Genomic DNA, 144,179 nt, shown 5'->3' on the forward strand with positions numbered 1-144,179 from the left:
AATAAGACTCTGAACTAGCACCTATACCACAAGCACTTCCTTGAATGATTGTACCTTTTTGTTTTCTTTACCTCATTGTAGAATCAGCATTTGAGGAGACAACCCCACGCGACGTGGTTGCAGCTGCTCTTGCCGCTCATTTGAGTCCTGCTTCCAACTTTGGCCATAATTTATGGATATTCTTTGTATCTCTCAGCTTTCCATCCCTAACTGCAGAAAGGAATCTGGCCTCCGCTTTCAAGGAAACAACTGTCACAGTTTTCGGGTCGTTGACCTTGTTCATGGTCTGCTCAAGGAATGCCTTCTCAGAACTCAGGCTTCCAGCTGTCGCCTCTCTCTGTGGGCAAGGACTCATGTCCCTTCTCTCTCAAGACCAGGGATTTAGGCTTGCAGTCCGCTTGATTGCATTGTGATTCTCCCCAGCAAGTCTGACTAACAGTCACTCCTGCACTTAGCTTTCACTCCTCCAAAGGCTATGACCAGGGATTGCCAGAGGTTACCAGTGACCACACAGCTCTTCCAAAGCAGAGTACATTTATTTAAGGACCAAAGCATAGATGGACAACATATAAAACAATAGAAATGTCTAAATCCATGCAAATTATATGAGAAGTCACCCATTATTCACATTGGGGGATCTGGCAGGTCAAAGTCCTTCCAATCCTCCAACAGGGTTGGGTCCATCCTCAGAGAAAAGGTCACATCTATTTTTTGAATCATGAAGGAAAGCTCTTGAGACCATTTAAACTCCGTCTTTTATACCCGGAAATCTTTTGTCTCCAAGCCTCCTAAAAACAGGTAAAACCTTTCCCCCAAGGGGCCCAAATCTCAGAGCGGCTGGGTATCTGCATAGGCAGCTGTGGGATTTTGCTTCAATCACTCCCTAGTGATTTGAGATTCCACAGGGGGCCCCACCTAGAGAGCCAGGAACACATATACATGTTGCCTGGCCCATCTCAGTATAATGGTTTTTGAAGTTTTCATGCTTTCAAGGGCTGGCTCAAACCTATAGATAACCTTGTGTTAAATGCAGTGACATTGAATGCAATAGTTTCAAGATAGGCCTGTGTCCTGTCTATCACAGCGCAAGGTTTCAGCTCCGTTGCCATCCATGAGAGACCAGCCCACAGGAGCCAGTTTCCAACCCTGGGTGTTGTCGTAGGCATCCTTTGAATTAAAGATGCCTTCGGTTGTTTGTTTTAAATAAATTGTTTGTTTTGGATTTAATCCAAGGCTGAAATAACACGACAGCCATAAACTCTGTTTCTTTCACCTCCACCCTGGAGTTTGATCACTTACGTACAGGTGGAATTACTGTAATCTGTATGCATCAATTGACTTCTTATCAGCTTACCAGAAACTGTTGGCTAATGTTAGAGGTCTGCAATAAACCAAAACAAAGAACAATCAAAGTCCTTCTTATATCTATTAATCTGAATGAAAACGGAATCCTTTGCTCCCTTTCAAACAGATACACCCAGTACAGCGCTGCTGTGAGTTAAACTGCAAAGCAAACTCCTAACCTAGCCTCTGAATTTTCTTGCTTCGTGGGTATTAAATGTTGGCTGTTGCCAGCTATTGCTGTTCTCAAGTCTGGGAAGATTTTCCAGCCTTCACATTCAATATTGTTCTTGGCTCCTGCAATCCTCATGGTTATGGCCCTGATTCAGGACTCCATCCCTTTTCAGGGCAGTCTTTAAGCACATTCTTAAGTCCCATGGGACAACATTGAAGTGAATGGGACTTAAGAACATGATTAAAGCACATGTGTGAGTGCTGTCTTGAGTCAGGGTCTCTAGCCTTATGACTGTCTGAGACTGTTCTGTCTTGCATATTACATTTTTGGGGGGATTTTTTGTTTTTGTTCTTTTTCTTGTTTTTTTTGAGGAATTTAAAACCAACATGCCAATGGATCACCATCTAGATCTAACATAATCATCTTCCCTTCAAATGCAGCAGGATCCAGACCTTCCCAGCTGGCTTGGATTCTCCAGAATCCGAGGTGTGCTGACTTGATTCTCCAGTATTCTCCTGTTTTGTTCAAGGGGTGCTAAAAACAGCTTGCAGGCTCATTAAAAGAGCAGCACACGAAACTGTTGGCTTCAGTTGATCTTTCGTAGATGTTGTGTTCTGTGCACTGCTGTTCATAGTTCATGTAGATCATTCAGTTCCACTGGCCTTTTCTATCATTGCCTCAATTTTTTTCCCCCCACGGAGGTCAAGGCGTGTTGCATTTCACCAGTGCCTTCAGGCATATAGTCCAATAGTTCTCTCCATGTTCAGGTCACCTGTATCTCATTAAGATGCTCTCAGCAGACCAGGTATAGGCTTATCAGAAATTTGTGGGTGACCTTGGGCACATCACTTCAAAGCCCCATGCCTCAGTTTCCCCATCTGCAAAATGTAAGGTGCTATATAAGATCTAGGTGTTTTTTATTACTAGTATTTGGTCTGCATTTGAAAACTGACTTTTTCATTTCTTTCCCTCCCCTGTTTCTTTGGATTCTCTCTCTCTGCTTGCTTCCCAAGACTTGAGACAAAGGATGACATGGGGAGAAAAAAAGCTGTAAGGTGTTTGCTTTCTGTGGATTTCCTCCAAATTCACACTTGTATAACTGACAGAAGAATTGGCCATAAACTACACCACCAAAATTGGTGATTTTAAAAAGCATCTCTTTTTCCTTCCATCAGTGTTTCTCTGAGACCTGCAATGAAGGTGAACAGCAATGCTTAAATTGTATGTAAATGTGGATCCAACCCAATTAAGGAATCCTTAGTGGAACCACGGGAATGATCCACTTCTCTGATATACTATGAAAAAGCATGGGAGAGGAAGTAAGATCTTTCCTCAGGGTATGTCTACACTACGAAATTAGGTCGAATTTATAGAAGTCGGTTTTGTAGAAAGCGTTTTTATACAGTTGATTGTGTGTGTCCCCACACAAATGCTCTAAGTGCATGTAGTCGGCGGAGTGTGTCCACAGCACCGAGGCAACCGTCGACTTTTGGAGCGTTGCACTGTGGGTGGCTATCCCACAGTTCCCGCAGTCTCCACCGCCCATTTGAATTCTGGGTAAAAATCCCAGTGCCTGATGGGGCTAAAACCTTGTCGCCCGTGGTTTTGGGTACATATTGTCAGGCCCCGTTCCCTCCCTCCCTCCGTGAAAGCAAGGGCAGACAATTGTTTTGCGCCTTTTTTCTTGAGTTACCTGTGCAGACGCCATACCATGGGAAGCATGGAGCCCGCTCAGCTAACCATCACTGTATGTCTCCTGGGTGCTGGCAGACACGGTACTGCATTGCTGCACAGCAGCAGTTTATTGCCTTTTGGCAACAGACAGTGCAGTATGACTGGTAGCCGTCGTCAACGTAGTCCTGGGTGCTCTTTTAACCGGGCGCCTGGGCAAACATGGGGGTGATTCAGCCAGGTCATTTCCCTTTTAAGTTTCGTCTCATGGCGATTGAGTCCTACCGGCAGTGCACTGTCTTTTAATCAGCAGCCAGCAGAAGATGATGGCCAGCAGTCATACTGCACCCAGGAGATGATGATGGCTAGCAGTCGTACTGCACAGTCTGCTGCCAGCAAGATGTATAAAGATAGATGAAGCGGATCAAAACAAGAAATAGACCAGATTTGTTTTGTATTCATTTTCTCCTCCCTCCCTCCCTCCCTCCCTCTGTGAAATCAACGACCTGCTAAACCCAGTTTTGAGTTCTATCCTTGAGGTTTTGAGTTCTATCCTTGAGGGGGCCATTCAGTTTCTCGCAAAGCCACCCCCTTTGTTGATTTTAATTCCCTGTAAGCCAACCCTGTAAGCCATGTCATCAGTCACCCCTCCCTCCGTCAGGGTAACAGCAGACAATCATTCCGCGCCTTTTTTTCTGTGCAGACGCCATACCACGGCAAGCATGGAGCCCGCTCAGATCACTTTGGCAATTAGGAGCACATTAAACACCACGCACATTATCCAGCAGTATATGCAGCACCAGAACCTGGCAAAGCGATACCGGGCGAGTAGGCGACGTCAGCGTGGTCACGTGAGTGATGAGGACATGGACACAGACTTCTCTCAAAGCACAGGCCCTGGCAATGTGGGCATCATGGTGCTAATGGGGCAGGTTCATGCTGTGGAACGCCGATTCTGGGCTCGAGAAACAAGCACAGACTGGTGGGACTGCATAGTGTTGCAGGTCTGGGACGATTCCGAATGGCTGCGAAAATTTCATGTGCGTAAGGGCACTATGCGTAAGGGCACTTTCTTGGAACTTTGTGACTTGCTTTCCCCTGCCCTGAGGCACAAGAATACCAAGATGAGAGCAGCCCTCACAGTTGAGAAGTGAGTGGCGATAGCCCTGTGGAAGCTTGCAACGCCAGACAGCTACCGGTCAGTTGGGAATCAATTTGGAGTGGGCAAATCTACTGTTGGGGCTGCTGTGATGCAAGTAGCCAACGCAATCAAAGATCTGCTGATATCAAGGGTAGTGACCCTGGGAAATGTGCAGGTCATAATGGATGACTTTGCTGCAATGGGATTCCCTAACTGTGGTGGGGCCATAGATGGAACCCATATCCCTATCTTGGCACCGGAGCACCAAGCTGGCGAGTACATAAACCACAAGGGGTACTTTTCAATAGTGCTGCAAGCACTGGTGGATCACAAGGGACGTTTCACCAACATCAACGTGGGATGGCCAGGAAAGATACATGACGCTCGCATCTTCAGGAACTCTGGTCTGTTTCAAAAGCTGCAGGAAGGGACTTTATTCCCAGACCAGAAAATAACCGTTGGGGATGTTGAAATGCCTATATGTATCCTTGGGGACCCAGCCTACCCCTTAATGCCATGGCTCATGAAGCTATACACAGGCAGCCTGGACAGTAGTCAGGAGCTGTTCAACTACAGGCTGAGCAAGTGCAGAATGGTGGTAGAATGTGCATTTGGACGTTTAAAAGCACGCTGGCGCAGTTTACTGACTCACTTAGACCTCAATGAAACCAATATTCCCACTGTTGTTACTGCTAGCTGTGCACTCCACAATATCTGTGAGAGTAAGGGGGAGACGTTTATGGTGGGGTGGAAGGCTCCAGGACTGGCTCCACGTCCAGGGTGAGAAACAGTTCCTGGCTGTCGGGAAAACCGGTTTCCCCGCTTGCTTGCTGTGAGCTATCTACAACCTCATCATCATCATCTTCCTTATCCCCAAAAGCTGCTTCTGTGTTGCCTCCATCTCCATTGAAGGAGTCAAACAACACAGCTGGGGTAGTGGTGGCTGAACCTCCTAAAATGGCATGCAGCTCATCATAGAAGCTGCATGTTTGGGGCTCTGACCCGGAGTGGCCGTTTGCCTCTCTGGTTTTCTGCTAGGCTTGCCTCAGCTCCTTAAATTTCACGTAGCATTGCTTCGGGTCCCTGTTATGGCCTCTGTCCTTCATGCCCTGGGAGATTTTGACAAATGTTTTGGCATTTGGAATTCTGGAACGGAGTTCTGTTATCACGGATTCCTCTCCCAATACAGAGATCAGATCCCGTACCTCCCATTCGGTCCATGCTGGAGCTCTTTTGCAATTCTGGGACTCCATCATGGTCACCTCTGCTGATGAGCTCTGCATGGTCACCTCTGCTGATGAGCTCTGGCCAGCGTGGCAAGCTGCAGGTGACCATGCAAACAGGAAATCGAAATTCAAAAGTTTGCGGGCCTTTTCCTGTCTATCTGGCCAGTGCATCTGAGTTGAGAGTGCTGTCCAGAGCGGTCACAATAGAGCACTCCGGGATAGTTCCCGGAGGCCAATACCGTCTAATTGCGTCCACAGTACCTCAAATTCGACCCGGCAAGGCCGATTTAAGCGCTAATCCCCTTGTCGGGGGTGGATTAAGGAAATCGATTTTAAGAGCCCTTTAAGTCGAAAAAAAGGGCTTCGTCATGTGGACGGGTGCAGGGTTAAATCGATTTAACGCTGCTAAATTCGACCTCGACTTCTAGTGTAGACCAGGGCTCAGTGTTTGAAAGCCTTCTTGAGAGTACTGCATTTTGTGAGAGAATATTCCAGAACATTGTTAACTCTTGATAAACAGGAGGAAGTAGTGTCCCGTTGGATTTAAAGAACAGAGCTGTAAGACGGGGTCATTTGAAGAAAGTGTCATCTCAGAACAAACACGTGTTTGTAACGGGGGAGGGGAAGCTTCCATAATAAACAGAAGGAATTTTAAGGATCCAGGACTGCAGATTTGAAAATGACAAATGGGGTTTAAAACAAAAAAAAAATCGTAAATGAATGAAAATAATATTCTATTTTATTTTCCTGCCAGGACCTGAACTCAAGGGTCTGAGTTCTGCCTGTAGTTGAAAATCCATTGTGTCTGGGAAGCAATAAATGGATCACACTAGCTTTAGCAGTGTCAAGTATTTAGGCCTTGATCCAGAATCAGAACCTTATAGTACACTAAAGATCCTGGCCCTGCTACAACTTCTATTGTACCGTGGTACTCCCCGGGTATGACTACTTTTCTGTTGTCCTTCCTAACGTTCCATCGGCAAATTGAAGCTGACTTTGGAAGAGCAGGATGTATTTCAGGGATTTCAAATGGTATGTTCTCTCTTAAGAATGAAGGTCCCTTTGGAAAGCGTTACAAACAATGAATTGCCTCATTCTGGATCAACTACAGAGTTCAAGCTCTTTATTTTCAACCATGTTCCAAACAAACTTGTAATGATCCCTGCAGCTGGACACAGTCATTACTCCCCCAGAAGTTATTTGTTCATTCCCCCAGTGAGGGTGGGTTAACGTTTTCTCTGGATTCTTGGTTAGTGAGTGGTTGACAAACCTGGGTCAGTAACTCTGAAAACATTTCCTTCCAGTTTGTGTTACAAAATGAGTAGGACATGCCTTGTGCATTCAGGCCCCACGTCATTCTTTTCACCTTTTACTTTAATTCTCAAAGCTCTCATCATCAGCGTAAGATGTGACATAGTTGCTAACAAATAGCTACCATACGTGGCCTCATGGATATTACTAAAATACAGTATAAATAACAGAACTGGTCCACAAGGTATGCTGTTAGAAACTTAGGGGGCCAAATTTGACCCTAAATTACAGCTCTGCAACCACACTGAAATGAATGGGGTGTCTGTGTGTAAAGAGGTTAGTTCTATATGCCCAGGTCAGCGCAGAGGGGATATTTGACATTCAGCACCAACTTCTGAAAATATATATTCACAATGGAAATGCAGGCAGACACTTTCATTCCATGGTATGAACACCACTGCTATGACTAAATGAGAACGTCCTGTCCAGCACTGTGTGTCACTCTAGCTGCTGTCATTTCTGCAGTAGTTTATTAGAACAGAATCAGTCAGCCTCAGGAGTAATTTGTTAGTACCTGAGTGTGTCACAGCTTACATGAGTGCAGAGTGTGGGGAAATGAAAGCAAAAAATGAAACGTGACCTACTGCAGGCTCCACTCACTCTGGAAGGAGCGCAAACTGGAAGGAAATGTTTCCCTAGTTACTGAGTAGCAAATGGCATCCATTCACAGACCAAAACTCCAGAAGCTGTTTGTGAAGAGATTATTGTCACAAAAGGGAAAATGAACAAATATGTTTTCAGGGAATAATAATTGTTGGCTTCCTTTTAAGTCTTTATGAAATTTGACGGATGGTAAAGAGTTGGAACCAGGTGACACAAGTCCAGGAAATTAGTGAATTTATTACTTCTAATGGTCTTCCAAAATGACCTTTTGATGTTAGATACAGTGTTAAGGAAAGAAGCACTGTTACATGGTGTAATCTTTTAAACTTATACCCTGGCCCTCACTAATTTTCCTCTCTGGAGCAAATGCAGTCCTCAGACAATCATCAGTTATTGTACGATTGATACAACCTCCATGGGATAGTAATCTAGATGGGAATATTACACACCACTGGAAAATCTTCCATGAAAAAATGTTTTTTTCTAAGCTATGGGGATGGTTGGAGGTTTCTGATATGCTAAGTAACTCTGAGTTACAATGAGGCAGCCTAAGGCAGTACATACTAAAATCTATAATTTAGAGCATCAAACAAGTTTATTGTGATAATCGTTTTACAGAAAATAGCTGAGGGATTAACAATGGTTGCTCCACACCTGGTCAAGAACCAATCCCTTAGGGTAATTTGATTTAAAAGAAAAAATGTTTATTGTATGAAAAATCCCTCCATGAGGTGTTACTGATAAATGGCTCACTTTGTATGAAGCCCAGATCTGTTTATTCTTCCTGTTCCCAACAAAGGACATGAATGTTCAAAGTGTTGAGTGTCTCCTGTAATATGCTGAAATTCCTCAACTTCTGTGGAAATCAACTGTGTATCTCCCAGGAAGCACTCAAACCATGTCCGGGTCAGACCCAATGTTATTACCATAACTGCAGATATTGGTCAATACGAGCACAGTCACAGCTCAAACAATCAACGTCTTCCTTGTGTGCCCTGGTACTGTCTCAGTGAGCACGAGTTAAAGTAACCTATTACTATATTGCAGAAACCATGGTTTTATGTTCCCTTGGCAGGGTGAGGTGTTATCCTGACTATGTTGTATATATCCAAAGCAGGGCAGATATTGTAAAGAGACCAGTTTTTGTAAGTTTCAATATCTGTCACTTCAGTGTGGTGATCCTTATGACAGATAAGGATGTGTGTTGAGGCATGCAATGGAGTATGTTTTATGCCGATTTACAGAAGTTAAAGGATTTCCTATGTAATTATGTGTTTTAAGGGGTACAACATACCCACACAATCAATAAACCAGCGCTGAGGGAAGTTGGGAATATGATCTCATTTCCTCCCTACCACCTGACCTATCTGTCATAGAATATCAGGGTTGGAAAGGACATCAGGAGGTCATCTAGTCCAACCCCCTGCTCAAAGCAGGACCAATCCCCTATTTTTGCCCCAGATCCCTAAATGGCCCCCTCAAGGATTGAACTCACAACCCTGGGTTTAGCAGGCCAATGCTCAAACCACTGAGTTATCCCTCCCCTCATGCTTTTTCCGATCAAAGCAGCTTAAATTTTGAATTTCAGCTATCAACTGCTTGCAGTGACCTGCCTGGTGCCAAGCTAGAGCCCAAGAATGATGCACGGACATGGTCTGGCACATAATGAATTGCAGACAATTTGTAAACAGGAGAAGTGAAATTCACCCAGTAAATTATTCTTTGAATTATCTGTTCACCTCCAGTGCAGTCGCTGTCCCCACTTCAGCAAAATACTTAAGCACCTCCTTAGCAGAAAGCATGTGTGTAGTCCTAGTGAAGTCGAGCACGAGCTTAAGGGCTTTGCTGAATCAGACCTGCTGAGAATCAATTAGATCTTAATATGTTTCAAACAGAAGCAATTTGACATTTGTGTAGCCTTTTATGAGTATTGATAAAGCTAAAGATCTTTCTGTACATCATTATTTGGTAGGGCTATGACTTTATCTTTGTTCAACTAATCTATACCTAAAACTGAAACTGTGGCTGATTTTCTTGTGGTTTTTATACACTGCGTGCTAGAGGAATGACAGATTTGTTTGATAGACGCCTTGACACCAGTGAGGGAAAGAAGGGGAGGAAGGAAGAAGAGCAATTAAATCTGTCTTCTGTAGAGGTATTCTTTGTGGAGCCTTTCTGGCAAAGTATCTGGATCTCCAACTCGCTGTCACAGACAGCCTGCCGAAGTCCTTCAGGTAGTTGAAGGAGCTGTAGTGATGAAAACTCATTATGCTACCTGTCTCCATTGAAATACACCCTATCATCCAGCATAAGGTTTAAAACTGGCCACCTGCGGATGAACATATGATGAGCCATATTGGAGCAGACCCTTACCCCATCTCATGCAGTGCCCTGCCTCCGGCACCTCTCAACCCCTTTGCTGCAGAAGACGTAGAGACTCTTTGATACACATGATCAGTTGTACAATGCCAGACCTGAGCTGAAAGGGGAAATGTCTGACCAGCCAGCCCCTGCTTTCCCCCCAAAGCTATACCATGCTAGCTTACCCAGAACAAGTCCTCGTTGTCTCAGCTGATTGTGGTTTTGCTGATCTTTTTTTTTCAAAAATGGTGTTTTTAAAGGAAATTAAGGCTGGATTTCATTAATGATTTATCCTAACAGTTCAGTGAACTCAGTCACAATGTTCTAATTGAAGTTGCTTTATACTGTGCTACTTTATTGCACATCAACCACCTCAAATAATTTTATACCTCTCTGAATTTGAAATCAGGGCTGGGTTGTCAATGGTAATCCCATTGGTGACAACTGACTCCTCTGTTTAAATTGTCTGAATGCGTAGGGGTAGCTCAAGGCACTAATTGGAGGTAAGTGTGGAACAGAATGGGTGTGATGGGCCTGATTCTGCTTTCACTTGTAGGGGTGTAAATCATGAGTATTTCTATCCAAGTCCATGATGCCGTACTGCTGGAAACATTTTCTGAGAAGAGAATCAACTGCATGTATGTGACACTGTATGGAATCTGGAGGCACTTTACAATATTGATATTCATAATATCCTATAATGGCAATGAGTTGTGCCAGATAGGCCATCTGAGAGATCTGTGAAAATGTTATAATTTGCCAAGTAGGATTATCTTGTTTGTATGTTTGTATCACCTTTGCATTATGAGTCATAGGTATGTAGGGTATGTCTGTATTTCAAACTTGTGCTGTGCATCCAGTGGTGACACCCCCAGACAGACTGGCATCAGCACCGCCTAGTCTGATTGATGGCCCATCAAGGGACAGCTACTGCACAATGAACCCATTGAAAGGGTCAGGGATACACCTTATGACTCAGCAAGGCATGCAGAGGCCTGCCTATGGACAGAACTCTATGGCTTCCAGGTCATGTGCTGGGCAGCTTGTGTTTGGAACAAAGGAAGCGCAGGCTGCATGGCAAGAGACTATAAAAGGCAGCTGCATCTTCTCCATTTTGTCTTCAGTCCTGCTTCTTACCTCTGGAGTAATCTTTCTACCAATGAAGCTCTGAACAAGGACTGAACGACCCATCCAAGCTGTAGATGTGCTCCAGAGGGACTTTCAAGCCAGCAAACTCACCAATACTGCTAGGAACCTGATAGACTTTGAAGTTTTTGTATGTATATGACTGTTTTACCATTTAACAGCTCTCTTTTTGTTTTTTTGTTCTCTATAATAAACCTTTAGTTTTAGACACTACAGGATTGGCTGGCAGTGTGATATTTTGGGTAAGATCCAAACCTATTTTGACCTGGTAATGTGGCTCACCCTTTGGAGTGAGAAGAATACTTGGTATATGTGAGTAGTTTTTTTTAAAATAACTTCTCACTGTACTGGACCTGATAACCAAGGTCGGGGATCAGAAGCACAGTTTGTGACTGGTTGGGGAGTTTAACTTCAGTGTTACCCACTGGTCTTGGGAGTATCTGTTCTCCCTCTTGCAGCCTGCCCTGACCTTGGCACTTCCAGTGAGGGCTGCCCTCGGCACACCGGGTCACAATGTATATTTACATTGATCAGAACTTGGGGACTATAATAATAAGGGCTCAATGAAGACTGGATAGCCTTCTAAGAGATTTGCTATTAGCTCAAACAGAAGCTATGGGCTTGAACCAGGAATTACTGGATGAGGTCTATGGCCTGTGTTCTGGAGGAGGTAAGTCTAGACGACCACCATGATCTTTTCTGGCCTCAAAATCCATTACTGGATAAAACTACTATCATAGTAAGATGATGGATGGCTGCGTGAACGGATGGATGCCTTTTAATTCAGCCAACTTGCTCTACTCTATCATTGTTAGACTCGCCCAGACTCCAAATTTCCCCGACTCCAAATAAAACACAGCAGAAAATTTATTTTTAATATTCTATTTATTTTGTAAAACTGAATTTTTTTCTACTCCTGCCCCAAAGGAGTAAAATGACTAAAATATTGAGATTGTGGACCCAGAAGCATGCATGACGCTAAAAGAATAGAGAATACTGCCCGGGATGGGTGAAATACACAAGCCATTGGCAGGTTTAGGGATAAGTAACCTGACTCACCTAATACCTGTAAAAAATGTGGTTTGATTTCCTGGTAGTGAGTGCCTGGGGTTAAACCTAGTATTATTTCCTCAATATTCTGCATGACTGCTGTAGTGCAAAGAAAAAGAAAACAAAAAGAAATAGAATCTGGGAATAAAGCTGTGCCAGTGGACAAAAAGATCTGTTTATCTGAGCTGAATAGAAGTAAGCTGTAAACATGACCCCTGTCTCTTAGTTTGTGAGACCGTTGTCCCAGGCCTGTATGTTTGCATGAGGTAGAAGGCTGACGCTGCACAACCGATGTTTTCAGTGGCCCAATTCTCGGGCAGAAAGGCAAACTCTCCCCATTGGTAACAGGCAGTTATGTTAATCTGGGCAGGATGGCCTAGCAGTGAATAGGGCTGGACTGGGATTCAGGAGCCCTGGGTTCTAGCCTGGCTCTGCCGCTGGATGACCTTAAGCAAGTCCCTTCCTCATCTCTAAAATAACGATAACGGTCTCTTTTGTCAAGTGCTTTGAGATGTACTGATGGAAAGTGCTGTGTAGGAGCTGGGTAGTGTTGTTTCACTGCATGCACTAAATTGGCATCATCAGGTGGAGTGTTTCTTATTGGGAATGAGAAGTTGTTTCCTCATTGAATATTGTTCGGCCAAGTCCCATCTGTATGCTCCAGTTGCTTTGTGCCACTTTGGGGTGCTGGCAGGACTGGGTGCACTGTGATTACACTCACCAGCAGCTGCAGTAGACATCCCAGAGTTCCTGCAGGGTGGACGTTCCTCTTGCATTGCCTGCAAACAGCTTTCTGGCTATCTAGCCCCATTTAGGCATGAACTAGGATTTCTGGATTAGGTCCATTAATGTCAGTAACAGCTCTCTCCTTTGATATAAAAAGGTAGTAAATTCCATAACCAAATTAGTGAGTGACCCAGCCTCCTAGACCAGAGGTGGGCAAACAATGGCCCGCAGGCTGCATCCGGCCCCTCAGACCTTTTTAATCCGGCCCTGGAGCTCCTGCCAGGCAGTGGGGTCAGGGGCTTGTCCCTCTCCATGAGGCTAACAGGAAGCAGCTGGTATGTCCCCCCTCCAGCTCTTATGCGTAGGGGCAGCCAGCGGGCTCCACACGCTACCCCTGCCGCAAGTCCCGCCCCCACAGCCCCCTCCTGCACCCCAAGCCCCATCCCCAGCCATTATCCCCCTCCCACCCTCTGAACCCCAGCCCAAAACACCCTCCTGCACCTCAACCCCTCTTCTGCAGCCCCAGCCAGAGCCCTCACTCCCTCCTGCACCCCAACCCTCTGCCCCAGCTTGGAGCCCCCTCCCACACACTGAACTCCTCATTTCTGGCCCCGCCCCAGAGCCCGCACAGCAAGCCGGAGCCCTCACCCCCTTTCGCACCCCTACCCCCATTTTCATGAGCATTCATGGCCAGCCATACAATTTCCATACCCAGATGTTGCCCTCAGGCCAAAAAGTTTGCCCTCCCCTGGTCTAGACCCTTCTTTCTCATCATGCTTCCCCCTATAAAGCCAGAACATGACAACCGTTCCAGCGGTCTAGAGTTGCACACAGACCCTGCTGCATAAAGAGCACATGAGGGTTTCAAATTGTGTTTGGTATCTTGCCAGCTTGCATCTTTGTGTTTGTGATAATGTAGTTTGCAAGGCCTTCTGGGTTGGGACCATATCATCCTATTTGTTTGTACAATACCTAGAACAATGGGGCCCTGATCCTGACTGGAGATTCTGGGTGCTGCCACAGTAGCAATAAATAAGAATAGCAGCAACTGAGCTGTGATTGCATCACACCTGCATTGTGGAAATAACTTTCAACATGTTACTATAGCTTTGCACAACCATGCATGACTTGCTTACTGAAGCACATCAGCCTAAAGCCATGCTTGGGTCACAACACTCAGACCAGAATCCAGATCTGAATTTCCCCATAGTTTTGGGGGTGTTTGGATCCAGGGATTTCATGTGGGCCCCTTTCTAGGAGGAATTTAAAATACCTTTGCAAAATGATTACCGAGACCCATTGTATACCTAGCAAGTGGAATGTAGTGTTTAAACACGCCACAGGCTATTAAATAACACTTCCTAATTCATGGGTGTGACTTTGCCCAGATCCTTAGAATACATGGGCGCAAAGGTATGCCCATTAACAAAGAAAATCCAATAGTCAGAGAAAGCAGCTATCCCTATCGCACGCAGCCATTGAGTCTGCTGGCGAGAGGACTGTGGGACTTTAATACTAAATGATAATCCAGGTAAGAACATCTATAATAGACACTGTTCAGATAAGCCAATGTTTTCAAAGTTGGGTGCCTAAAAATTAGGCACCTAAATCCCTACTTAGGCACAAAATGAATGGCCTCCTTGTCAGAAGTGCCAAGTACCCACAGCTCGTATGGAAGGTGTGGGTGCTCAGCACCTCCTGAAAATCAAGCTAACTATAGAAAGCCAAGTTTGAAAATATTGGCCTTTAGATTCCAGTTCGGGATTCCAGGTTGAAGTTAACCACCTGATTAAGCCTCATCCAAGCAAAAATTTGAAAATAGGATTACATAAAAGCAATATGAAAGTACCTTAGATTTACCATTTATGAAGGGGTAGGGAGAAACCAGGAGGAAGGCTGGTTAGGGCACTAGCTTGGCACTTAAAAGACCCAAGTTCAAATCCCTGCTCTGCTATAGCCTTCCTGTGTGACATTGGGCAAGTCACTTATGTTCCCTGTGCTTCCATTCATACTGCAGGCTGTAATAGCTTCCCCTCCTCACAGGGGTGTTGTGAGGTGCTCATATGTTACAGTAATGGCACTATGTAAGTAATAGTATGTCCACACTGCAACATGAACCTGCTCTCAAGCCTGGCCCCCTTACCTCTATACTGTAATTGTACTGACCCAGGAGGGTCTGAGCTCAGGTTAAACCAGGAGTCAGGGTTTAACCCCTATTGCTTTGCAGTGTGTATACGGCTCCACATGTCTTGGGTCCTGACTCCTGAGAGTCAGCCAGAAGTATCCCACAACTTCCTTAATACTCCCTATCCTAACAATCTGCAATCTACTCTATTGAAAATGGAAGCCACCTCCACCCCCTTTGCAAACAGCAGCAGCTCAAGTCAGCATTAACCGAATTCTTTTCTGATCACCGATCTGCAAGCACCCTATCAGAGAGCCTCCTGCGTTTGCAATGGAGAGCAAACCCGTCACACCTTTTGCAAAGCGAGCTGCTTCCTGGTAGCGTGCAGGATGGGCAGGCAAGTTTTCCCACAGTTCACCATGGTCCTAAGGCTAGAGCAGCCACATTGCTTGTGGGGGGCGGGCAGGCTTAGCGCGTCTGGGATATGGTTACTTTGACTTGGGTCTGCGCACTGCAGGGTGGACAGCAGAGCCCCAGGGTTTGAGCACAGGTTAGAAAAGTCTTAACCTAGGGTTAAAATGCAATGTAGATGCTCAAGTCCAGCCTTCCCTAACATGGGTCAGCTGACTTGGGTCCCATTAACCCTGGGCTTACTTGGCAGTGTAGACAGACCCTTAGATGTGTATCACTACAGTCAGCGGGGACTCGGAGCTGGGGTTTCAGAGATGGGCATTTTTTATATGATGTTTAAAAACAGTAAAATCTAATTTTCTCTCCAAAAAAAAGTCATCGTTTGCTCAACGGGATGAATGCAGGGGGATGGGGGGAAACACACCACAAGAGCAGGCCTCCTCTGCGTGACTCTTCAGCGGACTGCGTTTGGATATGAACTGACTCGTCCTGCCAGGCAGGGAGAGCCTCCTACGAGGTGCTGAATGTTCTCTGTTCCCACTGCAGTCAATGGGACTGTAGGACACTGAGCACCACTCAGAAGGCACTCCGCATCCTGCTGCATTGGGCTTTATGTGGAATGGCCCATCCAACTCTGCTGAGCACAAGATGCTATTGTGGAGAAAGAAAAGTGAGTGGCAAGCTGAAGGCACCGTGCTATGCTTCCTCAGTCACTGATTAGCCCTGGAACCCCCATACAAATACTGAGCAGCCTTTTCCAAGGTCTGCTGCATGAGAAGCACTTGCTGTCAGTGCCACACCTAAAGGGAAGGAGACAGTGAATAAAATATTTGCATTGAAAAAAAAAATACATACAAATAAGCAGTGCAATAGCTTTTAGGTACAATGGGCCAGATCCTCAGCTGGCATCAATCAGTGTAGCACCATTGAACTCAGCTGGTGCAAATTAGAGCAGCCCTAATTTACGCCACAGAGCAGTGTGCCAGCCATCCAGCCCCAGGACTGGAGCACTTTTGCTCACTGCCTACTCATCTGTGCTGACTGCTGCTTGGCTGCAGCTGCAATTCTGTCGCCAGGGCTGGAACATCATGGCCATCTGTATTAGGAATGAATAAAGATAAATGTACACAAGGAGCCAATACAGCTCTAAAGAGAATGTTACTTTTCCTGTGCATTATTTTGCTTGCAAATATAAAGCTCAGCACTTTGGAGGTGGGCCTATTACTCAGAACTCTTCCACCTTTACAAGAAACAGAAAGTAAATCTATACTTGCTAGCTACAACAGAACAGACTCATTGTGCCACTGGCTAAAGTAAATCTCTGGCCCTGCCAGAAACAAATAAGGAAATCCAGAAACCTATGATTGCCGTTTTGATGCACTGCCAAGAGCTGGGAAATTGTTAGGGCTGACATGCTGTTTCTTACCGCAGCCTTTTTTATTTTCACAGTGATGCTGGTTCATGGTGCGCCAGCTCAAAGCCTGAGCTTCCTGCCTTGAGCTGGTCTGGGTCAAGTTTCTAGTGATCCAGCACTTGCAGTGTTTAATCCCGCCTCTCCTTGTGAGACTCAACCTAACTTGCTGACTGGGGCTGCAAAGGCCTTAGTCTAGGGGTGGCCAACCTGAGCCTAAGAAGGAGTCAGAATTTACCAATGTACATGGTCAAAGAGCCACAGTAATACGTCAGCAGCCCCCCATGAGCTCCCCCACCCCACTCCCAGCCCCTCCCACCACCGGCAGCCCCGCCGATCAGCTCCTTCCCCTCCCTCCCCGCACCTCCCAATCAGCAGTTTTGTGGCGTGCAGGAGGCTCTGTGGGTGAGGGGAAGTAGTGAGGGCGCAGCAGGCTCAGGGGAGGCAGAGGTGAAAGTAAGCAGGTACAGGACCAGACTGGCTTCCCCAGGCTGGCGCTTTAAAGGGCCCGGGGCTCCCCGCAGCGGCTGGAGCCCTGGGTCCTTTAAAACGCCACCCGAGCCCTGCTGCCGGAGCCCTAGGGTAGCAGTGGCAGGGCTCCGGAGGTGATTTAAAGGGCCTGGGGCTCCAGCCGCTGCAGGGAGCCCCAGGCCCTTAACACGCCCCCCAAGCCTCACTGCCGGAGCCCCGGGGTAGTGGCGGCAGGGCTCCGGCAGTGATTTAAAGGGCTCGGAACTCTGCTGTCGTAGCAGCAGCTGGGGCCCTTTAAATCACCCCTGAGCCCCGGGGCTCCCAGCTGCCTCTGCATCTGAGAGCTCCAGGGACGATTTAAAGGGCCCGGGTATTTAAAGGCCCTGTCTCTTCCGGTTGAGGCCACGCCTCTTCTGGTCGAGGCCACGCCCCCTGCTCAGGACTCCAGAGTACTGGTAAGTCCTTTAAGTTACTTTCACCCCTGAGGGGAGGGCATGGGAAGGGGTGGAGTGGGTGCAAGGCCTGGGGCAGAGCCAGGGGTTGAGCAGTGAGCACCCCCCGGCACACTGGAAAGTTGGCACCTGTAGCTCCAGCCCCGGAGTCGGTGCCTATACAACCTCTGAAGAGCCGCATGCAGCTCCAGAGCCCCAGGTTGGCCACCCCTGCCTTAGTCACTGCAGAGAATGCAGAGGGGTGGCTTCCCTGGCATGCTGAGTGCTTGTGAAAGTGCCCGACCAATGCTGCTCAAATTGGCAACGCTATTCGATTTTTTTTCGAGCGCACTACTCCCTGGAAATACGAAGCTTTGACCCGTGCTACAGCGAACTCTATGAATGAGATTTTATCCAATGTAATTGGTCTGTCAGCGGCATTTCTAGTGCACCCAGCACCACTGTACCGAGGCATATTTCACAAGGTCTCCTGAATTGAGTCCAATTGTCTAATTTCAGAAGGTGAAAACTAGGTCAGTACCATATGAGTCTTATTCAAAGCCCTGTGAAATCAGTGTGAGTCTTTCCATGTACTTCAATGGACCTCAGATACAGCTTTAAGTAAATACTTTTTTGGGGGGGGTGAAGGAGAGGAAAACCTCAACTAGGAATATTTTTCTGTAACACAGGGAGCTATTGTATAGAACCTCTCAGCTTAAAGGTGAACTGCAAGGCAAAAAGGTCACTCCTTTATTTATTAGCCCCAGTTTCTAACGTGTGTTTAAAATATTTTCTTCTACTTAGTATCAATATGACTTATTATTTCTATTGCAGTAGCACCCATGGACTCCTACCAGAGATCAGGGCCTCCTTGTATTTTGAAATATGCAAATAAATAACATAGTAGTCCCTGTTGCAGAGACCTTGCCATTCAATATCACAAATAGCAGGTCATGACCTTTTGCTGGAAGACTCTGGCAAGATTTTCAGAGGATCCAGGATCCAGAGGATTCAGAGGGCGGTATTGCAAGGGGGCAGAAGTAAAACTCAAGGTCTTTTCCTCCTTTGGCTGCACACTGGGAGAGCTGAGATTTCAGCCTCCTGCGATATCTTCACCTAGATCCTCAAGAGATCTAGCCAAAGACCTCTGACAAAAAAAGGAACATGGGATCTGATATGATTAATTATAACACGCCAACAGCAAAAAATAAAAAATGAGGTGGTCTTTCTTCATCAAAGCAGTAAAGGGTACCAGCAGATTCACAGGGTTATGATGTCGTTGTGGTGACACATAGAATGGACTTTCATCTCAAAGAGTCCCTTGCAAGTCGTCTTCCTTTGGCAGGAGTCAGTGGAAGAGGATCTAGGCCTCATTAATCCCTCAACATTGGCCTTGTGCTCTACTTCCTTTGACCTCAGCTCTATAAACGTTCTGTGAAAGCATGCCACCTTCTCCATGTTGGACATGATCCCAACACTGCAGTAGTCTGGTTCCCAACTGGCACAATACTGCAACGTGCTGGGATCGTCCAAGTATCTCCTCATTTGTGACAAAATCAACCCAACAAATATTAAGAATATGATGTAACTTTTGACATTGAAAACTTTTTAGTTTTCTCTCCCCAGCTGTTTTTAATAGCCATATTTCTGCTCCATATAACAGAGTTGCCATCACTACTGGGCTGAATACCCAGATCTTAGCTGTCACAAAGGCCTCCTGCTGCCCAAACAGAGGCCTTTGAACACATTGAAAAGCCACTGACTCCAGACCAGTCGGACGTGTAACTTCTTCAGTTATAGAACCTCCTGCTGTCAACTGACTACCCAGCTAGATAAAACGTCTTCTCTCATTCACTGTCACTAGCATCTCCATGCAGCAGCAGCAGGTCATTCCCTGCTGTGTTATGGGAGGCTTTGGTTTTATCACCACTGATCTTAAGTCCCATAGTGTCAGGAATCCGGGTCTACAGCACAGCCTTTGTCTGGTTAACTTAGCAAGTGCAGCTGGCCTCTAGTAGGCAATCAGGCTACATTGCCTGATTGAATGGAAGAGTCAGCAGATGGGCTCTTAAGCCCAGCAGCAGTTTGGTGGCTTCTCAAAACATTTGCTCGTGGATGTGATAGCTCCTGTGTCTCCTTGTTCCCAGCCTTGCTCCTGTCCCATTCCTGCCATCGACCCAGCCCTGCTTCTGCCTGGACCCAGCTGTGTCCCTGTGTTGCATTACTCCAGGTAACCCAACTCAGAGCCTCGGCTCTGATTCCTGATTTCTGACTTTGGCTCTGGCACCTGGCTCCTGATTCCTGGTTACCAACTCCTGCTCTAACCACCTGGCACAACTGCCCATGTCCTGGTCCCTGACATAGATTCTGCAGTGTTTTGCAGCCCTTCCAGCATTAGCTGTAGTTACTCAGCAATCTCTCCAAGTAAAGCAATATCATCCGCATACTTGAGATCCTGTAAAGATGAATTATGGAAGTTCACACCCCGACTTTGGCCTCAGTCAAGTTTGTCATCATACAATCTCATAGCCCATTAAACAAGAGACACAAACATGACCTTTTTTATTGGCTTTGCCATTGATCTTTAAATTCAGTCTAATCTGTATGAGAAGTATTGGTTCATTGAAGTCTGTCTAACACATCCTTTGATCTGTAAAGGTGTATGTGTGCCTAATACAATAGCTCATGCTGTCAGCTGTTCACCATTGCTGGGCATAAACAGGATTTGACTGTACCAAGGGAGGAAGTTTGACGTCTGAGCAGCTGTTCAGTGCTTTAGCAATGTGGATTGGGATGAAATATTAACTGAAAATCAGCATTTGGCCGTTGATCAGAGGAAAAATTAAACTTCTGTTTCATTGTCATGGTAATTCTCTTACTGATAATGCATTGTAGCCAGCGGCAAGTGCTTTGTGGCCTCACCCTCTCACTTTTCTACATCGCTGTTATCACCAAAGATGCTGCTTTTCAGCACAGCTTCCGATACAGTGAGGTGTGTCTCTCGTTGTGTGAGCTCTAATGCTACGTCAAGCAAAATGAGTTGATTTTCTTTCCTATTAGACATTAACCCAGGTCCTTACTGTTCCTGCTCATTAAAGATCCCCGAAACAGCGCACACCTTCGCTCCTGTCTTCTTGCCCTGCAGAATCCGTGCAGACTCCACTAATTGTGTATTCACAGTGTCTTCCGCCAATACCGCATAGTCCCTATGCAACAATCTATTTACAATGTCTTCTGTGCTTTAGGCCCTCTCATCAGGATTTGAGGGGAACAGAGGTCTCCCTTCCCTGAGACCTCTGTCTGACTGGGCTCAACGAGGCCTGTTTGTTTGTTCATTCGTTCCCTCCTTCTTTTTCTTTCTTCCCCCACCCCTTGGCCATTCCTTCCTGTGCATCTTTATCAGACTTGGGCTGGTGGGCTAATTGTCTCTTTATCCCACCCAGCCCACCAGCCTGTCTAATTACCTCAGTCAGCTTTCTCTGGGGAACTAATTGGCATCTAAGTGATCAGAGTGCAGGCTCACCCATTCACTCCCTGCACTCTGTCACAATCCCACACACCTTTTTCTGTACACACACCGGCGTTCGCCCCAGCCAGAAATGTCACCATAAAGAGAGAGTGTTGCACGTTATCAGACTACTGATGGCTTTGTAACCTAGATCTGCTTACTACGGGCCTAATCCTGGGTTAATTGCACAAGCTCCCAGTGACTTCAGTGGTGCAGGATCAGGGCCTGTCCCTCCTAAGAGCCTCCTGTGGAGAAATCAAATGAAATCCTGTGGCTGCCAAGGGGAATGAGTAATTGCCTATCTCTGGGAGCTCTCAGAACACAAGGCATAGAGACACTGGAGTGGCTCCACCTACACTTGCTAAGGTCCGGAGATGTGTCAGCGAATCTCCACCGTCAGCCACAGACAAGGAAAACGTTTATCCATATGAGTGAATGAAAGGGTTTGTGATCAAGCCTAAAGCAAATTCCCAAATGAATTCCCTCAGCTGTCTCTCTGCTGTATCAGCCCAGCTGCGTCCCGGAAGAGTTGGGGCACTGGTAACGTGGCATACCCATGATTGAGGGAGTGCACTTGTCATATGTTCCTAGGTTAGGTGTACTAGCTGACAGTGGGTTGCTCCTGCAGGCAGTGGCCTAGGACACTTTTCTTCACCTGGAGAGAAGAATGTGACTTTTCTCTCCGATATGGACCTTGCTACAAGTATCTAGGCCTGCATCCCCTCTGCATTAGTTTGCTGTACCGTGCTCTACCAGTGTACGGTGAGACGTTTCATAATCTGAAGCTTGTACAGAAAGCCTCTGCTCACTTGTGGAATGGAGCACACTGCAGAAAGCATGTAAAATCAGTTCTTGGGGAGCTGAGTGGCTGCCAAGCAGTTCCTAGGTGGGGTTCAAGTGCTGTTTTTAACCAATAAAGTCCCATCTGATTTGGTACCTGGTTACCTAGGAAATCACCTCTCTCCTCCTTCAAGACAAGCACAGGTGTGATCATCGGAGAGGCTGAGTGCAAGTACCTTTGGTTTAAAAGGAAGAGAACTGGTGACGGGGGGGTCTCTATGGTAGCCTATCAGCTTGAGAAATAACTCCCCGACCCACTCCAAAGAATGTTTTTCAGGAGGTATTAGTGGCTCTTTACAGGTTAGGTTTGAGCAAAATAATCCAGCTGCTTCAGCAGAAGGAAGTTGCCGAACATCAGTGCTGAGGTCTGCTGACAGTCCTCGATGGCCATGTGGAATGTTCTGTCATAGTCTCCTCCCATTGAAAACGGAGAATCACATTCGCCACCATCTGGGTGAGGTCAGGCAAGGCGCACACACCAAGATTTCACAAACTGCTGAGTGGTTTTGGGTGCCTGAGTGTTTGGGTGCCCAAATTGTGAAACTTCCAAGTGATTTTGGTGCAACAGATTCTTTCCTGTGGTCTGGTACATTTTGTTCAGCAAGTTACAGTAACCCTTCATCGGTGCTCTTCAGTAATTTAAAGGGCATTGCCAAAGAAAGGAAATCTGAGAAACATGGATACAGTCTAAGACTGACAGGAAAAGACTGTTACTAATTGTGAGCTCTGAAGCTCTCTATTCAACTTTAAGGCACAAAGTACACAAGTGTGGGCTTAATTTTAAGCATGTGCTTAAGGGCTGTCCTGAACAGGGATAGACTTAAATGAAAGTTTTCGAGCTTTCCTGCGTCAGAGTCTTTGTGCTGTTCATCCTTTCTTTAACAAGATGTAACAGGATGTTACCTTTTATGATAACACCGGAAGATGAAGACTAATTTGGCATTAGAGGATGGAAAAAAAACTCTTCAAATGCTAATGAATCACCCAGGAAATGTCAGACCATTGACTGGCTGTTTGACTGATGACTTAGCAATGTCATAAAAGTGTATTACAAAACTTGCACTTGCGGGGGTGGGGGGAGCTACAGTACTTGGAAGCCATTTCAGATGGCACAAGGAATTGACTAATTACTTAACCAGATAGTAAATAATTAAAAGCCTTATTACATTAATTATTGCTGGAAGTGGAGTAGTACCCTTTGTAGTAAAGACTATATTGTGGAGAGCAGGGATGGCACCCCAGTGGCAGTCATCCCGATCCATGGTTAGCACTGGGATTCTTGGTAGTTGCTCTATGTGTAGTACTAACTTTCACTTGCTGTCTACAGTCCTTGACAATACTGGCTTAAGCCAAATGACTCCTGAGGAAAGACGCTTCAATTATGTTTTGACCTGGATGAAAAATAATATCTATCCCCATGAACTCAGATGACCCCTATTGATGTGTGATGTGACCCGCAGCACTAAAATGTCTTGCTTATTGGTTGAAAGCAGATAAACCCACCAAATAAGTTTAGGCATTTCTGTGCTGTTGCGCAATACTTGCGAAGCAATTGCTGCATTCCCCTCTAGTGTATCATGTTGTTGAGAAATGGTTTTGGAGCTCAGATTTCTTCCAGTGAAAAGTAAAAATTCTCTACAGCCCTTCTTCAGAATGAACATGGCAAATGGAAGTCCATTGTAGTTACACTGAGATGGGCTGGGAGTGACACATTTGTGTCCCATTATTATTTAAGTTCTCAACATCTTTGTTGTAAAGCTGGGGAAGAATCATTTGTTTCTACAATGTCTGGTTTTTCAGCCTCTTCCCGGGTAGTAGGCAAGAGTGCCTGCTGTCTCTTCTTACTTTTTAATTTGGCTTGTGAGCCTCTTGGCAACACCCATATGGGCCAATCCAGATATACAATGCATACAACTTAGTTCCAGGGGCTGTCAACTGATGTTATAGGCAGACAATGCCCTTCTGTATATATCCAAAACCAGAAACCACTATTCCAGCCCTCCAATCACCAATTCAAAAATTTGGAGCAATATCTGCTTACAAAATAAATTAGGAAAAATTGGAACTATTGGAAATCTCCCCATAGTCATGTGGTGGGGCCTTTCCTCAATGGAATTTCCACAGGCAAAATGATACAATCAAGTACCTAGGTATAAAAGCACCAAGAAACATTAATGAACTAGTGAACATAAATTTAGATCATGTACTTTCTCAGATAGCTAGTGATACAAATAGGTGGCACCCTCTCTCCCTGAGCCAGTGGAGAAGGGCTAATACAATAAAAATGAATATTCTGCCTATTGAATCATAGGACTGGAAGGGACCAGACGTCATTTAGTCTGGTCCCCTGCACTCATGACAGGACTAAGTATTAGCTAGACCATCCCTGATAGGTGTTTGTCTAACCTACTGTTAAAAATCTCAATGATGGAGATTCCACAACCTCCCTAGGCAATTTATTCCAGTGCTTAACCACCCTGACAGTTAAGAAGTTTTTCCTGATGTCCTACCTAAATCACCCTTGCTGCAATTTAAACCCATTGCTTCTTGTCCTATCCTCATAGGTCAAGGAGAACAATTTTTCTCCTTGATCCTTGTAACAACATTTTATGTCCTTGAAAACTATTATCATCTCCTGTCTTCTCTTCTCCAGACTAAACAAACCCAATTTTTTCAATCTTCCCTCATAGGTCATGTTTTCTAGACCTTTAATCATTTTTGTTGCTCTTTTCTAGACTTTCTCCAGTTTGTCCACATCCTTCCTGAAATGTGGCACCCAGAACTGGACACAATACGCCAGTTGAGGCCTAATCAGCGCGGAGTAGAGTGGAAGAATTACTTCTCATGTCTTGCTTACAACACTCCTGCTAATACAGCCCAGAATGATGTTTGCTTTTTTTGCAACAATGTTATACTATTCACTCATATTTAACTTGTGGTCCACTATGATCCCCAGATCCTTTTCTGCAGTACTCCTTCCTAGGCAGTCATTTCCCAGTTTGTATGTGTACAACTGATTGTTCCTGCCTAAATGGAGTACTTTGCATTTGTCCTTATTGAATTTCATCCTATTTACATCCATTTCTCCAGTTTGTCCAGATCATTTTGAATTTTAATCCTATCTTCCAAAGCACTTGCAACCCCTCCTAGCTTGGTATCATCCACAAACTTTGTAAGTGTACCCTCTATGCCATTATCTAAATCACTGATGAAGATATTGAACAGAACCAAACCCAGAACCGATCCCTGCAGAACCCCACTTGTTATACCCTTCCAGCATGACTGTGAACCACTGATAACTACTCTCTGGGAATGATTTTATGTTATGCACCCACCTTATAGTAGCTCCATCTATGTTGTATTCCCTGGTTTGTTTATGAGGTCATGCAAGACAGTATCAAAAGCCTTACTAACATCAAGATATACCACATCTACCATTTCCCTCATTATCCACAAGGCTTGTTACCCTGTCAAAAAAAGCTATTAGGTTGGTTTGACACAATTTGTTCTTGACAAATCCATGCTGACTTCTAGGTATTTGCAAATTGATTGCATAATTATTTGCTCAATTATCTTTCTGGGTACTGAAGTTAATCTGACTGGTCTGTAATTTCCTGGGTTGTCCTTATTTCCCTTGTTATAGATTGGCACTCTGTTTTCCCTTTTCCAGTCTTTTGGAATCTCTCCCTTCTTCCACGACTTTTCAAAGATAATTGCTAATGGCTCAGATATTACCTCAGTCAGCCCCTTGAGTATTCTAGGATGTATTTCATAAGGCCCTCATGCCATGAAGACATCTAACTTGTTTAAGTAATTTTTAACTTGCTCTTTCCCTATTTTAGCCTCTGATCCTACCTCATTCTTTCACTGGCATTCACTATGTTAGATGTCCAATCTCTACTAACCTTTTTGGTGAAAACTGAAACAAAAAAAGTAATATATCCCTCCATCTTATTTTAGAAAATTGAATAACGTTATTAGAGTCTTTCTGTGGGGTTGTGGTCAACACCCAGGACTATCACTTAAAAACTCTGGCTCCCTATAGCCCAGGGGGTTGGGGTTGGGCTCTGTCATAAATATAAAGGGAAGGGTAACCACCTTTCTGTATACAATGCTATAAAATCCCTCCTGGCCAGAGGCAAGACCCTTTCACCTGTAAAGGGTTTTGAAGCTAAGGTAAACTTGCTGGCACCTGACCCAAAATGGCCAATGAGGGGACAAGATTCTTTCAAATCTGGACGGGGGAAACAAAGAGCTCTCGGTTTGTATGATGCTTTTGCCAGAAACAGATCAGGAATGCAGTCTTACAATTCCTGTAAAGTTAATAAGTAATCTAGTTAGAAAATGCATTAGATTTTCTTTTGTTTAAGGGCTGGTAAAATAAGATGTGCTGGATGGAATGCATATTCCTGTTTTTGTGTCTTTTGTAACTTAAGGTTTTCCCTAGAGGGATTCGCTATGTTTTGAATCTGATTACCCTGTAAGGTATTTACCATCCTGATTTTACAGAGGTGATTCTTTTACCTTTTCTTTAATTAAAATTCTTCTTTTAAGAACCTGATTGATTTTTCATTGTTCTTAAGATCTAAGGGTTTGGGTCTGTGTTCACCTGTACTAATTGGTGAGGATTCTTATCAAGCCTTCCCCAGGAAAGGGGGTGTAGGGTTTGGGGGGATATTTTGGGGGAAGACGTTTCCAAGTGGGCTCTTTTCCTGTTCTTTGTTTAACACGCTTGGTGGTGGCAGCATACGGTTCAAGGACAAGGTAAGGTTTGTACCTTGGGGAAGTTTTTAACCTAAACTGGTAAGAATAAGCTTAGGGGGTCTTTCATGCAGGTCCCCACATCTGTACCCTAGAGTTCACAGGCTCTAAGACCTACATAATTACTGTTCTGCTTTTAGCATATCACAGATGTCAAACTGGTTGTACTGGGGCAGCTCTGTCACTACCTGGTGAACCTTGCTGCCTGGCAAGTTCAGAGAGTCTCTCAGTGACAAATGCACCCCTGGCATTTATCCTCCACCAAGGTGTGCATTTATTTCCCTCTTGCATCACAATAGCAAACAACACAGCAAGTAAGGATTACAAGGACAGGCTTTCCTGTAGCCCTTTCTCCCTAGCCCAGGCTCACCCTCTGAGCTCCTCTTCAGCTTCCTTTGCTTCCTGTTTGCTCTCTTTATATTCTCCTCAATTGCTGTGTTAACATGGTGATTACCACAATCCCTCAGCAGACAGTGTGTAATTGCCTCGGCTGGGCCTGCAGCCTTCTCCAGGCTGTAGCAATGTCAGTGATCAGGGTGCTGCTGATAGCATGCATGACAGAGTGCTAACACCCTTATACTCACATGGGTGGAAACTGAACAGATATCGCTGCATCCAATTCCCTCTGCAGTTCTGTTCAGTTCCTTTTTTTGACTGACGTAACAAATAAGATACCTATAGTAATGACTGTGCAAACTTAGTGAAGAGGTACCAATTTTGTCTTCGCTGTCTTGCAAAAGCACCTGTCTGGGGTAACCCAGACTTTCAAATTGGGGGGAAAAAACTATAATCTGGAAGAATTGGCTAACCAAGGGCATCATATGGATTCCCCAGGTAGTCAAGGATGAGGGCTTTGTCCCTTCTTTAACACTATATCAACAATATGACTTGCCACCCTCAGTGGAGTGGCAGTACTTACAAACTGAAACGCAGGCTATTGTCCAGTTTTCCTGGGACTGCCAGAGGGCCCAGAGCCACTGGGAACCTTGGAATTGCTTCATAAACTCCCCCAGGCTCATGTCTGCTGTGTGCTTTACATATGGCCTGGCGTTCTTTGGGAAAGCCTGAGAAGTGGGGGTTATCACAGCCCTTGAAAGAATCCCAGTGTGCTTCTGTGGGTCTCAGACCAGATACCAAGATTCCATTCAAAATTTGGATGTCACAGAGGCTATGCAAGATGTGGGGGCTCATGCTCTGATATTTGTTGGTGCTATAATCAAGAGAGTGGAATCCTGATGCATATGCCATGTGACGGTCCAACAGGCAGAACAGCTGTAGACACAAGAGTAAAAACAGAGCTTGGGTTCAGCAATCAAAGCTCAGCTGAAAATTATATCCTCGGTTCTGTGCCTGCGACACTGCGTTTAACTCCACCACACAGATTTTGCTTCTGGAGGACCACAATGATTACTAAGCGCGTGATTTTACAAAAGTGGAGGCGTAGGATTATGCCCAGTATAGAACACTGGTATTTGGACCTGTCTAAGTGAGCAGTGAAAGAAAGCCTGGTTTATCAATGTAGAGAGCAATTATCTTAATTTGAAGAAATTTGGCCCCTGTTTCTTGATACAGCACAGAAATGCCAGACTTCCATTCTACATCTGACCTTACTGCTTCTTCCCATCACTCCCACCCCCCTGCTCTGGTCCCCTCTTCTCTTTTTTGCCTATTTATGTATGTCTTTATTATGGTGGTGGTGGTTGTTACCCCCATCCTACCATGTTAAGCCCATGTACTATTGTCTGATTTTGTATTGTCTAATCTTGCAGCTTTGACAAGTTGTAAAGATGCAAAACTGCATGATTTTATTGATGACTCTGTGAAATGTGCAGTGTTTGGTGACATATACAAGCTGTAGGTCATTTATGTTATATATTGTTTATTGTTGTTATTAATCACAAGAAACTCTGCCTTTGCAGTTGGGAGGTTTTCTGAGACTGTTTCACGGCGGACTGCAGAGAACTAGGGGACTGGGGTGTCATTTCAACTTATACCACAAAGCGGTTATGCACTTGCCTCAAATTGGACTCCTATTCCCCCTTCTCTACTCCCACAATTTCTTTTCCCAGGAGATCCTTTTAGCTTCTCTTACAGCCCTGAGGATCCCCTCATTTTCCATTCTCCTCCCTCAGCCCCTGAATCCAAGTATACATCGTGTCCTCGATGTCTCTCTCTGTCATGTTCTGTCAATTAGGCTTCACTGCTATGCCTTACACTCTGCCAAAGAGAAGGAACGAAGAACTTGCATTTCAAGCCCTCCCTCTCTCCCCACAAGTCGCAGCAAGGTACACTGCACCATTAAAATGTGGTGTTTGTGCTCCATAAATCAGCCCAGTTATCAGATGGAATTTGTCCCCTAATTCCGTCAGCTGGTGGATGTATGAAAGGCTGATAAGGTAAATGAATACATACATGTCAAACATCTGCTGTCCAAGAACTCAGTCTCTGATTGCCAATTCCATATGTTACATTGTCAAACACAGACAAAGCAAAAGACTCCCAGACTTGATGTTATACTGATGACAAATATTTATTCAGGGAAAGACACAGGCATATAATTAACTAACTCCCGGAAACATTATTTAAGCACGTATACAATTAATTATCTTCGAAGTAACTACCCCTTTACAGTAATTAACGATAATTTCCTTTTACTGTTAAACTCCCTTTTATATGTACCTTAGTCTTATCAAATCAATGAAAGACCAATCTGTTAGTACAGTGCGGCAAGATTTTAAGCGTATTTACATATCATTTTGGAACTGCAAGACAGTAACACTAAATAGCTCCTTTACCCAGCAGTCTGTTTATAACTGATATTGTGATCTAATTGCCAAAGGCACGTGCCCACTAGAAGTTGTGCTTGCAGTTGCACGGATACCTGCTGTTTGCACGAAACCTTCATCTGCTCAGACACACTGGCATTTGCATGGGTTAAATAGGTACTGGCACTCCCAGGGCAGTCATTATTTGTGCAGTTTAACCAATGTTGCTGGCAATCCTGGAAGGTTTGCACGTACAAAGGCAACAGATTCAATTTTGAGAAAAGAGATTGAACAGCATCATTTCATGTTGAAATGTGAAAATTGCTAGAAATTACCATGTTATTACAATATAAAACTCAATGGTCTATCCTCCCCTTGATCACTTATTTCAGTTTTGGTCTCCCCATTGCAAAAAACATAGAAAATGGTTACAGAAGGCAATGAAAATTTACTAGAGACACAATGGGCATCCATATGACAGAAGGTTAAAAAGACCAGGACTAATTGCTACACCTACCGCTGGTGCAGAATATGGCTGCGTGCTTGCTTGCAACTGTTAGTTCTGAGGAACGCATTACAACAGTTCCTGAATCAAATGCCATCATCCAGTTTGCTTTGTGATGCAATTTGCAGTGCTGTTGGCCTTGAGCTCTTCACACCCTGTGGCTAAAGTTTTCTCAAGTGGCTCAGTGGTTTTTAGGAGTTTTGCCCAGGCCCTGATTTTCAGACGTGCCAAGCACCCACCATTCCAGCTGACATCAATGCGGGTTGCAGTTACGCAGCACCCTATAAAGTCACCTTTGTGCTTTTAAGATGCCTGAATGGGGCACCCCAAATCAATGGCCACGTCTGAAAAATGTGATCTCTGACTTGGTCCCTAGCCATGTCAGAGATTATCTCTCTGCTCATAGGCCACAGCAGCAGCTAAGATTACCTGGGTCACGCAAGCTAAAAGTTAGGATGTTATTAGTGGAGAGCTTCTCTCTGAATTTTGTTTCTCCCATTCATCTGGCAGAGGCTGAACTTGAGCCAGCGGGAGGCCAGACTTTGTTCTCGGATGAGTCATGGACGAGGGTGTTAGGAGGGCAAGTGTGTAATTTAGTCAGGTAGAGCGAGCCAAGACTGGTTTGTTTTTAAAGGAATCTGTTACGTTCAATATTATAGAGGTGCCTAGAGATGCTGTGTTGGACCTGCTTTAAAACCTGAATATTAATAAATGGTCCTTAATGTTCTTTGCCTCTTCCAGCTGCTTTAAACATTTTCCAGTTCAATTGCATTGTGACCTTTGTTACTTTCCTGATGTGTACTGAAGGGCTGGAATGGTCTCAAGAAAGTCCAGGGTCTGTCTACTGTCTGGCAATGGAATTTCAGTGCTCTGTAAAAAAATGGTAGGTTTGTTTCAATAAGTTTTTTTTTCTGGGGGAGGGCAAGAAGGTGTCTTTTTAATATGAGAGAGCAGAAGTAAAGTGAATTTTTAGGAGAAATGGTCGGAACTGGCCATCTGGACAGTGATGCATGACTCCATCCATTCTCTTAGGGCCCAGGTTCATAGATGCTTGGCACAAAGAACTTTCTCTGACTTCAGTAAGTATCCCATGGATGGTGCAGCTACAGAATCAGGCAGTTGGAGGCCAGCCAGGGTTGAATCCAGAGCACAGACGTCGCAGTGCTGCTCCCTGGCTGGTGAATAATGGCATTGCCAAACCCAAGTGTTCAGCAGTTCAGAAGTAGAGTTAAATAACTTCCAGTCTGTAATGCAGAGGGAATTGCTTCTGTGGGCATGGGTCCCCACGATGTGCATCTGCATGACAACATTACTGCTAGTAACTCTGTGATCTGAAAAGAGCAGGAAACATCCAACAAAATACCGCAGGGCAGAGAATGGCTGTCCCCTGTCAACATGTTTAGCAGTCGGGTTGCACTATTCAAAGTTGGCACCTCACCTCCCTGCCAGACATGCCCTTTCATGCTCCCTCCATGCTTCCCTCCCAGATCCATAAGCCCGAGTGCCCAAGCCACATTTTACGTCTTTGACTACTTCGTCTTTAAGCATCTCTTCGGAGCTTCATTCTTCTACTCTCTTCCTTGGAGCTGCAGCAGCACCTCACGCACCTCCTACCCAACACCAAGTCCCCCAGAAAACCTCAAACTCGGAGCCTCATTGGTCAGTGGCCTCCCGAGCCTCACATTTTCTGCCAATCAGGAGACCCCATTATCAAGAGGAGGAGCCACCTATTTAACTGCCCTCTAAGATTACCTGTAAGCTCAGTGCTTATCCCGAGGAACAATTTCAGGGTAAGAATGGTAGCCTTTCTCAGAATTGCTTCACAGGTACCTAACTTGTCAGATCCAGGATATTCTACAGCTCACACTAACCCAGCATGATGGCCCAGGTACAGTAGCTGCAGGTATTTGGACATTGACATATAGCCCGCTTATGAGCGGAGAGTGTAACTTCATGAAGGCAGTAACTAAACATTTTTCATTAGCACACGCATAGTTTAAAGTTTTCTTCAGGTCGTTTGGCATGTTCCAGGGGTTTTTAATCACCCTTAACAAAGAAGTAGTTTCAAAACTTTTTCAATGCAATTCTTTAACCTAATTGTCCACGTCTGCTAAATTTCACAATTTGTACTAGTTGAACAGGATGCGTTACCCCGGAGGGACATGGGACATGACTAAGGCAAAGTGCACGAGTCTAAGCACAGCACCACTAAAAGAGAGGGTAAAAAGCAGAATTGTCAATAACGGGGATTTAGGATAGCTCAGTGGTTTGAGCATTGGCCTGCTAAATCCAGGGTTGTGAGTTCAATCTTTGAGGGGGCCATTTAGGGATCTGGGAAAAAAATTGGGGATTGGTCCTGCTTTGAGCAGGGGGTTGGACTAGATGACCTCCTGAGGTCCCTTCCAATCCTGATATTCTAGGATTCTATGATAAAACATTGCTAGAAACCCTTATAGAAAATAAATATTGTTTAAATTGGACTGACTACATTATCTGCATGTTAATACTAGAAAAGGGTGAGGTTTGGGCTTGGTTAGGTGGTTACAGATGAGTTGTGTTTTTGAGGGGTTTTGTTAGTTTTTTGCTATCTGCACTGAATAGGTATTTCCTTCTCTTACTTTAACAGATGTCAGTTCTAGAACAATGACTGTGATGTATCCATCATACAGGTGCGCCCCCCTTCCATGGCCAAAAAGGGGATGGTGTGGAAACTCTTTGAAAGACCCTGACTCCGGAATTAATCCTGGAAAGCCACTGCCACATGGTGAGCTGGAAAGTGGATTACAGGGGAGGGTTGTTGCAGAGTTGTGTGGCAAACAGGAAGGGGAGCAGGCTGCAGCAAGAGATAGAGACCCCCCCGAAAGAGGGGTTGAATCCCCTCTGAGACTCAGGGGGTGAGAGCAATGCAGATCTTACTCCACATATGACATTTCAGTCTGTTGTGAGCCAGGATTCTTCTTTTATATCTGTAACAATTTTACTACCATCATCATGTATTACTTAATTCTGTGACTACAACTAGAGCACTAACGCTGCCAGAGCATTTTGCAATATAACGTACTGAATGATGCTACGTGACTGTCAGGACTTGACTTCACTAGAAGTGGAGTTAGGCCAAGGTTGAGTGCTTTTGAAAATACCACCCTAGATAGAGAAGACAGACAAAAGAAGTATTAGTGTGCCATTTTACAGATAACGAATGGAAGCACGGATAGATCTAAGACCAACTCCATGAAAACCCTTAAGTACATGGGCAATCCCACTGAAATCAATGGGACAACTCACATACTTACAGTTAAGCAAGTGCTTAAATGCTTTGCTGTACTGGAGTCTAAGTGACTTGACCAGTGTCACACAGTGAGTTTGTAGAAGAGCCAGGAATTGAGTGACAGATCTCCTCAATCCCAGTCTAGTGCCTGATCCACAAAGCCATTCCTTCTCCATTAGATGCCAATGCAGGAAGGTACTTTAAGCATTTGTTTTTCTTTATGCTCATGCTTAAGTCCTGTTGACTTCAATGGGACTGACGCATGTGCTTAAATGTAAGTATGTGCTGAAGTCTTATACGGAAAGGGGATGTTTTTCCAGAATTGAGGCCTAGAAGCATAACAACTGTTAAAATCCTAAAATGTCATGGTGACCTTAGATTTTGTTACTCTTCCCTCATTAAATAATAGACTAGTGTGGATGAATGTTCAGTATAGAAATCTTTGGTTTCAGAGTAGCAGCCGTGTTAGTCTGTATTCGCAAAAAGAAAAGGAGTACTTGTGGCACCTTAGAGACTAACCAATTTATTTGAGCATAAGCTTTCGTGAGCAAATGAACACTGTCAGCTTGTTTATTGTGTTAAATGACTACATTCAATTTTCCAGTAGAGGGCCATCTAAATAGAAGCCAAAGGAGCCAGTATCAAAATAGGTTTCAGAGTAGCGGCCGTGTTAGTCTGTATTCGCAAAAAGAAAAGGAGTATGTAGCTCACAAAAGCTTATGCTCAAATAAATTGGTTAGTCTCTAAGGTGCCACAAGTCCTCCTTTTCAGTATCAAAATAGGTTGATCAATTCAGGGCATTCAGTTCCTTCTCTGATGAAATGATAAAGATGAATTTCTGGATTTTTAACACGCATGTGACTACCATAGGTAATCCTGTGACCAGAGCACGTTGGAATGTATGTGAGTCTAAGACTAGTAGGGATTGGTATTATATAGAAAGTCTTTCTTGAGAAAAATGAGTAGTAGTTTCTATTGATGTAAAATTTTATAGTAATAATGCCTCATCCTCCTCTTAAACAGAACTGAAAAACGATTGTAGGGAAAAAGAAAAGGAGGACTTGTGGCACCTTAGAGACTAACAAATTTATTTGAGCATAAGCTTTCGTGAGCTACAGCTCACTTCAATGGATCTTATACATGCAGTCATTCCTCAGTATGACACAGCAAATGTTACAAAATGCGCTGAGTAATACTGTTGTGGACTATAATATCTTACATCTTTAATTCTGAAAGTCCCTTTACTAACCACACTATACAGCTGTCACTTTGCCCACTGTTGAAATGGAGTGAGACATGTTTAACAATTCATGCTAACACTGTACAACTATGTAGTACAGAAAATGAAGAGTAGCATAACTTATTGAAACAACAATGGAAATTTAGGTCCAGGAAAGCATCCCCCTTCAGGAAAGCACGTTAACACGCTCAAGTGCTGTCCTGACTCAGGGCCTTTGGAAAGTAGCGTGTAATCACCCAAACTGGAACGTAGCCAGGATGCTGGGCTAGCACATGGTTCTGTGAAGAGGGCCATGGAATTGTTAATGACCACAAGTGGTAAAGAGGACCTTGGTTTTATGGGTCTTCTGGGAGATGGCTTCTCTAATAGCACAATGCTGTTTAATTCCACGCAGAGGCATTTGTTCAGTATTGACTCAGAGGATCATTATCGATCCCATCATAGGCACAGAGATGGGGGTGGATTGGCCATCTAATGAAATAGGATAGGTGAACTACTGCACTAGTATAGAGGCTGAAAGACTGTTTGACGCAGGAAATTCCTTTCAACCTCCAATCCATTATCTTATACAGTAACTCCTCACTTAAAGTGGTCCCGGTTACTGTCGTTACTTTGCTGATCAATTAGGGAACAGACTCATTTAAAGTTGCACAATGCTCCCTTATAACGTCGTTTGGCAGCCACCTGCTTTGTCCACTGCTTGCAGGATTCTCTGGAAGAGAAGCCCCCCCCCTTGTGGGGATTAGAACCGGGGGGCCAGCAGCCCACCCACCCCCCATCAGCTCCCCTAAATTCCCTGTAAGGTATGTGGCTCGGCAGCTGCTCAGCAGCAGTTCAGGTGGCCGTGCTGCTCCTGCCCTGCCCTCTGCCTTGCAGCTGCTCCCGGGAGCTTCCTGCTGATATCAGGATGTCCCCCTTCTCCTGCCCCCCGCGGCTCCGTACCCCCTCTCCACAAAACGGAGGAGGGGGACAGGGCTCAGGGACAGAAAGGAGGGAGCTTGCTAAAAGCTTTTGCTTCCTGTCTGAACTGGCTGATCTGCTTAAAAGGGCAACGTAATTGAAGTGCGGTCAGCGTAATTAAAGTGGCAAGGCACATCTCTCTCTCTCACTCATGCCCTCACCCCCCAGCACTTTGGAAAGCCTGCAGCCGTGCATGTGCCGTCAGGAGGAGGGAGTGGTGCACTCCAGCTGGATAGCGTGGGCTCATCATCATGTTCAGTTTTTGCACGGAAGTGTTTGCAGCTACTGTCCTGCATCTATTGTGTTTCCTCCCTCCTGCGTCATTCCATGCTGCCTTGTAGAGTGTGAGGCTACATTAACAATAGCGTATTAACCCTTGAGGGCTCAGTCGTGTGCTAGTTCATCATTTAGCAGCAAGGCATTCCCTGGGAAATATCCCACCCTCTTACTCCACCACCTCAACCAAGCTTCACAATCATTCATTGCAGTGTACAATATTAAATTGTTTAAAACTTATCCTGTATATGTATATAATGTCTTTTGTCTGGTGAAAAAAATTCCCTGGAACCTAACCCCCCCATTTACATTAATTCTTATGGGGAAATTGAATTTGCTTAACATCGTTTTGCATAAAGTCACATTTTTCAGGAACATAACTGCAACGTTAAGTGAGGAGTTACTGTATGGCAGACATGGAATATTTCAGACTTGATCAGTTTCCATCATGTTTCCAAATATACACAGAGATTCTTAAAGAACAAACTTCCTGATAGGATAATATAGATATAGGTAGGTCTTCCAAATAAGGATCTGACAACTAAGACATTAGTGGTACCCCCGTTATCATACTTTGTTACTGAAATAATTGCTTGTGTACTAGTCCTTTCTTTGGGGAGAAGGTTAGTTGTAATGCACCTATGAATGAGACCCCACCCCCCTGCTGGACAGTTTGATTATTCCCCTAACCTGCCAAGAATTCAGAGTGGACAAAGAAAGGACGCTCCAAGGAGCAGAAAAGGAAATGATGCAAAAGGATATTGAAGAACAACATATCGCAGTCTCGAGCCACTTCCTATTTGACAGATGTCAACATCATAAAAACCACAATCTCCATTAGCACTCACTGCCTCACTTGTTAGCAGCTTTTACAGAGGGGACAAAGTAGGAATGTGCAGGAAGACTGCCCTGCCTTTTACCCTCACAGGTGGACCTTGTCGGTCAGGAACTTAGGAACACAGCAATTGCTGTATCGAACCAATATTCCATCTAGTATCCCTTCTCTGATATTGGCCAGTACCAGCTGTTTCCAAGGAAGGCTCAGGTGAAACTCCTCAGGGGCAGGTGATTTCATAACTCTGTTGCAAAATCTCTTCTTGACCTCCATAACTCAGAGGTTAGTTTTTGCCCTGAAGCATGAGGGTGTGATTTGGTTTCCCCCAATCCTTACTATTATCATGGTGGCTAATTTTGCTCTCATCTAAATGTCCAATCCTTTTGGGGAGCAAACTGACACATGGTTGGGGATTTTTGCCCAGCTGCTGCCTGGGCTCTACCTGCCCCGGGGCTCTGATCTGTAGATACAAAGACAGCTTCAATTCCTGGTACTTGTCCCAAGAACTAAAGTCACTTTAAAAAAAAAAAAGAAGAAGAAGAATCAAGTGAAAAAACATACCAAAAAGTTACTAAAAGCTTCTCAAGCTCACCCATTCATACCTAGAGGAGAAAAGAAATATTTTTTCTACTATAGGATGCCTCCATTTCAGTTCTGCTTGCAACTTGCTTGACGTCTTATATGTTTTTGATATGCAGTCTGTGTGCTTAACGTTAATGGGAAAGTAACATTTCTCAGCCCCTTGGGGGACATAGGAAGTGCCAGACCAGATCTGATCCAGGGTCCGGTGTCCTGTCTCAAACAGCAGTCAGCACAAGATGCCTCAGAGGAAAGTACAAGGATACTAACCCTGTGAAGGTCTCATCCCAATCCCTAACAGTTACAGATGCATTTAAATTTTGATGTATGAGGGGGTTTGGGAGTAACTCAGATAGCTAGAATCAGCCATTAAAACTATCCATGTCTTCTCCGCTGTTCCTGGTTTACAGCCTTCTTAAAACTTTTGTGCTCTTTGCTCTCCACAGTTTCCATATTCTCTCTCTTTCTTTGCTTTAAATAAAAAAATAATTTATTGTATTGCAGGCAAGCTGTCCCCAAGCAACCGAACAGAACTAATAGCATGCCTTCTACTCATCCCCTTGATCACTCTGATGCAGGAAAATTCAGGCCTGACAAGAGACTGGGGGTTGTCTCATTGCAGCTGCACTGATTCTGTAAAGATGAGCAGTGGCAGGTTTTCTGACACCCCTGCTTCCTCCATATAAAGCTAAAGATTCACTGCACTGTGAGCTGGCCCCGCCATGTGGCCCATCTGCTCAACTGCATCCTGATTGTCCTGCTTCGGTGACATGGGGGGATGATTAATAACAAAATAAGAGAGCTTTCTCCTTTGATACCATGCTACGGACTCATTAGATTGGAAATTTAAAAAATCAATGATTAATATTGTTTGTTTATATGTATTGCACTTACAATATTTGGGGGATTTTACAGACAGGGAGGAAGAGAAGCTGCCTGCCCGGAACAGCTTACAGTTTAAACTGCCAAACAAAGTAAAGGAATGAGGAAGAAGAGCAGCTAAGAGCAGTGTGATGGAAACGACACCGTTAAGCACACATTTGGTTAAGTACCATGATTTTTGCATGGATTGTTTTTAATGAAGCTCTACCATATTTTTTTCATGGAGTCTGTTAATACCCCGGCAAGGTGAGGACGGGTGGGACAGGGTTTAAAACTCTCCTCAAAGAAGTGTGTTGTCAAGAGGGACTTGGTTGAGGAGAGAGTGGAGGGAAGCCAGCCCAGCCCAGGGAGGGTGTGCCAGTTATAAAGGGCAGCCCAGAAGAAGGCCCAGAAAGGAGAGTAGCAGAAGGACATAAGGCCTGTGTCGAGCTAGACAGAAATGATTTTTTTTTCTTCCTGTGAAAAATTTTAATGAAAACTTTTTAAAAATTGCATTTTCCTTAAAAAAAAACAAAAAAACACTTTTTTTATATTTTGGCAACCAAAATCTGAAATTGTTCAGCATCAAAATGGAAAATTTTGGTCAAAATCTGAATATTTTTTTCCAAAATTTCCATTTAATCCAAAAAGCCATTTCTCATCAAAAGCATTTTCACATAATTTTTTTGACCAGGTCTAGTCTGATTTTCCACTGACTCAAGTGGGAATTGCTGGGTGCTCAGCACTTTTGAAAATCAAGCCACGTCTTTAGGTTCCTAATTATGGGTTTAGGAGCCTACCATTTTCCCCCCAGATTTAAAAATCTTGGCCTGATGGTTTTATAAATTCTTCCTGATTGGTGGCGTTATTTTTTTGATACAAGTGGAAAGCTAAAAACAGCAGCTCCATATGAAACTCTGTAAAAAGTTGGGACTTGAATGTAGCCTGAATGGGATACTGGCTGAGGTGAATTTTTTGGATGGGGAGTTGAAGGAAGGAAGCTGAGGCTTTTAAATAGATGTCTCTGCTGTATGTCTTACAGCAAAAGCCACCAGAGGTCACTGCAGCCCAATAACTGTTTATTGCTGTTCGTTAACTACAAGTGGAATGCAGCTTCTTGGGTCACATACTTTTATTTCCTTATGACATGGTAATACCTCCTCAAATATTGTTTAAGAAAAGGAGAGGTTGTAGCTGGAGACTGTTCTTATGAAGTTGATCCTGTAGCGAAAGAGGATGGAGGAGAAGCAATGCAGAGCTAGAGGGAAAGCAGAGAAACAACTGGGTCAGGATACAACTGCCAAACCTGTGACCTCAGTGCATGATGCTAATGCTGTTACCTGGACTCAGAATTCCTCTCCCCGGTCACAAGGTTGCTGGCCCTTGAAGGGGAGATGGGTTTCAGCCCCACCCATGATACTTTTCTCCCTAGTTGGGGAAAATGAAGAAGGTCATGTGATCCAATCAGGGATTGAGGCAGGGTCGGGGGGAGTTTAGCAGGCATGAGGCAGAGGCTCCATCCACAGGAGTTGCGGAAAGGCTCCTGAAGAAGCCCCTGAGCTAGCAGGGGCAAGAAGCAGAGGAGACTCTAGTCGGAAAAGACTGTTTCCCTGCGGGTGTGACCTGGTCTCCAAGTTGTGGAGGTTGGTGGGAAGACTGCACTCCAGCCAAGGCGATGTGGAGGAAGGGCCAGTCTGGGTGGGATGAGGGTAACTTGAGGGCCAAAGGAAACATCAAGGACTTAAGTAATTAGACCCCAGAAGGGAGCCTCTTGTTTTGAATACCTTGGAGTGAGTGGACTTTTTAAGGAGCACTGAGGTAAGAGTGTTGCAGGGCCACGGAGGCCCCGAGGGAGTGTTCTGGAGGAGATGAGCCTGTTCTATCCCCCTGTGACTGGCTGCCCTCTGCCAGGAGCATGGGAACAGCCAAACAAGAGTGCGTGTGGCTGGTGAGCAGCCGCGCTGCGATGGGATGAAAGGGTCAGACGCCCCAGAGAAGCGGGAGGGATCTGTGCACGGAACGTTTCTCCCTTGGAGCAAAGGGAGCGCCAGAGACCAAACTCTGACTCTGAGTCTGCCCCTGGATCACAGCAACTGCATCCTTCCTCAGGGGTTGTGGCAACTCTGTAACTGGTCCCGTAACGAGGTGTGGGGGCCCGTGTGAGGAGTCTCTGTGGCTCCTGCTCCCACTACCTAAAAACTCTTTTTATTTTTTTAATTGTGTGTGACTGGAAAGAGGGAAGGAAGGACAGGAATCGTTGGGCTGATCCTACCCTCTTCTGCTGCCAGAGGCAGGGAACCCAGCTGCTCCTGCTGCGGGGTGTGATTAATGGCTGCTCTAACAAAATGTTTTGCCGAGGCCTTTCTGGAGATAAGCCAGAGGTCTTCCAGGGATTTTTTTCAACTTGTCTTTTTGTCTTTTTGCTCCACTCATTTAACTACAAAATCCTGAGCAGTCAGCGTATGGGGGCCCAGAATAACCATCCCACCCGTAATAGGCTGTCGGCCAAGTAAACACAAGCCACTGCAGGAACGGAGACAAAATGGAGGCTGCCACCAACACTGCTGAGGTGCATTTACACCAAATAGTTGCCACCAGCGCTTGCTCCTTCTGCCTTTAGCTGAGCTGGCCTCTGTGTTGCCCCACTCTTGTGGCTGGAAGCTGCCCACCCTGTTTAGTGGAGGAGCTGTCTCAGCAAGAGCTGGACAGTGGGTTATTTGTAGATGTCCTAACACCATCACCCTGCCCGTGCCCTCCCTCTTCTCAGAACATCAGGGGATCCATGGCCACGGACTTCACAGGCCACAAAGTCATCCTGGGCAGACGTAGCTGGGGCCATGGACAAATAGAATTAGGACGAATTACTCGACATATTTTTCACACAAGTAGTAGGCTTAGATTTTAAGGCAGTGGAAAGGGCTGGAAATTTGCTTTTTATTTTTAAATGAAAGATGAGATTCTCTTTGAGGTGTAAAGAGCCCCAAAGCTGGGTAGCAGGCTTTGGAGCCCCATGGACCTGTGAGTAGGAAATTCCTACATTAGACAAGCATAAGCAGGTCCTAAAGTATATGGCCTAGTGTTCTGAACACGGGGGTTGGAGAGCCAGTACTCATCTTACCTGCCACAGTGACTTCTTCTAAGGCCTTTTGCAGTTAGGTGCTAACCCCTCTGCTTCATCTTTCCTCTGTGTAAAATGATGAAAATAATACTGGCTTTTTACAGGTCCTACCTCACTTGAAATTTAGGTCCAGATTCTGAAACTGTTATGCATGGTGAGTAGCACCTTACTCTGAGAACAGACCAAAATCGATGGAGCTGCCTGAAGAGTAGGGTACTAAATATGAGTTAGAGGAACCAGAGTTTGTCCCTTAATGTTTATAATCTACTTTGAAGATGAAACTTCTTTGTGATTTAAACTTTCCGCCAACAAGCTGGTGGTCTTAGACTAGAAATACTCTTCCTTTCTCCTTCCTGTTCTGGCCATGTGCTCTCTGATTCTAGTCAACGTTATCAGAAACATCACAAAAGGAAATGTTACTTGCTCTGTGAGGTCATCCCAGCCAACCAGTAGTGAAGGGGTTGCAGGAGGCATTGTTGGGCTTTTGTTTTTTGACGGGAAAGGCATTTTTGTTTTCTTCTGGAATGTCTGAGGGGACAGACAGACGTCGGTAGTGAATAATTAAAACAAGTTCTGCAGTTTCCCAACAAGATGTTAATCTTCATGTAAAAGCCTAAGAATTATGCATGCAGTGTAGCTGAATGGGCTCTATTGTGCAGAAGGGAGGTACACCTTTCCTATGTGCAGGCTGTAGGGGTGTGCCCATGGGAGTGGCATGGGAAGAGAGGAAGTAACCACCCTATTGAAGAAATGCCACCCTAGGTGAAACGACGTAATGTAGCAAAGGCAGTTCTCCAGAGACATCAGAGACCAAGAGTGCTGCACCTGTTTGAAATAATAGGGCAATGTGGCAAGAGGATGATGCCCTCGCATGCGCCAAACTGAGTAGTTAGGCCAATATTTTCAAAAGCAGCCACTGACTTTTGGGGGGTGGGCGGTGGTTTCTGCATCTCCCACTAGACATACCTTCATGGTTCAGAAAGATGTCTCAAACTGAGCAGCCAGAACCAAGGCCTGCAAAGCTACTGCCCATTCTTGGCATGTTTCGTGTTAGTGCTTTCTATTATGACAGGAGTTACCAGGTGGCACTGTTATAGCCTTATAACTGCTTTTTCTTAGGCGACTGAGTGGTGTACTGTGTTCCTGGGTGCTCTGAGCATCTGCATCTGCAATGGGGTGCTCTCTGTCCCGCTGTCTGCCCAGAAATAACTGGATAGAAAGATCCACTGAACTTGCACCATCATCATGCGCTTTCTGGCTGCGAGTGCCTGTCCTCTGCTTCGTGTGCCCTCAGGAATACCATGGTACTAAATGCTCTGGTGCTGCTCCACTGTGCACGTTTCCCCTGTCTGCAATACCATTGGGGCCTGATTTCAAGCCTGGGGTTGCTTTAGTTCATGCACCTGTTAGAACCTGTGCTGTGTGGGTGGACCTGAGGGAACGTAACATAGTGCTCGCGATCCTGTAGACACTCCCATTTCCCTCCCGCCATCTGGCTGTTCTGTGGAGCTTGCCTTCTGTGCAGAACAGCTGTGCTACCCTGAACAGTACTGGCTGCATAGAGAGGCAGCACTCTGGATTTGTCCCACCAGAGTTTAGTAAGGTTGGGATTCGTTTCTGTGACCTAGGTGCAGCCTGCACAGCCTGTTCTGCAGGAGCCAGGACGACAGGAGCCCTCTGTGGGCTGTGGCAGAACTTTTGCTCATTCGCAGCAGGCAGCGTGTTGAAATTCTTCACTTGCAGGGGCATGTCTGTTGGCTGCAATCAAAGGTATCGCCTGAAGGGCTGAGAACGACAGAAGTAGGTGGATAGAATTCCAGACCGAAACACACCCTGTAAACAACCAGGAAGAGTCTTCTTGTAATTCTTGCACCCTTCTGACTGTCACTTACTGGTTTACCCTTCTTTACAGAGAGTCCATGTCCCAAGACAGACAGTGATTCTGCATGCTACCCTAAAATGAGGTTTCGTAAATGCTTCTCTTCTTGCCTTAGCTATGTTTATATAGCACTCTTAAACCAGGAAGATCCCAAAGCACTTTATAGCCATGAGGCTGAGTTTTGTCGTCAGTAACACCCATGAAATCCCATGGCAGTTGTGTGAGTGAGACTGAGAGCTGCGGGAAGAATTTAGCCCTATAGCGTTTAGAGAGAGTGCATTTAATCTAATGCCACTGAAATGGCTGTCCGCTAACTGCTACCCATAGCACGTGGCATTTACTATATTGGCAACACTGCTCAGCAGGGTGTGTAGGGTTTATAACTTATCTAAATGACATGAACATCAGCAGAATGTACTTGCTTTTTAGAAACCTTTCCATCTGCATTGTGGTTTGGGTAAACATGAAAAACACTGAAGATATGATGATGCGATGCAGTATGTATCTGAATGGGACAACAGAAGTAGCTAGCTTGTGATGTATTTAGTACTATGGTATTTATTATTTGTAAGGGGAGAGGGCTGAAATTCCCCATGAGTGGCTATTAATGCCTTGTTGTAAGGGCAGCACCATATCAGGGAAAGGATAATTTGAGAGCAGGCAGCTATAGGCTTCCCTTTACTAAGAGATGGTTCACAGGCTGGAGAATGAATACTTCTGAGCATTTCCCCCCGAAATACATGAGGGTGGGTGAAAATGCTAAGAAAGAAGCAATACTTACAGTTACAGCCAAACATGAGGCAGAGCCACTCTGAACCAGCCAGCCTCTGATTTGCATTCTCCCCTTTGGATTTCCCTGTCTCTGTTCAAATGCACATGGTGGGTGGGATTTTCAAAAGTGCCTGAATCAGTTAGGAGCACAGATCCCACTTGGACATATTTGAAAATCCAACTCTAAATATCTGCCTAGCTATATAATTCAACATTAACAGTATACATTTTCTTATCTCTATCTGTACAGTTTTGTCACAAAAGAAGAGTGTTGTACTGCTTAATTAAATGGGTGTCCATATGCGAAGGATTATATGTCAATTCTCCTCTTTCTTACTTCATTTTTACAAAAGTGGGACTCTACTCAGAGTTACTTCTGAGAAGTACAGTACATATGTGCTGTATATAGCACAGAAATTCCAAGAGAAGATCTGTAGTACAACAGAACAACTGTGGACTAGGCAAGATGAATGTGCCCTAGTCCAAAGAAACATATGTCCTATCTTTAGAGCCCTGCAAATCTGTGGATATCCACTTTATATCCTTGGATATCCACAGCCGCAGATGCGGATATCCACAGACCATGTTTGCAGATTGCGGATCAAATGCAGATACAAATTTTCTATCTGCCCATCTTTACAACTGGAATGTACCTGCTTCTTATTCTGGACCCAAACAGGAACAGAGTGAAAACCACAGAGCACAGCAATTTGTGTTTGCTGCCACTCCTTCTCAGTCCAAATTATTTAACAAAGAGCATCAGACTATCTGCGAACAGTTACAGTACCTTCTGCTAAAAGAACAGGAGGACTTGTGGCACCTTAGAGACTAACAAATGTATTTGAGCATAAGCTTTCGTGAGCTACAGCTGCAGTTACAGAGCAGAGAATGGTGCGTATAGTTGCCACTGAAATCCTGGTGTATGGTAGACACTTAAGAAGGCCTGATTCTCCTTTCAGTGACAGTGGCGTAAATCAAGAGTTACTCCACTGAAGTAAATGGTCCAAGTTCTCTGCTGCATAGGCAGGCATGTCATTCTTACAATTTATTTGGGTACTTATTTGGCCTAAATCATCTACTGTCTGAGCTCTTTCAATTTGTTGATGGATTTTTCTCCCTCATAAAACCCCTGTGAGGGGGGGAAAATGCTCATTCCTTTTGACAGATGGAGCACTGAGACATGGTTGATTAAGTGACTTTGCCCAGAGTGACTCAGAAAAGTTTGTGAGTGAGTTGGGAATTGAACTTAGGTCTCCGAAGTCTCAGTCAAGTGGCTTAGCTATTAGACCATCATTCTTCCCCCCACATTCATCTGAGTTTCATCCATTTACACCATCATAATTTGGCTCAAATATGTTACAATGGTATAAAAATATCCAAAAAACAGAGGAAAGATAGTGCATTCTTTTTGTTTAATCAAAATCTTCTCAATCAGTTAAATCTCTGCTTAAGCTGGATTTGTCCCCTTTGAAACTTTGACACTTTATAGCACAGTTTCCCAGTGTATATTACAGTTGTATCCATTCAGTGCACTGGAGCACTCTGAAAGCCCTCATGGTGTGAAGAGCTGTACTTACCACCAGCTATATGAAATTCAATAAAAACAAGTGCAGAGTTCTTCACACAAGGAAGGAAATATCAAATGCACCACTACGAAAGGGGGAATAACTGGTGGTAATACTGCTACAGGAAATTTGGGAGTTATAGTGGACCACAAATTGAATATGAGCCAACAATCTGGCCATTCCGGGGTGTATTAACAGGAATGTCACGTTAAGACATGGGTGGTAATTGTCCTGTTCTACTGAGCACTGGTGGGCCCTCAGCTGGAGTGCTGTGTCCAAGTGTGGGCACTATGCTTTAGGAAAGGTGTGGGTGAACTGGACAGAGTTCACAGGAGACCAATAAAAGTGATAAAAGGTTTAGAAAACCTGACCTATGAGGAAAGGTTTAAAAGAAAAACTGGACATGTTTAGTCTTGAGAAAAAAGTGAGTGGGGACCTGATAAGTCTTCAAATATGATAAGGGCTGCTATAAAGAGGACGGTGATCAATTGTTAACTGTAAGTAGGATAAGAAGTAATGGGCGTACTCTACAGCAAGGGAGATTTAGGTTAGGTATTAGGAAAAACTTTCTAACTGTAAGGGTCGTTAATCTCCGGTGTGCGCCTCCAAATCAAAGTCAAGCTTTTCGGAGCTACGTGTTGCCAGTCATTAGGCTGCTCAAGGGAAGGGACATGAAATGTGGGTATGTAGATGCTCCTGCTAGGAGCAGCCTTCTCAGCACAGGTCGACATGCCAGCACACTGAAAATAGCATGTGGAGTTGCAGCTCAGGCTCTCAAACCCACTCACTCCCTGGGCCTGCGATCCTGAGCTCCAGCCCAAGCTGCGATGTCTACACTGCTATTTTTAGTATGCTAGCTCAAGCCCTGCTAGGGCAAATCTGTCTACCCAGGCTGGAAGGCTCATTCCCAGCTGCAGTGAAGACACCCACAAGGCGGGCCGTAGGGTGAGAGGTCATCAATCCATCCTCATCCTGCCATAAACCGGTTTAACAACCAGTTAGGGGTTTTGCTACATAACTGGGTGTCAGTGTGAATAGCCATGAAAGAGCAACATGCTTCTGACTGTTCCTGCAGCGCTGTAAGAAGAAAGGAGCCTGGCTATAGTGTCCCATTTCGTTACGGGGGTGGGAAAGCGTGCCTAGGTGTTACTCCAAAAGGACAATTAAATTTTGTATACATATTTGTTAAACCCACTCCACAGCTCATACGCAACAGGAAGTGCGGCTGATTGGGCAGCTGATTCCAGGAGCTGCTGAAGTTGGGGAGACTTGCAGGGCTGTCAGTTCCTCTCAGGAGCAGGATCTGTGAAATTTCAGGAGCTGGTTCAGAGCAAGGTGTGGGTGGTTTCCTTTGAGAGTCTGATTCTCTATGGTGCTGAACACCAATTGGTAGGTGTTAAGTACCCACTCCATTCCCATTGACTTCAGCAGGAGTTAACCATGCTCAGCAGCTCACAGGGTAGGGTTCCAGTTTGTATATCAGAGCTGTTTTCCCATTCAGCAGCTAGCACCGCTTGCTGCAGCAAATAGAGCTGTGCAAAATATTTGCCTCTCCCGCACTCAGGAGAAAATCTCCTGATATGGGGTTTTATTCATTACCAACTCAACACTCACCCAGGTTCACTTTTTTAAAAAAACTTATTTGTTAAGGTGCACAAATCTGGTGTGTGAATCTAGGCCCAGTTTTGAGTGAACTTTTTGCACTGGGACTTTGGGAAATTTGTGGTTCCTCGTGGGTTTGATTCAAAATGAGGTGAAAGTCTATGGTTACAGCTGAAGTTTGCTTTGTGATTTTGGCTTAGTGTGGAAAGAACCATTCAAATCCGGCTGTGAGGTAGCCAGGCTTTAAAAAGAAAAGAGATGGGTGAAGCCAAAGATCTGGATCCAAAATGTGGGGGGACCTAGATCCAGTGTTCCCAAGTGGGCTTGTAACAGGGTGGGCTGTCCCCTTCAGAAACCGTGGAAGCCTGGAATCAGCCCACCCTGTTCCAAGACATGGCCTCTTTAAGAACAAGTAGTTCAGAGAAGGATCACCAGAGCTGGGAATGGCAGCCAGGTGTCTAAATGGTGTGATCAGCTGATGATTATAAAGGAGTACTCTTAGGGTGGAGGGGAGCCTAGAGTCAGGGAAGACTTTCAGAGTGTGTCTTCTGTGGTGAACCAGAATGAACTGGGGAAGCCTGCAGGGCTTGAGACATGGCCCTAGGAAGGAGAGCTATGGAGCCCTGCCCCAAAGACAGAAGGAGTTTGATGCCAGGACTAGGAAGAGACCCAGGGGAAGGTATTTTGAGAGAGTTCCAGGGGCTGCAGTGAGACTGGCATAGGAGGAATGGGGGAGCTGAGAGAGAGGTGCCCTTTCAAGTCCTGAGACAGGAAGGGTTTAAACCTGGAAGGACCACAGGAACTGTGTGGTGTGAGGTGTTGGAAAAATTAGACCATGCTGTGAGCATGATCATTGGAGACTCCAGAGCAGTGGTTCTCAACCTGTGGCCCAATCTGCACGCAGCTGCGGCCCACGTGACAGCCTCAGGGTCATACAGGCAGTGTGTGTATATATTGTGTAGATGTGGCCCACATAACACCTAGAGAGCTGCATATGCAGCCCACAAGGGTAAATAGGTTGAGAACCACTGCTCCAGAGGCATGTGTAGGTGGGGTGTGTACTGTGCCGTGTTGTGGGGTGCTCTGGGACAGTACCCTACACAACAGGGCTCATCTCTTGCCAATGGAGAGGGCACTTCACAAGTATTCTTTCAATGTCCCCATCAGGGTGACTCAGCTGGAAATGGTCAGTGGCAAGCAGTCTAAAGCATGAGCCTGATGGCATTTGAGAACAGCTGTGTCTCTGAGCTGGAGATGGGCTGTAACTACAAAGGGACTGATTCTGTAAGTCTGCATGCAGGTCAGGGGTTTTGCATCCCAGGGATTTGGTTGGGGTCCATTTCATATCTGAGCCTGAAGTTTGTTTACCCCTCTCCCCTTCTCTTCCCACAGCTCCCTGCAAGTGAGGGAAAAAGGCCACTTTTTAATGGGAGAGGAAGATGTTCTATCAAATGGAATTAATCCATGAGCTTGGTCACCTCTCCTGTGTCTGCTGTTAAACTGCTGCTGCTCTTAATGTTAGCCACAGAGAGTCTGATTGTGTCTGGGCCTTATGCAGATGCACAGTGGGGATGGAAGGAGTCTTGCCAACCTTTATAAAAGGGCCTTGTAGTCTAGGGACACTCCCGCACTCTTCCTAATAATTCCCCAAAGAGGACTGGGAAGGAGGTGGGGCCATGATCCCGTCACACTGGTGAGAACAGATGGACACCAGAACGTGGGCAAGTAAGAGTATGGTTAGTGGATGTGCATGCTCTGTGTGCCCAGCAGTCAGGGCAACATTCTGCCTCCTTGTTCTCCCTCTGGGCCAATGTAGCTCAGCACCATCCTGTACCAAGGGCTGTGGGTACAAGGCAGACTCTACCCCATTGCTGCTGTCTATGAAAATGAGGCACTGCAGAGCAACTGCAAAAATCTGGTTAAAGATTGAGAGGAGTTATATGGTTAAGCCAGTTGTTTTTAATTCCTTGTCTTCTTGCAGATGTCAACAGAAGAACCCCCATGGTGCCCCCAAGGGGGGGGGGGGAAATCATGGACTGATGCTCAGCTAATGTAAATTAACTTCAAAGGAGCTATAGCACTTACAATCAGATGAGGATCTGATTCTGTAATTTGTCTTTCTTAGATTTGGATCTGGACCTGATCTGGATACTGCAGGTATCTGGGATTCTTCAAATAGCTGTTTAATAAATGTTGTTCTTTGAGTAGTTCCCTTCTCAGCAGAAATCTTTGAGAGGGAAAATCTGTCTTAAGGTGGTGCATTATGTACGTATAGTAGCATATCTTTGAAAACAAGCTACACCAAATTCCAGGCTGCCTGCTTCATCTTCGAAGGGCACATTCATTCATTCATTCGTTCTGGCTTTCCAATACAGTATTTGAGTGTGAATCCCTCTTGTTTCTTCCAGTTCTCCCAAATATCACTCACTGCTCTAGTGATCTATTTGCCAGTGACCCTGGGTCAGATCCTCAGCTGGTATAAATTGATGTAGCTCCACTGACTTAAGCTAAGCTAGGCGTATTTAGACCAAATAAGGACTTTATTTTTTAAGTAATTCGCTATGTAGCTTAGTGTCTGTACACACATACGCCCTGCAACTTCCACAATAACTCCTGTCTTGTAGTAACAAAAGAAGGATGCAGCATAACTAAACTCACTCCTTTTGTTTGATATAACTATAAAGCAGGCTTGGGGGGCATGCAGATCTACTGCATGAAAGCATAGTATCTTTCCTCATCTCTCCCCTTTTGCAGCCACAATTTATGATCCAAGATAGGGCACGGCTTCCATATGTGGAGAGACTAAAAAGATTAGGGCTCTTCAGCTCAGAAAAGAGATAATTAAGGGGGCAGATATGATAGGGTTCTATAAAATCATGAATGGTAAGGAAAAAGTGAATAAAGAGACGTTGTTTACTCTTTCCTACAATACAAAAACCCATGGGTCTCCCACAATAAAAACGATAGGAAGTACTTTTGCACACAACAAATAATTAATCTGTGGAACTCATTGCCATGGTATGTCATGATGACTAATAGTAAAACAGAGTTCAAAAAAAGAACTGGCTACGTTCATGGAGGATAGGTCCGTCAATGGCAATTAGCCAAAATGGTCAGGGATACAACCCCGTGCTTGGGGTGACCGTCTACCTCTGACTGCCAGGACCTGGGAAGGGAAGAAAGGGGTGGATCTCTCACAAAAACTCCCCTGTTCTCTGTGCTCCCCCTGAAACTCTGGGACTGGCCACTGTAGGAGGCAGGATAGTGGGCTTGATGGACCCCTAGTCTGACCCAGTATGGTGGTTCTTCTGTTCCTATGTGTTCTAATTTAAAGCTGGTGGGTTTTTTTTATTTCAGGGTGTTGCCTATTTCTGATCTTCAGTGTTGTTTCAGTGGCATTATTCATGTTTGGCTTTAAAGCAAGTGAGATCAGAATTAGGCCATAGCTGGGAGTGGGGGTTCCACAGTAGAAACAAAAGATACAAACAAACCTGAGCCAAGATCAGGTCAGTCAGGCAACAGAACTTTTTCTCTTTCTGGTTAGAACAATTTTGCATTTACTGAACCACAAAAATAGTTAAAATAAAAGATTTTCCAGGTGACCCTGTGTATATTAAGCGATTTGAGGATTTATTATTATTTATTTTATGGGCATTTGAGATTGGTCCAAAACGGTCTACCTCAGCTGGTGTATATTGATGTAACTCCATTGATGGCAGTGAAGCTATGCTGATTTAGGACCTGGCCCTAAATTTTAAATATTCTTTTTCCAGAATTACCTCCACACCCCCGAACTGCCAAATAAAGGTCCAGGCAAAAACTGGACTGTAAAAATGGTAAGTGTGGTTCAGGTTTTCAACTGGGTGACCCACTTAGAATCATTGGTTGCTTGTATCTTCACTTCAGTTCACAGGCATGAGTGTGAATGTTATCCCTTTCCTGTCTCGCAGAGCATTGAAATGTTCATGAGTCCTAAGCTGTAGTGTAAACCTGCACTAAAACTCTGGATCTAAGCACATGCGACTTTTGAGTAGCTTGAAATCTAAACCCATAAGTTTTTTTTTTTATACTGTCTATATCTTGACGTTAGTAAGGCTTTTGATACTGTCTCGCATGACCCTCTCATAAACAAACTAGGGAAATACAACCTAGATGGAGCTACTACAAGGTGGGTGCAAAACTGGTTGGAAAATCGTTCCCAGAGAGTAGTTATCAGTGGTACACAGTTATGGTGGAAGGGCATAACGAGTGGGGTCCCACAGGGGTCGGTTCTGGGTCAGTTCAATATCTTCATCAATGATTTAGATAATGGCATAGACAATACACTTATAAGTTTGTGGACAATATCAAGCTGGGAGGGGTTAGGATTAAAATTCAAAATGATCTGGACAAACTGGAGAAATGGTCTGAAGTAAATAGGATGAAATTCAATAAGGACAAATGCAAAGTACTCCACTTAGGAAGGAACAATCAGTTGCACATATACAAACTGGAAAATGCCTGCCTAGGAAGGAGTACTGCGGAAAGGGATCTGGGGGTCATAGTGGATCACAAGCTAAATGTGAGTCAACAGTGTAACGCTGTTGCAAAAAAAAGCAAACATCATTCTGGGATGTATTAGGAGTGTTGTAAGCAAGACACAAGAAGTAATTCTTCTGCTCTACTCTGCACTGAAAACAGGTGGTGAATGTTTTTAGGATGCATCTGGCCAGTAAATAGCTAGTTAGCATCAACAGTTTGCCTTCCACGATAAAATCAGCGATTAAAGTGTTAACAAGAATAGTCAATCCACTTCCCTTAGGTGTGTGACCCTGAGTAGGGAGTGCTCCTATCAGCTGCTCATAGAAAGGAAAGCAAACACTCCCAACAGGCACCAAGGTACAGGGAGTGTCTCGTGTTTCCAACACTTCCCTGCTTGTTGAGCAAAGTAACAATTAACAGCTCCTGGACTCTTGCATAAAACTGTTGGAGGCAACTGTCAGGTAGAGTACAGTGCTGTCATGCTTCGTCCGGGGCTCAATAAAAAGGCACGTGAAACTCCTCTGTTACTTTTCAGCTGGTTTTGATCACACATACAGGTAAGTGAATTTAGCTGGAGCCGCACTTCTGCTTTCTGTTCAATGTGCAGTGTCAGTAAGTGATTGGTATTACGGCATTGTAGAGACTGCGTGTCAAATTCCTTTCAGCTGGTTAGTGTACTAGAGCAAAGGAGACATGTTAGTGCTCACCTTCAGAAACGATCTTTTATAAGATGACGCTCATACTTAAAGGTAGTCCCTGCAATTCAGGATAGGCAGAGGAAAGTGTTTTGTACCTGTCTTGTAGCTAAACAGAAGCCATAAGTCTCTGGTGAGGTGTCTCTGCTATTTTTCATTAATGCTATCACAACTATATTTTCAAAGGTCACGTTGACCTTACTTTTCCCTGGTAGCAGGAATCCATAAAAAATGCTTCCTCTGCATAAATGTCAGTCATCCATTATTAGAACAGAATAGCTAACGTAAGCCTTTTATTAAAGCCCGTGTATAATGTTTACCGAGGCAAATAGGACAAGGCATGCTTATAGTTCTATCTCTTTCTGTCTGACACTAGAGATACTGGGCCACATTCATCAGTAAACTTGAGGTGCTTTGCACTGCTACAGTGGCCCAAGCTAGCTGTAATACCTGATTTATTCAGCCAGTTAACCTGTGTTATCATACCAGTGAGTCTGGCCCTGTGTTATGCACTGAAACAGTTATGGTGGGTTTTTTTGTCATCTTTCAGGTTGTCCAAACTTATGCAAAATAACACATCATAGGAATGAACTTTATTTTCCATCAGTACTATTGAGGCACTGGGAAGAAATAAGGTCCTTCAAAACACAATCTACGTTGGGTGCTCAGGACGCTACACCTAACTTACAGCATCACAGAACAGTATAAAAGCAGATAAAATCCATTTTATGCTGATGAAAAATGGATTACTTTTTACATAACACGTTTACATCCACAAATATTAAATAAAACCAAATCAACAAAAACAAATACCAGGATACATACTGAAACAAGAAATAATCCATAAAGTACCAGACCTCATGGAACCTAAGAAAGAAAGGATTAAAGGTCACTCCTACACCCTTGTATCTATAATGTTAAGCCCTGCATCCTATGAGGTATACATTTTGTTGTATGGTCCTTCTAATGTAGATGGCTGAACTGCACTAGAATCTGAGGCAAACAGTAAAGCTATGTGAATAAAGGATGTCTTGGTTTGGTGAGAGTTCCAAAAACTTTGGAGGAGGGAATAATTTTGGATTGACCAGATTTTTTGTTTTTGTTTTTGTTTTTTGAGATTTTTGGTGAATCAGAAGATCAAATTCAGTTTGGTTTGAAAGAAAACACTTAAAAATGAAAGTTTCACTTTTGAACTTTCTTGCGTTTTCTGTTTTTAATGAAGTTGAAGGAAATATTGAAAGTCATTCTGAATTGAAAAATTAAAACGTTTTCATTTAAAAATTTCAGTGAAACATTTTGATTTTTGTTGGAATTTTTTGGCAAACAATTTGTAACTTTGACATAAATTTGACATATTTCAGTTGACCTGAATTTGCATTGTTTTTGCCACCCCCCTCCCCCAAATGTTTTCAGTTAGTATAGGGAAGAATATCTGATTCTCCTCTGACCTACACTGGTATAAATTGGGAGTAATGGCATGTAAGTCAGTGGAAATATACCAAAGTAAAATCGGTTTGAGAGAAGACTCAAGCTCAGTATTTAACCTGTTCTTCATCACAACATCTCTTTATATGTCAGGAGATGAAGGTACAGCTAGATAGCGGGAGAAACTGTAAAAAGATAATACCTAATATTAACAGACTCAAAGTAATGTCACAAGAGCTGGCAACTTTGTATTGTCCTTCCTGAAGCGAACAGTCTCATCTCACTGTTTCCCACTCAATCATCTTAAGGGCAGCATTATGCAAATGGTGCTGGAAACTCCCTTTGCGCCGTTCTGGGGAGGAGACAAACATGGAGAAGGGAGGTGATGTGGAAAACAGACAAACCAAGGCACTGGAATATGTCAGGACAATGGCTGCTTTTGTAGAGTTATGCAGTACTAAGGCTTATGCAAGGGTAAATGCTATCGTCATTTGTGCAACTGCATAATGCATGTGTTTTTGTGAGGTGCTGAATGCCCTCAACTGTCATTGACTTCAGTGTGATCTAAGGGTAAACGGCATAAGACTGATATATTGTGTTCCACCTATAGGCATAAAGAAGGAACAGCTAATAGTTTTTTCAAAACCCCCATATGCAAGTCCCTCAAGAAGCTGCTGTGTTTGGTAGCTGTAGTGTTGGGTTTTAATAAAATTGGTCACAGGAAGGTTATTTTTGTTTCAGCTGAGCTGGGCTACGTGTGGGGAAAGGGTGGGGTGTTTCCTAGATCAGTCACTCTAACTAACTGAACTGGGAGAGGCCAAAGCCCTCCCTGGAGTAAGGCAACAAGGGAGGTTCTGCGATGAGGTGGGCGGTGCTGGCTGCCTAATACATGACAGCACTTGTGTCCTGAGAAAGCTGAGCCAGACCAGATGAAAGCTGGGTCTGGCCTTGATAGATCCAGGCCAGACCTGCCTTAGGAATGTGCAGAGCCTAGAGAGGAGGACCTGGGCAACCGAGTTGCTATGGAAACCAGTCAACAACCCAACTGTCATGTCCTGTTGGAGGCAAAAAGAGAACAGGAGCTGGTATGAACTGTGTGGGTTTGAGACTTGAAGTCTTGCGGGTTCCAGATCTGAGTGTAAATGCGTGTATCAAAAGAGGTACAAGGGCTGCCAGGTCTATTTCACCATGTAGCTATAACACAACAGATTGACTTAAACACCTGTTTCAGAAGAGCATTGTAAGCAGCACTGGCCAGAGAAATAAAAGTAATGAAAATTTTGTAAAATCTTCTCACCACACCCTTTCTTCCTAACCCCCCTCCCCTCCCCCCCGGTCACTCGAAATGTTTCATCCATGTGGGGGGAAATTGTGAAAATATTACTGGTTGGTTGGTTGCCTTGTGTTTGGCCTTCATCATCAAAATTTGAAATTTGGATGGAAAGTTTTATCAGCATATCAAAATTGAGACAAAATTCAGCTCTATTATGAGTCCCCCTGAGCATATCCATGGCAAATGTCTTCAAGGGAGGGCTTTTGCTCTGTGTGTGTGCAGTGGATGATTAGGCCATCAGTAAAAAATCTTCCCCCATACAAAAGATGCTCTTCACTGTGTAGGAAGCCATCTGCAGCTCTTGGGATCCACTCCTTAACTGAATAAATGACCTGACTGCTACTATATAACAAATAATCTGTTAACTCTGTGATCAACAAAGCAACTCGAGAGCAAATAATCTAGATTTAATAATTTTACCTGTAGTGCTGGGTGTTAGAGGCAATGTGTCACTCGGCTCTTATTGGTCAGCTACATTCTGTTACATATAAGGGACAAACCTAATTGTGTATTGCTGGCCAGCCAGAGACCCATGCAACCATAAAAATAAAATTTTCTCAAAGTATGAAAAAGGGTTATTTATGCATGGTCGACTCTTTATTTTTTCTTAACTGTTATCAGTGAATAATGGGGTAGCCATCTGGACTGACACACAGGTTCCGTTTGGTATAAACTAGTGTCTAGCTATCAGTGTTAGTTAATAAATCAGATTAAATCAAAATAAATTACTTCAGAATACATTAGATGGTTCCTATAAAATACACTGAGGAAGAGAATACAATATAATGAAAGTTGTAGTTAGGGATCTCCATTTTCAGTCATCCACCAGAACATTCTCTGTTGTACAGTAATCACTGAGCAGATTTCATTTCTCAGAACGTATATTTAATTGGACTCAGCATGATCCAATGCCCATTGAAGTCAATGAGACTCTTTCAGTTGACTTCAGTGAGCTCTTGATAAGTGACTTAACTCTGAGTTTGGCGGGGGGAAAGTTTCTTGCACGTCTTTACCCATAAAGTTGTTTAATTATAGTCCCTTCTGTTCTTATAGGTTAAGTTGTAGGATTTAAATCTATGGGGACATAATGATGCATGCTAATGACTAGCTTTCTTAGACTTACCAACTGTTAGAATCCTTTCCCTACCTTCTTCGTCTAAAATCAGTATGCAGAGCATCCAGTCCTCTGGTGTCTCCTGCTTTCGTGACTGCAAATTTTCTTTCCAGGCTACCTCAGATGCTCTTGTATGTCAAGGTGTAGTGGATGGATGGGATAAAGGTATTCTATAAATGGGATGATAAGCCTCTTTGCTTGCTAATATTTGTTTAAATGTATTTTATTTTTATTTTGGATATCTATATACTATAAATGTATCCAGTTATAAAAGATCTCTCTTCAGAGGATCAAATCTTGTCTAAAGGAGAGAGATTAGAGGTTGGCATGCACCAGGGTCTTTCTGATTTTTAATTTTCCCACTTCTCATTTCTGGCCATTCTGAACTTCACTTCTTCAAATGCTTTTATTGTATCCATTACTGCAGATGTAAAGCTGGGTTCACCCAGACCCTCCTTTGACCTGGGCTTTGTGGCCTCCAGCTCATCCACACATCTTAGTGGAACTGGTCCAGGTTCACACGGGTATAAATGAGAGCAGCATTTGACATTCAGTTTTTACTCATTCCTCAAACAAATGCACACCAATTGGCTTCAATTGACATTTGCCAGCATACGGACTGAGTAAAAGCTGAGGTAAGGATCTCTGAATTTAGCCCTTAGATATTTGAGAGATTTATATTCGTAACTTTATCTCTTCTTGTCCATGTACCACAACACAAGCCTGACAAATGATACTTCACTGAAAAAGCTTAATCTTCATTCTCTTCAGTTACACCCTACTCAGCCTGCCTTTTATTTCTAATACCGTGGAATGAATTGAGAACAGCCAAAACTCCATAATCATACTTCCCAGGAATTCACTCTTGGAGTCTCATTGGTCTAGCTTACGCAGTGCCGAGACAGCTATATGGAAAGCAGTCGATAATATTGCAATTAGTATCCTTGGTTTCTTTTTAATACCTCTGCTTTTTTACTTTGTGTGCCACAGGACTCCACTGGATCAACTGGAATTTCTACGTTTCCCATCCAATTCCACGGGAACCTGGTTCAGCTTTACTTGCTAGGACACTTTCGCTTTGTGACCTGAGGCAACTTTACATCAGTTGTCCATGAGCTAATCTATGCTGTGACAAGGATTCTAGTCTCGTCCTGGTATTGAGCCTCTCTTGTAAAATAATACTGAAGTATTTTAGAGTAGTTGCTGCAAATCGTTTGAATTAGTAACACCGTTGTAAGCTGTAGTATTTGGGAGTATTACTATACATAGTACATATAGTCCCCTTATATTATAGGAACAGTATGGACTATGTATAGTAATAGTCCTACCTATAGTGGGAATGGCCTTCTTTTATAGTGCTAGCACAGAATATATCATGTTCCATCAAAGAAAAATGACATTATTTTAATGTCAAGTCCCAAACTTTAGGAAAAACCAAGTATACAAAAACAAATTTTCCGAGTGTAGCACATGATTTGAGGATTTGAATAGCTCAGACCTAGGTTAGGGGTTTGTTACAGGAGTGGGTGGGTGAGATTCTGTGGCCTGCGTTGTGCAGGAGGTCAGACTAGACTATCATAATGGTCCCTTCTGACCTTAAAATCTATGAATCTATTAAGTGAAACTACATTGCAAATAGAGAGATGTAATGAACAATGATTAGTACTTCTGTTCCTGTTATGTAGTGCCATCTAATCCGAATAAATGAAGAAAGTGACTATGAAATCGCAACATCTACCATCTGCTGTTTCCATCAACAAGGACAAGTACATTACTAGGTAACTTTTCTGTAAGAATATTTAATGTCTTGGTAATGATCTGTTCCACTTATTCGTTAAGATTAGATTCTGTAAAGGATAAATGTTGTCTATAATAATAATGCAGATGTTCAGAGCCTGATCCTACTAGCAATCTACTTACAGAATGAAGTCAACAGGTATTCACACATATTGGTCTTACAGAACTGGGCTTTTCATCTTTTTGATTGACTTGTACACAGACATAGAGGCCAACATTTTCTAACATGGGTGCATAAATTAAAATTTGGTGTATGAGAAGTGGATGCTCGTCACCTCTAAAATCCGGTTTATGGGTCTAAATATGGTTTTATAGGGTTTGGGGGCCTAACCCTTGCTCTTTTGAAAACTTGGACCAGACATCTTTCTCCAAATTGTCTACATGAGAGATGCGCAGAGGCCTATCACGTCATCTGCTCCATCCTCCTACAAATGTACATGTTTGTTCGGTCAAGTCTGAAAAGTCTCCAGGAATGGAGCTGGCATTATGTTTCCCTTGGCAGACTGTTCCACAGTCATAGGGTAGATCTTGCTGTCAAGAAGTTTTCCTGATATTATACTAAACCCTGAGCTTTCTGATGCACAAGGCAACTGCAGAGATTGCACCGTCCTGTAGGACATAGAGCCTCCTCCCCAGGCAGTACCTGGCTTGATATGTGGGCCAGTGTGACAGGAATGGGGTCCATTGCCCCACCTCTTCCCTGCCTTTCTTTGAGCCCCTTTGGGATGATGTACATACCAGGGGACCCACAGAGGGAGCCGTCCCTAAGCAAGTACAGGGGTTGTGACTGTCCTTTTCCCCCACTCCCTATGCCCCCATGCACAGACCCATCACAATCTGTCCCTTAGTGTTTATACTTTCAAATATCAGACCAGACTCAAACCCCCTTACTCCGGTTCAGTAGCACCTTACCCTGTGTGGGCCTGTTGATTTCAATAGCATTACTCAAGGGAACTACTCATTGTAAACAGGGACATCAGAACCTTACCCATGGCACATAATTATTACCTACCTATGTGCTCCATGCTTAGTCATCATTCCCTTTATGATAATTCTGCTTTAGGACACCATGCGGTTGGTCTCACCAGTAATTAACCAATTTAAATTTGTGAGAGCACAGCACACGAGCTCCCGATAAGGCACTAAGCCAGCCAAAGCCTTTTGCTTCTTGTAAATACACATGTGCCTAATTAACTGGCTGAGAGACCTGGATCAAAGCAGAGGTTTTTCAATCTTTCTATTACCATGCACGTTTCTCTGCTTTAAGGGAAATGAACATTTGAAAATGAATGGGCATTAAAATAGTGTTTGCTGACTAAAACCACTTCAGATATATCGTTCATATTGTATCTTTCCATGACGGTAACTTTGGATCTGCTGTTATTACACATGCCTCTTTCAGTACTGTCCTGCACAGTGTTCCACAACACAAGCCCATTGTCTTCAATTTGCCCAAGGGGTGGATCAAGAGAGAACAAAGGGGCGTGTGAAATGAGCTGGCTGGTATGCACAGCACGTTCTCTTCTCTTGATAAACACCCTTATTAAAGGTGCCCACAGAAAACACCAGCATAATCATGCTGGAAGGGACCTTGAGAGGTCATCTAGTCCATCCAGCCCCCTGCATTGAGGCAGGACCAAGTAAACCTAGTCCACCGAGAGCTGTTTGTCTAACCTGTTGTTAAAAACCTCCAGTGATGAGGATTTGTCAACCTCCCTTGGAAGCCTATTCCAGTGCATAACTATCCTTAAAGTTAGAAAGTTTCTCTTAATATCTAACCAAAATCTCCCTGGCTGCCCAGTAAGCCAATTCTTGTCCTATCTTCAGTGGACATGGAAAACAATGGATCACCGTCCTCTTTTGTAACAGCCCTTCACATATTTGAAGATTATCAGGTCTCCCCTCAGTCTTTTTTCTCTCAAGACTAAATAGGCTCAGTTTTTTTTAACCTTTCCTCATAGCTCAGGTTTTCTAAACGTTTTGTAATTTTTGTTGCTCTCCTCTGGAATCTCTCCAGTTTGTCCACATCTTTCTTAAAGTATGGTGCCCAGACCTAGAGACAGCACTCCAGCTGAGTCCTCACCGGAGCCAAGTAAAGTGGGACAATTACCTCCCGCATTTTACATATGACACGCCATAATATTAGCCTTGTTTGCAAGTGCATCACATTATTGGCTCATATTTAAGTTGTGATCCACTATAATCAACAGATCCTTTTCAGAAGTACTTCCACTATCCGGTCATTCCCCCATTTTATAGTTGTGCATTTGATTTTTCCTTTCTAAGTGTCATACTTGTTTTTATTTAATTTCATCTTGTTGATTTCAGACCAGTTCTCCAATTGGCCAAGATTGTTTTGAATTCTAATTCTGTCCTCTGACCCCTCCCAGGTGGTCTCATCTTGCAAATTTGATAAGCATAATCTCCACTCCATCATCCAAATCATTAATGAAAATACTGAATAGTAGCAGACCCAGGAGAGAGACCTATGGACCCCACTAGATAACCTCCCTCTCTCCCCAGTCCCATCAGTTTGACAGCCAGCCATTGATAACTACTCTTTGAGTAAGATTTTTCAACCAGTTGTACACCCACTTTACAGTAATTTAATTTAGACCCCATTTCCCTAGTTTGCCTATGAGAATGTTATGTGGGACTGTGTAAGAACCCTTACTAAAATCTAGATCATAACATCTATTACTTCCCTCCTATCCACTAGGCCAGTAACCTTGTCAAAGAAGTGAGTTAAGATGGTTTGGCATAACTTGTTCTTGACAAATGCATGTTGGCTATTGCTTGTAATCCTATAATCCTCTAGGTGCTTACAAATTGATTGTTTGATCATTTGTTCTTGTATCTTTCCAGGTATGAAAGGCTGACTGGTCTATAGTTCCCTTGGTCCTATTTGTTCCTCTTTTTAAAGATAGGTACTATGTTTGCCCTTCTCCAGTCCTCAAAGATAATGCTAACTATTCTGAGATTGTTGCAGCTAGTTCCTTCAGTATCCTCGGGTGCATTTATTCAAGTCCTACGAACCTGAATATGTCTAATTTATCTAAATATTCTTTAATCTGTTCTTTCCCTTGCATTCCTTCCCCCTTGTTAATATTGTGTTAAGTATCTGGTCACAATTTTATCTTTTTAGTGAAGACTGAAGAAAAATAAGCATTAAACACCTCACTCTTCTTGATGCCATCCATTATTAGCTCTTCTTCCCCTCCATGGAAGAATCTATGCTTTCCTTCATCGTTTTCTTGCCCCTAGTGTATTTATAGAGCCTTTTCTATTGCATTTGCTGTCCCTTGCTAGGAGTAACTCATTTGGTGCTTTATCCTTCCTGAGTTTTTGTCCCTACATACTTGTGCTATTCTTTTGTACTCATCCTTAGCAATGTGACCACATTTCACTTTTTGTAGGGTTCCTTTTTGATTTTCAGGTCATTAAAGAGATGCTGATGGAGCCATATTGGCCTCTTACCGTTCTCCTTCTCTTTCCTTTGCATCAGAAGTGTTTCCTCTTGCACCTTTAGTGTTGTCTCTTTGAAGAATGGCCTGCTCTCCTGAACTCCTTTTCTCCTTAGATTTTCTTTCCATGGGATCTTACCTACCAGTTCTCTGAGTTTGTTAAAGTCTGATTTGTCCTCATCCCGCTGCTCCCATTCCTTCCTTTCTTTAGAATCATGAAATCTATCCTTTCATGATCACTTTCACCCAAATTGCCTTCTACCTTCAGATTCACAGCCAGTTCCTCTCTGTTAGGCAGAATCAAATCCAACATGGCGGTCCCCCTGGTTACTTCCTCCACTTTCTGAAACATAAAGTTGTCCCCAGTACAATCCAAGAATTTATTGGATATTTTGTCATGTTACTTTTCCAAAAGATACTGGGGTAGTTAATCCCCTGTAATGGGTTTTACAAACCCCATAATGAGCCTAGGCAGAAGAAAGAGGAGAGTCTCTCCCGCTTACAGGCAATCCGCTTGATTGCACTTCCACACGGCTGCCAGAACTGCCAATCATGGAGACAGGCACCCACAGCTGTGACCAATATAGAAAACAAGACAATGTAAAGGGGAGAATACGGAGAATGAGGCAGAAAGGCCTGAGATAGCGAAGGGGTGACAGCCCTATGCCAGGCTGCCTCTGAGAAAGCAACCAGGAGACTGCAAGCCCTGGAGTTGAAGGGCTGATAGACTCCATTTAAGATGAGAGTTCCTGGACTGAAAACAAACTGAAGAGGGCTGGTTAGGAGAATCTGGGACCCCTCGGAAGACTACATCAAGAGATTCTGACACCCCCATTACTACCAGGTCTTATGTCTTGGATATATTTCTGTTTTGTTCTAGAAATGCCTCATCCGCCGCCAACTTCTCTTGATTTAGTGGTCTGTAGTAGACTCCTATCTTGACATAGCCTCTGCTTTTTCCACCTCTTATCCTCACCCAGGGGCTTTCAACTGCTCTGCCTCTCAATTCCTTCTACATCTCAGAGTAAATGCATATATCGCTGACGTATAATGCAACACCTCCTGCCTTCTTCCCCCGGCCTGTGCTTCCTGAACAAGCTACACCACTCTATACCAATATTCCAGTCATGAGACTTATCCTACTAAGTCTCTGTGATGCCAGTTTAATCAGAATTTAGCTTATGGACTTCCAGTTCTCCGTGTTTATTCCCCATGGTCCCCCGTTTGTATATAGACATCTAAGATGTTGAGAAGATTCCCCCACTGTTATCCCTGTTGCTGCTCCTATGACCCTGTTGTTTGTAATGGATACTGCTTGTCATAACATTGTTTTGTAATGTGATCAATAATGTCACAATTCAACAAGAAGAGGGGTTGATTTTGAAATAGATAATGGAAAAACAGCCCAGCTCTGAGGACTGGATTCTGCCCTGCATTAGCTTGAGGAAGACTTCATATCTAAAACTCCATGATGGGGCCATGCTAAGGACTGGAGAGCCTGTTTGGGCTCAGAGAAGAGGGCATTAAGGGCCTTGTTTGGGGTCACGGAGATGGAGAAGGGCTTCGAGAATAGGCAGGAGGGAGTATGTATTCAAACCAAACCTTTAAGTGATTAGATTTGATTTGGGGAAAGAGGGTGAAGTTTCAAGCAAATTCTTGTGTTTTTTCTAAATGATTTCACCCAGCTGTAATCTGAACACTGTTCATACTCAGCAGTTTTTAATGACAAATGTCATTAAGTATCTCAGGGCCCTCACTGAAAGACCCAGCCTCCCACCAAGCATAGGGATGTCTGTGCTTAAAAACAGTGGTTGAGAAAATCAATGCCAGTTACGTGATTTAACCACACGGCTCCCTGTAGTCAACTTGAAAAATCTTAACCACTCTGTGTATACAAATATATAGTAAGTTCCTTATATTTTAATAAGGAAAGAAAATTAACATCACTTAAGTCAAGTCCATTTTGGTCTTCTAAACTATTTTCGAAGGTCCCACAGTCAGGCAGAAAGCATACCGGACAAGTAAATCTGATCTGCTACCAAAGTTCCCCTATAGGACTTTATTTCCAAATGGTTTGCACAATTTTAGTCACACTGTTTATTGCACTGATGCACCTGATGATGAATCTGATGATGTTTATTGCACCTGATGAGGGTGTTAGTTTTTATTTATGTCAACTCCCACAGACAGCTGTCAGTGGGTGTTTTGCCTGAGCAAGCGCTGATTAAAGTTGAGTAAAGATTTTTCAGGATTAGTCTCTATTTTAACCTGATATAGAACCAATCTCAAAAGTAACCCCCACAGGGTCATGCAATGCCCTCAGTCCATGGCTAAAGTTCTCATTGCTGTCTATAGGACTTGCAGCATGCATGGATCAAGGGCCACATATGGCCCTCAGTGTTAGACCAAAGCTGTTAAACGCTTTCTTTATCCCTTCTCCAGCAAGGAACTGGCAACCTTTACAGAAAGGAACCCATCAACCAACCTCCTAGCTGTTGAGTCATCACTGCCAAGTGGATGGATTATGCACAGATTAAAATGTCATAATTAAAAGCTTTCAAAGCATGAAAAAAAATTTCATTCATGACTTTTTGGAGATTCTTGCATTCAGGATCAGCAGGAGCTCAAATGCTACATATTTCTGAAAAAAAGTGCTGAATTTTACCCTCCAATATTTTTGAGGCACCTGCATGGTCAAAGACATTGTTGACCCTAGTCGTCATCAGTCATACGACAGGGAATTTTTTGCTTGTTTGTTTCTGACATGGTTCAGGGCAACATTGCCTATATTCCCCCTCTGTGGCTCTCGAAGGCACCCACTCCTGACTCCTCAGCCCTCATTTGGGTAGAGACCTGTGTGTGTCACCCTCATGATCAGAGGTTTTCACGCTGCATGGTACCCTGCCTACACTGTTATCTCCTGCAAACCAGAGCATGCAAACAGACCAGAGTCTGTGCTTTGCTAACTCGCCGAAGGCTATGAGCACCTGTAATTGCCAGCAGTCACAAGTTACCCCACAGCCCTTTCTAAGCAAGCACATTTATTATTAAGGTGAAAGCATTGCAGAGAAGATGTTTAAAAACAATAAAAGCACCTGCACACATGCTAAAAAGCTTACTGGAGATCATCCCCAACTCCAGCAAGGGCTGTGGTAGGAGTCAGTCCTTCAAACCCGAGAAAAGTTTTTTTCTGTTTATTACAATTTCACAACAGTCTAGTGCACAACTGGTACCTCCTTCTTCCACCCCCAGGAATAGATAAGTCTTTCCTTTATACAGTTTTGGCCTTTGATCATGAGACTCTGGGAACAGTTAATCAGCAGACAATGGTCTCTTCCTCAGGGCACAGCTTCAAAAAATTCCTCTGGCAAACCACTTGACACTGTTTTGTCCCAAAAGTCCATTCTTGTGTGGCCTGTTGGTCAGTATAGTCCCTTGAAGTTTATAACACTTTCCAGGGTTCACATCCCCCTTCCCTCCCTAGAGAGAGGTTACATACAATTCTGGCCCACAATAATACCTAAACCATTCATTTAATGCAATGGACCCTAACTATACTTAAACTTAATTTGATAAGGTCTCCCAGAGATATTACAGGCAAATGTCTTATCTGTCATGGTTTGTTTCACTTCTCTTTGTATTTCAAGCTTTCTATTTATTATTTTGTTCTGGGATGACTCAAACATCTTGCTGTTTTTTCCTGGCTGATAGGACACAAAGGATGAATGACAAGCAAATCCAATTCAATACAGGGAAGTGTTTTCAACATTCTCACTATGATTAAAGGCAAGGACAAATGGCAGCTAATAGTTGCTTTATTAGCCAAAACCCTTTGGCCCCAAAACTGCTCTCCAGTTGGGGGAGCTACTGGAAACATTATTTTTGGGGGGATCACTTTGGTCAACAGGGCTGTTGATCCATACAATAAGGTCCTATTCCAGAGCCAACTGAAGTCAATGGAAAAAGTCCTATTGACTTTAGTGGGCCCTAATGCCTCAATCTAGTACTGAATAAAGGGCGCACCACCAAAGAAGAGATTAGCTTCAGGAGCCACTTCAGACCTATGCTCCTTAGGAAAGTACAATACAATGCTGTTCTGTTTAGTATCTTTCAGAGAGACTGTTTTACCTCATGCTTTGCATGTGCAGAGATGGGTAATACAATTAAATACAATTAAATACTAACAGAGGAAGAAACAGAGACAGGGCAAGGAAGAAAATGGGGTTTGAAAACAGAAGAGCTGGTAGGCTGCAGAGACAGGAACATTGTTACATATGGCAGAAACCTCAGAGAAACCTCTTACTTTACTTGTAGTAAGACAGTGTAAAGGAACAGACAGAAGGGAAAGTACTCCTGTCTTTCATAACCCCACCATGTATTATTTAATACCTTTCTAAAGTAAAAGGCTGCAAATCTTGTATATAGCTAGTCTACACCGCCATATGTTGCTATCACTCTCACCCTCGTCCTCCTTTGTCCACCATCTTTGCTTTCAGTTATACCAACTTTTGTTGCTTCTCGTCTTCAGCTGTAAGCTCTTTGGGACGAGGACTGTCTGCTGTGAATGAGGCAGAGCAGGGACTTGGATCTGGGTCTCCCACATCCCAGGCAAGTGTCCTAAAAGCGGGTCGGGAAGAGTTTCTCTCTCTCCCTCTACCCCCTGAACTGAAAAGCTCATGTTTTGGACACAGACAACCCCCACTCCACTTCCAAACTGAAAAGCTCAGTTTTCGATCTGAAAATGGACATTTCACCAGAATTCAGTTTTCATGAAAATGTTGGAAAAGCTTCATTTTCACATCAATGCAGAACAAAAACAAATGTCAAAACCTTAAAAGTTGCCCCAAAACAAACTTGTGATCCTCTGATCGGTTCTACTATCCATCAATATGTTAATCATTTATGCGTGCTTTCTGGTACTTGCAGGCACAAATCACATTGGAGGAACATCCAAGTAATAGTTGCTGGAGGAAAATGGGAAGCTGGTTTGAGACACTGTTCAAAACCAGGCCCTTAGTCTTTCACATCAGGCTTCCCTATTCACTTATTTACTTATGATCACTTATTCAGGACCATACAGTGTCCTCAATCAATACAATTAACTCCCATTGCCAACATTAAACGTTCTACTTGCTTGTGAAGGATTGTACACTGCAAGGCCTTAACAATATATAGATATTGTACATGATTCTTCTTTAGGTTCCTGGTCAACTAAGGGTCAGTTCTAATATTTACACAGTAATCTGTTGCTCTTTATGATCCTGTGCGTGATTTAAATGTCACTTTTTCCTGACACTACTATAAATATATTCTTGTAATTTTCCACTCCCTCTGTAAATCATCATTGGCAAAGGGATTAATTAAATAATAGCTCTAAGAGTAGGTGTGTGCAGTGTGTTTTCAACAAATGTGTACATGCCTTTTGTTTACTTGGGTGAGTTTGCAGGTGCTGTGTGTTTGCTTTGCTCACAGACAGGTTTTTATTAATATTTATTGTGCTTAACGGATTAGGCCCTCTGGCAGTGATTTGCATGGGTTTGTACCTCTGGTTCTGCTTTCAGTTTCAGGTTTGATCAAACCCACAATCTAAAATCAATCATCAGCTGAAACAACCAGCTTTCTCCTGATTCATAAATTCTGCCATGCTTGTTCAAAATCCTCCTCAAATTTGCTAGCCATGTTTAGTAAATCATTCAATGGATGGTTTGAATTTCAAATATATAATATAGCCTGAAACGTAGTGAGTTTCCCTGGGTTTGGTTTTCACTGCAAACGTTTTGCACAGCTCTAGTCTTAAACAAATTATGGTAAACTTGTGTAAAACCGCCACCATCATACTCACCTTCCATCTCAAGGGCCTAGTATGTCAAAAGGGCGTGCCTGTCTGTGGTACTTGTGATAAGACACAATTTGTCAGATGTGCACTCAAGAAGAAAGGAACATTCACCAGAAAGGGTCTGCACGTGTTATTGGAACCTTCCCCATTCTGGCTTAGAGTATTTTCCTTTTTTCTAGGTTGTGAGTGTGTTTTAAATCCTGACACAATGGGATTTAAACACTTATTTCCTCCTCCTGCCATTTTTAAATGCCAGCTACCTATAAATAACATCAAGCAGCAGGACCAGGGGCATTCAGTCTGCTTTCCCTCATATTTTCATTGCAAGATGTCAGTACAGGAAACTTTGTGCTCGTTACTAATTGGTATGCTATTTTAGGTCTGTGGTTTATTGTCTTTGTCCTGGAAATATTGAAAGGGCAGCTATCTTCATTCTCATGCCCATTCCCCCTGAATGTGGAGTGGATACATCTTTCTGTAACTCTGAAAGCAAAAGAAAAGTAAAATAGCTCGTGTAGTTATTTAATAGCTCCATCAAATTAAGGCAGAATAAACATACAGTTACCAAACCCCCATTAATATTCCTCTCACCAAAGAAAACTTCTTCAAAGTAAATAAAATTAACCATAGTATTTATTTAAGGCACAGTTTTCCTGCTTGCTTCACTACTCATTAATAGAATCTGGGTACAAAGTGCAAATTACTCTCTAGCACCATTATTGCTGGTACTGAGTCAAACTAAAACAACATCATAGGACCTAATCACACCAGCCACGCCATCAGGGGCTCGTTCACCTGCACATCTACCACTGTGATATATGCCATCATGTGCCAGCAATGCCCCTCTGCCATGTACATTGGCCATGTACAGTCTCTACGCCAAAGAATAAATGGACACAAATCTGACATCAGGAATCATAACATTCAAAAACCAGTACGAGAACACTTCAACCTCTCTGATCACTCAGTAACAGACTTAAAGGTGGCAATTTTGCAACAGAAAAACTTCAAAAACAGACTCCAACAAGAAACTGCTGAACTTGAATTGATTTGCAAACTAGAAACCATTAACTCAGGCTTGAATAGAGACTGGGAGTGGCTGGGTCATTACACTAATTGAATCTATTTCCCCATGTTACGCATCCTCACACCTCTTGTCAACTGTCTGAAATGGGCCATCTTGATTATCGCTACAAAAGTTTTTTTTTCTCCTGCTGATAATAGCTCATCTTAATTAATTAGCCTCTTAGAGTTCGTCTGGCAACTTCCACCTTTTCATATTTTCTGCATGTGTATATATATCCTCTTACTATATGTTCCATTCTATGCATCTGATGAAGTGGGCTACAGTCCACAAAAGCTTATGCTCAAATAAATGTTAGTCTATATCCTCAAAAAGAACAGTAGTACTTGTTGCACCTTAGAGACTAACACGACTGCTACTATGAAACCTAAAACAACCTTGACTATCTGTCACAGGGCCTTCGGTTGCCCTCACACTAAGGGACCCCTGCACTCACAAATCAGCATGAGACCTCTTCTGGGTGCAATCACCAGTGCCTTTTATTTACAGTGTCAGTTCCCACCACCTTCTGTTTACAGATGGCTCCAAACTAGCAACCTAGGAGGGGGACAGCTAGCTTCTCCAGCAAGCAGGGACACCCAGCCCATAGCTTCTTTCTTTCTTTTCCTTCCTGCCAGCCCTATATAGCCCCCTGGCTAATGAGGCCCGGAGGTGCTTCCCTTCTATCAATTAGGTGTGACATACCGAGCCAGCCCCAATTAATGCTTCTTAATTGGAGCTGGGCTAACAGAGGGCTGGCTCAGGACCTCCTGGCCAGCACCCTGTCACACGATCCTTTTAAAAGAATTGATAGAAAAATGCAGGTCAATATTCCAGAGGGAAATATGCCTCCAACAGGATGTGTGGTAATCACTAACAAACTGCCACAAAGCTATAATGTGTAACTGATTAATATACCCTTCTCTCATATCATACAGTGGCTTGTGTGTATAGCAGCCCTGTTCACTGTTAGTATATGTTAAACTCTGCATATCTGCTCCTTCAGTATTGGAGCTAGGGGAGATGACTGCCACCTACATGTGTTTTTAACTTTTAACTTAGAACCCCTTTGCATATGGTAAAAGCACAAGCTATTGTATTATTTCAGAGTAGTAGCCGCAAAAAGAAAAGGAGTACTTGTGGCACCTTAGAGACTAACACATTTATCTGAGCATAAGCTTTCGTGAGCTACAGCTCACTTCATTGGATGCATGCAGTGGAAAATACAGTGGGGAGATTTTATATATTGCATTCTCTCCCTTTTTGTTTTTGAATATCATGAATGAGATCCAGCCCCCATTGAAGTCAAAGGCAAAACTACAGTGGAATAATATTTTGCCCCATATATTTGTCCCAGAATTGTTCAACTGGAGATCCAGATTTTCAGAATTCTGTCTCTCAATTTCACAGAGATTTGCATTCTCTGTGGATCTACAGTAAAGGTTTTCTTTCCTGTCTGTTCTATAGCACCATCCCAAATAAGGAGAAACTTAACATTTTACACTGGTCTTCTTTACCTTGAATATTGTCACCCAGAGTTTCACAGGCCTCCTGGCTCTACTCCTTTCCATTTGGAAAGTTAGAGGTGTTATTAAGTTTGATATCTAGGAGCAGTGCAAAGTTTGTAAATTTCCTAGACTGGATGGACTATGTAAGCTTTATTTCCAGTATTCTTCCTTTTCTGGCTGTGCCTCACTTATTTTATGGTATACCTCCTCAGTAGTATCAATCTGCCTTACATTTTGAAACAAATGCTATTCTGTGGATCATGGTCTTAGAAAAGGGTCAGGGCTGTGAATTCTGAGTGTTACCTGGGAATGGTGGACACTAATTGAAGCTCTCCTTAACAGACTTCCTAAGGGTATGTCTACACTACGGAATAAGGTCGAATTTATAGAAGCCGGTTTTTTAGAAATCGGTTTTATATATTCAAGTGTGTGTGTCCCCACAGAAAATGCTCTAAGTGCATTAAGTGCATTAACTCGGCAGAGTGCTTCCACAGTACCGAGGCTAGCGTCGACTTCCGGAGCGTTGCACTGTGGGTAGCTATCCCACAGTTCCCGCAGTCTCTGCTGCCCATTGGAATTCTGGGTTGAGATCCCAATGCCTGATGGGGCTAAAACATTGTCACGGGTGGTTCTGGGTACATATCGTCAGGCCCCCCTTCCCTCCCTCCCTCCCTCCGTGAAAGCAAGGGCAGACAATCGTTTCGCGCCTTTTTTCCTGAGTTACCTGTGCAGACGCCATACCATGGCAAGCATGGAACTCGCTCAGGTAACCGTCACCGTATGTCTCCTGGGTGCTGGCAGACGCGGTGCGGCATTGCTACACAGTAGCAGCAACCCATTGCCTTCTGGCAGCAGACGGTGCAGTATGACTGGTAGCCGTCCTCGTCGTGTCCGAGGTGCTCCTGGCCACATCGGCTGGGAGCGCCTGGGCAGACATGGGCGCAGGGACTAAATTTGGAGTGACTTGACCAGGTCATTCTCTTTAGTCCTGCAGTCAGTCCTATTGAACCGTCTTATGGTGAGCAGGCAGGCGATACGGATTGCTAGCAGTCGTACTGTACCATCTTCTGCCGGGCAGGCAAGAGATGAGGATGGCTAGCAGTCGTATTGTACCATCTTCTGCCGAGCAGCCATGAGATGTGGATGGCATGCAGTCCTTCTGCACCGTCTGCTGCCAGCCAAAGATGTAAAAGATAGATGGAGTGGATCAAAACAAGAAATAGACCAGATTTGTTTTGTACTCATTTGCCTCCTCCCCTGTCTAGGGGACTCATTCCTCTAGGTCACACTGCACTCACTCACAGAGAAGGTGCAGCGAGGTAAATCTAGCCATGTATCAATCAGAGGCCAGACCAACCTCCTTGTTCCAATAAGAACAATAACTTAGGTGCACCATTTCTTATTGGAACCCTCCGTGAAGTCCTGCCTGAAATACTCCTTGATGTAAAGCCTTTGTTGATTTTAGCTCCCTGAAGCCAACCCTGTAAGCTGTGTCGTCAGTCGCCCCTCCCTCTGTCAGAGCAACGGCAGACAATCGTTCCGTGCCTTTTTTCTGTGCGGACACCATACCAAGGCAAGCATGGAGGCCGCTCAGCTCACTTTGGCAATTAGGAGCACATTAAACACCACACGCATTATCCAGCAGTATATGCAGAACCAGAACCTGGCAAAGCAATACCGGGCGAGGAGGCGACGTCAGCGCGGTCACGTGAGTGATCAGGACATGGACACAGATTTCTCTGAAAGCATGGGCCCTGCCAATGCATGCATCATGGTGCTAATGGGGCAGGTTCATGCTGTGGAACTCCGATTCTGGGCTTGGGAAACAAGCACAGACTGGTGGGACGTTGCAGGTCTGGGACGATTTCCTGTGGCTGCGAAACTTTCGCATCCGTAAGGGCACTTTCATGGAACTTTGTGACTTGCTTTCCCCTGCCCTGAGGCGCATGAATACCAAGATGAGAGCAGCCCTCACAGTTGAGAAGCGAGTGGCGATAGCCCTGTGGAAGCTTGCAATGCCAGACAGCTACCGGTCAGTTGGGAATCAATTTGGAGTGGGCTATCCCCTGGGGGACTAACTATCCCCTGGGGGACTAACTTGAAGGGGAAAGGAGTCCAGGAGAGCTGGCTGTATTTCAAGGAATCCCTGTTGAGGTTACAGGGACAAACCATCCCAATGAGTCGAAAGAATAGTAAATATGGCAGGCGACCAGCTTGGCTTAATGGTGAAATCTTAGCGGATCTTAAGCATAAAAAAGAAGCTTACAAGAAGTGGAAGGTTGGACATATGACCAGGGAAGAGTATAAAAATATTGCTCGGGCATGTAGGAATGTTATCAGGAGGGCCAAATCGCACCTGGAGCTACAGCTAGCCAGAGATGTCAAGAGTAACAAGAAGGGTTTCTTCAGGTATGTTGGCAACAAGAAGAAAGCCAAGGAAAGTGTGGGCCCCTTACTGAATGAGGGAGGCAACCTAGTGACAGAGGATGTGGAAAAAGCTAATGTACTCAATGCTTTTTTTGCCTCTGTTTTCACTAACAAGGTCAGCTCCCAGACTGCTACGCTGGGCATCACAAAATGGGGAAGAGATGGACAGCCCTCTGTGGAGATAGAGGTGGTTAGGGACTATTTAGAAAAGCTGGACGTGCACAAGTCCATGGGTCCGGACGAGTTGCATCCGAGAGTGCTGAAGGAACTGGCGGCTGTGATTGCAGAGCCATTGGCCATTATCTTTGAAAACTCGTGGCGAACTGGGGAAGTCCCGGATGACTGGAAAAAGGCTAATGTAGTGCCAATCTTTAAAAAAGGGAAGGAGGAGGATCCTGGGAACTACAGGCCAGTCAGCCTCACTTCAGTCCCTGGAAAAATCATGGAGCAGGTCCTCAAAGAATCAATCCTGAAGCACTTGCATGAGAGGAAAGTGATCAGGAACAGCCAGCATGGATTCACCAAGGGAAGGTCATGCCTGACTAATCTAATCGCCTTCTATGATGAGATTACTGGTTCTGTGGATGAAGGGAAAGCAGTGGATGTATTGTTTCTTGAGTTTAGCAAAGCTTTTGACACGGTCTCCCACAGTATTCTTGTCAGCAAGTTAAGGAAGTATGGGCTGGATGAATGCACTACAAGGTGGGTAGAAAGCTGGCTAGATTGTCGGGCTCAACGGGTAGTTATCAATGGCTCCATGTCTAGTTGGCAGCCGGTATCAAGTGGAGTGCCCCAAGGGTCGGTCCTGGGGCCGGTTTTGTTCAATATCTTCATAAATGATCTGGAGGATGGTGTGGATTGCACTCTCAGCAAATTTGCAGATAATACTAAACTGGGAGGAGTGGTAGATACGCTGGAGGGGAGGGATAGGATACAGAAGGACCTAGACAAATTGGAGGATTGGGCCAAAAGAAATCTGATGAGGTTCAATAAGGATAAGTGCAGGGTCCTGCACTTAGGATGGAAGAACCCAATGCACAGCTACAGACTAGGGACCGAATGGCTAGGCAGCAGTTCTGCGGAAAAGGACCTAGGGGTGACAGTGGACGAGAAGCTGGATATGAGTCAGCAGTGTGCCCTTGTTGCCAAGAAGGCCAATGGCATTTTGGAATGTATAAGTAGGGGCATAGCGAGCAGATCGAGGGACGTGATCGTTCCCCTCTATTCGACATTGGTGAGGCCTCATCTGGAGTACTGTGTCCAGTTTTGGGCCCCACACTTCAAGAAGGATGTGGATAAATTGGAGAGAGTCCAGCGAAGGGCAACAAAAATGATTAGGGGTCTGGAACACATGAGTTATGAGGAGAGGCTGAGGGAGCTGGGATTGTTTAGCCTGCAGAAGAGAAGAATGAGGGGGGATTTGATAGCTGCTTTCAACTACCTGAAAGGGGGTTCCAAAGAGGATGGCTCTAGACTGTTCTCAATGGTATCAGATGACAGAACGAGGAGTAATGGTCTCAAGCTGCAGCGGGGGAGGTTTAGATTGGATATTAGGAAAAACTTTTTCACTAAGAGGGTGGTGAAACACTGGAATGCGTTACCTAGGGAGGTGGTAGAATCTCCTTCCTTAGAGGTTTTTAAGGTCAGGCTTGACAAAGCCCTGGCTGGGATGATTTAACTGGGAATTGGTCCTGCTTCGAGCAGGGGGTTGGACTAGATGACCTTCTGGGGTCCCTTCCAACCCTTATATTCTATGATTCTATGATTCTATGAAATCTACTGTTGGGGCTGCTGTGATGCAAGTAGCCCACACAATCAAAGATCTGCTGATATCAAGGGTAGTGACCCTGGGAAATGTGCAGGTCATAGTGGATGGCTTTGCTGCAATGGGATTCCCTAACTGTGGTGGGGCCATAGACGGAACCCATATCCCTATCTTGGCACCAGAGCACCAAGCTGGCGAGTACATAAACCGCAAGGGGTAATTTTCAATAGTGCTGCAAGCTCTGGTGGATCACAAGGGACGTTTCACCAACATCAACGTGGGATGGCCGGGAAAGGTACATGACGCTCGCATCTTCAGGAACTCTGGTCTGTTTCAAAAGCTGCAGGAAGGGACTTTATTCCCAGACCAGAAAATAACTGTTGGGGATGTTGAAATGCCTATATGTATCCTTGGGGACCCAGCCTACCCCTTAATGCCATGGCTCATGAAGCCGTACACAGGCAGCCTGGACAGTAGTCAGGAGCTGTTCAACTACAGGCTGAGCAAGTGCAGAATGGTGGTAGAATGTGCATTTGGACGTTCAAAGGCGCGCTGGCGCAGTTTACTGACTCGCTTAGACCTCAGCGAAACCAATATTCCCACTTTTATTACTGCTTGCTGTGTGCTCCACAATATCTGTGAGAGTAAAGGGGAGACGTTTATGGCGGGGTGGGAGGTTGAGGCAAATCACCTGGCTGCTGGTTACGCGCAGCCAGACACCAGGATGGTTAGAAGAGCACAGGAGGGCACGGTGCACATCAGAGAAGCTTTGAAAACCAGTTTCATGACTGGCCAGGCTACGGTGTGAAAGTTCTGTTTGTTTCTCCTTGATGAAACCCCCTGCCCCTTGGTTCACTCTACTTCCCTGTAAGCTAACCACCCTCCCCTCCTCCCTTTGATCACCGCTTGCAGAGGCAATAAAGTCATTGTTGCTTCACATTCATGCATTCTTTATTCATTCATCACACAAATAGGGGGATGACTACCAAGGTGGCCCAGGAGGGGTGGTGGAGGAGGGAAGAAAAATGCCACACAGCACTTTAAAAGTTTACAACTTTAAAATTTATTGAATGCCAGCCTTCTTTTTTTTTGGGCAATCCTCTGTGGCGGAGTGGCCGGTGGCCCCCACACCACGTTCTTGGGCATCTGGGTGTGGAGGCTATGGGACTTGGGGAGGAGGGCGGTTGGTTACACAGGGGCTGTAGTGGCAGTCTGTGCTCCAGCTGCCTTTGCTGCAGCTCCACCATACACTGGAGCATACTGGTTTGGTCCTCCAGCAGCCTCAGCATTGAATCCTGCCTCCTCTCATCACACTGCCGCCACATTTGAGCTTCAGCCCTGTCTTCAGCCCGCCACTTACTCTCTTCAGCCCGCCACCTCTCCTCCCGGTCATTTTGTGCTTTCCTGCACTCTGACATTATTTGCCTCCACGCATTCATCTGTGCTCTGTCAGTGTGGGAGGACAGCATGAGCTCGGAGAACATTTAATCTTGAGTGCATTTTTTTTTTCTTTCTAAGCTTCACTAGCCTCTGGGAAGGAGAAGATCCTGTGATCATTGAAACACATGCAGCTGGTGGAGAAAAAAAAAAAAGAGACAGTGGTATTTAAAAAGACACTTTTTCTAGAACAATGGCTACACTCTTTCATGGTAAACCTTGCTGTTAACATTACATACAAAGCACATGTGCTTTCGTTACAAGGTCGCATTTTGCCTCCCCCCACCGCGTGGCTACCCCCTCAACCCTCCCCCCTCCCTCTGGCTAACAGCAGGGAACATTTCTGTTTAGCCACAGGCAAACAGCCCAGCAGGAATGGGCTCCTCTGAGTGTCCCCTGAAGAAAAGCACTCTATTTCAACCAGGTGACCATGAATTATATCTCACTCTCCTGAGGATAACACAGAGAGATAAAGAACGGATGTTGTTTGAACGCCAGCAAGCATACACTGCAATGCTTTGTTGTACAATATTCCCGAGTACGTGTTACTGGACTGGAGTGGTAAAGTGTCCTACCATGAAGGACGCAATAAGGCTGCCCTCCCCAGAAACCTTTTGCAAAGGCTTTGGGAGTACATCCAGGAGAGCCGCGAATGCCAGGGCAAAGTAATCCTTTCACATGCTTGCTTTTAAACCATGTATAGTATTTTAAAAGGTACACTCACCGGAGGTCCCTTCTCCGCCTGCTGAGTCCAGGAGACAGCCTTGGGTGGGTTCGGGGGGTACTGGTTCCAGGTCCAGGGTGAGAAACAGTTCCTGGCTGTCGGGAAAACCGGTTTCTCCGCTTGCTTGCTGTGAGCTATCTACAACCTCCTCCTCATCATCATCTTCTTCGTCCCCAAAACCTGCTTCCGTATTGCCTCCATCTCCATTGAAGGAGTCAAACAACACGGCTGGGGTAGTGGTGGCTGAACCCCCTAAAATGGCGTGCAGCTCATCATAGAAGCGGCATGTTTGGGGCTCTGACCCGGAGCGGCCGTTCGCCTCTCTGGTTTTCTGGTAGGCTTGCCTCAGCTCCTTCAGTTTCACGCGGCACTGCTTTGGGTCCCTGTTATGGCCTCTGTCCTTCATGCCCTGGGAGACTTTGACAAAGGTTTTGGCATTTTGAAAACTGGAACGGAGTTCTGATAGCACAGATTCCTCTCCCCATACAGCGATCAGATCCCGTACCTCCCGTTCGGTCCATGCTGGAGCTCTTTTGCGATTCTGGGACTCCATCATGGTCACCTCTGCTGATGAGCTCTGCATGGTCACCTGCAGCTTGCCACGCTGGCCAAACAGGAAATGAGATTCAAAAGTTTGCAGTTCTTTTCCTGTCTACCTGGCCAGTGCATCTGAGTTGAGAGTGCTGTCCAGAGCGGTCATAATGGAGCACTCTGGGATAGCTCCCGGAGGCCAATACCGTCGAATTATGTCCACAGTACCCCAAATTCGAGCCGGCAAGGCCGATTTAAGCGCAAATCCACTTGTCAGGGGTGGAGTAAGGAAATCGATTTTAAGAGCCCTTTAAGTCGAAATAAAGGGCTTCATCGTGTGGACGGGTGCAGGTTTACATCGATTTAATGCTGCTAAATTCGACCTAAAGTCCTAGTGTAGACCAGGGCTTAGTATCAAATTTGAGTTGCTGGGTCTTTAAAGCTCCAACCCCTTTGCCAAATAAATAGATTAGAGAACTTCCAACTGGAAGTCGTGAGTCCAAGCTGCGAGAAATGAAACTCATTGTTTTGTTCTTCAACCAGATGAGAAAAAGGGCCTGATTCTGACAGCCCCTCTCACACTAGGGAGTACTTTGCTCTGTAAGTAGCTCCACTGATTTCAGTGAGATTACAAATTATCCAGCGTGTGTAAGACTTTCAAAATGCAGTCCAAAGTGTTTTGTGGTAGCTTTAAAAATTTGAGCATAAGAAGCAAAAACAGAGAAGCATTGAATTGCTATCTCATAAAGGTGATTTTTTTCTGTATATGAAGCTGAGATCTATCCTCCAGCTTCAACTATTCTGAACTGTATTTTTCATGTTTCACGTCAACCTAGCTAAATAAAAAATGAGACAAATTGTTATTGTAACATTGTTATTTTAATCACACAGAAATAAAGCAACTGAGAGTAAAGAGTCCTTTAGGAACCTTATATCTCTCCTTGTATGTATGCATTGCAATAGGGTCTTCCTTTCATAATCACAAAACATGTCTGCAATCATAATTTTGTGCATATAAGATTGTGTGGATAATGTTGTTCCTTTGTATTATTTGCCACATGACATTGTCCAGTACTTTGTGATCATCTAGTAAAGGACCCTGCTGAAAGATAGATGTGCAAAGAAGGCACAGCTCCAGTCTTTCGAGGAACACTAGCTCTGAATTTCCAGACTCTTGCATGATTCAACTTTCAAGCTTAACATTACAATACTGTAGATTTAGAATAGAAGTGTCCTCTCAACTGTAATTTGAGGGTCTCTACTGCAACACCAGCATATAAAAATGCTTAAGGGGAAGATTTTCAAAGGCACAAAGAACATTTAGGGTACATCTATATTTTGAGCTATCAGGTGTGATTCCCAGCTTTCATAGATGTCTCTGCACTATCTCTGCTTGAGCTAATGCCTAAAACCAGCAGTATGTCAGTGGCGGCATGGATGGTGACTCACTCTAGCTGCCCAAATACGTACCCCGGGCAGGATTGTACTTGGGGCAGCTGGCCCGACCGGCCACCAGTGCTGCCACAGATGCACTGCTATTTTTATGCACTAGCTCAAGCACAGCTGGCACGCGTATGTCTCCGCAAGCTGGAAATCACAACTCGCAGCTCAAATACAGATGTATCCTTAATCACCCAACTTCCATCTTCCCTTTGAAGGGTTTGAGAAACTATTTATATTGATTTATAAGCAATGTTTTAACTAGGACCTGTTCCAAGCGCTATACTAGACAGTCTTCAAAATGTCTTATTTTCTCATGAGCTAGCAAATCCCCCAATTTTAGTGTTCCAGTTACCAAACAAGCACTTCTAACTGCAGCAAGCCCAGAGTTCTGAAGACAAGTTTTGGAATCAGTTGTTCCCAGTCCCGTTATGTACTGAAGAAGACATTTTGTTATTGTACAGTATACTTGTTTTATATTGTCATTGTAAAGTGTCTGTTCCCATTAAATTACTGTATTTGGCCAACATTTCAAACTTGGGTGCTTTAAAATTGGCTGCCACCAGAATTCATGGCCTGATTTTTCAGAGGTGCTGATTGCCCCACAATTACCACTGACGCCGGTGCAATTGTAGAAGCTGAGTGCTCCTGAAATCTAAATATGGATTTAGAAGTGTAAAAATATTTGAAAATGTTGACCTTGACATCTGGATTTTATGGTACTAGAGAGATTTTTAAATAGTCTCATTGTGATCTCTTCTTCTAGGGATCAACTTAACTCTTTACTGAAGACGTATAACTATTTTTATGCTGACCAAGAGAATCTGCAGCTCTCCTGTAATCAAGTAAGGAATGTGAGCAAACAGAACTGTCTATTTGAAAAGCACAGCAGGAGGGGGTGCTAATGAGTTCTTGGTACATACTGCAGGTGAACTGTGGAACATGGGATTTCAGATACCTTAGGAGTGCATTAGTGGCACATTAACGTATAAGATGAAGTGTGCGTCTTCAGTTATAACATGAGTCTTTACAATATAAAAAAGCAAGCATGACAGCCAAATTCTACAGTCCCATTCTTCAAGAGTGGTGGAGCACTGAAAGTTACAGATCGAGGTTAGGTGAGTCATGAAAAGGGGAGGAGTTATTGACTCAGCAGCAGGAGCTCCCTGCCACTCCACTCCTTAGATCCCAGGGAGTCCTACTCGGAGAGCTCGACAAGGATCCAGAATCATCAGCTGAGGGAAGTAGGGTTGTGCCAGGACTCTCTGTACCTCCCCCAACCCAAGGGAGGAAATTGCATGGTCATTGGTGCTCAAGTTTGCTGTAACTTTTTCAGCATCCTCCTCAACACAGGGAAACCCCCAATAGGCGCCTCTGGGGTGGTAAACACCCATTTTTTCATGGTTTGTATGTATAAAAGCATCTTCTGTATTTTCCACAGTATGCATCCGATGAAGTGAGCTGTAGCTCACGAAAGCTTATGCTCAAATAAATTGGTTAGTCTCTAAGGTGCCACAAGTACTCCTTTTCTTTTTGCGAATACAGACCAACACGGCTGTTACTCTGAAAGCAGTCAGGGTAGATCTTGGTAGCACAATCCTGGCATGGGCCATAGGGGCCAGGGGCTGGTGTGGAGGCAAGGGACCTCTGAGTGAATGGGTCTTGTTTCTGGTGTGTCCCCCAAGATCCCCTGGTTTCGAGGTCTGACTCACTTATCCTCTTCCACAGTGGAGAGCCTCCGCTCTTCTGCCTTCACGGGAACACATGGGGCCCTCAGAGAAATAACCCTGGGAAAATAATCTGCGAAGGGGGAGCATATGGGCTTCTCAATCTGTACTCTGTCAAAACTCCTTGAAGTCATTAAGAATTTTGTCACAGTAAGGGCGCTACGCAAGGACAACAGGATTTTGGCCTGATGCAAGGCCCACTAATATCAGTGAGTATTGGAGTGGGCCCTTTCCCCTCAATTTACAACGTAGCCCTGCAGTGTGGTCCGCAATCCACTCCATGATTGCAAAATCCAGGCCAGGACTTAAGCAGACCCTTTTTGGGGACACACCAACCCGGACTTGGTTCCTCAGTCAGTGAGCTAGAGTGCCAGGGTTGTCTATATCCACACAGCAAAGCTCTACCTGGGCTCTCCTACCCGAGCTAGCTTGAATCCAAGCTTGGGGTGGGTAAGAGTAGCAGTGAAGACAGTGCACCAGGCGTTTCAGGGTGGGATAGTGAGTTAAGTACATACCCAGGGTCTGTGCCAGGCTTGTGCTAACCAGAGGCTACCCCTTGCTGATACCTTCAATAAAATGCACTTGTCCTGCTGGCTTCACCATCTGACAGGCGGGACTTGGCTCTTAGTTTCAACTGTTTCCTGCAACTTCACATGGAACCTGGTTCCCTGGGCCCGTCATAACACTGCACTCCTGGGTTTTTTTTTCAGCCAGAAGGCAGCAAACCAGTTATCGAAGGAATCCTGGCTATTTTTTGGGGAGTACGTTGTCCCATCTGGTTAAAAATCCAAGATGAGAAGCAAATTCCACCTTTTGTGACTCTGAAGTCGCCGGAGCTTGTGGGTTTGTTCCCTAGTAAAAGGTAATATATAACTTCTGTAAGCCTTATGCAGGCTGATGTTCCCACAGTCCAACTGTGAAGATAAAACAAAGATGACATTTGCACACCAGATTCTGTGAAGGCTCTGCCTGTCTTTTGCCTGGTGGAAACCTGTGCAAGGTTTCATTTGTTGCTTGTTTGGCCTTGTGGCAGCTTCTGCAATGCAGAAAGCAGACACTTTAATATCATGAATCCAGGCTTTAAAGTGGGATTTAAAAGTAGTTCCAAAAATCAATGACCTAAAGGACCCAATCTCCTATATGAGCTACTTGCATACCTGAGACGGGGAATTCCGCGCATGAATTCCCACTGTATTCTGCCGTTATGGTCGGGGAATGGCACATTTGCTTCCCTCCCCTCGAACCAGCAGATCCCCTGAGACAAGTGAAAGTTGTGTGCTTCCCCCTGAACCCTAAGCAGGAGCATCGCTGCTAGGGAATCCTCCTCCATCCTCAACCCCTGAAGGGCCCCTTTGGGTGAAAGCCGACTGAATCAGCATTAATTTAACCCACTAATGTCCCACAGGTTTCAGGGTGATGAAATCACAGAGATTGTCTGTCCCTGCCTCCAGGGCATAATTCTCAAATACAGCTGAGCAACCTGATTTCGATAATTTACCTGATGACACTGCCTACAATGCCATATGGCCCATCTGTGACTGCTAGCAGCAGATATCCCCAACAGCCGGAGCTGGAGCACTAAATGGAAAGGGTTCTGAGTTACTACAGAGAATTCTATCCCAGGTGCCTGGCTGGTGGGTCTTGCCCACATGCTCAGGGTTCAACTCATCGCCATATTTGGGGTAAGGAAGGAATTTTTCCCCAGGTCACATTGGCAGAGACCCTGTTTTCTTTTGTTTTTATGCCTTCCTCTGTAGCATGGGGCACGGGTCACTTGCAGGTTTAACCTAGTGCAAATAATGGATTCTCTGTAACTTGAAGTCTTTAAGTCATGATTTGAGGACTTCAGTAACTCAGCCAGAGGTTAGGGGTCTATTACAGGTATGGATAGGTGAGGTTCTGTGGCCTGCAATGTGCAGGAAGTCAGACTAGGTGATACGATGGACCCTCAAAGTCTATGAGCCGAAATCCAAAACAGGATTTTTTGTTTGATTTTTTTAGATAAAACACCAAGGTCACGGAAGTCATGGATTCTGTGGCTTTCCATGACTTCTGCAGTGGCCGGTGCTGGCTCAGTGGCTGCCCTGGGACAGCTGCAGCTGTTTGGGTGTGGGAGGGGGCTCAGGGCTGGGGCAGGGGGTAGGGTGCAGCATGGCACTTACCACCCACCGGCATGTCCCTGAAGCTCCTAGGTAGAGGGGCAAAAGGGCTCCGCGCTCTGCCCATGCCTGCAGGTGCCACCCCCGAATCTTCCATGGCTGCGGTTCCATTGGCAGGAGCAGCACACACAGGCCCCTGGCCGCCCCTCCCCTAGGAGCTGCAGGGACACATGGAGCCAGGTGGGGAGCCTGCGAGCCCTGCCAACCCTCTTCTCTCCCCCCCGGCCCCCAACAGGACCAGTGCAGGTCCTGGGCCATGCACTGCTGCGTGCCACCCCCACCCCGCCCAGCACCAGCAGGGCTCCCAGGCCACCCCCCAGCAGCCCGGTTCGCTACCGCAGAACACCTGCGGCCCCGCGGCTGAAGTTTTAGTTAGGAGTATATAGTAAAAGTCATGGACAAGTAATGGGCCATGAACTTCTGTTTACTGACTGTGACCTGTCCATGACTTTTACTAAAAATACCCGTGACTAAAATGTAGCCTTAAGTGTGAGCCATCCACTTGATGATATGATCAGATTATTCTTCAAATATAGTTTCTGACATGTTTGCCATTATTTGTTGCAATATATTTTCATGCAAGTTGTTTACTGCAGTACTTGATCAGTGCTGTAGTTGGTCAAAGACTATTTGTCAAATAATTTAATGAATAAAGGAATTATTTATACAGAGGAAGTTGGGACTTGTGGTTAAGGTACTTCATGGCACTTAGGAGAGCTTGGTTCCCACTGGGCCACAGATTTCCTGTGTGACCTTGGACAAGTCTCTTATTTTTGTTTTATTTATATTATCACAGTGTCTAGGAGCCCTAGTCATGGATCAGCACCCCATTGTGCTAGGAGTACAGATCTCTCTGTGGATCAGTTCCCCATCTGTAAAATGGAGGTAATGAGGCCTCATTGGCCGGTTTTGTCTATACAGAGTATAAGCTCTTCAAAGCAGGAACTGTCTCATACTATGTCTCTGCACAGTGTCTAGATCATTGGGACTTTCATATCAGTTGGGACCTCTACATGTAACTATAAAACCAATAATAATAAAGTTAGAATAATTTGTCTCATTTTTTCCGTAGTTGACCTGTTCCACTTAGGCTGATGAGCAACTTGTGGTGCCCTTGGTCCCACAATTCATGTTTAGTAAAACATGATATTGTGATGTGCTAAAGTTGCCTACTTTATACAATCAAATGAAAGACTCTAACATGATGTTTACAGTTCTGAACAGGAACGGCCATCTGTTACGTGATGCTTGGCTGGAGCCTAAACTGAATTCACCCCAATTAAAAAAGAATATCAACCTGTAAATATATGCTTGATCCCTGTTTCAGGGGGATGATGCGCTGGGGAGAAGTTCATAATCTCCATCACATTAGCGAAGAGACACCAAGTTCTTCAGTAGAACCCCCAAACCATGAGAAAGGTCAGTGTTCTTCATATATTTATCAGAAAGTCCTCTGATGTGATACAACTGATGACAAACTGTAGCCCTGTCTGTGGGGAGGAGTAATACGAGACATCTTGGGATATTTAGACCCTGCTTGAATACACTATAATACATAGTAGTGATGGCAATACACCTGCTCATTACCTATATAGCAATCAGCCCATAATACTGAATTATGCTGTCTCTACGGAGATTATCCCCACAGACTCAATGGAATGACATACTGTTACTGGTGGCCAGTTCAAACAGCCGATAACTCTGACTGCTTTATGAACACTACAAACCATTATACCTTCGTACCAGCATCACCTATTGGCAAACAGCTATAGAAATGATGCTGCAAGCAGCACTGGGCTGTACTAAAAGGGAGGTGAAATAGCTCTACACTGTGCTGATGATGTTTTATTTTGTCCAGGTTGCTCCTCTTATGAGAGCAGCACCCTGAAGCCTAGGAGTGTGCAGGAGCTCAACTCCCTGACCCCTCACAGAACCAGAACCATGAGTGATGCTGCACAAGTGAGGAAAAGGGAAAATTCCCCCACAATAGCAAGAAAAGACGTGGAAACACACAGGTTCTCCATTAATGGGCATTTCTACAACTACGAGGTGTGAACGCTCTCCTGTGCTAAAAGTTACTGTGAATGCGGCAGAGAACTGATGGGGTGAAATGCAACGATTTGTTTAAGGCTTGATTCTGCCTTAACCATCATCAGGTGAAGTGTGGCATGAGAACCCAGCATCCCAAGCCCCCAGAGAGCTCCCGCACAGTGCGCTTGGCCATGTCTGCTGCACCGTGCTTAAGGAGGGAGCAGTGTCCTCCCCCCTCTGTGTCTGGCAAGCTCGACTGGCTGGTAAAAAGGGGGCATGGAGTCATGGATCTGCCCACCCCCCATCCCTCCTTGCCCTGCTCCCAGCACCTAATACTGCTAGGGATGCTGTATGCCCTGGTCTGTGTCTATGTCAGAGAAGGCAGGCCACAGAAGTGTGCCTTGCCCTTGGAAGAGAGGTTTGGGATGGTCCTTCATTCCTGCGGGATTTTGTTCAGCAGCCTTGGACCAGCCCCCAGGCAAGCTCTGTCTCCTGCAGAGGCAAGTGTTAGCCTTATGGCAAATGATTCCATTGTGCCTGAGAGGCGAGACTGTCGCCTTCACTCCCAGAGCTTTAACCGATCTTTTAGCTATCCTGGGCCCAAACCATTGAGAGCCTTGAAGCAAAGGGCCAAGACTTTGAACCTGACTCAGTAGCCTCTGGGAAGCCAGCGTAGAGAGCAGGGGACTATGCATCTTTACTGCGATTCTGGACAGTACCTATACAACGGTCACTCCTTGTACTGGTACCGCCCTGCCCTCTTAGAGGGGCCCTGGCTCCCTTATGCATATCCACAAGGGCTGAACAGAATCTTTCCCAGGTGTGTTTGCTCACTGGGATAGCCCCCTGAGATACATCTCCCAGTTTTACAAGGTCAACGGCAGTCATGGGACTTATTCCAACATGCAGTAATTCAGCATTGTCTCACCAATTGTAATTGTTGTATACGACCTTAAAATGTTCGGTTTTTTTTAACGTTTTACTCTTGTTTTTCACCTCATTAATTTTTTTACCCAACATTAATTTAAGGTCTATTATCATAGGCTGTGACATGACAGGTACATTTGCTTCAGTTTCCTCTTTCAGAGTCCCCAATAAATCCACTTCAGGCTCACTTTATTAAATAATACCCCTGCTTGGGGCCAGTTTATTACCAAAACACAATTCATTGATTCCTCAACAAAAATCCCAAGAGCAGTCCATTTCCCATATCCCCCAAACCTGGTCCTTTCAACCCCGCTCTCCCCAGCAAGTGTCCCGCCAGTCTCTCTGCTGGAAGTCCTTCCATAGCACAGTCCAGTGTCTTCCTCTTCTGCCACCCCTAGGCTCCTCATTGGCCCTCTTCTGCCTGGATGGCTAGCCCAGCCCTTCCAGCTGGAGCCCAACCCCGCTCTTCCCAGCAGGAACCCCCACAGCCCCTCTGCTGGGATATCATCTTTACCAGGAGAGTGTCCCTCACTCTCCTGGGTCCTCTCACTGTTCCCCGGGTCCAGCTCTCCAACCTGGAGACATCAGTGGGTAATCCCCTCTGGTGCTCCCCTTGCCTTTCAGTCCTCTCCAGCCCTGGTGCTCTGGCTTGGGGAGGTCAGCTGATAAACCCCTCTTGCTGATTTCCTTCCTTTAGGCATCTTCCCCCAGGAAACACCTTCTGGCTCTGGCAACTGTCAGCTTTCCCTTTTCCTGACCTCACTCGGCAGCTCTGAATCACCCTGTCTCTCTCTCACTGGGTGTCTCCAACTCACCAGGTCTTGCTCTCATCCTGGTCTCTTTTGTCCAGCTGCCCTGATCTGTTATAGTCCCAGGTGCTGCCCTACCCTTTTAATTGGCCATATTGGGAGCCCCTGCTCTGGCCCACAGGCTCTGGACCTATTTCATTCCCCGGGGCCAGGCACACTGTGACAATCTTTACATACAACAAGATTATAACCATAGTCTTTGGCCCTACTGAACTAAGCTACTACACTTCAACCTCTCTGGTCACTCAATTTCAGACCTAAAAGTCACAATTCTCCAACAACAAAAACTTCAAAAACAGACTCCAATGAGAAACTGCAGAATTGGAATTAATTTGCAAACTGGACACCATTAAATTAGGCTTGAATAAAGACTGGGAGTGGATGGGTCATTACACAAAGTAAAAACTATTTCCCCGTGCTAATTTTCCCCCTACTGTTACTCACACCTTCTTGTCAACTGTTTGAAATTTGAAATCCTGATTATCACTACAAAAGTTTTTTTTTAAACCTGCTGATAATAGCCCACCTTAATTGATTGGTTTCATTACAGTTGGTATGGCAACACCCATTTTTTCATGTTCTGTGTATAGATATCTTCCTACTGTATTTTCCACTGCATGCATCTGATGAAGTGGGGTTTAGCCCATGAAAGCTTATGCTCAAATAAATGTGTTAGTCTCTAAGGGCAGGTCTTAACTACCCACCGGATAGTGGGTAGTGATCGATCTATCAGGGATTGATTTATCGCATCTCATCTAGACGTGATAAATTGATCCCCAAATGCGCTCCCCGTCGACTCCAGAGCTCCAGCTCACAAGAGGCAGAAGCGGAGTCGACGGGGGAGCAGCAGCGATCGACTCGCCACCATCCTCATGGCCAGGTAAGTAGACCTAAGATACGCTGACTTCAGCTACTCTATTCGCGTAGCTGAAGTTGCGTATCTTAGGTACCCCCCGCTTCCCCCGTGTAGAACAGGGCTAAGGTGCCACAAGTACCCCTCGTTCTTTTTGCTGATACAGACTAACACAGCTACCCCTCTGAAACCTGAGCCAAATTCAGCACTCATATGTGCTGGGAAAATGCAGACTAGCTTCATTAAAATCAGTGGAATGACCCCCAGAGTTAGTGATATAACTGAGATCAGAATTTTGGCCTATTGTTTTTAGTGCTAAGAAATAAAAACTATAACATAGGATTTTGCAGTAGAAATGGTATCATAGGTATAACTATAGTAGCTCAGAATATCTTCATAATATTCTCATTAATTCTCATTATATTCTTTCTTCCTTCTTTTATAAGAAGCTAGAAAAAAAAACAAGAACCACGCATTGCATAAGTCTGTTCATAGAAATATGTCACACTGAAAAAAATTGGGACTATTTACTGCTTTTAAAATATGCATAAGTAGATTTCAAGGAGCAGACAATTTCAAGCAAAGAAAGAATAATATACACATGTTGCATGACACGATGCATCATATTGTCCCAGATCAATTTTAAACCAGTGTGTTTTCATCAAATATCACATTTTGTTGTTGCTCTTGGTTTTTAGACATCCGTTTTCACTCCAGCCTTTGGATCAGAAACTAAAATAAGAATAAACAGTAACATGAAAACAGGAGAGGTGATTGAGCAACTACTGCAGAAATTTAAGGTAATTCTCTTTGTGTACGCGCGCACACAAAAATTGAATTCTGGAAAAGATAACCAGAATATAGAAATGCCTTCTGTCGCCGACTGTATCAAAGGACAGAAATATTAAGGAGACTTGCCACAAACAGAAAGTGTAGCAAACAAAGTGTGCTATTGCCACTTTTAAGGATGAAGGTAGGTTTTATTTTCCTTAGGCTTCATATGTGCTTTGAGACTAATGACAAGTGTTTGATGCGGTCGTTACTCTAGTTTCCAGAGCAGGAGAAACTAGAGAATGACTTCATTAGAACTACATTTATGGGAAGGAAAGCTGCACTATTCTTCAGCTTTTCCTAGCGAATGACTTCATTATCACCACATTTACAGTAAGGAAAGCTAATCTATTGCTTAGTGCACATGCCCATGTCTCCCTCTAGTGACAGGCCCTCACAAACATGATTTGCTTATAATTCATGGCAGTTCATTAGCCCACGCCGAGTCAGGCTACAAAATGTATTTTGAAAACTCTTTTTTACTTAAATCTGGATATGTTTATCAGTCAAGGACAAACTGATTTGATTTAAATGTCACAATTCACTCTCTCCAGTAGCAAAAGAGGCTCAATTCTTGGTATAACTAATAGTGCCTCCTGAATCTGCCTTGTTACCATGGCAACCTACCATCCAGGATTCACTTTATAAGGGTGTTGCTGTGGTAACCACTGTTTGGTGCAGTCATAGCAGGATTGTAGCAGTTAAACCCACGCTGCAGGGGGTTTGCAGAGGGAAGGGATGGGGCTTACACCCTGTGCCTTCCCAGCCTCAGCCCCCACGGGGCAGGCCCCGTGCATGAGGAGCCAACAGTAGCAACTCCAGCTGCCTGGTCTGCTTGCTGCTGTTTCCATATGAACAAGGTAAGCTTTTAATAGCTATTACATTGGGTGGGGTGGAAATAAATATTTTGTGATTTGTGCCTCACCTGCGGAAAAAAAAAAAAAAAAAACGGTCACCAGGTTCCCCTGCTTACAGCAAAAGAAGTTTTCCTTCAGCTCAAGTGGCAAGACCTGTGTTTCAGTGAGGAAGGTCCCATGTTCAAACCTCACTGATAAAACATGGCATCTGGATGTATGCAGCCAAGGAACATCACAGGAGCAGAAAGGCTATTAAAAACAGGCTGCAATGATCTTTTATTCTAGCGTGATTAGAATAATCCTTCCTTTGGAAGTGATGAATTTGCCCTACTGTCTTCAGTCAAAACTCTCATACGTTTTCATAACTAACATGTGCCACTAGCCCCATGCCCAGAGCTTCTCTTATACTTGAGTGTTACATAAAATATTGCCAAAAGAACAGTTCTAAATTACTGAAAATAATCACCTATCTGCAGTTCTTGCCATTTCAGAATCACTTTATACTGGAGATAATTAATAACAACAACAATAATAGTGCCTAGCTTTTATATAGTGCGTTAGAGCTTTCTAATCTGACCTTACTGCTGTACAGCACCCTTAAGTGAGAAGTCAGTGAAATGCAGTGGAACATGATGTGAAATAAAATGCTAAAAGGAGAATGTGGACTTTTATGAATAATACCCATAACTAATGGGACTACCGTTTCTGAAGACACCCAACAGAGACTAAATCATGAGTTAGATGTAAAAAGGACTGAGAATTTCGTAGTGTTATTCAGGCAAATAGGTGGTAGTAAATCCAAATTCTCTACTGCGGTGTCTGTACAGCTGGTAAATCTGATTGTCACAAAAATATTTGTATGGAGTATTACAGTGTTTCCAGGGAAACAAGGGAGTAGTGATCCATTACTTTTTTGTGAGATGATCTACTGTGGTGATCCATTACTCTTCTGGGAAGTACAATGGTAGTTATATTAATGACATGGTAGCTGGGGGAAAAGGGAAGGAAAATGGTACCTTAGTGTGAAACCTTATCCAAAGTCCAGATAGGGTGACGAGATGTCCCAGTTTTATAGGGACAGTCCCGATATTTGGGGTTTTTTTTATATGGGCTCCTATTATCCCCCACCCCACCCCTGTCCCAATTTTTCACACTTGCTCTCTGGTCACCCTAAGTCCAGAATGTTTAAGGGGGCCACCCCTACTAATTTTTCTATCTACTGTCAGTACTGACAGCCCACTGTGAGTTAAGACCACAAATTTCAGGTGCATCCCTTATATCTGTTGACAGTTTAATGATGGGGAAATGTAGCATATGTGAACCCTGCCATTCAGTGCATTGAGTCAAGTTTGGTTTTTCTTTGTCAGATTGAAAACAGTCCACAAGAATTTGCACTTTATATCATCCACGCATCAGGAGGTAAATAAAACAGTTTGTTTCTCTGTGGCTCCACGGCTGATTAGACTTCCAATGGGCTTTGGAGGCTGCTCATATCGCACACAAAAGGGATAAGCGTTGGAGTCTTACCTGTGCTCTGCCAATTGGGGATTGCGTTGGTCTAAAAACATTCGTGAAGACCTGGTGCAGTCTCTCAGTGGAAAACGGAACTTAATTTATTCATCATATACTTTGTATATCTAACGTGTGTCAAGTTAACTTTGTTATTTTAGGAAAAGCAAAAATAGGCTTAAGAACCTAATTTTAGATAAAATGCTGCTCTAATTTACAATCTGTGAAACCCCACTGAACACTTTGCCTAAATATAAGTTTAGGGCCCTAATTTAGGTGCCTGGTTTGGAAATTTTGTCCTGAGATCCGTAGGACCATATGCTCCCATCCATCTGCATGTGGCACTCCCATTTATGTTAATGACATTTGTGTGTGTTAAATAAGAGCAGTGCATGTCCAAAGTATGAAAGTAGTATGTCTAAGCAAAGAATTGGCCATACTATTTGAGTTAGATATTAGTTACTGCTGCTGTATGTTGTGCCAAAAATGAACATGCATATCAATTCATTTGTTTTCATTCCCAGAAAAGAAAAGGCTCAAGAACACAGACACTCCACTGCTGGAGAGACTTTTACAGGGTCCCTCAGAAAAGATTGCCCAATTTTTTCTCATGGACAAGAATGCAGAAGAAGTTACCAGTGATGTATGTGATCCTCCTCGTTCTGCATATTTCCCAATACTCTTCCCATTTAACACACCTCACTGATGTGCATTTCTTGTGGTCCCCACAATAGGTTGCTCAGTACCTTAAATTTCATGTTCCTCTTCTGGAATCCTTTCTGCACAAACTAGATGAAGAAGAAGAACGGGAGATTCAACAGACAATTGCAAAGTAAGTAGGAGTAAACGAGGTAGGTTTGCTTTATTTGTTTGCAGTCTGAGAAAATACACTGCTTTCAAAGTCATTGGTAGGTGCTACAAGGTAGCACCTAGATACAGCGTGGTGCTATATTGTGGCTAGCTCTGCACAGGTGTACAAAAATAGACAGAGGGCGCAAGTAGCCTTTCTCATCCCTCTGGCACACCTGCCAAGTAGGAACCACAGTCTCACTGATTCCCATCCCAGTGTGCAAGACCTGTGGATGTCTTCCACTGACAGCCGCACTGGGCACACTGGCCAGCAGAGCGTGCACACTGCACCCTTTAAATGATGTTGCAGCTCCCATTTAGAATGCACAGCCTCAGTGCTCCCAGAGATATTCTTGCTAAATCCATCAGAATGCCTCCAGGGACTGCCACTGGGCAGGAGCACATCTGCATCACACCCACACCCAAACTCCGGGGCTGTGGCTGTAAATGCAAGAACGAATCCTGTAGTATTTGCATAGCACTTAGCAATGATTTGCTAATGAGAAGAAGGGAGGGTCAGTGGTGAGGGTGCTAGCTTGGCATTCAGAAGACCCAGGTTCAGTTGCCTGCTCACCCACCCCCTCAGTTCTCCAGTTGTAAAAGGAGAATTGTAGTGCTCCCCTTTTGAGGATAAATGTATTAAAGCAGAGATACTTGGACTGAGGCTCGGGAGCTGCAAATGGCTCTTTAATGTGTCTCCTCTGGCTCTTTGCAGAATATGATATTAAAACACTGTGTGATTTAATTATTAACCAATAAGGATGCTTTTACTATGTTATTAACCAATTGTAGTTGATAAAAATATAATACTTGGTCAGTCATTTTGCTGTGAGAATAATACATGTATATACATAAACTAAATATTTCCCCGTTATACGGTTTAAATATGAATAGTACTATAGTAAATGAACCAACGAATTCACATGACTGTGGCTCTTTTGGGTACTGTTGATCACTAATTTGGCTCCTGAACCACTGAGATCTGAGTATCACTGTATTAATGGTTGTGATCAGAGACTATAGTAACCCTGATCTGGATAGATCTATAACTCAACACCCCTTAAAAATTCTCTTCAGCTGGCTGACATGAACTTTTCTGATGCCAGCCAGGGACAGACCACAGTCATGGGCACTTTAGAAATGCAGATCAATAGCTAAGGCTAGGTCTACACTGGCAATGGAACGACAAAATGTTTGTCTTTCAGAGGTGTTTAAACCCCCCCTTTGCCAACGACAGGCGCCAGCGTGCACAGCACTTTGTCGGCAGGGGCGCTCTCCTGCCGACAACGCAAACGCTGCTCGTTGGGGGTGAAAGTTTTTTGTCGGCAGGAGAGCCAGCAAACAGCGACTACGCTGCGCAGTTTTTAGCGACACAGCTGTAGCGACACAGTCATGTCACCAAAAGCTGTGTGGTGTAGACAGAGCCTAAACATGTAAAGGACTTGTCACTGAAGTCAACAGAGGTATGTCAGTTTAAACCAGCTGATGATCTGGCCAAAACAAACAGGACAGGGAATCTAGAAAAATTCAGGCCTTTTCTAACAACAAAGTTGCCATTTTCCATCAGAATTTTTTTCTGATGAAAAATTTCTGACCCATTCAAATATTTAACTGAACATTTGGGCTGAATTTCTGCATAGTTCAGTATGTTTTGAAATGATTGCACTCTCTCTCTCTCTCTCTTTACCGCAGATACGTTAGGGAGAAGGCTATCATACGTCAGCACCTTGACAGTAAAACAGTAATAAAAACGGAGACTACTGTATAATGTCACAGCCTGCAGCTGATAAAACACTTCCTGTAAGCCAAAGGAGACTTAATTTTATATCCTTTATATCCTTGGAAATATTGAGAATGTGACATCTATAGCACATGGGCCTGTCAAGTGGGGTGGGGTGTGTTGCTGGTGACTGTGCATCTGGGATTGAAAAGAAACTCCACTGCAATCTGAATGGGAATTAAGAAGAGCTGATAAAAACCGTATTGTTCTCTAGCATGGGTACTGCACATTCTGAAAACTCATGTAACTAAAACTTCAGAAAGGAGAAAAGCCAATTAAAAGGGCACAACTTTGAAACCTGTCCACTTGCACCCCACTAGCCAGAGCATTGTGAAGATAGATAAATATCGTAATCCCCCAGATGGCGTAAGAATCATACAGAAAATAGTCATCAGCTGTCTTTGTTTGAGAGAGATTGTTTAGTCTGAGTCTGGGGGTACTCATTAATGGATCTAGGGCCAAATTTACAAAGGTATTTAGGCACGTAAGCAGATGAGGTAGCTAAATCCCATTGAAAGTCAATGGAAGGTAGGCGCCTAAGTCCCTTACCTTTGTAAATCAGACCTTTAGTGTTTTAGCTTGAATAATAAGATCTGAAAAAGACTCTTCCCCTCATGCTTTGTATTTAATCAATTGATTAAAAATAAGAGATAAATTTTTCACTTGAAACTCCTTTTTAAGTCACTGTGTAATGAGCTCTCTCTAAACATTGTTACAATTGATCAGTTTCTTCAAGACCCCACAGAGGTATTTTCTTTTGGCTAAGAAACAGATTACTTTCCTATTTCCTTATTCCTTCTTCTTGTTTAGAGGCTATGGGGGGCTCTGTTCAGCAGGCAAAAATATGTGCAGGCAGTACGATCCCAGTGAGTACTGGTGGGGCAGACTAGCATAATTCAACCATGTCCCTGAGGATGCAGGGCTCAGGCATTGTGGGGCCACAGCACAGAGTCTGTATCAGTCTCTTCCTTAATATCATTCACTTGGATCACGCATCCCAAGCATTTTGCTAAGGCCAAACTTGCCAAGTTGTAAATAAAGCCCATATAATTCATATGAATAACTCACTGCCCCCTGTTATCATGCTGTGTTTGCCTTTTGTCTTGTGGTTTCTATGTCCCATGCTGAGCTGTCACGTACTTATACAGGATAAATTACACAGGACAAACACTGAGGGGTTGCTTTACCGTAATGTACAATATGCTGCTGGAGAACATAGTGGAATAAATTACACAAATACAAATACCAACTTTATTCTTGCCTGAGATATTGTAACTTGGATGGTGCGTCAAAAACGAAAAGCACCTGTGTTAATGGGAATTATTATTTGTTATCAGCAACTAGTTTATTTTAATGTACAGCTTCTTGTAACTCTGCCTGTGCACTTTTTATTAAGGTGCTTATTTTTTGGCTAAAACCATTCAGCAGTCAAGAATACTTAGTATTAAATATCTCAAAGCTAGAACTGTCAATTCCTTAAGCCAATAAATGCAGCTGCAGTATTTGAAAAGTTTAATTGCCAAGCCTTAAAAAATGGGAAATTTGAGCCAAAAGGTTTAGGCTTGTAAAGGGTAGGCCACATTTCAATAAAGTCTGCACCAGTTTACGGTTTTGGGTCAGAACCAAGTAAATTAAATGATTGTGTGGTTTCCACCCAAAACCAAGCACAAGTTACAGTTTTAGCTGACAGGTTTCAGAGTAACAGCCGTGTTAGTCTGTCTTCTCAAAAAGAACAGGAGGACTTGTGGCACCTTAGAGACTAACCAGTGTATTTGAGCATGAGCTTTCGTGAGCTACAGCTCACTTCACCGGATGCACATTGCGTTTTCAGTTCGCTTGAAGATATAGTGTAACCTTTGGCACTGGGTAGATGGCACTATAATATACTTAGGTATTATTATATTAATGTAACTGGAGTACAAGCCTTCTGACTGATTAGAAATTATACAATTTATTTTATTGTTTTAATCTTAATACAAAAAGGTATTTTTTGTAACTCTGGTCTCTCTCAATGGTTTGCAATGTATCCAGTGCATAATATGTTTGAATAAATTCTAATGAGTTTTATGTAGAATGGCCTATGGAATTCAGCCTAGTAACTGTTGAGTAGTGATTTATGAATACAGAGTATGAAAATGTTGACATATTAAAATATGAATAACTCAATGACCTTGCTGAGATGTAAAAGCTCATCAATGTACAGGTCATATGGGAAATGGCTGGGAACATATCAGGTCTGGTCCCGCAACACCTACATACACACAGTTCTTAATTTAGCAAAGCACTTTAGCATTTGCTTAACTTTAAGTAAGTGCTTAAATCCATTGGCTTTCATTGTTTAACCAAATCAGGCCTAAGTAGAGGGGAGTTTTGCATGTACATAAAAGCTGCAAAATTGGTCCCACTGGAATGTAAATGGCTAGATTTAAGGTACTTTAAATCTAATAGGTCTGTTTTCAGATAAAATAATCCCATTCCAGTGGATAAATTGAGAGTAAAAGTTAGACCTTACAAAGGTTATCATGGAGGAAAACAGGCTCATATCCAATTATCCTTATTACATTTAAAGTAATGCCTCAATTAAGGGGAAAACTAGCCTATTTACATGGACCTTGGTCACCCTCTCATTGTGCATGTAGTTCCAAGTGACAGATTTATCTTCCATTTGGTGCTGCAAGATCACGAGCAGATACAACCTTGCAGCCCATGCTTTCATTCTTGTTAGGGCTGATGTGAGAAAAAGGCTGTAGAAATACAGCCCCTCAGAATGACCCTATCAAGTTACACTCCTGTATGTTGGGGCATATGTATCATTTTCAGAAATCACAGTACTTAGCTTTAATGTGCTGTTCCTGCTTGGCAATGAGCCTTTAAAAATATAGTTACTTTTATGTCTGTTTTATTTCTACTCTGTCAAACTCGTCAATGCGTGAAATACAAATGAAAAGTAAAAGAGGTAAGTGTTCTAAAAAAACAAGACTAAGATATACGGCGAAGACTTCAAAAATATAAGAAACCAGAAAAGAAAAAAATTGGCTGTGATTCAGTAAAGAAATGAAACACACGCTTTAATTTTAAGAGTAAGTGCCACTGACTGATGAGACTGAAAGGCAAGTACATCCTTTAAGTGTGGTGTCATCTGATTGAATCCCTTCCCCTTTCCTTCGTCTGTGTGTTGTGTATATGTAGGTTGTAAGTTATTCAGGGCAAGGACCTGTCTTCCCAGGTTTGTAGAGTGTCTAACACTTTTGGGCATTATAAAAATACCTATGAAGCCTGGCATGGCCCTGGATAGATTTTCTGCAGTGTCTCCATGACCTGAACTGTTAAAGAAACAAAATTACCAGTTTGTAATGGTACCAGCCATTTGCAAACATGGCAACGATTTTGTAGAAAACTGTTTGAGTGATTGTCCAATGTGATGAATCAACTGGCCAGGACAAGGGAAGAGTTTATTCAAAGCTTTATTCATCACTGAATGAAAGGCAGCAATGAGAGATGAAAGTAAGAGCAGAATTGCCTTTGTTTTTTTGAATCAGAGAACTATGACAGAGACAACTAATAAGAAAGCAAGCAAATACAGTAAACAGGGCAGAGATTAACTTTATCTCCATCTTCTTCACAGGTGAGCTATGAAAAATGAGAAAAGAGTTACTTACAGTGGTAAACAAGAAAGTGACTTTCTATTTTTGGTAGTGATAAATCACTTTAAATGAGCCACATTAAATCTGAACATCTAGGTATATCTGTTTGCAAACCTTTGTGAGGAAGGATCTTCTTTTAGAGATATTTGTCTTTTGGTATTTGACGGCATCACATACCCTCTGTTCATTTATATGGATAAACAGGAATGCCAAAACAGCCCCTGTTACAAGTTACAGCAACCTCAGGGAGGTTTCCAGGGAGCCGCTCTGCTGCAGGGGTTTGCCAGAGTGTAGCACATTCCAACTCTGCGTCCAACATATCCTTCATCGGCCTTTATAGCAGCCTTTTGCTCTACATCTGTTCAGGATGCCCAACAGGACAGTCTTCAGGTGCCTTAAGGCAGCTTTCTAGTTCCCCTTGTGCTGTTATAGCATCATGTGCATTAGCAAGTTCAAGTAGTGAATGTCTATACTGTACTTTCAACAAAGTGCTATTAAAATGCTAAGTTAATCTATGATGATGATTATTATGCAGTGACACACAGGGTATTTAACAGGGGCTAAGGGGCTGGCCCTTACACACTATGAATCAATGGAATCTACAGTTACATTAGCTTAGCTAAAAATTATAACGGCTTTCAATTCTTATGCTGCACAGAATAAACCTGGAACAAGAAGAAGCCCTACCTCCATGATACCGGGGCCTTGTCTAAACATAGAAGTTGCACCAGTTTAATTTAAATCGTTTTTCTACTCAATTTAGTTAAGCTGATGCAAAACACTGTGTGGACACTCTTAATTTGGATCTGAGTAGCTTACTTCAGCTCATTTTCCCTGTCCCTAATCATTCTGAGCTAAATTGATGTAAGCCAGGTGTCTATCAATTTAAAGAGTGTCCACATGGCCTTTTGCACCAACTGAATTAAATTGATTCTAAAAAGCACACCTTTAGTTCAACCGATGCAATGTTGTGTCTAGACTGGGCTTAGTGTTCCACAGCTGGCCAGATGCATTATGGGGAGTTTATACCTATCTTTGAGGCAGGTAGCATAGGTCATCGCAGGAGACTAGATAGCGGATTAATTATTAGGGGTAGAGCCTCACTTGGTGTGAATTGTCACAGCTCCACTGACTTCCACAGAGCTATGGCAAATTACAGCAGCTGAGAATCTGCTCCTTAGTCTCTTCCACCACGGCAATTCATAAGTTCCAAAGCACCCTTCATGGAAATTGGGAATAGACAGTCTCACTATTAAAATACTGTTACTCCTTTATGTAATTCAGAACATATTTCCCACTGCGGTTACCTGTGGTGTTTTATTGTGCCACCAAAGCCTGACTTTTTGCTATCAGTTTTGGACCCTAGGAGAGAAAGACAGAGATTTATCGGTGTGACAATCCTGGAAGAGAATGTATATTTAGATAGACAATATAAGCATCCTAGCTTTAGGAGCATTTCCTGTCATTTAGAAACATACAGTTGTACGTGCTGTATATACATAAAGTTGCAACGTTATCTCCAAGAAATTTCACACAATCCCCATATTCACTTGGATCAACTCTGAAATACTTCAGTTGAACCCAAAAGGAAAAGAAAATCTCACTGTATTTAACACAGTTAAGGCTGCTACTCCTGAACTGAGATTTTTACTGAAAGATGCTGCAGTTGTTAGAAAAGTATTTAAAGTACAGATCCACTTGGAAATGGGACTGGAAACAGTGGCCCCTTCTACCTCTATAGATCTGCTTGTTGTGTGGATTCAGAGTCTCAATGTCTTCCTTTTATTGACAGAAATGAGTGTTTACTGCATTTTACCCCTTAGAGCCTTGCGGAGCAGCTACAGTTTTGAGGGAGAGAGTTGGATTCCATTCTGGCTCAAGCAGTGGAAAGGGGACTGGTAACTAAATTCCAGCTACGGAATATCCAAAAAAAGGGGAGAGTGCACTCTAAGAAAAAGATGCACAGAAATAGGGTGGGGAGGAAAGAGAAGCAAAAGGAGGTGGTTGTGTGATTTAACAGTAAAATGAATCTCAACCAATATGGAAAAGAATAGGGAGACAGGGAGAGAAATGGAGCTAGGTGAAAGAAATTGAGAAATTCAATCACTAAAAATATAGGAAACAACTGCTTTCACCTAACTTTGAGAATATACCACTCCTCCCTTTCTCAGAGCTGGGCTTGAGGAGAGAAATTTAAATTAGAAATTATCCTTCAGGAGAAACTGTTAGATTAGATTTGAGAACCTGCCCTCAGGACTACATCAGTGAAGTGTCCTATAGGCCTTCAGGCCCTTGACACTATTAATACAGGGTGTGTTCTGTAAGTGTAAACTTCTGAACATGAGCAAAAGGTTAATACTAGATGTATCTTAGGCAAACTTACATTCTTTGGCATTTTGGAGTTTATATATTTAGATGCGGGCAATATGGTTCCTTCTTTAAAAGCCTGAATGGAACCATTCTGGCTAGCCGTAGTCGTTTTTAAAAAGCAGATACTTACACCTCCCAGGCCTGCCTTCCTTTTTGATTAAAGATACATGATTTGATTAAAGATACCTCTTCTGTAAAGCATGCCTCATGGTCTTCTGCTTTGCAGCACTTTTCTCTCATGCCCAGAAAAGATGTAATGATGGTCTTCAGTTGTTCTTCTGTAATGGTGGGCTTATATTTGATGACCCTGATGAGCAGCCTGAAAGGAGAACAAACCACAGCAATGCCTACTTAACTTAAAGATATATAGCACATGAATTGCCACCAAAGAACTTCTATGCCCTCAAATCTACAAATCCTTATTTCAAAGTTACGTTATCACCTCCTTTCCTTTGTGTAGTTTCACTGGGCCTGGTCACTGCCCCATGGACGAACGGGCAGGTAGGTGGAAATCTCTGCACCATTCCTCAGTACAAAGTAGTAACCTTTGCTTGCAAGGTTGATTGGCCCTGAGCGTGTATGCAATCGTGAAAATGGTTTTTGTAGCCACCTGTAACTTTAGCGACTCCAAGGAAGAGAAGGGCCCCTCCCCGCACCAGGACCTCAGAGTTCTGCTTGTTTGGGTGTATGACATGAATAGTTTTGGGGGAGGGCAGACCAGCAGTCTGACTGACATGCTAGACCAACTAGCTACAGGCACCAGATGGTGCCCCTATGGGTGGCATGGTCCATATGTGTGCACTGTCCCCACACAAACACAGCTCTTGGGGAAGAAAGTTAATTGCCAAGGTGTCCGTTTCCAGCAACAGGATGAGATGCAGCTCCTTAGTTGCTCTCTGTGGGAAGAAGAGATGGCACACTAAGACCCCAGGTCTCATTAGTTCTAAGGTGTGTCACAGAGCCACTGAGAAGAGAGAAATATTTGGGTTCTTCCACTTTTGGGGGCCAGGGGATGGCCCAGTGGTGCTCATTGGAAGTTGGGAGAGCCAGGTTTAGTTGCCTGTTCTGCGTTGATTTCCTGTGTGACCTTGGGCAAGTCACTTAGCCTCCAAAATGCCATGTATAGACAATGCCAGACGGAGAGTGGGAGCAAGCCTCCTAGACCAGGTTGACAGACGGGGGTTAGCAGGGCTCACACGAGCGCTCTATAAATAGCTGTACAGAGAGTGCTTTGAAGTTGCAGCTTTGGGCTCTGAAGACTAGGGAGTAGGTGGGCTTCAGAGCCCGAACTCCAGGCCAAGCCACAACTACCAAGAATTGTCTATTCAGCTATGTTTAGAGCAGTAGGGCAAGCCTGGCTCGGAGGCTTGTTCCAAAATGCTGTGTAGACATACCCTCTGTGCCTCAGTTCCCCCTGTGTAAAATGGGAATAATACTGCTCCACCTCACAGGTGTCTTGGGCTAGAGGCCTCAGAGATTGTGAGATGTTAAGATACTACAGTTACAGGGCCATATAAGCACCATAAACAGCCCTATTTATAAAGTTGGTTGTCTTAATGTTAGTGTCCTAAATCCGTATTTCGGTAGATAAATGCCCATTTTAGGAACTTATGTGCTGATTTAGGGGTCCAGATATGAACATTTAGAGCCCTAACATTTCAAAATGTAGTTAAAATTAGGTCACTCAGTTTTTGAGTGCTCATCTTGAGACCTCTTAAAGGGGCTTGATTTTCAGAACATGCTGAACCCCCTTCTTCTGAAAAAAATCAGACCTCTTTCCAGCCTCTCATGTTAGGCACCCAAAAATAAAACTATGGTCAGCTTTAAAATTTTACACCGGTGGGATAAAATTTTCAGTAACACCTATGTGATTTAGGAGCCTGAGTCCCACTGATTTTACCCATGGTGCCTAAATAGCAATGTAGACACCTAAATTTGAAAATTAGTTGCTTACAATAGAAGGCAGACAAGGAAACGAAGACCAAACAAAAAATTGAACAACACTTCCGGCAGCAGGGGTGGAAATATAGAGAATTGGTGAGGAGAAGAAATAAGTTAATATTTCTGGAAGAACAAGTTTTTAACAAGGGATGTGAAGGAGGAAGAGGAAACAGAAGGTGCTAGAGAGAAAGCTGGGTAGACAAGAAGAGGGTGAATAGTAGCAGGATGGTGGTACAGAAGCTGGGGCAAATAGAATAAACAGGCATAACTTACTCCTGCTTCTTTTTCTGTAGCTCTGTCTCTTGAGTTGAACACAAGTCTTCATGGAAGGTGAACAGATCAGGAGTCAATGGTATGGGCACATACTTCTCATCGATTCCCAAGTTGCTAATGCACACCCTTCTGAGAGCATAGGAGTTACTACAGCACTTACAGACATTAGGGTTTATAGACCTGGCATAGTGTCGTCTACATATTTGGCCAAGAATAAGGTCAACCTGTATGGAGAGAGAGAAATGTTTTTTACATTGGCATTTTAAAAAAAAATAACAGACACATGCTATCCTTGGTAATTTCATGAGGGTTTCAACCTTATAAATGAAAACCTTTATAATTTAAAGCAAATTCCTTCAAAGAGCACCAGCTCACATTCCTATTGAAAGCTGAGTGGTGCCATCAACACAAAATGGGGCCAGATTTTCAAACAGTGGCCTCCATGCCTATGCAATTTTATGCGCTGTCATCTGTGCACACAAATTATGGAATTTACACGTGCACTTGATTTGTTTGCACCAACAGGGATTTTCAGGTGTATGTACATGTGACACTGCAAAAAACTGCATATGCTAAAGTACACGTGCAGGCCAGTTTGTGGCCCTTTTAATAATTTGGCCCATGAGATAGATGTATCAGTGATGGAATAATGATATAAAGTTAATCATCCCAAGGGAGCAATGTCATAGCCAGGCCATATCTGCTCACAGCCTGGTTCTGCTCCCAAGATATGCAGGAGACAGGTGCTACTGACTGCAATGGGAACAGGATCAGAATTCCAGTAGGTGTAACTAATGCCCTGACTCAGCAAAAGACATGCTTCACTGTAGCCTGACAGTTTTGTTTGCAAAACTATAGGCCAGATCCTCAGCTGGTGTGAATCAACATAAATCGATTGACTTCAATGGTAATATGCCTGTTTACACCACCTCACGATCTGTCCCTACACCGCAAGGCCAAGTCAGTGACCAGTTGTGCATTTTGCTACCTCATGGGGGTTCTGAGTTAGAGCTTCTCTCTAGAGCCTCTGGGCAGTGGGAGATTGGGAATAGTGGGGAGACAGCAAGATTGCCAGGAACAAGCGGGACTGAGATAAGGAAAGAAACATACTCACGTGTCCCTCAGCACAAGGAAATATTTTGTCCTCACTTAGATGGCAGCACATGGCACCAACTGCTGCCATTTCCTTGGTGAAGTGGAGCAGCTCTTCGGATGACAGCTGAGGCATCTTCTTGGTGTAACGGACAAGGAGCCTGAAACAACAACCTCTCAATTACCGGTGGTTCAGCAGGTTAGTAATTGATGAGCCAACTCCTCAGTAGGTGGAACTCCAACCATTCACGCTAGCTGAGGGTCTAGCCCAATGTTTTAAAAGCTAGTTGCTTTCCATTTACAGGGGTGTAAGCAATAAGAATCAGGTCCTTTGTGTTTGCCTGAGAGTTCTCTCACTCACGGCCCAGTTTCTTCTGTTACATCAGGTATTGGAATAAAAATGAAGGTGATGTCACAAATTCAACATAATGGGCCTGATTCTGAAACTTGACAAATACCACCACTCTACTATTGCCTTCAATGGGACTCAAGGGACCTCATCTGTTTGCAAGACTGAGCCCTATGTGACTTCATGGGAGGCTGCCATGGGGCAGAAGATTGGCTGGAAAAGAACCCACTCTTCTTCATATACAACGTTATCATTAGCAAGTATGGCAAGACAAACACTGACTACTGAGTGAAAGGTGAACGGGTTGAGGGTCAAGCCAGGTTTGCTGGGACATTTCTCCTGTTCCAAAGGCCTTTTTAAAAGCAGATGTGTTGATTTGAGAGGGACCAGACAGAGAGCGCAGCATATCCTGTGCTTCGCTTCAGAGAAGATGGGCCCAGTTCAGCAAGGCACTTAAGAAGATGCCTAACACTACAAGTCGTACAAGTGACTTCATTCAGAGTACTCCCATGCTTAAAAACCGGTTTCAGAGTGTAGGCGTGTTAGTCTGTATCAGCAGAAAGAATGAGGAGTCCTTGTGGCACCTTAGAGACTAACAAATTTATTTGAGCATAAGCTTTTGTGGGCTAAAACCCACTTCATTGGATGCATGCAATGGAAAATACAGTAGGAAGATATCTATATACACAGAGAACATGAGAAAATGGGTGTTGCCATACCCACTATAACAAGAGTGTTCAGTTAAGGTGAGCTAGAAGAGTACCCAGAAGTCACCTACTACAGGACAGGCCCAACAAAGAAAGTAACAGAACGCCACTAGCCGTCACTTTCAGCCACCAACTAAAACCTCTCCAGTGCATCATCAAGGATCTACAACCTATCCTGAAGGACAATCCCTCACTCTCACAGATCTTGGGAGACAGGCCAGTCCTTGCTTACAGACACCCAACCTAAAGCAAATACTCACCAGCAACCACACACCACACAACAAAAACACTAACCCAGGAACCTATCCTTGCAACAAAACCTGTTGCCAACTCTGTCCACATATCTATTCAGGGGACACCATCATAGGACCTAATCACATCAGCCACACTATCAGAGGCTCGTTCACCTGCACATCTATCAATGTGATATGTGCCAGCAATGCCACCCTGCCATGTACATTGGCCAAACCAGACAGTCTCTACATAAAAGAATAAATGGACACAAATCAGATGTCAAGAATTATAACATTCAAAAACCAGTCGGAGAACACTTCAATCTCTCTGGTCACTCAATTACAGACCTAAAAGTGGCAATACTTCAACAAAAAAACTTCAAAAACAGACTCCAACGAGAAACTGCTGAATTGGAATTAATTTGCAAACTGGACACCATTAAATTAGGCTTGAATAAAGACTGGGAGTGGATGGGTCATTACACAAAGTAAAACTATTTCCCCATGCTTATTTCCCTTACTGTTAATCACACTTCTTGTCAACTGTTTGAAATGGGCCATCCTGATTTATCACTACAAAAGATTTTTGTTTTGTTTTTTTCTCTCCTGCTGATAATAGCTCACCTTAACTGATCACTCTCGTTATAGTGGGTATGGCAACCCCCATTTTTTCATGTTCTGTGTGTGTGTGTGTATATATATATCTATATATCTCTATATATCTTCCTACTGTATTTTCCACTACATGCATGTGATGAAGTGGGTTTTAGCCCATGAAAGCTTATGCTCAAATAAATTTGTTAGTCTCTAAGATGCTACAAGGACTCCTCCGTCTTTTTCCCATGTTTAAAGTTAGTCCTGTGCTTAAGAACCATGCTGAATTAGGGCCAACACCAGCAGCGTTGTAGGTTTGTCCACGCTCCCTGTGCCCTAATGTTCGTCAACCCTGACACGGTGGGACTGTCACCTGGGATGAGGTGGTGGTTTAGTCTATCCAAGCTTTGGTCCCTCTCCTCCACAGCTAGATTATTTGTTAATACATACTAGTGGGGCATATTACAGCACGCGGAGAGAGAACAGGGGCCTATGAGAAAGGGCAAAGCAACTCACTTTGAGCCATACTAAGGCTTTTAAGTCAGAGCTCAGGGTTCAGAATTCAGCCAGACTGAAACTGCACATCTCAGTGATCAGCAAACCTGACCTGTATTATACACAGGAGACCAGGCAGTTTAACAATGTATTTATTACCTTCCCACTTTATGAGTGGAAATATGGACCTAATTCATGAGATAGAATGTTACCTTGACAAAACCTAAAGTTGTTTACACCAGACCTGAGACTGGTGTAAATCAGCATAGCTCTACTGATATCAATGGATCCACGCTGATTTGCACCAGCTCAGGATATGGCCCCCTGTTTTTTAAAACTGGTAAACAAGGGTTGGATGCTCATTAGGAAACTAAAAAAACAAAACCCAAAACATACGCGTTTTGGAGGAAGTATTCTCCCAATGTCTTGTAGAGGTTGCAGTTTGTTGTTAGCACTTCCTGGCTTTCCTGGACTTGTTTTTTGAGAATTTCTTCCTGAAAAACAGTGTAACTATATTGTTAAAGCGGTTATTGTGCAATGCAGAATACTACTGCATCACAATGCAGCTTTGATTATCCACAACTTCCTGTTATCTGACATATAATTATATCTCTGCTGATTGCATTAAAATTTCCCTCTGCTGTCTGAAGCCTAACTATCTGAACATAACTCATGCATAGACGATAAGCTGCTACATCTCTTAAATAACTGAGTTGACAATTATTCAGGGCAACATCCCTATGGGTCCTGGGCGACCCTAACTACCAGAAAGGGGAGCTCCAGGCCATGCTGACCAATGTTGAGGACAATCAAGTCCGTGCATAAGGGATGCATTAGGGATACTGAGTAGCTCATTGGTTGGAGCCCCCAAAGGGCTCAGGGATTTCACAGACCTGAGATCTCCCTTTCTTGGCACCTCTCTCTACCCATGTGAAGATCACAGATGGAGCAGAACCCCAGCAGTAGTAGCTCCCTAGGAGCCATCTGCATGGAGGTGCAAGGAAGGGGCAGAGGGATCAGTGATGTGGGACTTAGAGTGCGCCCCTTAAAAACAAGTGTTTGTATGTGGAGAGAGGGCTCTGCTGCTGTCCTCCCCTACTTCCTGTTTTCCAAGAGAGGGACTTACGTGTCCCGAATGGGCAGGAGTCCCTCTCAGCTACCCACTCCAGTTTGAACAGCTAGCTTACTCTAGAATCAGTGCCCTGGGAGAGCAGAAGAGAGCTTCCAGTTGCTCCAGCTGCCACTAAATAAGCAGATGCTGTCCCCCCCATCTCCTGCACAGGGATGTTCATTCCCCAGCAAACCCCACATGGTTCAAATAATGGAAGGGTGAGAAGACTCCATTTGCCTTCCCATAGACTGGAGAGCATAGAACCTTATTACAATTGTTCTCTCCCTCTAGGAAACCATGGGGTGCAGTTCCAGACTAGGAGAGTGGAAATGCTTCCAACTCATGCCTCAATCAACATCAGACCATGACAGTTTGTGAACTCCGCTCAGGCCTCCCAGTTATTACATGAAGTACAGTGGCACCCACCCCTTTGCCGTAGCACTCGGCAGGGTTACTGGTTGTGCAGCAATTTTCCAGTAATTCCTGGTAGCCTTTACCAACTCTTAAAAGCATGAGATGGGAGAACTCAGGATGGCGTCTTGAGTATTCATAGACAAATCTGCAACACATGAACGACGTCAGCATTAGAAGTTAGGGCCCCTTCAAAGATTCATAGATTTTAAGGCTAGATGGGCCCATTACTATAATCTAGCCTGCCCCCCTGCAGAACACAGGCCCTAGCATTCCACCTGGTGAGGCTAGCCCAGCCACTTGTAGGTGAACAAGATAGAGCACATCTCGCTGAACAACTCCTGCCATTTGGCTCGTCCGACACGTGCTTATTATAGTCAGTTCGGATTGTTTAGAGCATAGGGGGGAGGGATAGCTCAGTGGTTTGAGCATTGGCCTGCTCAACCCAGGGTTGTGAGTTCAATCCTTCAGGGGGCCATTTGGGATCTGGGGCAAAATTGGGGATTGGTCCTGCTTTGAGCAGGGGGTTGGACTAGATGACCTCTTGAGGTCCCTTCCAACCCTGATCTTCTAGGATTCTATAATATGCTTTGATGATAAGATGTTTTTCTTCTCAGGAAGCTTTTAGGCTATATGGTTGAAGACTACAATTTTTTTTAATTTTTTTTTTTAGTTTATTTGAAGTTAGAGGCCCTTCATGAAAAATTTGGCCCTATTTTAGCACAGGATTAATGTACAATTTGTATGTGGCCACTGACCATACATGCAGATTTGATTTATTTGCAGGGTTTATGGTAAAGATTAGCTTATTTATTTATTTATTTTTGGTGTGCAGAGCTATTAGTCCTGATCCTGCTAGGTGCTGAGCACCTCCTGGTCACGAAGTTAATCTAGCTGTTACTAGAACTGGTTGGGGGATGGCTTCTAATTACAATGAAACATTTAGAAAATGAAGATTCTTCAACACTGGCTAATTTTTTTGATGAGTTGTTCAAATTTTTATCTCCAACAATGGCTTTTCAGGGTTTTTTGTTTTTGTTTTGGGGGGCGGGGAGAGAATATGAAAAACTGAAAAATGTTGAGGAAAATGGAAAAAGACAATTCTTCCCGCTCTAACTATAAGACATTTTTGAAATGCATAGCTTGGCTTTATCCATTTACATCACATCTAAATGCTTGTGAAATTCTTTCCAACAAGGAACCAAGTCCTCAGATATGGTGTAATTCAAGTGAAGTAATTGGCTTATACTAACCCAGAATCTGGCCCAGAAGATGTTGGCTTTCACATTCATAAACAAAAGCATTGTATTTCATTTGACCTAAACAGCTTCTGGGTGTACATCTGGGATGTGATCATGCTTCCATTAAAGCCAATGGAAATTTTTGCTATTGATTGCAATGGGCGTAGAATCAGAGCCAGAATTGGACTAAAGCAGACATGTTTAGATAAAGATCTGGGTTTGGTTTAGGCAAGTTTATGGCTGAATCGGGGCTAGCATTGGAATCTGGGATTGGAATGGACAGCACTGGAAATTTAAGATTTTCACCCTGTTCTTGGTCATGATCTACCAACCCAAATAACGGAAAACTTATGAAATCAGAAGTTCCACATTTGCTCCCATCCCATTCTCAAATTCAGCAGGATTGAAGGTTCTGGTTTTTTCCTTTCTCTAAAAAAACGATGGAATTAGCAATATTCAGGTAAACCTCAGTAAAACCAAATAGCTCTGTGTTTATATTTGTGCTAATGTTTTTAAATATTCTATTAAGCCCCCTTCAGAGCCAAAAATAACATATTTCAGAGTAGCACAAGTACTCCTTTTCTTTTTTTAAAAATAACATAGTATTTCAATTACTGGATGATGGAATTATAGAACTATGAAAAAAGCAGATCTTTCATTGTTTTAGTCACGTAAAAGGCTTACAGATGCATTAATAAAAACCCAAGACAAATGTAAAGGCAAATACAAATAAAGGCCAATATTTGAAATAAAAACCCCTTGAAAATTAGGCATACTATTTTTGTTGTTGTTGTTTCTTTGCAATAAACCTACTCAATGCCTAAACCAGACTTAATGGGTCAAGATTGGGCTTCTACACTGACTGCATTCCCACATACAGGCTTAGCTCACAAGTCGGAGTTTTGCAAGCAAAGCTGGCCTCTAAATTGGAATGCTGGGCCTGCAACGCTTAAATGACAGTCAGAGTAGATTGAGAGCTGCATTACTTGGCCAGGAAGGCATCTTTTTCCTTGGCAAAGTGCTCACACACATCTTTGTCTTCTATGAACTCCCTAACTGTGGGAGACAAGCCTGCAGGTCTGTCATCATTTTCCAGGTGAACTATGCATTCGCTTCGTTCCACCTCTGACTTTCCACAGCAGTCGTTGAGTTTCGTTGATATGGTATCTTTGTGGGAACAGGCATACTCTGTCAGCTTTACCTGTAAAGAAATTTAAAACCACTGATACTTCTATCTGGGTTTTCTCATTGTTTTGCAGTGGGAAACCCCTCCTTCAATTGTGACTTAATACAGTAGAGCATAGAGAAGTCCCCAGGTGATATAAGGGCCCCATTAATATCTACCTCCTAGCAGTTTCAGTGTTTTTCATCTTTACCACTCAAGGTGTTTTTTTGTGGAGGGCATGGGGTTGTTTTACAGATGGGGAAACTGAAACACAGAGAGGTGAATTGAATTGCTCAAGGGCAGACAGTGAGTCAGCAGCAGAAGTGGGACTAGAACCCTAGGCTTAGGCCACTGCTTTATCCACTAGGCAACACTGCCTCCCATTGTACTAAGCACTGTACATACCCATAGTAGGAGGCAGTCTCAGCCCTGAAACTATTAAATCTAAATAGGCAAGACAGACAAAGCGTGGGAGAAAGAATTGCAACATGCAAGTAGAAGATGCCTTGAAGGTATTTAGGTGCCCGACTTCCATGAGATTTAGACACCTAACTACCTTTGAAGATGTGGGACAGAGAGATTAAGTGATTTGCCCAAGGTTACACAAGAAGTCTGTGGCAGAGCCAGGAACTGAACACAGTTTTCCTGAATCCCAGTCTAGTGCTTTAGCCACAAACTCATCCTTGTGCCTTATGCTTTCTGCCTATTTCACTGCAAACAGAGTCACATGGGATAATTGAGTAGGATGAAAAATTCTCATCTATGTATAAGTCCTTCAGGCTTTAAACTCCTAATCTGGAGAACAATTAACAGATGCACAAAAGATCAGCAAAAAGGAACAAAACTAGAAGGAAGAAAACCCACTATCAGACCTACTTTTTTAAACATAGAAGTGGTAAATAAGTTTTTCTTTTACCCTCTCGTGTATACAATCCATCATGTCACCGTGACAACACTCCGTGTGTAGGTGAACAACATCCGTTACAAGTTTGTTAACAGTAGCAAAATCAGCCTTTGGAAATTTTTGGCTGACTTGAACAAGTTTCCTAGAAAGAATAAATACAAGTATTGTTTAAAACTTAGAATGCAATAATATGGTCCCTAGCAGTTTATTATGGGTGGGATTTTCAAAAGCACTCAGCAGTGGCCTGCCTCTGCTACCACTGAAGTTAATAATAAAACTGCAATTGAATTCAGTGGTAAGGAAATTTGGCCCCCAAATCCCACTGAACTTCAATAAGAGCTGGTCACTTAATTCCCTTAGGTCTCTTTGAGAAAAAGACAATGACGTTATTCATGAGTATAAAGCTGAAGTTACACATTGGTGAATCAGGCCGATAACTGGTACAGAGTGACCACAGAAACACTAGTTGGGCTGCATTCTTAAGTCACACCAGCGGTCTCCAAAGGTCTGGACTGGTATACATGAGAGCAGAATTTGGCCATTATTTTAAAGCTGGTTTCCTCCTAAAAGATAAAGATTTAAGAAAATTATGCTACACTTATATGTGCATTTGCATGCCTAATTTGCATTCCCAATTACACATCCCACAGGCCATCTGCATGTAAAAGTTGGGGTGGTGGAGTGTACAATCATGGTAACTGTGTGTTCAGGTGTTTTTGTGCAGCACATAAAGTTTGCTGCAAATCTGAGCTGTACGTTCTGTTATAAAATGGACTCCAGTTAGAGTATACTTGTTGCTCAGAGGGCAAAGCAGTAACATTGAGTCCCTGCTCTTTACACATATCAGCCTCCATCAAATGAACGTGTACAAAAATGATTTATTGTGATCTAAGTAATTTAAGTGGGGCCTGCAACCATTAAAGCTCTGTGGACTTTCATTTTATGGCAATCCCCTTCCTTTCTCTTTGGTAATCCCTAAAGTTGCCCATGGCTGCTGGCAAGAAAATGGAATGGCAAGATATAGTCATATCTGAGAGGATAATGTTTTCCTCTGCTTGCAGATGGAATGTAGGGACTTTAAATAATTCTGCAAAGAAACACTTAGAGCTTAGGTTCATCCCGTCAACCATCCTAGTACATAGTGGCAGGAAAGTCCACAAGGAGGGTAGCTACGGTGATGCAAGGTGACTCCACTGATGGGCCCTGAGCCAGCCAACACAGCCACATCAGCACTGGCTGGGGAGAGGGGAAGATTAGTATTAGTCCTAGCAGGATGTGCCTGTTTATTACATCCCCTATACAGCCTACAGCTTTAGAGCTTCATTCCACTGGCAACTGTGGTGTGATGGGGTATACCAGGCCCCCTGCTAGAAGCCTCACGGTGCTACCACACCCTGCCCCAGAAAAGGAGCAATAAAGGTGGGTCCTCCAGGCCTGCCTAGAAAGGCTGCAGGGAAGCAGCTAATCGGAGCGTAGCAGGCTGAGACAAAACCGGAGCTGCAGGGGCAGAGCCCCTCCTTTCCTTGGTGGGGACCAGAGAAGCAAGGATGGTGCTTGTTGCCGGAGCTCAAGGAAGACTCAGAAGATGGGTTTGGTGCTGCTGGTAAGGGTAAGGGTGAAGGTGAAGAGGCTATGTGAGAGGCCTGTGTGACCCAGGGAATAGCAGCAGCAGTAACTATTACAGGAAGCAACACATGGCTGCTATTTATAGGGTCCCTGGGTTGGGACCCAGAGTAGTGAGGGGGGCTGGGTCCCCCCACTGGCAGGGTGGCCTAAGCGCCAGGAAGGGGACAAGGCTTGTTTAGAGGCCCAAGTGAAGGGCAGGACTTAGTCTCCAGAGAAGAAGCCCTAGGGCACTGCTCTATGCCATGCCTTTAAAGCTAGCCCAGAAAGGGCAGAGGACAGAGCCCAGAAACCTGGATAAGGACGTTACCAATTGCCCAGAGATGGGGCTGAAGACCTTGGAGAGAGCCAACCATTTGTTGGACTTTGTTACCTCGGAAGGGGTTTGTTAGTTCAATGCATATTAACTGTGTGCTGAGCCACTGAAGACCTACCTGACGAGGGCAACAGCCGATGGGGGCACCGTGAAAAGAGAGAGAGTGAGTGCAGGTCCGCACCTGCTGACCGGAGGCGCTCATGAGAGGCCCCTGTCATAGAAGATAAGTTTAAAATTATAGAGTGATGTGTCCTCCACTTCCTAGAAAGGACCATAGTGTGTGCGGGGAGGGATTCAGTCGAGCTCTGATGCTATTGGAAATGCACCTCCTGTGAGTGCTGCTTGTTTAGGCCTCCATCACCAGGCTGCACAATGCTACATGGTGTCTTGCAGGGGAATCCTCCCTGAAGCCCATCCATCCTCACTGGCACAGGCAGATGCAAATTGAACCCCCTTGCACCAGCTCTAGCCAGCCAAGAAACACTCGGGTGCTAAACCATCCTTATCTCTGTCTCCTCCAGAGACCACTTGAGAGTGGTTGCCAAGGAGAAGAGCTACAGTCTGGAGACCTGGCATATTTTTTTTTAACATCTCAGGGCCCTGCCTTGTATTCTTTGCACATCTCTTTCACAGTCCCTTCAGTTCACTTTTGCTTCTAAAGATGAGCAGTAGGCTTCTGGCAGGTGTACAGTTTTGTGGGGGAAGGGGTCTTTTTTCCAAGTAACCAAAATGTTGTACATTAAATAAACAAGCTACAGACTTACAGAGCCTTTAAGGTTCTTTCTCCAAACTTCTTCAGGATCTCACATGTCTGTTGCTCTGTCAAGCCACTTTCTTTCACTGGCTTCATCACAGCTGGTGCCTGTTATAAAGATGAGGGCAACCATTTTAAAAAAAAATGAATGAAGAAAGCAGAATCAGAAATAGAGAATTTTAACAGAAACACAAAAGGGCCTTTTCTTGCTTAGCTATAAAATGTCCAACAAAGCAAAAGGAAGCTGCATGACATAGTTTTCATTCACGTGGCTGGATCACCAGCCCCTTATTTAGTTAGGGTTTCTAATGGTCAGCATTTCACAAAACTTTTATTAAACGCTACTCTGTGTTTTTAAACTGTGCAGTTATGGATAATCTGATGTGATGATATATAGTACATATGCCTCCTTCTTAAGAGCTTCATTTTGCAAAGTGCTGAGAGCCTCTTAAAGTACTCAACTCTACTATACTGCTGCCAAAGATGTTAGCGGAAGGTGAAGGTTCTCAGCACCATGCAGTATCAGGCCCCAAGCCAGTCAAATGCAGCTATTCTAATAATACAATTAGCATTCTCCCATCCTACTGCACCAATATCTGTCTGACAAAATAAGTACATCTACCTGAGATTCAATAGTGAGAAGGGCCACATCGGTGCTACGCAGACAGGCAGAGATAAAGAGAGAAAAGAGAAGATACTTTGTTCATTTAGAATAACAGGAAAGAGGAATTATAATAACAGAATGTTGACTGAGATTTTCAAACACTCTGGGTGACTTAGATACAGAAATTCCATTAATGTTAGGGGAAGTTGTGTCTAAATCCCCTACACTGCTTTGAAAATCTCAGTCACCAATCCTAAAATGGTGTCCTCTCTTTGAAAATAAACTTTTTGTTGTTACCTTGAAGGCAGTGGGAGCTGCCAGGGCTCAGCACCTCTGAAAATCAGACCATTTTTCTTAAGAGTCGAAGGCCCAAATTCAGGAAAGCCGTATGCACATGCTTAAATCCTGTCCTGAATGGAGGTGATTGCTGGAATCGGGGCCTAAATAAGGGTTGAGGTGACTAAAATGGAAAAAGCTGACCTTCAGCTCTGCTTCAAGCATTTCTCTAGTTATAGGAGACCACTAATCAAAACCTGAAGTAACTGTACATATTAAAATAGAATACCTTTTCACTGAAACATGCAGCCTTGTCATCAGCTTGGCAGCAGGCTTTCATCATCTCCTCATAATGACCAGCAGCGCTAAGAATTGTTGGGGAATAGAGGAAAGGATGCCTTCTGGCAAGTTCATAGATGTATCTAAAATGGAAAGGTACCTTGAATTAACTTTGAGCATAAGCTCCCAGGGCAGAGTCCAGATGATTTGGGTGGGTTGTAAAGTGTCATATGCACTTACGCTGCTCTATAATTAATAAATATACAGCAAAGCCTGTTGTAACAGCCACCCCAGTCCATGCAATTTTCCTGCCAATATAACAGGGAACAGTAAAATGCAATGGGATTTAAAATGAAGGAATTCTGTTGCGAAGGGGTGCTAAGATTTTACTAGAATTTAAGGGCTCAATCCTGCAAGATGCTGAGTGCTCTAGGCCAGATCCAGCAACACATTATTGAAGCACATACTTAACTTTAAGCATCTATGACTTCAAGGGAACTTCTCACATGCTTAAAGTTAAGCCCAAATACGTTGCTTGATCAAACCAGTGTGGTTGGCACCTTGCAGGACTGAGTGCCATGAAAGATGACCACAGTTAGCAGGTCATAGAACAGGGTTCATAATAGAACAGTAATTGATGTTTGTTCTGGGGTATAATGGCCCTTTTGGAGCAAAGTGGGGCAGAAGACCCCATTCTGGGGAGTTGAAATGTAAAAAGGTCTTGAATGGGATAATGGGGGTGGGGGGGAGGAGCTGAGATGCCAGTTAGTTACCTGCCAGCACCTGAGGGGGGAAAGGTACATGCCAGGCTTAAGTAGTGATAACGCCACCTGGGGAAAGAGCTGAATGGAGGTTCTTATAAAGGAAGGAAACTCAGGCATGCAAAGGAACCTGCTGGGAAGATCCAAGCAGGAAGAGTGTGAGGAAAGCAGGGTGGCCAGGGGAGACCCTGACTAAGAAGGGGAGAGAAGTAAGGGGAATTGGAGAGAGTGGGTAGGGAGGGGCCCAGAGAAGTTTCAGTGCAAGTGAAGGAGCAGACTAGCTGTTCAGTACAGGGTCGCTGGACCAGAACCCAGAATAGATGGTGGGATTAGGTTCCCCTACTGTCCCCAGGGAAGGGGGCATACAAGCCCCTTGCAAGGATTATTAAGTGGGAGGGCTGCAGGCTGAGCCACAAAGACATAGCTTCAGAAAAGGCAGAAAGATTCTTTTTTTCTGTTAAGATGTTTCTGGGGCTTCTAGTAGGGTTGCCAACCCTCCTGGTTTTGCTGGGAGTCTCCCGGAATCAGGCTCTATCTCCCAGAGGCTACTGAAGCCAAACCGGGAGATTTTAGGCAGGGGGTTGCCGCATGCTGCCCCCGCCCCAAACGCCAACTCCGCAGCTCCTATTGGCTGGGAACTGTGGCCTATGGGAGCTGTAGAGGTGTTGCCTGCAGGCAGGGGCAGCCCACCCCCAACTAGGAGCCGCTGTCAGAGGGATGTGCCGGTCACTTTTGGGAGCCGCCTGAGGTAAGCGCTACCTGGCCGGAGCTTGCATCCCTCACCCCCTCCTGCACCCCAACCCCTTGCCCCAGCCTGTTGAAAGTGGGTGAGGGTGAGGGAGAGTGAGCAATGGAGGGAGGGGGGATGGAGTGAGCGGGCGGTGAGGCCTAGGGGCAAGGGTGTTTGGGTTTGTGCGATTAGGCAGTTGGCAAGCCTAACTTCTAGTTTGCACAAATGTGACTCCGGAAATGTTGGACTTAAGATGGTGACTCAGCCAGAGGGCCAAGTCACTGGCAGAGAAATCTCCACAGGGCAGGCATCCGCAGAGAGGAGAGAGTAGCTGTGGCATGCCCACCCACAAGGAGGCACCTAGCAGTCAGTTTACAGAGCTGAGGACCACTGCATGTAACTCATTCAATTCTAATATAAAATTAGTTTACTTACAAGCCCAGAAGTGCTGCTCGATTCTCTTGGTACTGTTTGCATCCCTCTTCAGGGTCTGGTTTTTTAAAAGGAGGAATGAATCCTGGTGTAGAATTTTTATGGGATAGAAAACATTCATTTCTTTCAGGGTCAGCTTTAGTACAACATGCAGCTAACCCATATTTCTCAGGAAGGCCTTGCTCATGGCAGATTTCATCCAGGAAAATGGCAGTCTGTGGAAAGAAGAAACATTTCTGTTTGTCAGTAGTTGCACTGTCTTTCCTCTTGTGGAAAGAACATTTAAGACCACGAACCATTGACAGAGCCCTAACTAACACAAACTGATTATTTTTTTCCTTTTTTATTCCTTTCTACTTTGACTGCAATGGGAATTGGATTGGGCCCTAAACTTGTAGGCCAGGTTTATCAAAATTGGTGCCTAACTTTAGGCTCCTAAATCCACATTTAGGCAACTAAACAAGTGGGATGATTTTCAAACATAATGAGCAACTAGCAGCTCCCACTGAGGTTCAGATAATCTTCAAATCTTTACCCAAACCAAGATTGTTTGTCCACCTCCATATTGTAATATCAAGTATGACAAGATACAAAGCCATGTGTCTTGTGCATCTCTGATTAGAATTGAAACTGTCTGATGAAAAGCATCCTCCTCCCTACTTACAAAATAAGTTCAAGGAGCAAAATTCAGATCCAGATCTCAAGCTCCCCACAGAGCTGAGATGCTCGGATCCAGGGTTTTGGTTCAGCCCATTATAACAAATAGGAGGCATGTGCACAAATCCGATCCAGATTTGGATACTGAAACAAAATTTCAAGGATATTTGGATGCAGTATTTTTGTTCAGACCCCATCTCTGACAGAAAGTGAGACTGTTATGAGTCAATTGCTAAAAACAAATTAAGGCTCCTTCCTTGCTGGTAATGAGTGGCACCAGCTGCTACTAAATTTAGTTGCATTGACCTTAGATGCCCAATTTCTGTCGAAACAGACTTTTTTTAAAGATACAGACCAGGATTTTTCAAAAGTGACTAATGATTTTGGAGGACTTCAGTTTTTCAGTGCCTTACTTGAGATGCCCTAAAGTGAGCCCTATTTTCAGAAAGTGCTGAGCACTCATCCTCTGAAAATCAAGCTCCTTTGAGGCACCCCAAGTTGGACATCCAAAATTGAAGCCCCGAAAATCACGAGTCGCTTTTGAAAAATCTTGGTCATGATAGCAATACAATGACATTGTCTTGGCCACGATACCAATCCTATCTTTGCTTACCAGCGGTTTCAGACATGCTGCGTCTTCCTTACTGGCGACACATTTTTGTGCAAAGTCTGTAACATCTTTTACCATTTTAGCTGCTTCTTCATGAGTGCTTTCCTGCACATTCTGAGCAAACATGACCAAGGCACTGCAATAAGATAATACGGTTACACACATAGCTAGCTACCAAAAAGCAAAATGGATTTCTTCAAGCTGCGTGAGTGCTACATCTGATCCAGAGATCAAAACTTCCTCATAGGAGCTGGTGTATTGGCAGGGCTGGAGGACAGGTCTAACATAGAACCTGAGATGCAACTAAAGACAATGTTTCCTGACCTACTGAACCATGGTGGGAAAGTCAGTGTGGAATCAGACTTACAGTCATGTTTTTCCATTGTGTAGTGATAAAGATGGTGGAGAGGGGGAAGGATGGCTGGCTCAGTGGTTTGAGCATTGGCCTGCTAAACCCAGGGTTTTGAGTTCAATCCTTGAGGGGGCCATTTAGGGATCTGGGGCAAAAATTGGGGATTGGTCCTGCTTTGAGCAGGGGGTTGGACTAGATGACCTCCTGAGGTCCCTTCCAATCCTGCTATTCTATGAAGATCCATCTCAAACCTACAGGACAATGGTCAAAGAAGCTCAATGCTGAACCACTAAGGCAGTTTAAATGAATTTGCCTTTCTGTAGCCATGGTAGAGCTAATGCATTGCAATAGAGACTTCCATTCCCCCATGTGTCCATTAGCATGGCAAATCAGCCTCTTAAGTTCATATTAGTTGTATATATCATATTTAGTATTTCATAGAATATCAGGGTTGGAAGGGACCTCAGCAGGTCATCTAGTCCAACCCCCTGGTCAAAGCAGGGCCAATCCCCAATTCCCTAGATGGCCCCCTCAAGGATTGAACTTACAACCCTGGGTTTAGCAGGCCAATGCTCAAACCACTGAGCTATCCCTCCCCCCTGTTTATTTCTCCCTCTGATCATTAAGGTTATTTGTATGACACCTTGCTCCTATTTTTTGTCGGTTCTGCTTCCCCGCCCCACCCCCCCTCACCTCCCGCCTTCTGAAATGAAAATCCTCTGATATATAAAATATAAAATTAGAAGTTAGGAGGCAATCAAATTCCACCAAGACTCTTGCCGTTACAGAAAACTGATAGTGTGAAAGACCTTCACATCAGCCTTACCGATGATCCACACTCATTGTTCCCAGGCAAGGCAAAAAACCCTGAGATCTCTACCAATATATCATGGAGGGATGGGTATGCTTTCTTGACTCCAGATTTGGCTGTCAGCTTAACTCTGAGTAAGAACCATCCTAGTTAACCATCTAATCCTACTTAACTATGATAACTGCTGATGAACTCTCAGACATGGATCCTGCTATTATGAAAATGCCCTTAAGTTATAAACATTGAGAAACACAGAGAAGGTGAAAATGTTTGATTGAAAATTCTTCTCTTTGAAAGCTTGATGAACAACCGTTTCTGTTTTTTTTTTTCCATAAAGCATCAGCTGCACTTCATAAGGAATCTGTAAATATCTGCACTGCTTGGAAGAAACAAGAGCTTGTCAGAGCTTGAACTTCCCCGGGCCCTATGCTGCATAGGCAGCAGAGATCTGCATTACAAAGAGTGGTCTCCAGCTGGCAGTTCTCTTTCCTCCAGGTATTATTGCAGAAAGGCTGTAAAAGTCAGTGGACTACAGTAAGGGCAGGGAAGAAATATTGGCAGGATTCTGCACAGTTGCATGGATGTCCAGACAATTTTTGGAAACAATGTAATGTGTCTTCCAAAAACCTTATTCTTGTTGAACTTGACAAAACCTAACTTCCCTATAGTTTTGATCTTGGCTTGTCTCTAGCTGCCGTGTTTCCTATAAGCCAGAAATAGTCTTTTCTTTTAAAACTCTTGTTCCTTTTATCATTGCCGTTTGAAGTATCTCCTGGAGGTGAGTTTAGGAACTGGTGGGGGTAATGGGTAGCTAATACTTGGGACTAGATGGTGCTGTTAGGCTCAGTCCTGAGCCAAGGGTGGTATATGAGCTGCACTGTTGCAGGAGGCACTATACTTCATCAACAGCCCTCTGAGTCCTAATTTCTCCCATGCTCCTCCTTCTCTAGAGGGACAGCAATCTGCTACTGGCATATAGACCCTCCCCTGTGCCAGCTCACTGAAGCATTCCAGCACTTCAGCTGGGGGAAGGATGCAACTAAGGTTCTGCCCACTCTGCTTCTCCCCACCTCCACTCCCTTCCTCCTGGCTCTAGCTGAAGACTAACAGGTGCCCAGGGCCCATTGACCTTGGCTGTGGATATGCAGGTGCCAGAGTAGTCTGCATAGAGCTGTAAGGGACGGATCTTATTGCCCCGCTTCCTCATAGGTGGGGGCAAAGGCCAAGTCATCTCATTGGTCTCACTTTCTTTGATATTTGCTCTGACTTACTTTGCTCTGAAAATCAACTTTTATTCTGCCAATTTTTTAAATGTATTTTTTTTCAGCATCTGGCTCATTCATTCTCTTTCATTTCCAAACTGGATAAAAATACACTGTAAGGCTCACACTTTCAGCAGGATTTTTATCAATCACACTTACACGCCTTTAAAATTCTCCTCGTGTAGGTCTGTAAAACAATGGCCAATGGTGTGCTTTTCGTCTGAAAAAGAAGATAATTTGGTCTTTGAGTCACCAAATGTTTCATACACGTATTTTATGAAGCATTTTTTGATCTCTAAAGAAAGATAGTTGAATAGTTAGGGTGCTACCCAGACCCAGAATCACATCTCCGCTCTGTCAGATTTCCCATGTGACCTTGGACAGGTCTGTTAGCCTCCCTCTGCTTCTGTTCCCCATCTGGGTAATGGGGACAATAGTGTTTTCCCACCTTACACGGTTGTTATGATGAGAATAAATATGCTAATAATTAAGTGTTCTGATACTTTGGTAATGTTAGGCCAAGTACTTAGTACCTCAGAATATCTTAAAACCTTGCTTAGTTATTTAAAGGGATCTTTGATCACTGGCCAGTTGGAGTTAAAATGGGGAATTATGTATTTAAAGTTAAAGAGCTAAAATCAGCACTACATGAGTGGCTAAAACGCCTTTTGAAGTCAATGGTGTTCACCCTCATACACCCAGGGTGAATTTGGCCCAGTGAAACAAAATGGGTCTTAGCGGCTAAAGCTAGCAAGCAATTTTTTTCCCCTTTCCTAATGGGCCCATTCTTGGACATATGGAAGACAGTGGTTCAACCGCAGAGGAGCGAGAGTAGCGATTATCTGAGAATGTAGCCAGAAAGAAGTCTGTGATGAAAATCTAACTATTTGCCCATGGGCATTTCTGGAAACCAGACTTTCAACCAGGTATCTCAAGACTGCCTCATTTTTCTAGGCATCTTCCAAGATTCTTAGTGGGCACTTTTAATTACAGAGGACTTGCCTCTGCATTCTATAAAGTAAGTAGCTCCCAAGATAAAAGTGCAATCAACATGAGTATGATGAAGCTGTGTGTGTTTAAAACCATCCTGCATATTGTACACCTCTAAGTAAATATTATACTGTCCCATATATTACACGGATACTCAAAGCATTAATAAGCCACAAACCGGAGAATGATCACATGATTTTGGAAAAAGGTGGCACAGAAAATATCTTCTAGATTTTAAATATTAAGGACTAGATTCTGCCACCTTTACTCACTAAAACTAATTGCACTGCTCACAGAATAAGATACCAATCAACTTAAGCAAGTGTGGCAGAACTGGGCCCGAAATATTCACCCAGTTTGTTCTTCAAAACATATTTTAAAAAACACTAGATAGCACTAATAGAACTAAGACACTTACTGACAGGGGTATCAAACTGCGCATTACATATAAAGTCCAAATCCTGTTTACCTTACTCATGCAAATCTCCCACTAGCTCCCAATGATTTGCATGAAAAAGGTGAGCATGATTTGGCTTGAAAAGAGACTGTGTATTTGCAGAGTCTGACTTAGAACCTTCAATGTGTTCTAAACCATGTTCACAAATCCAGTAGGTAATCGTGGTCATTGTATTTGAAGTGTAGTAGCCTATTCTGAGAAGTCAGACCCACTGTGTGCTTTTGATCTTGTTCCTGTGTAGTCAGAGCCATTATATAATTGTGATGTACTATTCACATGTATCAATTATAACTGTTAACTTTTTATATTACCTTTTTGTTTTAGAATGGACAATGACCATATGAGATCCCCAAATGACCACACCAAGTTGTGTGTTGACGTTCTATGAAAGCTTATAGTTAATGTACAAGAAATATTCTTACCTACATCCCGATATCTTCTGGGCAGGGTTTTTGATTCGGTAAAGCTTAACAAGAAAATAAAAGAAATGAATGTTCCCCACTTCATGGTGTCAGATTTGAGGGGGGCTGGAATGTAGGTGAAAGGTAGACAGACAGAGGAGAGAGGTGTTTCTTTTATACTCTTCTCAGGTAATGTCTGGTTAATGAAAAAACCCTTTGCTGTCGTATATGACATGAAACTTTTGGAATATTCCTGCTAATAATTAAATAGATAAAATTATTTGCTTATTATGTTTGTTAACTGGGCATCTTGTCACAAAAAGGCCTTGTAAATTCATTAATCTTTCAGAATTTAGACAAATAGACTTTTGTAAATTACCTTATCACACTACAAACAAGATGTTTAAACAAACTATGTTTTTTCATTACTGTGCTCTTTATCCTGTAGCCGATATGCTGGTGGGGGTGGAAGAGTCTGTATATGTTCAAAGGTGAACTGTTCTGCTAGCAGTGCATAGGTGGTGCCCTGTCAAGTGAAAGACCCCGAGTTCAGAAGTAGACTTGTGACTCTTGCTTTCTAGATTGCTGAGCAAGCTCTTACCCCAGCTACAGTGCCACAGTGGTGGAAAATTTGGCGTAAGGTACCATGTAAGATACTCGATCTCCAGAATTATCCATTCACACTAGAACATATTCAAAAACTTGAAAAAAAGTCTCTAACCTTCTCCCAGAACTTGAAACAAACCTGATCTGAAGGCTGCAGAATGGAGGGGAAATACACACTCACAAAAAATCCTTTTATTTTAGTGACGTCTGTTTCATTTATTCATGCTACAGTGGTCACCATTAATAAAGGATTAGGAGACACATAATGTAGTTTTGAAATTATAACAAGAAACCAGATAGGAAGGGCTGGAGTAGTAGCTCTGCATCGAAAAAGCAAAGTTGTAAGAAGCAGAGATAGCGTAGCTTTCAGGATTGTTTTCAATTCTTCTAATGAAATTTCTTGTTCCATGCTACGAGAAATCAGACATGATATCGGAAGCTGACTGATACTGAACCAATATAAAAAAGAAGAGGGGAACACACCAAAATCCAGCCCTCCCCAAACCTTTCCATCTGAGAAGCCCACAGAATGGCTAACGAGGAAGGGGAACGTCAATAGATGCTGAAGCGCAAAGAAGCTTCATGCACAGAGGTGAAGTAACTTGAGCTGAAAGTATTTATAAACCATTGTTCTTTACTCGGGAAGGAGGCTAACTTAAAATGATTGATCATTTCATTGCACTCATTTTTGGAATGAACAAATAGGTGTATTTTTTTTACCCAAAGAGATCTGCAGAAAACCTGGAAGCCATTGTAAGGGCCCCTTTATGACCAACCAGAGCACTGTGGTTTTTGGTATCTGTCAGGAAGAATGCATAGGAGACCACATGGTAGTGGGGATTTTAAACAAAGAACTTTCAGAAATGCTACATTAATGCCTGACGTAACTCTACAAGAGGGGGTACGAACTGCTGCATCAGCCTCAGTTATTCAAAATGGAAATCACCCCTTAAGAAACAGTGGAAGGATGGCGCAAGAAGCGGCAAATAGAAAAACCCCATGGCAAAAAAGGGAACCAGTTTAAAATATACATCTTAAGAGCACTGGGCCCTCTGAGCACACACATGACAGGGGAAGCACAGGCCAGGTGAGGATAACCAGTGGAAGCATGCACAGGAAACATACGGAAATCACTGGGGGCATCTCTGTTAAAGCAGAGGAACTGTAACACAAGGGCGAATCATGCAAGACTAGGAAGATCCAACTCAGAGAAGCACAGCATTACCCAGTGGGCCTTGAAAAGAATAGATAGCTCAGTGTGAGGGGGGGAAAGGGACACATCAGTTTGGAAGCCAAGGACTATTCTACATTTGTTCAAATTCAGTCTTTTGTCAGACCCACAGCAGCAGGTCAGAGAACAGTTTTCTCATCCAGAAGAAATAGTCACGGATGGCAGGCCATGTCTTGCCTTCTCTGAATTCCCAGCTCTTGGGATGCAGTGTGATTTCACGCATGTTACACCCAGCCCCGAGAAGGCACTAGAATGCTAATTTCAGTGCATTAGTCCAGTGGTTGTTTTCATTTGGTTGTACCCTGGCTGAGGATCTGTGCATCCGGTCCTATGAACAACACCTTCAAACTGCTTCTTGTGATGAGATAGCAGACTAGCCTACACCATTCCCCTTCAGTCCCAGCCACTCCTCGGCCTGTTTTGTAGCTTTCATTGTCATTTCCTCATCACACTGATGGTTTCTTTCTCTCTTGTGTTTGCTCCCTAGGATCCATAGACAGATTATGAACCAAGCCGGTCCATCCTGGGGATTCCTGCACACAGCATGAGTTCCCCCAGCCCAGATCTGAGGCAACCAGGAGAACACCAGAGGTGAAGGGTAGCTGGACAGCCACCAGACAGTGAGCAGGGGACTCGTACACTGGGTAGATTGTTCCTGTTCTTATTAGGCAAGGATGCATGGAAGGGCTGAGGAAGGCTGTCAATCAGCCTGTCACACGCACTTTAATGCTGCTTATGCTCCTGCCAGGATTTGGCTCCGGGACTCTCAGTTGGGCACCTTCCCCAAGCACTAATTCCAGTGTCGGGAGTGGGGCACGAGACACTCCTTTTAAGTTCCTTTCAGGTGAGGTGTTTAAATGGTTTAGATGAGCACTAATGAAGTTGTACGGAACAGTGCGTGAAATAGATGCCTGTTAAACTTGTCAACCATAGAAGCACCTGTGCTGAAGAACACTTCTAAGGGCGGATCCGACCGATGGATACCTTCCAAGTAAAGGAGAAGACAGATTAAGTCCTATCTTGCCTCTGACTAATAAAATGAGTCTGTCTGGGGTTTACACCCCTCTCTTCTTCCAATGTTGCCTCCCTTGCTGTACAAACAGGAAAATCCCTCTAGAGGAATGTGTATTACCTGGGTGATTGATGTGATTTAGTGAGTAGCACTCTTTCCTCTGCATTGCTCCTGAACCAGTGCTGCAGCATGACGTGCAAGGGACCTTGGCTCTGACGGTGATTTCTTTCAGGTGAGAGACCCAGTTTTCCACTGCCCTGCAGATTGTATTGTCATTTATACCTGTGCAAAATGCCCCCAGCCCAGAACTCTCCCCTCCCTTCTGCCACGGGCAGGGTTTATGCCCGCTTTGCACTGGCACAGATGACTACACAGGTGCAAGGCGGTGGAATCAGGCCTGAGATGTATAACTCAGGTCCTGGGTGTAATGCTCCCCATATATAAAGCACACACTCTTGGTGTAGATGTCTTGTATTTATGGTTACAGGAAACTACAAAGAAAGAACCAATATAAATCTCCATCAGAAAGAGAGCTGAGTATGTTGCTGACTCTGTAGTCCTCTTGGATCCCTTACATCCCTGCCTCATGGGAGGCCGGCATGCAAACTTTCTGGTATTTAAAAGTGCACTGACCAGAAAACAGAACTCCGTGTGCTACAAAAATCCCATGGCCCTCTTTGCAAGTGCAAGGGGGGTTAATTTTGACAACCTGGGTTTGAGTAATTAGTTACTCTTTCTGTAGTTAGGAAAAGGTATATTTCACTTTCTTACACTCTAGTGCAGCATTGCTCTGTACTGTTTAAAGACAGCTGCTTTCAAAGCAGCGAGGTGATTGTATTTCACAGACGGGTGAAATGAACCCTGCACACAGAACAAACAAGTTTAACCAAAATGTTTCAGTAACCTAGTTCAGCTGCATGGTTTCAAGGACATCTGAAATCTTTGGGAAAGCAGTTTGAGTAAGTCAGGGAGCAATATCCCACACAATACACATGCTTGGGTCTGTGGATGAAAGGTGTTCAAATGTGTCACACTTACATAATTAAAATGGTCACTATTTTTATTCAAGGGCTATAAGCTTAAACCCCATTTGCCATGTGTAAAGAGCTGCTTATGATGATCTCTTATTTCTCATCCTTTGTCTAAGCAGCATAATTGATCTTGGTTCTGCCCTCTCTACCGCTGTTACCAGACATCACAATTTTCTAACAAATCACTAAATTAAAACCAAGAGGCAGGCAGGAGGGGGAATTAGTTCTCCTGTGTTATACATCAAGCCACTTTCAACTCCCCTCCTCCCACAATGTCTTTTTAGCACTGTGGAATTTCCTGAAGCAATACAGATTGCATTCTTCAAGATGCTGAGCACTCCTCAGCCCCCACTGAAGGCCTGATTCAGGAAAGCATCTGTAGGCAATACAGCCCTTAAGCGCATGCTTAACTTAAAACAAATACTTAAGTCCCATTGACTTGCATGGGACTTAAGTACATGCTTTACTTTAAGCATTCACTGAAGTACTTTCCTGAATCAGGGCTGAAGTCAGAGTAGGAAGTGCCTCACTCCTCTAAGGTGTGCTCAGTTGCTTGTAGAGTCCATCCCTGTAAGACTTTGGTAGCAATTTTGTAGCGTCCATCCCTATAAGACTTTGGTAGCTCTTTGGTAGCAATGATAGTAACACAGAATAAGCCCCATCTAGGTAATGTAAAATAAACTCTGTTTATATATCCCATCACAGCTATTTTTGTGGCTGATGGACCTCAACCCCCACCCATCACAGTCAATGGGCAAGAAGTTGAATTTGTCAACTCATTTGAGTATCTTGGCTCCAATGTCACCAAGCAAGGAGATTGTCTTGCTGCCATGAAGTAAGGTGACACTAAGTATTATCTAAACAAACACCCATTAGGGATGGTCTGGCTAATACTTAGTCCTGCCTCAAGTGCAGTTGACTGGACTAGAAGACTTCTTGAGGTCCCTTCCAGACCTACAATTCTATGAAACATTTAATCAGCACTGCTATGCATGTTATGCTCACTCTTTGGAAGCCTCTGTTATATTAATGCCACAAGTCAACTCGGACTATGACATGTATCTACCAAGCAACAATGGCTTCTGTGTTGTGTGGCTCCACAGAGGCACAAATGCACCTGCTGGATGCTTTTGACATGAAATAGCAATGATGTATTGAAGGCATATGGTGGTGTCATGATGTAATGAATGAGGATGTCAGGCATTGGACCAACCAGCCTCCAATGTCTTCCCAAGTGACTTCATGTTGGCTCAGGTGGCTTGTCCATGTGCTCGGTATGCTGGAGACCATACCAGCCCACTACCTTTGTGCATTTGTCTAACAAAAGCTGGATGGAGTAAACCTCGTGGACGGCTTCGCACATGCTGGAGGGATGTCATGACCCCTGACCTCTCACGCCTCAGCCTTAAAAAGAGCAGGCTGCAACATTGGTGGGAGACCAGGCTCTCTGGAAACAGATGATCCAAAGTGTGCACTCTGTTCTCCATGAGCAAGAGAATTAAGGAAACGAATGAATCTCTGCAATTAAACTGTCATGTTCCAGGCTGATGGTGCCAATGGCTAAGGTCCTCACCTGGGAGTTAGAAGACCTGGGTTCTGTTCATTGCTGTAGTATTAATCTGCTGTATGACTTTGACCTCTCTATCAGTTTCCCAGCTATAAAAGAGAGGTAATGATACTTACCCTTCCTTGTAAAGTAATTTGAGGATGAAAAACTATATGTAAACTAAGTATTGTTATTACTATTCCAATAATCCATGAAAGTAAAGGGTCCATGATTATTTTGTTGGAGCAAGACCTGCACGATCCTGCAGCATCTAATGAGTAAATGAGGTGAGAACCTGCTGTAGAAAGTCTAAGTCCATAATTCAGACTCTCGGGGAGTCACTGTGAATGCAATTTGTGTAGGATGTTGTCATTATAAGTATTCGAGAAATGAATGCTGTTAAACCACCTGGTTTGCTGTCTGCTTTACAAGACGTCAATTAAACTCCTCTGATCTCCTTTTCCTCCTAGTCAGCAGTAAGGAAAAGTCCTGTATGCCTCAGGCATTTTTTAAGCTGCTTCATGCTGTCTGAATGGGAATCTGCCTATCCACAGTCAATGCTCTCTTTCAGTGGGGGGCGGAGGAACATACCTACAGTCCTTGTCTGTACTGTCTGGAATAAAGGAATACGTCATGTCACACAGTGAGCTTGGAAGTACGTCAGACAGTTTAACTGACACTTTAAACTGTTGGGGACAGATCTTCAGTTGGTGTAAATCAGCATAGCAATGCTGACTTCAGTAAAAGTATACCACAGGGGTGGCCAACCTATGGCTCTATGCGGTTCTTCAGAGGTTAATATAGGGCTCCTTGTATAGGCACCGACTCCGGGGCTGGAGCTACAGGTGCCAACTTTCCAATGTGCCGGGGGGTGCTCACTGCTCAACCCCTGGCTCTGCCACAGGCCCTACCCCCACTCCACCTCTTCCTGCCCCCTCCCCTGAGTCTGCAGTGCCCTCGCTCCTCCCCCTCCCCCCCAGAGCCTCCTGTATGCCTCAAAACAGCTGTTTGGGAGGTAGGGGGGGGCATTGATCGGCGGGGCTGCCAGTGGGTGGGAGGCACTGGGAGCAGAAAGAGCTAATGGGGGGCTGCTGACGTATTACTATGGCTCTTTGGCAATGTACATTGGTAAATTCTGGCTCCCTCTCAGGCTCAGGTTGGCCACCTCTGGTATATGCCACATGAGTTCATGCCACATGAGGATCTGGCTTTTAAATACTTACTTTGTCAAATGTGTTAACTGCAATGTCCTGAGAACATGTGAAATGGCCCTTAAACAACACGAGATTACTGCAAAAATGATTACTGATTAGTGCTAATGCAACACCTTTTTAATTGTTTGGATGGAAAGTGAATTACAAATTCTGGAGTGTTTTGGAAATAACACATTGCAAGAGATGGGTAAGACAGAGAGTGGACTTCCTGGGGAAATCAACAGCTCTTGAACAGCATCAGTGCTCACAATGTTAGGCTTGTGGGGTCAGGGGACAGCTTGGAAAGGAAATATAGAGTTCAATGAAACTGATGATACAATTTGCATGAAACTTCTCACATTTTTTTCAATACTTCATTTTATGTCGTTTATTTGGCGGGGTTGGGGTTTTTTTAGTCCCCATCATTTCACTTTTCCCAAAACTTCAAGGAGCCTGCAAGCCTTTTGCAGATTGGCCTGTTAAATCCATTTCTAGCTCAAGGTAGCACATTTTAAACTTCACATGAAGACACACTCCCTGACAGCCATCGTTAAAACAATAGACAGACAGTCACATGCATGTTTATAATACATTCTATACACAGAGACATGTGCATGTACGTAATAAATACCATGTGACTTAGGTGATCAATCAGACTCAACCAACCCAGCTCAAGCTTTGAAAAAAGCAATGGGAAAATCTGCCACATAATCTTTTCAGGCATCTTAATGAAAACACACACACACACTCATCAAACAAATCTGAATTTTATTAAAAGTCGCTTCTGTTTTGCAACCCCAAAACTGAGCCTATTTCAACAAAACCTTTTCATATGAATATTTTGTCTGTGCTACTTGAGAGATACCTCTCCTAAGAAAATGAGTGAATTAAACTACTCCTACGTAAAGCAGAATAAAATAATAAATCCGTTAATTTAGGCCTCAGTTCAACAAAACATACATGGTTAAATTTAGGCATGCACTTAAGTCCTCTTAAAGTCAGTGGTACTTAAGTACATGTTTGTTTAAGAGTTTTGCAGGATAGGTAGGGACTTAAGCACATACATAAGTGCTTTATTGAATTGGAGCCTAAGGGTGTGACTACACCACAGAGCTATAGCGGCATACCATACATAACCCTGTAACATAAACACAGACTGCAGAGACGGAAAGGGTTGTTCTGTCTCTGTAGGAACTCCACCTCCCAGAGCAATGGAGGCTAGGTGAAGAGCAATAGTGTTTCATCTGCCTATCTGCGTATCCACTGGAGATTAGGTTGGCATAGCTACAGTGGTCAGGGGAGTGTGGATTTTTTTAGCACCCCTGAGTGCATAGCTATAGCAACCTAAGTTTTAAGTGTCGACCAGGCCTCAGACAGAGGAGGGAATAATATTCACCCTGTTGATAGACCTGGTCAGAAAACAAAATTTCTACTTCACAGGAAATTCCAAGATTTGAAGGAAAAAAAAATCCATTCCAAACCTTAGTGAAAACAAAAACATTGAAATTTCCCACAAAACAAAATTAAAAAATAAATTAAATTGGGGGAGGTCAATCTAAATCTTTGGTTTTAATAAAATTGAAACATTTTATTTCCATTTTTACAGTTAAAATGCATACTATAAATTCCTAAACAATCACTTTGAAACAAAAAAAAATTAAAATATTTCATTCCAAAAATTTCAAAATAGAACATTTTTACCTTATGAAAATGCTTTGGGGTTTGTTTGTTTTCTTCCTTTTTTTCCCCCAAAATTGCTCAAAATCAACACATTTAGACAAAGTAATTCACTAGCCACAAATCAGCATTTTCTGATGGAAAATCATTCTGTTCAAAAATTTCTGAGTGATTCTATTTGTGGCCCAGCACCGGAAGCATGGCCACATGGAAGTAAGTAGGCATAGAGCTGGTTGTGGGAGAAGTGAACAAACAGCACATCAAGACTGGCATTGATGGAGCAGAGTGGATAAGAAGTGATGCAGAAAGAGACACGGGTAGATAAATAGGGAGGGTCAGAGTTTGGCAGGCTCTTGAAAGCAAGAATAAGGCCTTGAAGCCAAAGTAAGCACTAGATGAATGGGATTAGAGGGAAAAATATTGTCCTCTATTGAATCAGGGTGCTGACTTTGTGCATCTGATAGTACTTTGTATATCGTCAGCATTACTGTTTCCCCTGTAGGATCAGTCTCTAGGCATGTTGCCCTGTTTGTGTCAGTCGTTCATACAGCAACTGGAGAGAGCATTTTTTAAAAAACAAACAGGAAAATGTTACTATAAAACACCAAAATTGGTGAGGGGGATCCAGGACAGGGTTACATTTTTTTAAAAACTGACTAGATTTCTAGTTGATAGCACCCCTCAAAGGGTGGTAAAACTGACATGCATTTTCCTCATGTCCCAAATATCAGCCTTTATTCAGGCAACTAAACGTTAAAATGACATTGCAGACCTTATGCATTTTGGCCGGTGCACACGTGTGGACGAAGGGCTAGAGGTTACAGGCCTCTCCCTATGTCTTCCGAGGAAATTTCAGCCAATCAGTGGCTGAGTTTGAACTCAGAGTCAACATTTAGCCAGCAGTGTGCCCTCCTCCCACTCTTCCTAGCACTGGCGGAGAGTACAAACTGCTGTCCTGCGCAGAGTTGTGAATACTTCACATAGCCAAACACTTTATTATTGCACTAACAATGTGAAATGGCTCCTGTGTAAATCATGCGGTTGTTTACAAGAGAAGGGGTGAGGAGCAGGGAGATAGGCCTTGATGGGTTGCATATCCAACGCGCACTGTGCAATGGCGAATATGGGCCCAGAGGCCCATTAAATCAGCTAGGGTGCACCTAGCCTGGTCGAATTAGAAATAAAGCCCACCTGTAGGGGTGCTCCTCTTTCCCCTGCCCCCATAAAGAGCTGGGTGAGGGAGACCCAGAGAACAGAAGATGGAGAGTTTTTGCTCTCTGGGAAGCAGCCTGAAAGAAAGCTGAGATGGAGAGAAAAGCAGATAGGCTTCTCCGGGGGTTAGCTGGAACCCTGAATGGAGCCCCTGCGTGAGGAGCGGGGTTTGTTGACTGAGGTACAAAAGCCTGTCAGAAGACAGTCTAGAGCGCTAGAGGCACGCCTGTGATGAGGTGGCGGCCAGCAGAGCCTAGCCAGTCCAAAGGTTTGGGTTTGTATGTGTTTCTTTTGCACTCCGGTAAAAGACACTGTGGCCCTAGAAGGGGCAGGGCTCTGCAGTGATCTGGACAGAGGGCCAGGGTGCTCTTGTGGCTGGAGCTGGCCACGTGATCGTGGTAGGAAACTGAGGCAAGGGTCCTGCAGTGCCACAACCAGCTAAGGGGGGGCGGGGTGTTGAGACAGCAGCTCTGCCACAGAAACTCAGGGATTTTGTCTGCACCTCCCTGCAGTGCTGGTTCAAAGGGGAACAGCAAAAGAGGGAGACGGTGTATCTACTCCAAAGGGGGATTATAAAATGACCTCACAGGGGTCAAGGTTTATCATCTGTGTCTCCAGAACTGATTTGCTCAGGTTCCCAAGTAAAGGATGTCAGTTGTGGTTTTTCCCAAGCTGTGAGCCCCGCAAACTCAAGCTGGGCTCTTACCCGCTCATGAATCAGCATTGTAACAGGGTGGCCTGCTGCTTCGAGGGCCTGGGGCCAGTCAGCCCTGTTCATTCAGCTCTATCCTACCACAGCTGGGCAGGTGTGCGACTCAAAAGGAGGAAGAGGAAGCTGCGGGAGAAGGTGGCCAGAATCCCCTGGAGAGGGTGGACTGGGTGAGGGGGGGAAGTCTTCTGTGTCTAGCCCTGAGGCAAGAAAGCCCTAAGGATTACCACCATAGGGGGGAGCTGGCCTAAGAGGAGGAAAGCCCAGCATTCAGGCTGGCTCAGGAGGAGAGTGGACAGGCTCCTCCGTGTGGGACAGGAAGCTGGGCTCAGGATAGGAAGTGGCTGCGGGCTATAGCCTGCCAGAGCCCTTGGTAGGAAGCTAGACCTGGCCTAGATGGTTGGGTTGATTGGAACCCAAGAGCTGGCAGGCCATTGCTGCTGGGACCCTGCCTGTAAGGAAGGAGGCTGAAGCCTGAGCCTGGTGGGGCTGAAGACTCTCTTGTTTTGATATTGTTTCTGGACTTGGAGTAAGGGACTCTGTTACCCTGGAACGGACTGAAGGCTTTAAAGTAAGTTGGTTGGAGGGTCAAGCCTAGGGTTGCCACGTGTCTGGTTTTTGACTGGAAAGTCCAGTCGAAAGGGGACCTGTGCAGTCTGGTTACCAGGGTAACCGCAATCGGCCTCCATTGCCAGGAGGGCAGGAAGAGCAACTGCTGCAGGAGGAGCTCAGTGGATGGGCAGAAGCTTAATCTGAGGAACTGGCTCCCAGCTCCGCTGAAGAGTTAGGTACCAGCGCCGCAGAGGAGAGGGATCCTGACAGCGCGTGGCATTTGAGGCACGGAGCCAGCGGCCGGGCTTGCCACCCATGACTGCCTGTCCTGCCTTCTCAGTCTCCCGGGATCCTGATGGCCCCTTGCTCCGGGGACAGCCGCACTTCCGCCCCGCCATGCCCCAGTTAGGCTGGCAGGCTTCACATCAGCTTCTCCCAGCCTGGCTCTGCAGGTGGTAGGTTTGTCCCGGGGTGTGGAGAGGGCGACTGACGTGTGGGGGGGAGCAACAGAGGTGCCTGTAGTGTCCAGTTTTGAAAAATTGGAAAGTTGTCAACCCTAAGCCGACTCTACAGTGGGAGTAGACCAAACAACATGGTGGGCCACACTGTGCCTTGAGGGGGCTCTCCAGGATGGTGAGTCTCTTACAGTTACTATTAATTGTGGGGTGTTTGAAAACTGTGTTAATATTACAAGCTATCATTTCAAGCTTTAAGGGCTTACCCTTGTCCTGCGTGCAGGCTAGGGGACTTCCCTAAGGGAAGTGTGCAATCTGTGTCTTCTGCAAAAGAGCTAGCCTGGGGCAAGGTGAGTTGAGGTGTGCCTCTTTGCCAGAAGCCAGGTCTACACTGCAAACTGAGTGATGCAGTTATGCTGACCTAACCCCTGGTGTAGACAGCGCTATGTTGATGGGACAGCTTCTCCTGTTGACATAGCTACTGACTCTTGCAGCGGAGGATTAACTACGCCGATAGGAGAAGCTCTCCTTTTGGTGCAGCAGGGCCGTCACGGCTGCACTGCTTTAAGTATAGACCTGCCTTTAGATAGTAGCCTGCTATGCCTCTGTCTGTATTTGGTTGCTGTGTGTGTCAGGGTTCTGAACCCTTACAAACAAAGCAGCGTTTCGTTGCAACCTTTCACAAAGAGAATTTGTTTTGTTTCTAACTCTCTGTGTATATGTGGTGAACCAAACATTAGTAAAGATCCTGCAAGCTAAATTACATCCTCAGTAATACCAGTGCAATCCCATTGTCTCCCATTTTAATTCCTCACTAAGTGCTGTGCAAAATCTTGTCACCCATACATAGACTGCAGTGTATGAAGGCTCTGCGTTCTGTCAGCAACGTGGTGGCTGCTGAAAGAAACGGCTAAATACACTCCACTGAGGCTTTGGCCTCATCTCCATGAGAAAGTCAGCCCCTGTGAGGATGCTGTTACTTCAGTTTAAGTGAGGCTTGTTTTGGTTTAGCCGAGGTCAGTACCTTATGTGTTTTAGATGTCTCTAGAGGCCTGAGCATTCGGGGACTGAGCTGGTTTCTCATGTTGTTAATAATAGTGCTGGAGCTGGACCAGCTTTGCTGCCAAAGCTGACTCCTCTGTGCTCATTGCCCATAATGAAAAGAATGCTCCTGGTTCCCATTTACACTGAGGCCCCCTTTATACCATTCTGGTAGCAAAATAAGAAGCCTTAAAATGGGTGTAGATTACTTTTACACTCACTGCGAGACCATTTACACTGCCAGAGGAGTGCAAAGCTGCCTTCGAGTAAATAGGAACCATGGTCAATGTTTAAAACATGCAGAAATCCCATGTTTCTTCTGAGTGAGTTCTCTCTGCCTTCCTGGGGCAATGCCTGCTTCCCTTTTTATGACAGTACCAACTATGTACCCCCTGCTAAATTCTTGCTCCATAACCATGTGCTGCTTTAAATACTGTGTGAATGCTCTGATTTGATGCTGCTGCATGCTCCTCATCCTCTAGTCTAGGCAATACTAACCATGTGCTGTGGTTTGTTGAGCACACACTGAAGTTAATGGAGCTCAGCCAGCTGAGAATCTCCCCCATTCTGTTACTGAATGTAGCTGCATGCTTCTGAGCAAAGTGAACTGCAGTGAATGGGTAACACCTGTGCTTTCTTCTCCGTACTGGCTTGCTGTTCACTTCCAGATGCAATCCAAGTTGTTGGTGATTTCCTTTAAGGCTATAAGTAACCTGAGACCTGGCTATTTGAGAGCTTGCTTCTTACCCTATGTTGCCATGCAGAGAAGAGGAGCTGGGAGGCTCTTGCTGATGGTTCCTAGTGTGAAATACTATCCTGAGCAACCTGTTTTCTCTCAGTTGAAGGCCTTTAAAAGTGCTCTCTTTAATTCACCAGAGCCCAAGCTTGAGACACTTCAGATCAAGGAGTTCTTATTTCTTTAGCCTAGGTCTAATTTTGGGGACATGCTTTTCTCTGTTAGTCTTGACAAAAGGTGGCTTTCAGGCAGATTTATGTACCACCAAGAGTGCTGAAATGAATTGTTATGCAGCAGCAGAACTGACTGAAACCTCCATTACCTTGCACTAGCCCTGCTGTATGCATTACTGCTAACCCAAGCATTCAAAAATCATAGGTCTAGCTCTCAAAAATCATGAAACTGGCTTAATATTTGGTGGGGGGAGGGGTTAATTGCATCCTGGGTTTCGAACCTTCTCATGCCATGGTTTCAGGTTACGTTTGCAATCATGAGGGCTAGAAGCTTTGTGGTTCTTTTGTTTTGTTTTGTTTTAAATAAAAGCTGAGGTTTTCATGAAACCATTTGTCTGCCCGAGCTGGTGCTCGAACCCCACCACACATCACAAGCGTTGGCCACAGTGACATTTGGAGGAAATGACTAGAGCTTTTGGAACAGAAACTTCAATGCAATGCAGTTTACAGAAGCAGATAGTCCACTCAGCCAACCCAGGGGCCACATAAAACCACCTTGTCCCGCGTTTGGTTCTGTGCCAAGCCCAGCTCAACCAGATCTGGTATGTGCTCCTGTTTTCTGACCCGAGAGAGGGCAGAACAGAAGAAAAGTCATAGTCTAGGCAATTGGATAAGTACATGGTCACTGTGAGACCCACAGCAAAGGGTGCAAGGGACAGAATGATCACGAGCTGGTGAACACTGAGAAAATTTGAAGAACAAGCAGACGGTTCATCATGGGGACCCTACCTCAGAGAGGTTTTGGGGAAATGCTCCACACAAATTAAAATCAATAGGGCTCAAGAATTGATAACACACCTCGAAGGGCTACAGCACAGCAGCAGAATTTCAGCAGGTGTTGTGGTATTGTATCATTCTGTAGATCTTTGTAAAACAGCATCTATTTGTTAGTGACAAGTAGCTCATAAATGCATACATACTAGTAATAGCTAATGCAAGTGCTGCCCGTCTTCAAGCCAGTCTCATTTGCTGTGATGTAAAGCCCTCTTTGGGCATTCTGGGCCACCGCACAGGGAAATGTATGGGCGCATACATGTAGAAATGAGAATCTTCCATCCTTCTGTCCTCTCTGCCTGTTTTTGTGATACTGCTATTTGACCCCACTCCCCTGCCCCCTGTACCACACATATTAGCCCTTATAGTTCCACACTGAAGATCATCCAAATCTGAATAATTCCCTTGTGTGGAGCTGGCAGGATTACCTCTAAAAATAATATCCACTGTGAATGTAGCTTTCCTTTCAGTTTGTGGCTCATTCATGAATGGATCCTGACTTTTGTGAACATATTTGGCATGCACCGAATAGTAGTCTAAATCAACAATTGTCAGCCTAAGGGTGGTCAGCTAACTGTTCACTTAGACCCTTAACTGTTTGCAGCGTGAATTCATCTGCTGAAACTTCTTAAACTCGGAGCAACAAACTGTGACCAGCAAAGAGTGAATAATTTACTTCTGGTACAAACCTTTGGATGAATAATGATTTGTGCTCAAACTCATGGAACTTTCAGGATTCAGCAACACTTTTTCGTGACTACCTTGTGGTTGTATACATAGTCTTAAATACAGACTCACATGAAGCCATGAATAATAGTGACCTGGACTCAAGGCTTTCATTCATGAATCGGCTTTTTACATTTTCAACTAGTTCTGCCTTTGTCTCCGAATATCATCTGACTGAACAGCTCACTGCTCTCCTGGGCATGTCCTCTGCAGTCTAATCAGGTGAAGAACCAGGGCTTCTGAACTTCAGTCAGGGTCAGTTTTACAGGCAGGTAGTATTGCCCATATTACATGTCAGAGCTGAGGGTCTCCAAAGGAGACATCAGCCTGAACCAGATGGGAAAACATGGGACAGTATTAATATGTACTAGAGGTGTTCCAGTAAATGTACTAACCCACAGCTATTTACTAGAACAATGTAACGCTTCAGTGGTTTTCAGTCAAACAGAGTTTTGTGACCTCTGTGCAGTGCAAGAGCACTGATTATGGCGTATGTTTTGAATGAGGCGTCTCTGAACTTAAAACCACATTTGCTGTCTGTGGCTGTGTTTAAGAGAGAAATATATGAGCTGCAAATCCAGATCTTTATCCAAATTTTCCCCAAGTGTAGGAATATTAGGAGCCATCTTTACTGATGTAAAATGTTTGTTTTGTAAAAGGCCAGATTCTGATAGCTTTATTCATGTTAACTAGACTAGAATAGTTAGACTAGAATCATCTGGTGGTCCCTCCTGACCCGAAACTCCTGATATTCTACATATAGCCTCTTTAGTCAATACAACAGTTCAGTTAGTGTTACTGACCAGGGTAAGGGTCTCAATATCTGGCCCAAAGTAATATTACAATCATTCATTATAATGATTGTTACACTAAAATTTTACAAGAGATGGAAAAGAAGGGACAAGGGGGATCCATCTCTAGTATGTAAGTGTTACAATATGAAACCATTTGACTATAGGGTGTTGCAAACTTTTTGTATCACAGAATTAATCAAGAGACTAAGACAATGAGGACTTGTTTACAACTTGTACTTATTGTTAACAGCTGAGAAGTTTCTGAAGAATCTGTGGTTCATAAAACATTCGGTATTTTTTTAAACAGCATTCTAAACCACGTGTCAGTGTCGGGGGGGCAGGAAGCAAAGTACAGGAGAAGTTGCACAGATGAATTTCACCTTTCTCCATTGGTGACCTGGGTAGAAGGAGAAACAAAAAGGATGACTCGGTAAAACTAAAATGTACATCTAAACCACCAATAATTGTATATGACAGACAGGGTGAGTGAGGTAATATTTTATTGGACCAAGTTCTGTTGGTGAGAGAGACAAGCTTTTGAGCTTAGATAGAGCTCTTCTTCTTTTCCCAAATCTGAAGAGCTATGTAAGCTCAAAAGCTTGCCTCTCTCACCAAAGAAGTTGGTCCAATAAAAGATATTTCTTCACCCACCTTGTCTCTCTAATATCCTGGACCAACACGGCTACAACAACACTGCACACAATAATTCTGTCTGTCTGATAACCAAAGGTGACACAATCCATTTGTGAAAGTACATGTGTGGTAGTTAAGAGTTCTGTTCACATCATCTGCTTGGTTTTTTTGTTTTGGTTTTTTTTAAAAAATACAGTTTAAGATTGCAGGATCAGAGCCTCTGTACTCCAAATTATTCACATGCTTAACTTCACACACTATGTGCTTGATTCTGTACCATTCAAGTCAATCAGAGTTTTCCATTAACTTGAATGTGAGCAGGATCTTGCCCTATGAAATCATTTGGGACTGCTCACATCACAAAGTTAAGCATGTGAGTAACTCCTTGTAGGATTGGGACCATAATGCTTCTCAGTGTTGTAAGTCAGACTTCCATTGTCAGCTCAGCATAGGAATGTCCTGAGCACAGCTACATCTGTGCCAGAAGACCAAGTTAAAGCACAGAGCTCCCCAACTCAGTTAGAGCCTTGATCACGTCCACACAAGTTGTATTTGTGTTCTATCTCCAGTCATGGAACAGGGTTAAGCTACAACCCACATTTAGCCATCTTGTAAAGGGATCAGTAGAGAATCATACTGTAACTATATATTCAGTTGGACAGGTCTACCATGTTTCTACAACTCTATGGATCATGTTGCCGTAATATCTGAACACCTTACAAATATTAATTTATCCTTCTAACATCCCAGTGAGGTACTGTAAAAACTTCTCCCATTTTGCAGGTGAAGAACTAAGGTAAGGAGAGACTGTGACCTGCCCTCAATTTAGGAATAAAAACTGGATTTCCAATTCCTAAATCCCAGTTCAGTGCCTTAACCCCCAAACCCATCCAAAACCATCCATTCTCTCTTGCTTTGATCAATATGCAGTCTTGATGATGGTTGTATGGCTATCGCAACTAACCTATCTGGGATGATTTAGAGGTCCAAATACAAGTCAAAATCATGAATGAGATTTACAGTTCATAGTTTGGGTTTTTCAAAAGAGCCTAAGGGAGTTAGGTACCCATCTCCTTAGGTTCCTTTGAAAATCCCAGCCTGATCTTTGCCCTGGTCTAAAAGGTGAAATGTATGAAAATTACTATGAAGGGTTCTTTGTCAGCATGTATCCTTTAGATTAAGAACCCTAGAATTTCAGCAGAATGTTGATTATTCTTCGGATTGGGCTCGCCAAAGTTAGTGAGATGTTCAGTGATGATAAAGGAGTAATTAGGAAACCCCTTCTGAATTTGGGAAGAAAATTTTGGCACATTCTCTGTAAGAGCAAAAACCACATACATAAGGGGCCAGGACCATCTTTTTGTTCTGTGTTTGTACAGAACCCTAGAACAATGGGATACTGGTCAATTAGTAGGCCTCCTAGGCACCATGGTAACACAAATAACAACAAGGGAGATATCTGACATTAAATTATGAGCATATTTGTTCTGAGCAGTTAAATGCACAGAGATCCCAATAGATATATATTGTTGCTGTTACCTGAAATGCTTTAGACTCCGACAATTCCTAAAATGGCTTTAATTTCAGCTATCAGTTTTGGATCCTGGAAAAAGATTACAAATATTTACAAGAGAGAATCAAAGAAAGGAAATTGCATAGTATTTGAGCAGGGAGCTTCTATAAGCTAAATTCTACAGCCTGTGTTACACAGGAGGTTTGACGAGATAATTATAATGGTCCTTGTCCTGAAGGACTGGAAGACCTGTGGCAGTTTGCCTGGGAGAGGCTTGCTGCAAGAGTTCATACTTTATTCTGCAAACTCAAAGTGATAACACGTTTATATAGAAATTTATTTCCAAAAGATTAATATCCTATCTGCCTGTATTATGTCCTTGCATTTTTAATGTACCCACCTATGTGGTATCTGAGTAATGAGAAAAAAATAAAATACGTAATTAGTCTAAAATACCCCAATTCTATATTTCAGTTATACGCTCATATGAACATATTCAATATATGGATGATAATGGAAGTAGCATTAAAGGATAAATCATTATTAAAATTGGATGGGGGACCATTTTAAAGGGAGGGTATGTGTCATGAGAGCCAACTGAGTAATTTAAAATAAGAATATTTGACAAATTTTAATACTTTCTCTGAGTTGTCCGTGAGTCTTAAATTATTTTTCCAATTTCTGTGAATAATTCTTAGTAGGTCGCTCCCAGGTAGCTTTTCCCAAATATTTGATTTTTGAATTTTGAAATTTGAACTGTTTTGACTGGACACAAGTCACGTTGCACACTTCTGTCTCCTGACTGGATAAGCATAAAGCTTAGAACTTGCAGAAATTGCTTTCTGATACTGTTCTCCAATATTTGCTTAAAATTAACAGTCTCTGTGATTGTCTGCCTGAATATTCAGCAAAAGCAAAAATCAAAAGGAGTTGGAGGGCTTAGTCAAAGGAAACTTGTTTAAAAGTTGGAATGAATATCCACAGAACATAATTTGCCCAGCTCTTCCTCTTTCCATGTTATTATTCAGACCTCTCTGCAATTATACAGATGCAGTTTTCATTTGTAATCCTTAAAGCTCCTATTTTGGATATCCTAGAAGAATCTTTAGCACAAAGGGAAAATGTTGGATGCAAGCTCAAGCAGATTTAAACATATCTTTTAGATTAAATAAATCTCTATGCATGCATATACACACACACGTATGTATATATATTGCTGTAGAGTATATCATCTAGGCAAAATTATTGCTTCTTCACACACAGAGCCATTCTAGGTTGCTGAACATTTGATTAAAATGTATATATTGACATTTTCCATGCGTGCCTTTAATCAAGAATATACCCTCAATACATGAAAATAGTGAGATACCTCTACCCCAAAGCATGCCTCGTGTTGTTCAGCTTTGCAGCACTTTTGTACCATGCCAGTAAAATCTGTTAAGATTTTCTTTAGCTGTTCATCTGTTACAGTGGTCTTTAGTTTAATGAGGTTGACAAGCAATCTGACACAAACAAACACAAAATACAGCAAAGTAAAATTAATACTAGTTATTGTGACTTGAGTTACCAATTTGTAATATCACATTTCCCTGATTCCTGTGCAGATCCAGGGCCTGTTGTGGCTTTACAATATGCTCCATATGGGCCTGAGCTGATGTTCAGTGAAGTTTAAGGGAGTTTTTCCATTGATTCCAATGGACTTTGGATCAAGCCTAAGTGCGGAATATAATAAAACTATGCAGAGGAAACTTTAAATAACCACCAGCCCTGCTTCTGCCACTCCACCTACAACTCCAGCCTCATGACACTGTTTGTCCACTGCTCCCACAACCACCTTCATCCCTTTTGCAACATTGCCCCTATGTCTGGAACAGACTTCTTGCACAGATTGGCAAAAAGCCACCATCAAAGTCCCTCTTTAAGACCTAACTCTGCTAGGATAACTATGTGAAACTGGCCAACATAGACCCTTTTTAGTATTCAGAGAAAATAACACCTTACTTAGCATTGCACAGCTATGTATTGGCTCATGCTGAATAACCATGTCCTCTTATTGATGTTATCACTGCCTAAAGTCGTTCTCACATGCTGCTGGATCCTAAAACATAGAAAATTCTTCCTCTTTAAAAAACAAAAAAACTAAGCTATATGATAGGTTTCAGAGTAGCAGCCATGTTAGTCTGTATTCGCAAAAAGAAAAGGAGTACTCGTGGCACTTTAGAGAATAACCAATTTATTTGAGCATAAGCTTTCATGAGCTACAGCTCACTTCATCGGATGCTCAAATAAATTGGTTAGTCTCTAAGGTGCCACAAGTACTCCTTTTCTTTAAGCTATATGAGTTGACCGTGAAGTGAATTAACTGGACTATTGGAAATTATTGCTCAAAGTTTCAGTGCAATGGGTCAGATCCTCAGGTGGGGTATACTGGTATAGTCAGTTGACTTACGCCAACTGAGAATTTGGCCCACTGAATGCCTACAATTGTGAAAATAGTAGCTGCAAAGCCCTGGCTAGGTATAAAATTCATCACGTTAGTAAATGATGATGTGTTGACAACTCGCTGGTAAGACTACCATAGTGCTATTGTAGCAAATGATTCCACACTGTGTATGGAAAATTTTAGAGACAAGGTGTGGGCGAGGTAATATCTTTTATTGGACCAACTTCTGTTGGTGAGAGACAAGCTTTCGAGCCACACAGAGCTCTTCTTTAGGACTGGGAAAGGTACTCCCAGCATCATACAAAATGCATGGTGGAACAGATTGTTTAGAAATGAGCAGTTACAATATGTGCAAGGGACCATTCAAGGTAGAGTGGCCCATTAACACTTAGCAATCATAGGACAAAAAGAGGGGGTTAGCGGGTTACAGATTGTTGTAATCAGCCATAAATCCAGTGTCTCTGTTCAGTCCATAATTTTTAGTGTCTAGCAGAGTAATGAATTGAAGCTCCCAGGCTCGTCTTATGAAGGTGTTGTGCAGGTTTCCTTTGAGGCTGAGGACTGAAGGGTCAGATAAGGAGTGATCGCTTTGTGAAAAGTGTTCACCCACAGGTGATAGTGTGTTTTTTGTGTTTTATCATTTTCCTGTGCAAGTTCATTTTGAGAGCGTAGTGATTGTCTGGTTTCACCCACCTTACGTTTTGCTGTGACTCTGGGAGTACCTTTCCCACACCTGAAGAAGAGCTCTGTGTGGCCCAAAAGCTGGTTTCTCTCACTAATAGAAGTTGGTCCAATAAAAGATACTACCTCACCCACCTTGTCTCTCTAATATCCTGGGACCAACATGGCTACAACTACACTGCATATGGAAAATTATGTTAAACTGTGACTCTCCTTCTCTATCAGAGCTTAATCCTAAAATCTGCTGTGAATTAGCAGACAGACATCTTACGTTAGCTGTTTTATATGCTGTGTTTCAGCAGGAGCAGTGCACAAATCTTCATGGAAGGTGAACAGTTCAGGGGTGAATTGAGGGGGCTTGTAGCTTTCATCAGCTCCCATCTTGGTGAAACATGGTCTCCTGTCAGCATATGAGTCATCACAGCAGTGTGTGACTTTTTCATTTATAGGTGTAGCCTCCTGTCTCATGCACATATCCTGAATCACCACGCTCAGCTGAACAAAGAGGAAGAGCAATAAAACAAGGTTCACAGCACTCTTAGCTTTAATGCTAATAAAAGCAATGCATGTTCCTAATGTTGCAATAGTATAGGCAGGGGTGCTGGCAGCTTTCACTTCTTGTTAAGCAGAGCTCCCATGAAAACAGAATGAAAACATTCAGTCATTCTGGAACTTTTCAGACTTAGACAAGTGATTGTCCTAGACAAAAGTTGCCCTTTCTAAATCATGGTCTCTCCCATTGGGTGCTCTTTGCTAGTTTCACAAGTGGCATCACTTCCTAGCAAGATGAGCCCACTGCCAGATCTAGACCCTTGTTCAGAAATGCCTAAATCTTTAAACTGCTTTCAGATAAAACCTATTTCACATGGTAACCAGCATTTGGGAAGATCATCTCCATTGCAAATGGGGCAGATTTCCACCTATGCATTTGGAAGCCTAACTTTAGGCTTCTATTTAAAAAAAAAGATATTGGCCAATGTCTCCATGAGAGAGCGTACTTTGTACTTCCTCCTTAACAGGATGTTGAACCTTCGAGAACAATATTGCTGCTCTCTCTGCATTTGGGCAGAATACCTAGAGTTGTAAATGTGCAGTACACAGAAAACACATCAAAAAGAAAGCTACAGTAAAGAAAGAAACGTACTCACATGTTCTTCTAAACAAGGTATGTGTCTAGCTTCAGGTTGCTGGCAGCACTTGCTACCAGCGGCTGCCATTTTCTTTGAGATTTCAATCAATGTTTCAGGTGACACTTGAGGCATTTTCCTGGTGTAGCAGCCAAGGATACTGAAATAAAAAATATTCTAGACTGTTCAACTATGAAGAAAATTTTTAAATAAAGCACCTTGATAGGGCTGTTCAATGAAATACAAATATATCGGTCCAAAGCTGAACTAATTTTTTGCATTCTTAGCCGTTGTAACAGAAGCAGCAATGAGTCTACTATTACATACACTATGAAAGCCTACATTCCTGTTCATACCATAACTTCTAAATACTCTTCTTCTTAATTGGAATAATGGCATCGTCTGCACTGCCAGCTGAACAAACGCTAATGGTTAAATTGTACCCTTGTCTTATTCATTTGGGTCTGGAGAATTTCACCTTTATAAAATCCCGAACATTCACTATATAAACATGAAACCACTCCAAAACAAAGAAACATACGCTTTTTGGAAGTCATGTTCTCCCAAGCTCGCAAGGAGATCACAGTTAGTTTTTATTATTTCCTGAGTCTCCTGGATGTGACTCCTGAGTTTCTCTTCCTGCAAGTAAATATAATCATTATTAGAGGCAGGTTATTTATCTAAGGCTCTCATTAGAGCGTACACCCAACTCACAAAGGAACTCCTATCTATCCCATTTAGGCCCTTTCTATTCATAAATATTGTATCATTTCTGAGGTACACCTATGGCCCTCATCACCAGTGTGTCTGAGACCCTTGCAATCATTATTGTATTTGTCCTCACAACACATCTGCGCGGTAGGAAAATATTCTCAATATACAGATGGGGACCTGAGTCACAGACAGCCTAAGTGACTTGCCCAAGGGCATGCACCAAGTCTGTGGCAGACTAGGGAACTGAATGTTATATCCTGAGTCACAGACTACTGCCCTAACCACTCTATCATCCTTCCTCTTGAGAATGACCTTTGACTTGTAGGAACTTGTTCATTATTCAGAATTATTCACTCCTAATGTGAATGTTCATTTAGACAGTATACATCGTATTTCCTCTGTCTATGAACGTTCTTGTGAAAATATTTTTGCTCACACAGACATCTGTGAAAAGTGAACAGAAGGTTCACAAATGCTATAGAAGCAAATAGGTGGGTTTCAAATGGAAAAAAGTGTTTGTGCACCACTTTAGTTTTAGTGCAGTTTTGTCCAGGTTTGCAAAATCATAGCGCCATAGATTTTAAGGATCAAAGAGAATAGTATAACCATTTATTTTGATGTCCTGCCTATCACAAGTATAGAATTTCACCCAGTAATTCCTGCACTGAGTATAATAACTCATGGTTGAACTAGAGCATATTTTAGAAAGACATCCAATCTTGTTTAAAAGTCTCCAAGTAATTAGCAATCTATTACCCAAGGATGTAAATTCTTCCAATAGCTAATTATTCTCACTGCAAAAATTTGCAACTTATTTTCAGTTTTAAATTTGTATAGCTTCATCTTCCAGCAATTGACTCCAGTAGCACTGTAAAAAGAGCTTATGCAAGTTGTCACCTTCTAACAAATCCACTTCCATTCTGTCTAGTTAGAATGTCTCACTGAATGGTAAACTCTTTGGGAGAGAGACTGTTTATATACATTTGTACAAGGCCTAGTACAATGTGTCCCTGATCCCCACTGGGGCCACTGCCATTGCTGCCATTAGTCCTATTAGGTTGGCATAGGATTTTGAAAGTGGATTCAAATCCATCCATTGACGGGGGTGGGAGGGGAGGAAACGCTTTGACTTACTACATACAAGATGTCTGGAGTTTTGTTTTATTTTTGTATCTTTTTATTAAACCAATTTAGTGTTAGTAAAAGTTACAGGGCTTTTAACTTTGGAGATCGTTCAATGGATTAAAAAGAGAACAACAAAATTAAAGGCAACATATTTTGTTCTACTAACATGCCTTAACCCTCAATTTGAGGGACCGTTTCTGGAATCACAGAACTATCCATTCTCCG

The 144,179-nt window shown here is 43.7% G+C and overlaps 3 protein-coding genes across 3 annotated transcripts in view; 1 reads left to right on the plus strand and 2 right to left on the minus strand.

Moving 5' to 3' along the window:
- Positions 1–51,798: 51,798 nt before the first annotated feature.
- Positions 51,799–94,419, plus strand: RASSF6 (Ras association domain family member 6). Its single transcript, XM_048846892.2, has 12 exons — positions 51,799–52,011; positions 57,012–57,175; positions 57,707–57,799; positions 78,780–78,858; positions 80,451–80,602; positions 83,227–83,318; positions 83,758–83,948; positions 87,218–87,319; positions 89,575–89,626; positions 90,241–90,359; positions 90,451–90,548; positions 92,258–94,419. Exons 3-12 carry the CDS (start codon positions 57,726–57,728, stop codon positions 92,331–92,333), a joined length of 1,035 nt encoding a protein of 344 aa, XP_048702849.1. The 5' UTR covers positions 51,799–52,011; positions 57,012–57,175; positions 57,707–57,725; the 3' UTR covers positions 92,334–94,419.
- A 1,374-nt stretch (positions 94,420–95,793) lies between these two features.
- AFP (alpha-fetoprotein) lies at positions 95,794–120,327 on the minus strand. Its single transcript, XM_048846891.2, has 15 exons — positions 120,212–120,327; positions 118,502–118,562; positions 115,921–116,053; positions 114,654–114,865; positions 112,738–112,870; positions 111,579–111,676; positions 108,888–109,017; positions 107,793–108,007; positions 105,581–105,713; positions 104,440–104,537; positions 101,688–101,826; positions 100,574–100,797; positions 98,546–98,678; positions 97,297–97,351; positions 95,794–95,975 (listed from the first exon to the last, which is right to left on the minus strand). The coding sequence occupies exons 1-14, from the start codon at positions 120,294–120,296 to the stop codon at positions 97,307–97,309; spliced, it is 1,839 nt and encodes a 612-aa protein (XP_048702848.2). The 5' UTR covers positions 120,297–120,327; the 3' UTR covers positions 95,794–95,975; positions 97,297–97,306.
- A 15,609-nt stretch (positions 120,328–135,936) lies between these two features.
- LOC125635326 (albumin-like) overlaps positions 135,937–144,179 on the minus strand; it is a 19,469-nt gene continuing 11,226 nt past the window's right edge. Inside the window, exons 10-15 of the mRNA XM_048846890.2 lie at positions 142,657–142,754; positions 142,137–142,275; positions 141,260–141,483; positions 139,234–139,366; positions 137,891–137,954; positions 135,937–136,115 (exon numbers count right to left, since the gene is read on the minus strand). Coding sequence (XP_048702847.1) covers positions 137,901–137,954; positions 139,234–139,366; positions 141,260–141,483; positions 142,137–142,275; positions 142,657–142,754 — 648 coding nt within the window. The 3' untranslated portion in view covers positions 135,937–136,115; positions 137,891–137,900. The remainder of the gene's footprint in view (positions 136,116–137,890; positions 137,955–139,233; positions 139,367–141,259; positions 141,484–142,136; positions 142,276–142,656; positions 142,755–144,179) is intronic.

The sequence above is a fragment of the Caretta caretta genome, chromosome 4, assembly GCF_965140235.1.
Source record: "Caretta caretta isolate rCarCar2 chromosome 4, rCarCar1.hap1, whole genome shotgun sequence".
NCBI classification, from domain to species: Eukaryota; Metazoa; Chordata; order Testudines; family Cheloniidae; genus Caretta; species Caretta caretta.

Excerpts from the sequence above, each read along its gene's own strand:
- RASSF6 (XM_048846892.2), top strand. The coding sequence starts at position 57,726 with ATGAAGAAAGTGACTATGAAATCGCAACATCTACCATCTGCTGTTTCC. Across the intron at positions 57,800-78,779 it reads AAGGACAAGTACATTACTAG|GGATCAACTTAACTCTTTAC; the intron begins GTAACTTTTCTG and ends CTCTTCTTCTAG. Across the intron at positions 90,360-90,450 it reads CAGAAGAAGTTACCAGTGAT|GTTGCTCAGTACCTTAAATT; the intron begins GTATGTGATCCT and ends TCCCCACAATAG.
- AFP (XM_048846891.2), bottom strand. The coding sequence starts at position 120,296 with ATGAAGTGGGGAACATTCATTTCTTTTATTTTCTTGTTAAGCTTTACC. Across the intron at positions 108,008-108,887 it reads TGGATTGTATACACGAGAGG|GTAAAGCTGACAGAGTATGC; the intron begins GTAAAAGAAAAA and ends ATTTCTTTACAG. Across the intron at positions 100,798-101,687 it reads TTCCTTGTGCTGAGGGACAC|GTTGACCTTATTCTTGGCCA; the intron begins GTGAGTATGTTT and ends CTCTCCATACAG.